Source organism: Salvia miltiorrhiza, chromosome 3 (genome assembly GCF_028751815.1).
Source record: "Salvia miltiorrhiza cultivar Shanhuang (shh) chromosome 3, IMPLAD_Smil_shh, whole genome shotgun sequence".
NCBI classification, from domain to species: domain Eukaryota; kingdom Viridiplantae; phylum Streptophyta; class Magnoliopsida; order Lamiales; family Lamiaceae; genus Salvia; species Salvia miltiorrhiza.
This window is the reverse complement of record NC_080389.1, coordinates 7,462,572-7,579,787: the sequence shown is the minus strand read 5'-3', so window position 1 is coordinate 7,579,787 and position 117,216 is coordinate 7,462,572. Positions and strand designations below refer to the sequence as shown.

At 37.5% G+C, this 117,216-nt stretch overlaps 10 protein-coding genes and 4 long non-coding RNA genes across 14 annotated transcripts in view; 6 read left to right on the top strand and 8 right to left on the bottom strand.

Annotated features, from left to right (window-relative positions):
- Window positions 1–11,513: 11,513 nt before the first annotated feature.
- Window positions 11,514–13,082, bottom strand: LOC131017286 (uncharacterized). Its single transcript, XM_057946012.1, has 2 exons — window positions 12,540–13,082; window positions 11,514–11,999 (listed from the first exon to the last, which is right to left on the bottom strand). The coding sequence occupies exons 1-2, from the start codon at window positions 12,976–12,978 to the stop codon at window positions 11,962–11,964; spliced, it is 477 nt and encodes a 158-aa protein (XP_057801995.1). The 5' UTR covers window positions 12,979–13,082; the 3' UTR covers window positions 11,514–11,961.
- Window positions 13,083–13,534: 452 nt separating this feature from the next.
- Window positions 13,535–17,386, bottom strand: LOC131017283 (uncharacterized). The gene is made up of 8 exons (XM_057946008.1): window positions 17,117–17,386; window positions 16,982–17,029; window positions 16,810–16,869; window positions 16,652–16,735; window positions 14,299–14,403; window positions 13,929–14,030; window positions 13,715–13,818; window positions 13,535–13,606 (listed from the first exon to the last, which is right to left on the bottom strand). The coding sequence occupies exons 1-7, from the start codon at window positions 17,378–17,380 to the stop codon at window positions 13,744–13,746; spliced, it is 738 nt and encodes a 245-aa protein (XP_057801991.1). The 5' UTR covers window positions 17,381–17,386; the 3' UTR covers window positions 13,535–13,606; window positions 13,715–13,743.
- Window positions 17,387–20,831: 3,445 nt separating this feature from the next.
- LOC131018242 (uncharacterized) lies at window positions 20,832–22,601 on the bottom strand. Its single transcript, XM_057946966.1, has 5 exons — window positions 22,359–22,601; window positions 22,071–22,282; window positions 21,716–21,983; window positions 21,232–21,527; window positions 20,832–20,979 (listed from the first exon to the last, which is right to left on the bottom strand). Exons 1-4 carry the CDS (start codon window positions 22,599–22,601, stop codon window positions 21,330–21,332), a joined length of 921 nt encoding a protein of 306 aa, XP_057802949.1. The 3' UTR covers window positions 20,832–20,979; window positions 21,232–21,329.
- A 5,166-nt stretch (window positions 22,602–27,767) lies between these two features.
- On the bottom strand, window positions 27,768–29,713 carry LOC131017282 (uncharacterized). Its single transcript, XM_057946007.1, has 5 exons — window positions 29,569–29,713; window positions 28,898–29,160; window positions 28,610–28,821; window positions 28,259–28,526; window positions 27,768–28,070 (listed from the first exon to the last, which is right to left on the bottom strand). The coding sequence occupies exons 1-5, from the start codon at window positions 29,588–29,590 to the stop codon at window positions 27,783–27,785; spliced, it is 1,053 nt and encodes a 350-aa protein (XP_057801990.1). The 5' UTR covers window positions 29,591–29,713; the 3' UTR covers window positions 27,768–27,782.
- Window positions 29,714–31,003: 1,290 nt separating this feature from the next.
- LOC131017277 (cysteine-rich receptor-like protein kinase 44) lies at window positions 31,004–33,565 on the top strand. The gene is made up of 7 exons (XM_057946004.1): window positions 31,004–31,774; window positions 31,848–31,979; window positions 32,048–32,169; window positions 32,256–32,466; window positions 32,550–32,787; window positions 32,863–33,013; window positions 33,088–33,565. Exons 1-7 carry the CDS (start codon window positions 31,015–31,017, stop codon window positions 33,409–33,411), a joined length of 1,938 nt encoding a protein of 645 aa, XP_057801987.1. The 5' UTR covers window positions 31,004–31,014; the 3' UTR covers window positions 33,412–33,565.
- Window positions 33,566–37,520: 3,955 nt separating this feature from the next.
- LOC131018241 (interactor of constitutive active ROPs 2, chloroplastic-like) lies at window positions 37,521–39,351 on the top strand. Its single transcript, XM_057946965.1, has 5 exons — window positions 37,521–37,538; window positions 37,642–37,653; window positions 38,204–38,282; window positions 38,517–38,563; window positions 38,742–39,351. Exons 1-5 carry the CDS (start codon window positions 37,521–37,523, stop codon window positions 39,342–39,344), a joined length of 759 nt encoding a protein of 252 aa, XP_057802948.1. The 3' UTR covers window positions 39,345–39,351.
- A 7,662-nt stretch (window positions 39,352–47,013) lies between these two features.
- On the top strand, window positions 47,014–49,987 carry LOC131017300 (uncharacterized). Its single transcript, XR_009099538.1, has 4 exons — window positions 47,014–47,156; window positions 47,234–47,300; window positions 49,091–49,166; window positions 49,765–49,987. It is a non-coding gene; the product is annotated as an uncharacterized LOC131017300 (long non-coding RNA).
- Window positions 49,988–55,954: 5,967 nt separating this feature from the next.
- Window positions 55,955–58,848, top strand: LOC131017302 (uncharacterized). The gene is made up of 4 exons (XR_009099540.1): window positions 55,955–56,082; window positions 56,160–56,226; window positions 57,952–58,027; window positions 58,626–58,848. It is a non-coding gene; the product is annotated as an uncharacterized LOC131017302 (long non-coding RNA).
- A 1,872-nt stretch (window positions 58,849–60,720) lies between these two features.
- On the top strand, window positions 60,721–62,124 carry LOC131018240 (uncharacterized). The gene is made up of 5 exons (XM_057946964.1): window positions 60,721–60,987; window positions 61,552–61,611; window positions 61,694–61,777; window positions 61,881–61,976; window positions 62,068–62,124. Exons 1-5 carry the CDS (start codon window positions 60,721–60,723, stop codon window positions 62,122–62,124), a joined length of 564 nt encoding a protein of 187 aa, XP_057802947.1.
- An 8,983-nt stretch (window positions 62,125–71,107) lies between these two features.
- Window positions 71,108–84,669, bottom strand: LOC131017280 (salviol synthase-like). Its single transcript, XM_057946006.1, has 2 exons — window positions 83,540–84,669; window positions 71,108–71,786 (listed from the first exon to the last, which is right to left on the bottom strand). The coding sequence occupies exons 1-2, from the start codon at window positions 84,452–84,454 to the stop codon at window positions 71,175–71,177; spliced, it is 1,527 nt and encodes a 508-aa protein (XP_057801989.1). The 5' UTR covers window positions 84,455–84,669; the 3' UTR covers window positions 71,108–71,174.
- Window positions 84,670–87,337: 2,668 nt separating this feature from the next.
- On the bottom strand, window positions 87,338–90,243 carry LOC131017299 (uncharacterized). The gene is made up of 3 exons (XR_009099537.1): window positions 89,925–90,243; window positions 88,132–88,207; window positions 87,338–87,532 (listed from the first exon to the last, which is right to left on the bottom strand). It is a non-coding gene; the product is annotated as an uncharacterized LOC131017299 (long non-coding RNA).
- A 7,334-nt stretch (window positions 90,244–97,577) lies between these two features.
- LOC131017301 (uncharacterized) lies at window positions 97,578–100,265 on the bottom strand. The gene is made up of 3 exons (XR_009099539.1): window positions 100,165–100,265; window positions 98,372–98,447; window positions 97,578–97,772 (listed from the first exon to the last, which is right to left on the bottom strand). It is a non-coding gene; the product is annotated as an uncharacterized LOC131017301 (long non-coding RNA).
- An 8,521-nt stretch (window positions 100,266–108,786) lies between these two features.
- LOC131017285 (uncharacterized) lies at window positions 108,787–109,644 on the top strand. The gene is made up of 2 exons (XM_057946011.1): window positions 108,787–109,032; window positions 109,111–109,644. The coding sequence occupies exons 1-2, from the start codon at window positions 108,913–108,915 to the stop codon at window positions 109,531–109,533; spliced, it is 543 nt and encodes a 180-aa protein (XP_057801994.1). The 5' UTR covers window positions 108,787–108,912; the 3' UTR covers window positions 109,534–109,644.
- A 7,500-nt stretch (window positions 109,645–117,144) lies between these two features.
- Window positions 117,145–117,216, bottom strand: part of LOC131017279 (salviol synthase-like) — a 2,793-nt gene continuing 2,721 nt past the window's right edge. Inside the window, exon 2 of the mRNA XM_057946005.1 lies at window positions 117,145–117,216. This exon is cut by the window's right edge and continues 663 nt beyond it. The gene's annotated coding sequence lies outside the window, so the exon portion shown is untranslated.

Here is a 117,216-nt window from a genome sequence, read left to right as displayed (position 1 = left end):
GACCGGCGCTCCGAATCAGAATCGCGGTAAAGCCGCTGACTCCCAGTACGCCAACGGCAATGGGTGCAAACCAGGCACGGGATTCCGCCGGGTTTCGAAAGCAGAAGCAACGCTCCGGAATCTCGCCCACCTTAGACGGTAACCGCTCGCCGGATTCTAGACGAGGACGTGACAGCAACGGCGACTTACCAGATGAGACTAGGGCTCGATTTATGATCTGCGAGTGAAATGAGGAGAGTGAGGACAACGCCGGGATTAAACGCATCAATAGCCGACGCCGGTGGTAGCAGGCGACGGCTGCATGGCCGGAGAAGGAGGAGCCGAGCGATTCTCGGTGGGAGAAGAAGAAGCCGAGCGGGCGGCTTTTGAGGAATGAGGAGAAGAGACCGAGAGTTTAGAGAGAGAGATTGGGCTGTGTTTTGTTTATTTAATTTGGGCTCCTCTTTTATTCAATTTGGGCCCTATTCTTTTTATTGTGTAATTGGGCTCACCCTTTTAATTAAGTTGTTTCGGGCCACTCTCATTATTCTGTTGGGCTTTAATTATTCAGAGAATTGGGCTAGTGTACAAATTTTGATGGGCGTTTATTCTAATCTCAATTATGCTTCGTTTGGCCTGTTTATTTCTTCCTTGGGCTGATTTAATTGACTATTGGATAAAGATTAATTCTCCCCAGCCCACATTAATTATTATATTATTTTGGACTCCTCTATTATTTTATTTAGACAGCTGCAGTGCTTTAATTCGAGCCATTCGTGATTAATTATCAGGCTGCTTCGTTGAGCCTCTTAATTATTGAGTTTATATTACTTATTCCATCAAAATCCACTTGTGTATTTAATTGATTGGCCACCCTATTTTTTGAGCCTATTAATTATTGGAACTTACGATAGTAAATATATTTCTATTATTGGTAAGCCCGATAAAGTCTTATGGGGTTACTTATGGGGCACGCCAAGACAGTTCTTTTACCGCATATACGAGCGAGATTGATTTATTTTACATTTAGAATATTTCGATGGGGAAAGGAGAGTTACAGCTTTATTCGACCGCGTTAGACGAGAGTCGACTGACTTTGTTGTTTAATCTATTAACGAGGATTAATAGTAGAAATTCCCGACTATCGCTCAGAAGATTAGTTTATGCATACCAGATTCATGCAAGGTTAATTATGCATTCTCATTCTGAGAATTTTTTCCGAGTAAGTATCTTATGTATTTTCTCGAAATCAAGGTCAAGGTCGGGAATAACAGTCAATCAAGGAACCACCGAATCACAGAGATTTCATATCAGGTGAGTTTACTTTCATATATATCAAATGAGTTTAATGTTGCATTTGATCAGTTATTTCGTTACAAATCTTTGAACTGTAAATTATTTCAATTATTGTCTTGCTATAAATGTTTAAATTTTAGTATGATATCTATCTGTTTTGGCTTTGCTAATGATGCAATCGAATTCGGGTCCTGAGCAGTTGATAGCTATCTTTCCAGGACTAGTGTACACCAGGGACCGTGAGTCATCTAGCGGGTTGGCCGGTCAAGTGTTCGTGAGAGGTGGCCACCTCTCCGGCACACAGTTCCAGATATGATAGATTACAAGAGAACTTAGACTGATCAGTCGAACTTTAAGAATTACAAAAGAATTCAGTGTGCTTGGGCCTATTTCACGAAAACTCCCTTGTTGTACTGTTAAGATGGCATGACAATTTGATTATTTCAATGCAAGTTTCTATAGGCATATGTACCCACTGAGTACTTTTGTACTCAGCCCTGCATGTATTTCTAAATGTGCAGGTTGAGCAGTAGCAGGTGGTGATGAAGTGATGAGCAGGAAATCCCGTTTTGTTTGAAGTTATATGTATTAATGAACTCTTGAGTACATGTCTTCATACATGTAATCAGAACCTTCTTCCGCTGCATACTCAAAAGAACTTCGTGTTATTTTGGTTAAGTCGGAACTATCCGAACTTATTAGATTAACTAAGTCATTATGACTCCAACTCTGTACATATAATTCCCTCGTTATTAATGATTATGTAAGTTCCTTCATTGTTTATTATTTATTCGTTCATCCCCTTCTTATCTCCAACCCTTGGTCATGGTTTCCCGGCTTAATTATCTTTAATTAAGTCCGGTTGTGACAAGAATGGAAATTATATTCCTCATAATTCCAAAAATAAAATAACAATATGATATGTCCACAAACCCAAAGATAGATCAAATCCATAAGACCTTTTGCATTTAGCAACTATTGCTCAAAACAAATGCGCAAGTCAGATTTCTTTGGTCTCACTCTCTTGTTTTTAGTTAGACAATACACATTTTAACAAATGTGTGAACTATAACTCATATCTAATACCCAGGAGTATGAGTTGTTGCATATTCACCTCAATGAAAAATATACCAAATTCTGCTATCAAAACATCCAATGTTTTGAACATCAAGCAGGATCCCTTCCAGTGTCCTTTTCTTGACAAAAGGTATTTCATCTTTGGGTAACTTCTGCTTCTTTTGGTTTCCACCTTAGGATGCAAAATTTAGTTCTTTGATCATTCTTCTACCTTTTCTTTCTTTTTGGATTAGAATTGGCAGAAGCGTTAATCATAAAAACTTATTTGTCCTTAGTGGAAGACGATTCAAAATCGTTCTTAACATGTCATGAAACTTATGGCAGTGTCACTGTCCTATTGTTCATTTTGAATTCACTATAAAGTTAAAAAATGAGACAGATCATTACTGCATGATTAAGTTGATTGAGACAAATATCGAATAGCTGAAAATAACAAAAAATTTAATATATTTTTTACAATAAAAATTATTATAAAATTTTATCTAAATAAAATTTAATACAATAATAAAAAGTTGACATATGACAAGAAGGGATTAAAAGTAGCTCCATGACCTGCGAGCTATAATGCACGGATTCTTCAAAAATTAGCATGTACGGCGAATCGGATTCTTTTAGGGTGCGATTCTCTCGGATTCTCGTCGGATTCGCACCCGATTCGCCACGTGGCGTATCTTTTAAAACAATTTATAAAAATAAATCGGATTCACAAATTCCATAGGCGAAATTCACGTATCTCGTGCACGAAAGGCCTACACAAGGTTATTTTGATAATTTTATTTTCAGTTATGACTTATAAATTGGACTAATAATATTTGAATCGTTATATTGTTGCTCAATTAACTTATATAATTGAAAATGCTTAATTATTGGGTAAAATAAAATGTAAATTACATATAATTAATGTAAGAAAATTTAAATTGTATATATTTTCTAAGCATTATATATCATAAAATTTTAATAATTAGATGTATCCTTGCCGAATCGCACCCTATAATTTTTAAAAATTCGTATCCCCGTACTCGTATCGTATCGCCCCCGTACCTATGCAACATAGCCTGCGAGTTGGCAGAGCTACCAGGTCACTCAATTACCATGACTTTCGAATTAAATTAATTTTGTTCACCATTTTGTCGTTTCTGGTGACCCCGCATCGGAGTCACCGTTGTGGGTGGTCTAATAGCCATAACTAGCATGACAATATGATTGATTGACATCTCTGGAATATTTGAACAAAAATATTTAATTTCTCAATAAAACCTTTCTCTATATATATCTTCAATTCCTTGATATTCTATTACATTATTAAAGAATATTTAATTACATGAAATATGAATATGTAAGCGTATACATGAAATAAATTTAGTTATGAACAATTTCTTTTCTTTTTTTAATACTCCCTCCATCCCAATAACAATGTCCTAAAAAAATGGGGCGCCACACAAATTAAAAAAGTATAGATAAAGTAAGAGAAAGATAAAGTAAATGAGAAAAGAGATAGAGAGAGTGAATAACGTAAAAAAATTTTTGGTTGTGACATTATAAATGGGACGCCTAAAAACGAAATTTGGGACATATTAATGGGACGAAGGGATGAACATTAATTAGAGTTCATAATATAATAATATTTTTAATTTTTAAAACAAACAATTATAAAATCGAGAAATTAAGGGTGGTACACAGTAGGACACACTAAATTGTGGGACAGAGTGGTTCATGATTTCTCTTGCAATAATTTTGAAGCTTGTGCGACTCACTTTCCTTTATAAAGAAGGAAAAAGAAATATTGTTAGAAAACACAATACAATCATCAGTTAATAGCCTCTGCATAATTGTTAAAGAGTAATTTGCAAAGTCTTTTCTCTAAGTCTGTTAGAGTTCTTAAGAGTAATTTGCAAAGTCTTTTCTCTAAGTCTGTTAGAGTTCTTCAAGAGTCAAGTCTTTATTTACATTAATAAGGCTCTTAAGTATCTATGCCTTTACGTATTGTATCCATCTACTATAAATATCCTCTATGCAGTTTGTATCATCAACTACTTCTATCAAAAAACCATAAAGCAGCTTTGCATTCTCTCATATAAATCTGTTTCATAAATATTCTCCAACAATAATATGCTTCCAAAGTTGTTCTTCGTCGTTTCTTCAAGACTAATATTGTACCTAAAAGCAAATGACAGCTAAAATGATTAAACATATAGAATACCACTCCATCTTCGTCTTTCCATGTGGCTGCATGTTTTCAAGTTTTGGTGAATCATCTCCACTATGATTACTGCAGCTTATGCTGAGAGGAACACCGCATAAGCATGTGTTTCCTATATATGAATCATTCTCAAATGTTGCAAACTGAATACTATACTTGGGATCCTTCCCACCAGCTTATTGTAGGATAGATTTAAGGCCGCAAGAAATGTGAGCCGTTCAAGCTCCACTGGGATCATCTCTGCTAGCTGGTTTACTGAGAGATCAAGCGATTCAAGCTCCGCAATGTTACCCAATGATTTTGGGATTCTGCCTGTGAGGGCGTTGTGGGATAAGTTGAGATACTTCAGTGAGCTCAGATCACCTATTGCTTCTGGTATTTCTCCATGGAAATTATTGCCAGAGAAATCAACAACTGTAAACTCTAACAACATCCTAACTAACTCTTGCAAGCCTTTGATCAGGATTAAACTCAACCAAGGCGAGTAATAGAAGTCGGAACGTACAACATTAATGTCAAAGCTTTTGAGTTTGATATTTGCATCACTGTGTAGCATCATTTTGCTCCAGGTTGAGAAGCTTATGTGATGCAGATCTCCACTGAAATTATTTGAAGATATGTCGATCATCTGAAGATTTGGCCAGCTTTCACCACATTGCACCTCTCCGTAGAAACTGTTGGAACGCAACATCAAATATTTCAATCTTGATGGCAACATGCACGGGAAACTATCTTGGATGTTGTTCTCTCCAACATGCACAGAAAATTCGCAGACATAAAAAAAGAATGCTAAAGTAGGGAGTCGGAGCCGATTAAGAGAAGATACCAATACATTTTGGGGCCACAAACGATACATACACGACGCGTTAGGGTTGATTCCCTTTTTTTTTTTTCTTCTTCTTCTTCTACATGTATCAATTTTCGACTATGAATAATTCCGACGAGAAACGGCTTATTGTGCAACGTTACAAAGGAAAAGGAAAATCCGGTATGTGTTATTTAACTCCTCTTTCTCCGCGAGATTTATCTGAAATCTCTGAAGAAAGTTTCGACCTCCCTTTTTTGAATCCAGCGGACATAACTAGTTCCAACAGTTGCCGTGGTTTTTTGTTTTTGGTCGATCATACTGGCTGTAGCTATCTTTGCAACCCTACAACCAAATATATTCATATCTTTCCTCCTAAGGAAGCCTCTGTAAAGCCAAAATATAAATATAAATTGGCTGGTGCTTGCGTCGGCTATGATTCTAAATCTGATGATTACAAAATACTAAGAATTTGGAATCGTAGATCGTTAGATTCTTGCTGCGCCTGAACTTTTGAGTTGTATTCGATAAGGAATAATTCCTGGAAGAAAATTCCGAGTCCTGCTTTTATGTGCACTTCTCCTATACATGTTAGAGATCTTATTGGTGATGTTATACATGCTAGAGGTAAGTGTTATTGGCTTTCTCTGGCTGCCTCCAGAGTTGTATCGTTCGACTTTAGTAAGGAAAGCTTCTCTTACTTGCCTTTACCAGGAAAGACTTTTAGGTCTGGTTTTTGTGGTCTTGTCAAGTTTAGTGATGAAGATTTGATAGGTATTGCTGACAGTGGGAGACGACCTTATAATGATGTCCCCCCATTTGTTTTCTGGTTCATTCCTTTTGGCTCCCACGCACCCCGTTGATGATAGACCGACTGTTTTATGTCAAGATCCTAGGAAATTTGGTTTAAAGGTATTTAAACTATGTGGTTCTTTTCTCACAGGTTGTGACAAATGGGAACATGCCATATGTGTATCAACATGCATCTAATAATGTTAAGCCCATCATGCTCAGTGAGAGTGCTCCTAATGATGAGAGAGTTGGTCCTGATATATTGTGCGACGATAATAGAGAGTCTAGGGCAAGAGAATCAATTAAGCAATTGGTTGGTCAAGCCTGTACAACACAAGGAAACTTGATTAATTATCTCTAGAGATGAGTATAACAGAGTTGATTTCAGTGTGTATTATCGAAATGCAAAGTATTTCGCAATCAAGTCAGATAGTGAGGACGATGTGCTTAAGAGTAATATAAGATGTGGTCATGCACTCCCTTTGGAAACAAGAAGCTTAATGATGCGTATGAAGATGCCCAGATAGTAGTCTTCCTCTTCTTTACTGTTAATGCGAGTGGGCACTACTGTGGTGTTGCAGAAATGACTGGCCCAGTGGATTTCCACAGAGATACGGATTTAGATAAAAGGAGTGGAGGCTTTCCTGTAAAGTGGCACATCATAAAGGATTTGTCAAACTCAATTTTTTTGGGGCGAATCATATTGGAGAACAAGGGGAACATGCCAGTGACTGACAGCAGAGACATACAAAGGATGAGCTTCAAGAAAGGTTGGACGATGCTTGACCATACGTCAAAGACATCCCTCCTCGATGTCTTTATGTCCTATGAACATAAACGGCAGCGGAATTTGCAGGAAGAGAGAGAATCCAGGCTTCACTCCGTTGACATCCCTGATCGCTATCAACATAAACGGCGGAATTCGCAGGAAGAGAGTGATGGAGCAGCCCAGCGACGCATTAAGAAGACAGCTGTTGGAGCTTTCCTTGCAATGGTAATTAAGGAAAATGGAATTAATTAATTAAATCTCAGATATCTAATCTGAAGAGGTGTGTGACTATTGGATGCAATGTGTCTCTATTGAGAAGTTACAACTGCTAATTTAATTCTCAAGAGACATCATTTGCACCTCTTCGTCATCTATAAATAGATGTTCTTTTTGTCAGAAGCAAGATCTAGAAAACAATTCTTTATATCATTCATATATTGCTATCTCAATACATTTATGAATCTAAAGTTGTATTAGTGCATACGACATTAGATTATCAACTTCTTAGTATCCCTGAGACGTTCGATCCACCCCGGCGCACTCGGTTTGGGCGAAATAGTCTTAAAGGGAAGCGTTCTTGGAACGTGCCTGCGAAGTTGGAATTACCAGTCCCTAATTACTATATCTAACAACAGCAGTGTGGTTCAGGGCGTGGACTCCCTATGATAGGGTCAATTTCAGTGTCTCTCGTTTATTGACAGTCGGAACAACTCTACTAGATCCAAGAACTCCCCCATGAGTAGGTAAAGGGCAACAATGCATGAGAGGAGGTTTATGACATGTGAAGGTGGATCTTTTTGTTTGAAATGGGCCGGGCATACTCGTGTATGTTATGCTTAAGATGAGTAACAAGTCGAAGAAGAAAACATAAGATTTGAAACTCCATGTAGTTTTATCTTTTAGTATTCATTTGAGAATGTCACGTGTTTTAATTAAATGGTTGCCTGTGTTTGTGAGTGGAATAAGGGTTCAATTTTATGAGAGTGCTAATGTGATTAAAGTGGAGTAAGAGTTTCACTTACTTTTCCTAAAAATAAAAATAAATATCAAAATATGGGACTGACTAAAATAGAAATATGGATACTAAAAGATATAAATGTGGGAGGGAGTATATTGTTTGACAATTTTGATATAAACTTTTTTTACAATTAACAGAAGATGTTCATTTCATTTTTTGTCAAAAATATTTGCACAAAAAGACCAAGTTTCCACAAGTAGGCCAATCCACGCAACGTTTTCTCGAGCTAGTAATCATAAATATAGAGAAAGACAAAAAGAAAAAGTGGGGAATTGAAAAAATTGCCATTGATGTCAATAGACCCACATCTCAAACTTATCAAGCACACATAATAAATGAACAAGAATAAACATTTGCAGAGAACTGACATTTAATTTTCGACAAGCTCAAATAGGCGAAATTCTAAGTGAGATTTACGACGGCAACAACGTCATTGTTGTAGCAGTTTTCATCCAAGCTAAGCTATGAGATCTCATGGAATGCAGAGTGCTAGTTCTTGATGGAGAGATAAATGCCATAAATTATGGCAACCCCCGTGATAGAACTAAGTATCTTGCCCGCTGATATTGTCTTTTTTTAATTTGGTATGGTAAGAAGTTGCTCCACCTGAGACATTCAACAACATAAAGTTCCATAAGATGGATATATTTGGAATCAATAACAACGTTAAACAATCAATCCTAACGAGTTAGAACAGTGGCATATATTAAAGTAAAGGAAGCATGATTAATTCTATGTGGAAAGTGAACATCCAGTAGAGAATTTTGAAGGGCAAAGTAGTCAATGAATGGCGTAGATTTTTTACGTCAACAGGTTGTTTCCAGTTCTTCTGGATTCCTGGTACATGGTGTTAAAACATGTTATTATCATAATGCAGAGAATAAAGAGAAGCAAGATAATTGTTGTTGTATTGCTTACCTGTTTCCTTGATTACAATGCATCCTTATATAGTATAAGGATGGATAAAAAGTCTTACAAAATCTTCTTAAAATCAAATATACACACTCTTATATTCAATTCAAAGATCTAATCTTTGAATTGATTTTAATACTTTTGACTATTGATTCTTATTTTCAACACTCCCCCTCAAGTTGAGTGACGGGATTTCCGATGCTCAACTTGTCGAGAACTTCTGTAAAACTCTTGGAATTGACGGCTTTGGTAAGAATGTCTGCAAGTTGGTCCTCGGATCGTACAAAGGGTAAAGACACAACACCACTTTCGATCTTCTCTTTGATGAAGTGTCTATCAACCTCTACATGCTTCGTCCTGTCATGTTGCACAGGATTTTCTGATATACTGATAGCAGCTTTATTGTCGCAGAACATCTGGCACGTCTTTGATGGTTGAAGACCTAATTCAGTTAAAAGTCTTCTTAGCCACAGGACTTCAGTCAGCCCACTCTTGATTCCTCTGAACTCGGCTTCTGCACTAGAGAGTGCTACCACTTTCTGTTTTTTACTCCTCCATGAGACAAGGTTGCCTCCAATAAAGGTGAAGTATCCTGCTGTTGACTTTCGATCGACAGGATTTCCAGCCCAGTCAGCATCAGTGTATGCCTGTATCTCAAGGTGTCCAGATTTCTTGAATAACACTCCATAATCAAAGGTTCCTTTCAGATATCTCACAATTCTAAGTGCGGCTTCCCAGTGATCAACTTGGGGTTGATGCATGAATTGGCTAACCGCTCCAACAGCGTAGGCAATATCCGGTCGAGTATGGGAGAGATAGATAAGCTTCCCTACCAGACGTTGATATTGTCCACGATCAGCTAACTCTGCTCCCTTCACAATCTGTAGCCCATGATTTGTCACAATAGGTGTTTCTGCTGGTTTGCAATCCAGCATTCCTGTCTCTGCAAGAAGATCTAGAGTGTATTTCTTCTGACTGATGAAGATTCCTCTCTTTGATCTGAGTACTTCAATGCCAAGAAAGTACTTCAGTCTTCCTAAGTCTTTCATCTCGAATTCTTTGAACAGGCTTTCTTTCAACTTCTGAATTTCTTCTAAGTCATCCCCTGTTATGATCATATCATCAACGTAAATGACTAAGCAAGAAATAAGATCACCTTGTTTCTTCAAGAATAAGGTGTGGTCTGCGTTGCTTTGTTGGTACCCAAACTTCTTCATAGCTTCTGTGAAACGTCCAAACCAAGCCCTGGGAGACTGTTTGAGGCCATATAGAGTCTTCTTCAGTCTGCACACCTCACCTTCTTCAAAGTCGTCTGAAAAACCTTGAGGAACATCCATGTAAACCTCCCTTTCCTCCTCGAGTTCTCCATGAAGGAAGGCATTTGTAACATCAAACTGGTGAAGATCCCAGTCTCTGTTGGCAGCTATAGATAGAAGAACTCTGACGGTGTTCATCTTTGCCACAGGTGAAAAAGTCTCCTCATAGTCAATCCCATACATCTGTGTATATCCTTTGGCAACCAGTCGAGCTTTGTATCGCTCAATCGATCCATCTGGTTTTCTTTTGATGGTGAAAACCCATTTACATCCAACTGTCTTCTTTCCCTTTGGTAATCTACACTTTTCCCAAGTATGATTACGATCCAGAGCACCGATTTCCTTTTTCATGGCAGCCCTCCAATGCTCAATTTTGAGTGCTTGTTCTGCTGATTGTGGGATCTCCTCATCATATAAGGCTGCTTCATAGGCAGTGGCAGTTTTGGACAAATTTCCCTTGGCGATATTTCCAATAGGATACCGAGTATTCTTTCCAAACTTTTCTGGAGAGTATCGTTTGGGAGGAATACCTCTAGTACTCCTAGGAGGTAAAACGTATCTCCCAGCATCACCATCTGTCGTATTCTCCTGTTCTTCTACACCAATCTGAGGAATATGATCAGTTGAATCGGAAAGAACAGTAGGTTCTGAATTTCTTACCGGAGATATCGGATGAGGAGATATGGGATGCTGAGGCTGAGAAGAGATTGATTCTGAAGTGGATGAGACCTGCTCGGTGGCAAGGTTAACCGTCTCTGGTGGTCCTGCTTCAGGACTTGGCATTGGTAACCAGCTTAACATGTCTATTTCACTCTTTTCCTCACTCTCTCCCTGACTGTTAAGGTGGGTATCATAAAAATATTCGGTTTCAAGGAAATCACAATTCATCGTGGTTAAGACTTGACGGGTCTTTGGATTGTAACACCTATAACCTTTTTGGTTAACCCCATATCCTACAAAAACACACTTAAGGGCACACGGAGAGAGTTTAGTTCTTTCATGCTTGGGGATATGAACAAAAACTGAACACCCAAATACCCGAGGTTGAAGAGTAAGTGTAGGCGGGACAGAGGCCAAATTGGATAGTTTTTGCAGAGGGGTTTGTAACTGGAGAGTTCTAGTAGGAAGACGATTTATGAGATAGACTGAAGTGGCAACAGCTTCAGGCCAGAAGTGAGTGGGCACTTTAGATTCAATCATCATAGCCCGGGTCATTTCAAGAAGGATTCTATTTTTTCGTTCAGCAACACCGTTTTGTTCGGGGGTATGAGGGCAAGTGGTTTGATGGATTATCCCTTTTTGTTGACAAAAATTCTGCATAGAATGATTAACAAATTCCCCCCATTATCGGTTCTAAGGGTCTGAATATGTTTTTGAAATTGAGTTTGAACCAGGGCAAAAAAATGGGTAAATTTTTCAAAAACTTCAGACTTATGTTTGAGAAAGTATACCCACGTCATCCTAGTACAGTCATCAATAAAAAGTAGGAAATACTTAAAACCTTGACCCCCCGAAACAGGAGACGGTCCCCAAACATCAGAATGTACTAAGGAAAAAATAGAGTCAACACAAGAATTATTGGGTTTAAAAGACTGTCTGTGGCTCTTAGCCAAAACACAAGTTTCACATGATAATGACTCATTTTTTACTAACTCGGGAAACAAAATTTTAAGATACCCCGTGGATGGATGCCCTAACCGACGATGCCAAAGCCAAGCTTCCCGGTTAGCAGTCCCGTGAGCCAGCATCGCCTTGCCTTGTTGAGCAATCTCATCCACATAATACAATCCATCACGCTCAGTGCCACGCCCAATAATCTCCCCCGTCCTGATATCCTGAAGAAGACAGAAGTGAGGATGCATGATCATGGTACAATTGAGTTCTTTAGTAACATGACTAATTGACAACAACTTATGAGATAGGGACGGAACATATAGACAATTGGATAATCGCAAGGTTGGGGAGATTTCTATAGTTCCGGCTCCGACTACTTGAGTTAAGTCACCATTAGCAGTTTGTACATGAGTTCTAAAGGATTTTGATGACTCAAGTATATCTGATTTGTCAAAAGTCATAGTGTCTGTAGCCCCACAATCAAAAATCCAATTTGTTTTTCTACTGACTTGTTTATTTGACACTTGACATGCAGTAGGGGTTTTTTTTCGAATTTTCAGATAGTTTAGGGTCAAAAATTGAGTTGGGCATAACTGTTGGGCTGTTTTTAATAACATGGGGTTCATTTTGGGATTTCCATAAACTTGAGGGACTAGACTCAAAAGAATGGGGTTTCTTTTGTAATTTACTGAAAATAGGGGACTTAAAATGAGATAAGGTAAAAATGGGAGGGTTTGATGAAAAATCATCAAACCCTATACCTAAATCATGCGCCTCTTGCCTCCCTTTGACCGATTCCCACTCCTTTTCCTCCCTTTGACCGATTCCCCACGCCACTTTCTGTCCCTTGGTTTCGCCTTCATGAAAATTCTCGGTTGTTCGGCCATTAACGCCGGCAAAGGCGCCGGTAACAGCCGAGTTGTTGTATCTTCGGCCATCTCGGCCATCTACGCTGACGGAGCCGCCGGCAGCCGCCGAGCTGCTGCTTCCTCGGCCATCTCGGCCGTCTACACCGACAGCCGCGCAAAGAGCCTCCACAAATCGGCCTCCTCCATTCTGCCCAAACTCCGGCGACCAGTCCAAGGCCACCGCCCCTGCTCTCGCGGCCAACGTCGCCGCGCCGATCTGCTCCTGTCTGTCTCCACTTCCGCTCGCTATTTTTCCTTTGGTGGGGATTTTTAGCGTGCCGTTGACTGACATGGCAATGGCGGGGACGGTTCCAGTGCCGGTGGCGGCGATGATTGCCGGCTCGGCCTTCTCGAGCAACCAACGGATGGTTTCGCCGCCGGACTTGTGGCCGAGCTCTCGCGTGAGCTGGAAGACTCTGGCGGTGCGATACTACCAGTGGCGGCGGAGCCGGCTTCTCGTCCGCCGTATGCGGCTGCTCTTCCTTCATGACCACGCGGAGTGGCTGCGCCTTTGAGACGGTTGTGAGGGAAATATTTAGCATTTTAAGTAGGAAAGTAATGGAACAATGAGGAATTTTTTTCTGAGTTCCAAGGATTAAACCTGCTCTGATACCATGTTAAAACATGTTATTATCATAATGCAGAGAATAAAGAGAAGCAAGATAATTGTTGTTGTATTGCTTACCTGTTTCCTTGATTACAATGCATCCTTATATAGTATAAGGATGGATAAAAAGTCTTACAAAATCTTCTTAAAATCAAATATACACACTCTTATATTCAATTCAAAGATCTAATCTTTGAATTGATTTTAATACTTTTGACTATTGATTCTTATTTTCAACACATGGCCCATTCCCACGACGGCTACCACTGATTTATGCTTACGGGCAACATCTAGTATCTTGGCCGACAGATATCTATACAACAAATATAGAATGAAAGCAATCAATCATGCAATTTTACAATGATACAAAGCCCAGTATTAAGAATTAGAATGAGATTTGGAGAAGGATCAGAACACGAACAGGTCACGCTCATGGATATATATTTCTGCCTAAGCAGGATCGCTCTTGGCCATCTCTTGATTATATCGATGGACCGCATGAGCATCATACTTTCCGTATATCACCTACATAAAGGAATTATATATCAACTTTTAATGCTCAAGTAACATCATTAAAACTGATCTCCCCACATATACTCTCTGTAAGTCTTATATTAAAGGTAAATATGTATCACCTTCTCCACAATATCATTTGGCAAATTCATGGGAATTCCTTCAATTTGAACGGTGAGAAATTGCCAAATAGACGTCTTGGCAATATACCTCCGATCTGTAATCTATCAAAAAAGAAAAAAGTAGGAACTTGAGAACACATGTAGAAGACTTTTAATAGATCCGACAAAAAGAGCTTCAAAAACAATAACAATGAAAACTTAAAATATTATTTGTGATTAATTGATATGGGAAGGGATTATAACTAAGTGGAAAATATTATTGAACGAAAAAATCAATTAGCTAGAGATAGAATATTAGCAATACTCAAAATGCAAAAGTAGTGTATGACTATGGGGAAGAAGGTAGCAAACAAGAAGAAAAGTAGCTCACATCTTGTGGTCGATCGCCCAATATAACCTTGGCACCATATTTCTTGGCTTCATCATATGCTGCCAGAAAATCTCCATCATCTGGAACTTCAAATCGACTCACACGCTAGAAAAAAAGAGATGAGTATCACTTTGCAAAGTTAATTTGGAATTTGTTGAAGAAACCAAAAAGAGGTTTCTCTAGTAAGTTTATGATACGATCCATATCAATGGTGGAACAATTCAAGTAGCTCAAACTCCAGAAATCAAGAGAGAAGAGAGAGATTTGATAAACATCAACCAAAATATTCATTCCTTAATTAGTAACTTAAAGATTACAACATTTATATCATTGATAATGATAACCTAATGGGCTATGGGCTAAGCATAATTGGGCTGGCGTATCATTCCCTACTCCTTCACAATCACCTTGTCCTCAAGGTGAAGCTGCGCAAAATGGTGATGGGAGTACATGATTCGGCCCACTAATTGCAAAAACGAAACTAAATAGTGCCAAAATAACAACTGCCCCACACCTGCTTGATAAACACTCCGGCTGAAATTCAGCTAGAAGCTTGATAAAGCTATGCCCACCATGTGCTCAACAAAAGTACCAACTGAAAACCTGCACAAAATTAACCCAAGCAAACTCAAGAACTGATACAAATGGTCTGGGCGTGCCCAAGAGATCCGGCGGCGGTTCGCCACATAGCTGGACTTCTTGACCGGCGAAAACAACCATGGAAGGGTAAAAGCTAGAAACGACGCCCACGATTACAACATCCGCAATAGCAACTGATATGGGTCCAAAAGCATCGGACACAATCCCATCCTCAAAACCAACAAGCAGCCAAAATCGACTGCATCCACTATCCTTCTCCTTGATTTTGACGGTGTGAAGTGGCGCGGTTAATAGTGCAGACACAGCTTGAGGCAGTTGAAATACCCCAATTTAATAAACTTGGAGAGAGTGACAGAGACGAGCCTGTGCACTTGGGCTGTGGGCAGCTACAATCAAAGCTTTTGGGCCACTCGTAATGAGCCCAAATATCACGATTGGGTTGGGCTCTTCATTTTTAGACCCAAGCCAAATGTGAATCTCAAACGGCTGATTAAACAAGTCAAGATAAACCCTAGCTTGTCGTAGAGAAATTGAGAATATCGGCGGGGGTTCACCCACAATAACCTCATTGCCGTGTGCCCGAATAGGACTGTCCGGTGACTCAAGGTCATGGTATCCATAATCCAGAAGGAGTAAATTTTTGTTGCGACAACGGAGGGTGGGTCGGAGATGGTGGTGACTGACTGAGTTGGGAGGGAATTGGCGGAAGACTCACCGAAGGGTTTATTGGTGGTGGTGGTGGTATTGCAGGTGAAGGCAATAAGTCCGGGGGTGGCTCGGTGGGTGGAGGTTGTATTGGCGGTGGAGGTGTTGGCGGCGGCGGCGGTTGGAGAACTATCGATGGTAGCGGAGTGGGCGAATGCGGAACAGAGTGAAGTGGGATAGCTTTGGCTCGGAGTGAGCATCAGTAAAGGGCATATCTGTTGGGCTAGGCGGTGCAGGAGTGGTCGGTGGTACAGGAGAAGATGGAAATGAGTCAGGTTGCGAAGTTGGAGTAACGGTGGTGGCGGAGGGTGCTGACGGCGAGAAAATCGGAGAGGGGCTGTGAGTGGTCGGGAATGGTGAAGGACTTGAGACATCCTCCACCGTAGCTTCAACTCCAGCCATGAGATCTGGAGATTTAGGATCGCCGAAGTCATCCTCTTCGTCGGTGCCGAACAGAATCAAGAATTTGTTGCGGCATCGATGGGTATCGGACCAGGTTTGGTCACAATTGTAACAAAGCCCGTGGTTGTTTTTCTCTTCGATTTTGGATGGGCTGAGACGGCGAATGGAAAGACGTGAAGTGGAGTGAGTTGTATGTAGGATTGGGGGAAACGATTGTGGTGGATAGGGAGCTGGAGTAATGGGCGTTGGGGAAGAAGGTGGAAACCAACAGAGATCTAGAACAATAGCTGGAGGGAACGTGTTGGTGGCCAGAAAATTTGCATCGATGGAGGATTGCAGGCTGTAGATGGAGGTATGGATCTCTTCAATGGCAGCTAGTATTTCAAATTTTGACATTTTTTTTTTAATAATCAAAGAGAGATGATCTCTCAATGAAAGCACCAATTGATACGATCCGTATCAATGGTGGAACAATTCGAGTAGCTCAAACTCCAAAAATCAAGAGAGAAGAGAGAGATTTGATAAACATCAACCAAAATATTCATTCCTTAACGAGCAACTTAGAGATTACAATATTTATAACCTAATGGGCTATGGGCTGAGCATAATTGGGCTGGCATATCAGTTTAGCATAATAGAATCATACCTTAGCAAAATACCACCTGTAAAGAATCCAAGAAAGTTTATTATTTTTTTTCCACATTTCCACCATTTCCATTATGGTCGGAACCTGCAAAATAAGGCCACCATTTCATGTTCAATGAATTCTACATAAACTGAAAACAAATACAAATACAAGCAAACCTTAATTTTTTCACGCCTAAGAATATGTTCGCGATTAGAGCAAAATTCGAGGAAAACAACCTGAAAGCATATAATTGCTATATTAATTAGAGAGATGATGATGATGATGATGATGATGATCACATAAAATTAATAGTAGCCAATGTGGCTTGTAATTTGAAAAGAAAAACACCTCTGGTTTCAAGAATCGCACCGTTGCCCTAACTTCTTCCCAAGATTTCTGCAAATGATAAACAATTAACTTAAGCTATTGTAATTCATTAAAAATTGACATAAAATATTAAACAAATAAACACCAGTAATTTACCGGAGAAGCGTGATTGGATCCGACCAAATAAACATTACAGACACCACCGTCTACATATGAATCGCAAGTGAGCATCACCACACTCCTCGAGAGCTCCTTCAGCTTTTTCCCCCTTTTTCTCACATAACTATTGCGGGTGTCACTAATTCCAGCTGTCGCTGCGGGAGAGGAGTGACCGATACTTGTTCTGAGCAACCGTTTCGGATATACGGCGGCAGCGGCGGAGATGTGATTGGCCGAATTGAGACGGTTTAATCCGTACATCTTTTGGCTACTTCCGATTTTGGGTGAAATTTTGGAGTGAGATGTTGGCGATATTTTATAACGAGAAGTGGGCAAAATTTCGGAGTGATGTTTAGACACGCGTCACTATTTATGTTGAATATATAAGGTTTGACTCATTCAATTCAATTTGTTTTGGGGACACGTGTTCCTATTCTTGCTTTGAATTTTTTTTTTTCTCTTGCTTTGATATGAGTAGATCTAAGTGTTCTACGTATATTTAAAGTTTTTTTATTGATAAATTACATACTCCCTCCGTCCCATTGGGCTTGTCCCATTTGGTTTCGGCACGATTATTAAGGAGAGTATTAATAGTGTTAAGTGTGTAGATAAAGTAGGAGAGAGAAGGAGAGATAATGTGATAAAGTAGGAGAGAGAAAGTGATAAAGTGATAAAGTATGAGGGTTATTTATAGAAATGGGACAAGATGGTGGGACAAACAAAAAAGGAATACGGGACAAGATCAATGGGACGAAGGGAGTAATTAAAAGCTTTATCGATTAATCGGAATCGGGTTAGGCCCATTTCCCTAATCGATAACCGGATCGGTTAATCGATCCGATTTCGTAATTAACCAATTAATTCACACTTTCTGAATTTAATTGAGGCAGTTTATGAAATTTTTAAAAACCGGTTCCGTAAATAACCGATTAATTCGCACTTTCTGAATTCGCATTTTTTATTTATCTTTTATAAAAAAAATATAATTTTTATTTGTGAACAGGATCTCATACATTATGTAAGACACGTTATCACTTTTAAAAAAAAATAGTTTCTTTTTTCACTCAATACATAATCATTAATTCATTATTATATATAGAATGAACTAGAATATTTCACGTTAATTAGTTTATTTATATCAACGTATGCATGATGACATCTAGCTACGAAAGAGATGCATATTGTTTCGTATACAAATGAGCTTTTCGCCCAAGAGGCAAACTGCCATGTTCACCCGTCTCTAACCAAATTATGGTTTGTAAATTTTTATATATATAAAAAGCAAAGTAAATGTAATTTAATTCAATTTGAAGGACATAACTGAAATTGGAGTGAAAAATTATAAACAATCATGTTTTTAGGAAATTATAAAGTGACCGTGACTTGATTCAAATGAGATTCTCTGTCCCAAAATATAGTGTGGACCACGCGTACAGTGTACCACTTTTTATTTTTTTAAATTATTTTTTATTTAATTTTAATTTATTATACTTTTATACTCCCTTCGTCCACGAAAAAACTTCCTATCTTTCTTTTTTGGAACGTTCACAAAAAAACTTTCTACCTATTTTTGGACTATACCCCACCACTTATAATTACTCTTACTTTTCACTTTTCACAATTCCAAATATTAATTATAGCACATTTTCACCACTCCCAATACACTCAACTACCTTTTATTCACTCTCAATACACTCAATGATATTTTTTTTCTTAAAACCCGTGTCACTCCCTCCTGGAAGTTCTTTCATGGACGGAGGGAGTATAATATAAAGATAATTAACAAGGGTTCACTCATCCATTTAGGGTTTGTAATTATTTTTTATATTTATTTGAATTAATAATAGATTACTTGGGTTCATTAATTCAAAGTTAGGGTATATAATTTTTTAAATTTTAATTTTTCAATGATAAATACTAGTGAGAGTTTATAATATAATAATAATTTTTATTTTTATAAAAAATAATTTATAAAACAAAAAAATAAAGAGGGGTACACATGATACACATAATATTATGGGACAGAGGATCTCATCTGGACTTGATTCCATTCTCCAAAACTTTCGCTGATTTCGTTTTCCAAAAATTTCGCATCACTATTTTATTTTTTCTTTCTTAATGGTATAACTTCTTTCTTATTGTTCTTAATGGTATAACTTATTGTTTTTCTTTCTTATTGTTCTTAATGATATATATAACTTAATTAAAATATATAAGTTTTTTAATTAAATTTTGTCTTCAAGGTCACCATTTTTTTTTATGTTTTAACTACAAAATTGATTTTTATATCTCTAAACATACTTCAAAAAAAAAAAAAAAAACAATACACTCTAAAGGATGATGATGTAGCTATCTTTTTGAATCCATTGATCATTTATTTTAGTTAAATAATATTAACATAATTATAAATTAAAATCTAGCTACAAATAAATTATGAGGAGTTAATTAACTAACTAAAATAGAGAAAAACAATGATTAGTTATTATGTCGTAAAATGTTCTAAATATGTTGAAGTTTAATGAAATTAATAGTCGAATAGAGAATATTAAGCATAAGTTACAATATAAAGTATAAAAATTTAAAATTAGAATCAATTTTTTTCTAAAAAGACATGGAGTGTGTAATTTTAAAATTTTATTTTTATTTTTATTTAGCGTGGTTTCATCTTGAATTACATATGCATCTTAAATGAAAAATTGTGGAAAATCATTTAATTTAATATGTACTGACTCTGGAATAAATAAATAAATAAATTATAATTATTAAAATTCAACAAAATAAATGTTTTTATTTTTTATTTTTATACTTGTGATATTTTGATTATTATATTATGCATTTAGATTTATTTAATGTATGAAATTTACTAATAGAACAAATTACAAAATATAGTTTAATTTTTTATAATTATGTATCTATGTATGGTTCTTATCCTATTTTTTATTATTATTTTAAATATATAATCTGCGTGCATCGCGCGAGTGATATACTAATATATATATATATATATATATATATATATATATATATATATGAAAGATTGTGTAAATAAATTCAATTAGAAGAATATAATTGAAAGTTTATAATTAAATTATTCAATTATAAATTATAAACGATTTTATATCATCAAACACGTAATATAAATACTCCAACTATCCAATGCTCAAACTAAATTCATGTTTATTTCAAAATTAAAAAAGAACAAATGAATTCACTTATTAAAATTCACTTTTTTGATATTAAAATTAATTTTTTTAAGTTATACTAATAATTACTCTCTATGCCCACAAAAACAGTCTATTTTTGCCATTTAAGGACATTCACAAATATTAGTCTTATTATAATTTTGGAAAGTTTGCATCACATGATGGATCTTTTTCTTCACTCATAATATAATTAATTATCATTATTACACTACTTTCTAAGTGTGGTACATTATTCATTCAAAACACACTAACTATTTTTATTAAAGATTTATATCATCTTATTTTAGGATCACAATCACCGCGCATAGCGTAGGAGATACACTAGTTCTTATTGATACCCTAATTAGAAATTATATTAAATCCAACTTTAAAATACTAAACTCTAACTCACCTATATTAATTAGTACTTGCAAATATTGCATCTCATGCACACACACACAACGCACACTGTGATGCCTCAATTTTTAATTTAATGTACTTTGAATAAAATATTAAGATTTAATTAAACGTTTAAAATAGCTCAAATCTATATTACAACGGAAGACATTAAATAAAACATAATAAATTTGAGTCTTTGTTTCAATTAAATGAAAACATCTTCTTCTTTATTCCTTGACCATCATCACTCGCCTTGCCTATCATCGCCCGAGATGTTTCCTGAAAAAGGATATTGTTTTGGGTACGTTGGCGAGTACAATAAACTCAGTGGGAGCGTATTTATCCAAATTATATGAAATACATCAATAAAATAAACAAATTAACACTAGAAATCATCATCCTTTCTTTAAACACAAATTATCGTCTTATCAAGACAGAATACACCATAGAATTCAAACAACACCAGAAGCTATAAACCCCAATATTAATAAACAAAGTTGAGATACATAAATCAAAAGTGGTATCACAAACCTTTGTTTTCAAGCTATAAGTGCTTGTATGATCGCTTCTGCCATTCCATCAGCGTATGGAAACATATGTCCAGTAGCTGATAACTCGTGGTATTGAATCTACGGCAGCCGACTAGCAATGTAACGCTGCAGTGTAACAGGAACGAGATTATCGTCATCCCCCTGCCATAAGTGAACCGAACCTCCACTTTCTGAGAATGGATTTTTCAGGTCCATTGGATCGAAGTCCCAGCTCCCGAAACCAATCATCAGATCACGATGAAGTGACTCAAACTCGCCTTGTTGCATTGCTGTGGCCTGGATCATGTCACGGAAGCATAAATATAAGAAAATGTAGGATGTTAAGAGAGTGCAACAAGTTTAATGATGAAAAACATTAATAACCAAGCATCTATCACGCTCTTATCATGCATAGCAAAAGAGCCCTTACTAACCTAACAATTCATAAGCAAGTTTTGCAATTAAAAGAAAGTAAAACTAGTTACCATATACTCCATGACCAAGGAGACAATCTTTGGAAATAGTTGTTTGTCTGGATTAGTGAAAATATCTGGGTGGGCAGCAATAACGCTTGAACTAGGGAATAATTTCTGAGTGTTCCACCAGTAGGTAAGCCATGGCATGTAGTGAGCAACACGAAGAGCCCACTGGTCTTGTATGAACTGCTTGTTATAGGCTTGTCGAGACAAGTGTGAAGGGAAACCAGGCCACCAATAATTGACAACTGGTGTTAGTAGAGCAGCTCCGGCTAATCTGTTGAGTTTAAAAACAAAATCAGAGAACGTAGCATAGACGACGTAACAGAAATGAAGGCCTTGATATCTACAAAGTAAGATGCACCTGTGAGGTATATATTTAAGGCAGCTCCAGACAACTTGTCCACCCATGGAATATCCAACGACATAGAATTTGGGTCCTAGTCCCAACTGATCAGCAAGCTCCTCAATGTCAAAAGCCAAGCTCTTAACAGTTCGGTTAGGGTGAGGACTACTATCTCCATAACCAGGTCTATCAAACGAAACGATGTATATGCCTCTACTTTCAACCATATCCTGTAAATATTCTATAAATTAAAAGCAGACCAACAGAAATTCATCAAGCAACATAAAAGGAATTAAGTGGCGTTACCGGTGAGAGGTTAGCATTCAATGCAGCAACATGAAGTCTGCAATTAGCAAATCCATGGACAAACACTATTTTGTGTTTTGCTACATCCTTTGGCACACCAGATTCTTTGTAAGCCAAGTACCTCCCATCCTTGAGCTGTATTCTTGGTGCTGTAACTGGAGGCCCGTCTTTCGACCCACTTGTCTTTGGTGGAGGAGGTCTTGTTGCTTCATAAGCCCAAGGTACAAGACCCACCAAATGCATCAATGTGGAGAAGTTACATGAACAATTGGAGATATGATAGAAGAAAATTGAGTAGAAACTGCTTCCGGGAATACAGAAGTTGACACTAGTTGGCAATAATTTATAAATCCAAGTAACTGAATAACCAAAATACTTAGTATGCTTAGGTGAATGTTAAACTCTTCCCAGCCACATAATAGCTATACACAGGTATAATAGTTATAAAGTGTTAATTTTCCCTATACTGGTTTAAGTTGCACAAGTGTAGCAGCCGAACCCTTGAAGTTTACTTAAAGTATCTCATCAAGCACGACAACTAAACTCTAAGTTTGATGAATGACATCTGTAGCATCTTCCAAATTAAAGGCAATGCATCTATCACCCCCTAATGGCCAAGATAACGCTAGGAAACTTAAAAAGCAAGAATCTACAAAAGCACAGAAGATGACAGTATTCTTCTCACCAGGAGAACCGGAGAGAAAGTTGAGATAATTTTCAGGCATCAACCTCCTTGGTAAGGGAATAAAGTAGCCAAGACGACTCGCAAATAACAAGACAGCAGTCACAAACAGCCATGTCCGTATTTCACTCTTGAAAAAGGATTCCAAAGCATTGTTGAATATTGTTCCAATCCGTACAAAATTCAAAAATCGATTCCTGAACGGCTCGGGCTTCAGCTCCAAAGATGCTGAATTTTGGAAACCATTCAGATTGAAAGCACTTTCGCCGCTCCATAAATCAATAAACTGTTCATAATTTATTGATTCGGTGGAAGCATCCCCAACAGCTGCAGATAACGAAAACTCTTTGTTTACTTTCAAGAATACATCTCTTGACGAACAAAACCGCTTTCTGCTTAATTGTAAAGATAGTGGTTTAGCACATATACGGTTTCTGAATAATCTTGTATTGTGAAATTGGGAATTGCACGAAGAATTCCCACCTGCAATAAGCATGAAAACAGCGAATTGAGTATAAAAATTAAAACAACGAATGCGCCTAGGAAAAGCATAACAACTCTCAGTAATAAAACATGTGAAAAAATATACATATTTAAGCAAAAGGACCAAATGAACAATGACTTAGATCAGCAAAAACACTAGAACTAGCAATAAAGCAAATTCTTCGTCCAATAGACAGCCAATTATTTGCAATATGAAGTTTTAAAATAATAACAATAATAAAACGCACACACACACACACAATCTTGATTGAAAAATAAAATTAACCTTGAAGGTAGAAATGAGGTTGAGGTCTGAGAAGTGTGGCTTCCATGGAGCCGGCAAACTTATCTGCTCGAGTAATCTGATTCTTTTGGAGTAGGTAGTCCCGAAAAATAACTTCTGCGTGAATGGTTGAAGAAATTGGGAGAATACAGTATTGGCACACCATTAGCAGTAAGCGACACGTTCTGTTTGGGGTTTATCGTTGCTCGCTAGGGTTTTCGTTTATCATTTTTCTCATCTTCGGTTTTCGTTACCACGGCTACAAAAATTAAAATTACGTACATTTATTTAGCTTTCCACGTCTTATCATAAGATTGAATGTTTACAATATAATCTATCAATCAATTAATTATATACTAGCAAAGAGCCCGTCAAAATTCGACCGAGATTCTTTATTATAATATAATGTAATTATTTAATGTAGTTTTTATTTATGAATTTTATTTCACCAGAATAGAATATTGAATAAAATAGTTTTAAAATAAAAAAACAATTTTTTTGAATTAGATGCATTAATATTCATTACGTTAGTTTATGTGTCTTTTACTACAGCTAAAATAGGATTTGGTGCATCTCGTATTAGAATATCTTCTGAAAATGTCACATTAAATTCTTCATCACTAAAACTTTCACTAACAGCACCGTCACCCTCTTTAAGTATTCATTTTGTAAATCGTTTTATGTTTTTGCATTCAAACCAGAAAGATTTGCGATATATTATGGAAAAAAAAATATGTATAATATGTCTATGTATACAATCACTAATATTTAAATATAATATTAGATACAATATTATTAATTCTATAAATATTTATTTTTTGTAGTTATCCAATTCATCTTGCTATTTTCTTGGATGTTGCACTTTATTAATTTCAAAATTCATAGGTAAAAAAATAACACTTGATCCCCACATAATACTAAAATAATATTCACGGTAATTGGACTAAAAATAATAAGAATAAATTATGTATGCTAATATAATTTTATTAAATTATATATTGAGATTTAAATTTTCAAGTATAATACTTCTAAGTAATCTCATGTTCTTAGTTAAACCTGAGAACTTGACACGTATTTCAAAGTTGAGATGAACTTATGGAGGCATGGACAATGTCATGCACCGAAGCAGGTTTCAATACGCAAATTGTAAAGTTATTGTTAGTGGCTCTTTATCTCTACTTGACATGTTTGCCATAAACATTTTGAGTTCATCGGGATATGATTCCCACAATAGCCAAAACACTCGTGTGCCACTGTTACATATATAATTAACAACATAATTAAATATAAAATAATAAAACCTAATTCATTATTCAATGAACTTAGCTTTGCCATGTTTTTTCTAAGTTAATATTTGGGTTAAAGTGCAGATAAGCCCCTTAATGTGAGCCCTTGTAACGTTTTACTCTCCTTACTTACTGTGTGTCCAACTTACCCCCTAAACTACCAAAAATTGATCACACATTTAGGCCCCTATGATCTGACGGCCGTCAGTCAACGTTTGTTTAATTTTTTTTATTCAAATGGCGGGGCCGTCAGTCAACCTCTTAGCTGCAGCCGGAAAAAGACTACATAAGGAGTATGTATGATGGGGCGAAGCCGCTGTCACGAGCGGAAAAGACTACAAAGGCAGCGACGAGAGCTTTTTATCACGCACAACCGTGAGAGAGATCGAGAACGAGAGGAAACGGTGTTGAGATTGTTAACTGATGTCACTTCGCTAGAGGGTATTGCGGCTGTTGATTCGAGAAATGTAGAGAGTTTTTTAGCTTTTCGATTCTTGTCGGTGGTAGATTGAAGATGGGTGAACAGCTATGCGTTGCCGGTTCGTGGCCTAGTGGCTGATCGATGATGAAATTAACCTGTGAAGAGAGCCCACTTGAGCTCTTATTCAAGTCTCAGGCGAGTGGGCAGGGGGCTTTTCTGGCGTCTCCCTTGCGATTCCACGGCCTCCTTGGCTGGTTTTGCGAGGGTGGCGGCGTAGGAGGGTCGTGGCGGCGACAGGGCGAGGCGGCGGCGCGAAGAGGGCGGTGCGGCCGAGTTCGCGCGCTGCTTCACTTTCTAAGATAATGAGATTGTTCAATTAAGATTGCTGATGTTTTGCATTTTCCGATGCACTAATTCCTCAATTTACTTTGCTAATTATATCCCAATTCTCTGAACTAACTAATCAATTACAAAATTCCTTTTAGGGCTTTTCTCAGTCCATGCGTTTCAGACATCTCCACACCACACTACCTGTTCGGTTGATGTTGCTGTTGCAGTTGCGTCGTGGAGGAGCGGCTGGTGATGATGGTGGTGGAAGGTGGCGGCGGCGGTGGAGTGGCCAAGAGAGAGAGCTGAGCGAGAGAGATGTCTGAAACGTTGAATAAAAATAAATAAATTAAACAAACGTTGACTGACGACCGTCAGGTCAGAGGGGCCTAAATGTGCAATTTTTGGTAGTTTAGGGGAGAAGTTGCACACACAGTGAGTAAGAGGAGTAAAACGCTATAAGGGCTTATCTGCACCTTAACCCTTTATTCTAATACTCCTTTTATTATCCCATAACTTCATTTATAATTATATATAATCATTTTCAATTTCTATGTTTTTTGAAGTTTACATTGAAAAAACATACCCTCTTTGTCCCATAAGAATAATCATTTTTTTATTCATCATCTAAAAAAATATAATTTTTATTTGTGAACAGGACCTCAAACATTATGTTAGACACGTTATCACTTTTTCTAAAGAAATAGTGAATTTCTTTTTTCACTCAATACATTATCTATCAAATATATCTTAAAATTTATGTTATTGGGGATTCCCCAAGTAATACAACTCTCTTACGGGATGAAAGAATTACATAATAATTATTATATTAGGAATGCACTAGAATATTTCACGTTAATTAGTTTATTTATATCAACGTATGCATGATGACATCTAGCTACGAAAGAGATGCATATTGTTTCGTATAGAAATGAGCTTTTCGCCCAAGGGGCAAACTGCCATGTTCATCCGTCTGTAAACAAATTATGGTTTGTAAATTCTTATTGATACCCTAATTAGAAATTATATTAAATTCAATTTTAAAATACTAAACTCTAACTCACCTATATTAGTAGTACTTGCAAGTTGCAAATATTGCATCTCATGCACACACACAACGCACACTGTGACGCCTCAAATTTTCTTTAAATAATAAAACGTACTTTGAATAAAATATTAAGATTTAAACGTTTAAAATAACTCAAATCTATATTGCGACATAAGACATTAAATAAAACATAATAAATTTGAGTCTTTGTTTCAATTAAAATGAAAACATCTTCTTCTTCTTCTTCTTTATTCCTTGACCATCACCACTTGCCCTGCCTATCATCGCTCGAGATGTTTCCTGAATAAAGAATATTGTTTTGGGGTGAGTACAATAAACACAGTGGAGGTGCATTTATCCAAATAATATGAAATACATCAATAAAATACATGATTATAACAATAATCACATAGCCCGTAGACCATTCCCTTACTCTCAAGATGGCCATAGGCTAAATCACATAACTCGTAGGTCATGAGCTTATTCTCATCTGCATCTCACATAAATAATTGAGCAAAACAAATAATAAGGATAAATGACTTAAATGCATAATTAACCCCACCTTAATCTTTGTTGAATAAAATTCGCAATTAAATTAGTAAGTCTCGCGCGCCGTTCCTAAAATGAAGTATAAAATCATAATTAAAAAATATATATAGGGAAGCGCTCCAATGAGACCCCCTATTTTTAGTGAGACCTTCGACACGATCTCGTGTGTTTATTTTATCAATCCTATGGCTGATATTGTATCTGGAGGGAGAATTTTTTTCTCAGGTTCGAATCCTCGAGAGAGCGAAATATTTTAAATTTTGTTATTCATCAGTACATAAACCCCAATATTAATAAACAAAGTTGAGATACATAAATTAAAAGTGGTATCACAAACCTTTGTTTTCAACCTATAAGTGCTTGTATGATCGTTTCTGCCATTCCATCAGTGTATGGAAACATATGTCCAGTAGCTGATAACTCGTGGTATTGAATCCACGGCAGCCGACTAGCAATGTAACGCTGCAGTGTAACAGGAACGAGATTATCGTCATCCCCCTGCCATAAGTGAACCGAACCTCCACTTTCTGAGAATGGATTTTTCAAGTCCATTGGATCGAAGTCCCAGCTCCCAAAACCAATCATCAGATCACGATGAAGTGACTCATACTCGCCTTGTTGCATTGCTGTTGCCTGGATCATGTCAGGGAAGCATAAATATAAGAAAATGTAGGATGTTAAGAGAGTGCAACAAGTTTAATGATGAAAAACATTAATAACCAAGCATCTATCACACTCTTATCATGCATAGCGAAAGAGCCCTTACTAACCTAACAATTCATAAGCAAGTTTTGCAATTAAAAGAAAGTAAAACTAGTTACCATATACTCCATGACCAAGGAGACAATCTTTGGAAATAGTTGTTTGTCTGGATTAGTGAAAATATCTGGGTGGGCAGCAATAACGCTTGAACTAGGGAATAATTTCTGAGTGTTCCACCAGTAGGTAAGCCATGGCATGTAGTGAGCAACACGAAGAGCCCACTGGTCTTGTATGAACTGCTTGTTATAGGCTTGTCGAGACAGGTGTGAAGGGAAACCAGGCCACCAATAATTGACAACTGGTGTTAGTAGAGCAGCTCCGGCTAATCTGTTGAGTTTAAAAACATTAAATCAGAGAACGAATAGACGTATCAGAAATGAAGGCCTTGATATCTACAAAGTATGATGCACCTGTGAGGTATATATTTAAGGCAGCTCCAGACAACCTGTCCACCCATGGAATATCCAACCACATAGAATTTGGGTCCTAGTCCCAACTGATCAGCAAGCTCCTCAATGTCAAAAGCCAAGCTCTTAACAGTCCGGTTAGGATGAGGACTACTCTCTCCATAACCAGGTCTATCAAACGAAACGATGTATATGCCTCTACTTTCAACCATATCCTGCAAATATTCTATAAATTAAAAGCAGACCAACAGAAATTCATCAAGCAACATAAAAGGAATTAAGTGGCGTTACCGGTGAGAGGTTAGCATTCAATGCAGCAACATGAAGCCTGCAATTAGCAAATCCATGGACAAACACTATTTTGTGTTTTGCTACATCCTTTGGCACACCAGATTCTTTGTAAGCCAAGTACCTCCCATCCTTGAGCTGTATTCTTGGTGCTGTAACTGGAGGCCCATCTTTCGAGCCACTTGTCTTTGGTGGAGGAGGTCTTGTTGCTTGATAAGCCCAAGCTACAAGACCCACCAACCCACATAACGGTACAACAAATATCCCTGATTACAAGATTAATTCATCAAACAAAACAATTAATTCTCAGAGTTTTTAATTAGACTATATATATTGGTGTTTCGTGCAACAAATATCCCTGTTAAGAAGATTAATTGATCAAACAAAACAATTAATTCTCAATCAGACTATATATATTGGTGTTTCGTTCAACATCAAACAACCAAAATGAAAGCTTTTCTAAGCACTCCCAACTCAACAGCCATCTACTACCAAACTAAGATTGACTAATGATTTCAACTTGAAGGATCTCAAATGCCACCTATTGCAATCAATTATCCCTATACATATGAATCACCAAATTTCAAAATCAAGTCCACACTAATTCATAAGTTAATTTTCACGTTGATTCAGAAACTCATTAAACCAAACGACAAGGGAATTAAGATTATTACCTGAAAGTTTAGAAGCCGCCATGATTTCCTTTGCCGGAGCTGGATTCTCAGATTTGAAGAGATGAAAGCTAAGTGTGTATGAGAATCGTGTTAAGCAGTGGAAGATTTAATTAGAGCTGGTTACGACTTGTTAACCAAGCAAACTTTGGCTACAAGTTTGCAACTGATCTCACGTCTTTTCAGCACGTTATGTAGCCTTCAATTCTTGTTCTACAGGAATATTATACGTTTATAAATACTAGTATTAAGTTTTATAAAATTTTAGAAGTTTATAAAATATAATTATAAATATAAAAAAAATATCATATTACAACAAAACAACAAAATATCTTATATATAAATTAATTGCATAAAGTTCCATTTACACAATATTATTGAGAATCATAAATTTTAAGTTTCAAATATGAATGATTAATTAGTAACCATTAATATATGAACATAAAATTAACCATAAAAAAACTTTGTAACACACAAATCGCAATAATATTGTGTAAATGGAAACAGATGCAATTAGTCTAATCTAGGGCTGACAATTTTCGACACGACACGAAAACACGACACGAAATCGTACGAAATTAATGGGTTAGTAACACGCACGATAAGGTTCGGGTCCTTATCGGGTCGACTTGATAAGGACCTGATAATTTTGTGTCGGGTTCGGATCGAGTCGGGTCGGGTTCAGGTAACCCGATAGTAATATTATTATTTTTATTAAATATTTATTTTAATTTTTAAATTTTTGATTTCTAATTTTTTATCTTCACTTTAGTTTAGGGTTTCAATATCTTCCATTCTTCCAACTTCCGCCGCACACCCCTTCAATTCGAAACTTAGTGAAGGAGGAAGGTTGCAACCATCCCTTGCGAGCGCATGGTTGGACGGGGCCTTGGAGGCAGACGGTCCGTAAAATGCAACAAATACTAACTCCTGAAGAAGATCATTCGACGAAAGGTATAATGTTGATTTATGTCAAGATTAATTTTGAAGTGTTTACGGAAGCATGCTGGGCCATTTAATATTTAATATAAATTTATGAATTTTGAGTTTATATGAGGTTTTTTCTGAATAAATAAAAGATTTGTTGGGGCTTGTTTTAATATGAAAATTGTTGAGGATTGAATTGAGATAAACTTTCCATATGTCATAATCAAACTTGCCAAGATCCTTGGAAAGAATGTCCTCATGGTATCATCCACCGACATTAGGACCTTAAGAAGCCGGTCAAAGTACGCCTTAGCTAGTGTACGTACCAAAACTTTCCACGACTTTATTTCTTTTCCCTTTGTAAATTTCCAAAGTAATTATCATCCAGTTGAAGCTTCTAGCTGAGGAGGTATATGAAAATTCCACAATAATTAACATATAAAGCGTTTCCACTTTGAAGTATCATCATCTGAAGCCAATTACATTGTTGCTCTCCAAGGCTAAATTCATATCCTCGGAAAAATGTGGGAGATTCGAAGAAACTGGATAATTGTCTCCCTCAGCATTCTGTTGCACGTTTCTCTAGTGACGTCCCAGCCAAATTGCACCGTGAGCGGTGACACATTCGCAAACGACAGCACTTACGAGACCAATCTCAACACCCTGGTGGCCTCTCTCTCCTCCACCATCGGCAACAGCGGATTCCTCAACGCCTCCGTCGGCCAGAGCCCCGACACCGTCAACGCCATCGTCCTCTGCAGAGGAGACATCTCGCTCCCAGCATGCCGTGAATGCGTTGCCGCCACAGCTCCAGCAACCGCGCAGCGATGCCCCAACAGAAAAGACGCCATCTTCTGGAACGAGACGTGCATGGTGAGATACTCGAGCAGGCCCATATTCGGAGTGCTACAAATCCAGCCCGTCTCGCAAGTTAAAAGCACAATCCGGGCGCCCAACCCGCAGCGTCACGACGAGGAGCTGAGAGCCTTGCTGGAGAGCCTCAGGGGATTTGCGGCCAACGGCGGACCGCTCAAGAAGGTGGCTGCCGGTAACACAACTGCGCCTGATGTGCAGCCAATTTATGCGCTGGAGCAGTGCACCCCGGATTTGTCTGTCCGGGATTGCACTGATTGTTTGACCAGGGCTATTGATGATATCCCCACGTGCTGTAGCGGAATCATTGGATCAGGGATTTTAAGGCCCAGCTGCACTCTCCGTTTTGAGGATTACCAGTTTTACAATGATTCTATGCTTCAACTGCCGCAACAACCAATCACAAGAGGTTCTTAATTTGTCCTCATTTCTGCTCTGCATTCACTGTTGAATAATTATCAACAATTGAATTAATTTTGCAGAAAAGCCCTCGAATAAGACGTCTATCATCGTTGCAGTTTCACTTTCAGTTTCTGCATTTGTGATACTAGTTTTCATTGCCGTCTTGTTAAGAAGGAGGAATGTGAAACAAAAACGGGAGGAAAATGTTGAGAGTATGCTTTCTCATATATATGCTTTCTCAGATATTTATATGAGATTAATTTTCCTGTATTTATTTTAGATTCGGATGAGGTTAGCACTGATGACTGCCATCAATATGATCTTGCGAAAATCAGAGCAGCAACCGATGATTTTTCTGCTGATAAGAAGCTCGGGGAAGGAGGATTTGGGGCTGTTTATAAGGTAATACTGTACATATAATATTAATTAATTAAAGTTGTGATATATTTAAGAATTGTTTAAACCATATATTTATTTTTTTATCTCAGGGGATATTTTCTAATGGTCAAGAAATAGCTGTGAAAAGGTTGTCCATGGGATCGGCGCAGGGCGATATGGAGTTCAAGAATGAAGTCTTGTTAATGGCTAGGCTTCAACACAGAAATTTTGTTAGACTATTAGGTTTCTGCCTCCAAGGGAAAGAGAGGCTTCTTGTGTATGAATTCCTTGAGAATTCAAGCCTAGACAAATTCTTATTTGGTATATCATTGCATCTTAATTAATTTTGGTTTGATTCTACAAGCACTAGTCTTAACAATGATTTATGTATATGTTTGATGTAGATCCTATAAAACGTTGGCAGTTGGATTGGGAGAGACGGTTGAAGATAATACGAGGTATAGCAAGGGGTATAGTGTACCTGCATGAAGATTCTCGATTCAAGATTATCCACCGTGATCTCAAAGCAAGTAATATACTCTTGGATAGAGATATGAATCCTAAAATTGCAGATTTCGGAATGGCAAGATTGTTCGGCCAAGAAGAAACTCAAGGAAACACCAGCAGAATCGTTGGAACTTTGTAAGCATTAATTTATGCATCTAGTCCACTGATTACTACATAGTTAAATTAATAATAATAACTTGCATGTGGCAGTGGATATATGTCACCTGAATACATGATGCACGGCGAAATCTCTGTCAAGACTGACATCTTCAGTTTTGGAGTGTTAGTCTTGGAAATCATGAGCGGCAGAAAACACAGTAGTACTACTCAAAATGGGGAAACTGTGGACCTCTTGACTTATGTAAGTATATGGATATGGAAAATTAATAAAATTTGTGGATGCACTAATTAAATGAAGATGGTGATTTGTGTTAGACATGGGAAAAGTGGCAGCAAGGGACACCTGCAGATAATATAGATCCTATAGTGAGGGATGGCTCGGTTTCATTAGAGGGCATGTTGAGATGCATTCGCATTGGTTTGTTGTGCGTTCAGGAAGATCCTGTCATGAGGCCAACCATGGCATCTGTGGTTTTAATGCTCAGTAGCTCCACGGTAGCATTGCCACTTCCTTCGAGGCCTGCATTTTTGGCCCCAAACCACCAAACTGATTCCGACTGGAGCATAGCAACATCACAAGATAGGCCCGACACATCATCACGAAATCATCTATCTCTCACCAACTTATGTCCGCGTTAGTTTGCCATCAATAACTGATTTGTGTTTCTTCGATTTGGGCTCTTTCAATTTCATCTATTATTATCCAAGCAGCAACCATTGAATGACTTGTAGTGTGCTGAGATGGAGTATATATGGATTTCCTCTAGTGATATAATATACTACTACTTCTAAATTCATGCTACTCAACAATGGCTTCAGATGAATTGTTGAATTGTAACAGATGCCGGCAGTGAAGGAAGAATTTGCACTGCGTTTGCTACTAATTCCGAAAACAAGTCTATGCTCATTTAAGCCTCAATGGTCAAGTCTATACCATTACCAGCACATGTATATGTCCACTGTTTGACAATAACTCGCACGTTTTTCGTCCGATTCATTCCAGCCCTACATCCAAGCGATTTTTCATATCTCTTTTGTTACAAGTCCAAACCTCAACTTGGAACGTCGTCTGGTTTTCTTTCAGAGAAAGATTGTTCATATGTACATATATATAGATATATATTCCCCACTCAAGTAAAGTTGTTACTTTCTTGTTACCATGCTACGATGATAACAACAAGAGAATAAGTTCTCTGAAATAACATTCATATGTAGCTAGCTATATATGCTTTTAACTCATTGTTGTTAATTAACAAATAAAAACCTACGTACAATAAGTAATCAGAAACTGTTCTGTTGTGATATAAAGCTTCTTGGAAATTACCTATCATCCACTGCTTTCAGTATTCCCCTTTTGTGGTTTGATGTTAAATGATTGAGATGGCATGCAATCTATCTATCTATACTATACTAATAGAAAAAGAGCCTAAGCATTACATGGGACAACTTGTGGATTGCCTATTTTACCCCTCTACATATTTTATATTATATATAGTTATAATCTATTTAATACTTATTTATTATAAACCAAATCTCCTCTACCCTGCTATAACCACGTTCCTTTTTAATGTTGTTCTTATCCATAATTATCCTGATTTCATCCGCATCATTCCATATTGCATTAGAATTCTATTCTTCTTCCAAGACTATGAAACCCCCTATTACTTATATTTTATATTATATATTTATAAAAAAATTATGAATCTACTTGAACATAAAAGATTCAGATATACTTGGAATCCTTTCCACCCAAATCACCGAATAAGTTGTATTTGAGTCAATGATGAATTGAATTGAATATAAAAGATTTGGATATATTTTGGATATATTTTCTTCAACATAAGCCAATTTATATTCAACTACTTCCTTATCACTTGTATGCACGCCAGTAGCTTCTTTTTTTTTTTTACTGGGTTTTCGGCTCTCCAAAACCCGGCCTAAACCGGCTAACGGATCTGAAAATCTACGGATTCTAAGGAAACCCCTTACCATAGCAGCCTCATACTCTGAAAATTTGACTTTCACTATTATCTTGTCAATTCCTCTACAATTTTTTTAATCTTGAAGCGCAACATCGTATTATAAGCTCCGACACTCCGTACTCCGCTCGCCAGCGATTCGCAAGCATCCATACCTGTGCCGTGTGTCACCTTCCTCACTGACCTCCCTCGCTGCGTTTTGAAGGCTGTCCGCAGTCGTTTGTCGCCGTGTTCTGGTTCGTGCTTCTCTTTTTTGCTTTTGTGTGCAACGTAAAGTCTTTATTATGTATACAAATACTCTAATTTGGCTGTGACGAGCCGTGACTTGCAGGAGGTATTCAGTGGCTTCTTCAAAATGAAGCAAAGATAACTTGACTTTTCTGATACAGAAGCATCGGTGTTAAGGTAAGTTTGTATTCGTCATGATTTAAAATCTTGGATTCTACTGTCTTGGTAGCAAGAAACCAATGCAATTCATATTCTTGAGCTGTGTTGAGAATTTAGCATATTTTGGGTTGTGTCAAATATTTGGACTAGAATACTATCAGGTGGCAAAGCTAAGACGTGGTGCAATGGGTGTGCATATGACTTGAAGAGCATTGCATATTGCTGCAGCAATAGAGATAAAAATCTCAGCTTTGGACATTCCGGGAAGTAAACTTGGGGCGATACACTTTGCTTGTATTGTATTTATGCAGATGATGGAGTCACCATATTTGACATTTGTACATACAATTGATGATCAATTGTGTATATAATCAATTAATCTGTAAATTAAACGTCCACGCACATATTATAGTTTTTCTAGACCGACACAGAAAAGACAACAAGAAAATATGATCCGGATATATTAGTCTATTTGTTTACCACATTTGCATAAGAATTGTGAATTTGAAAAAGAATTAATAAAAAATTATCTTCATATTGTTATTGAGTTTATCTACATAAGAGTTTTAAGATCAATATAAAGTATTTGTGCTGTGAATTGGTAGGAGTAGGAGTTTGAGTTTGGAATTGTTGTCTATTTTTCATTTGGATATTTGCTCTTTCCATATTTGGTTGCCTTTAGTGATTTAATGTGAATCATATTTGTTGTTGTAACTCCCTCCGTCCACGAAATAAGTACTCATTTGGGAGTGACACGAGTTTTAAGAAATTGATTAGGTGTGTGTGGGTGAAATAACACTACTACAAAAGTTTACATACATAACAGTGCATAGATAACGGTTTTTTTCAAAAACCGTTATGTATGAGCGCACTTTTAGGAATAGATAACGGTTTTGGAAAAATCTGTTATCTATGTAGTGTTGTCTATATGCATAGATAACGGTTTTTGAAAAACCGTTATATTTTTGCGTTATCTATTAGTTGCATACATAACGGTATTACAAAACCGTTAAGCCACCGTTATCTATGACCATCTTTTATAACGGTTTATTCATAACGTTAAAGAACCGTTATGTATAAGAGTCATTTACAACGGTTTTGGAACCGTTATGTTTGAGCGTATCTAAAAACTGTTATGTATAATTTTTTTTAATTTTTTTAATTATTTTTTTTTTAATTTTTTTAAAACTTATATTATATTATATCATTTGAAACTTTCTCTCAAATCCCTCCAAGATCGAGCTCCCCTAAAAATTTACACAAAGAACATTCTCTCCCCCTTATCTTTCAAGCTGAGCGGACCAGCTAGGGCTCCGCCGCCGCGGCCGCCGAAGGTCCGGCGAGGAGCGCCGGCCTCGCCCACCTTATCTCTCATTCTTTTGACTCAATTCGGGCATTCACAAACTCACACCACCGCCCAATTTCTCAATCTCCGGCGAACGACAGTGAGGCCGCCGCCACTCTCCCTCAAAATCTCACTTAACCACCGCCTCAATCTGAAAAGGTTCCAGCCGCCACCACCGCCTGTATCTCAAGAGGCGGCGCCGCTCTCTCCTCTAAACCCTAGATCCCCCAGATCTAGACTCCGGCCTCTGGCATCAATAGCAGCTTCTCGCCGCCGTGATGTCGGAGTTGGTTGATTTAGCCACATCAGCCTCCAGGTTAGTTGTACTTCACTTGTTTGTGTTGTGATTTGGTGTGATACTTGCTTTGTTTTTTGAATTTTTATACCAATATCCTTATCTTTTCCCTGATTGTAGCTAATCACACTTTATTCTTCTGTCCAGGAATACTTATTACTAAATTTCCTGGATGTGTTTCTGTATTATCTCTTTTATTATTTTGAGTTTAAGAATGGAGACATATGCATAGATAAACAGGGCTGCTAAGAATTTCTAGTTTTTTTAGTTTTAGCAGATGTTCCTGGCCTTTGGTTTCAAACATTCTGTATAAACATGCTTTCTCTAGTGCAAAGTTTTAAGTTGATCCCTTTTTTTTTACAATAATCTAATACTTACTCAAAGGGTAATACAACTAATAGACTAGGGTGTCAAAAACAAGGATGAACTGGATATGGAGAACATCATAAATCCATGATATAGTGGTAAAATAGAATTTGCCGAACACAAATGGGATAGCTTGGCTTGCATGTAGTATAAAGCTTTTCTGGCTTAAACCATGCATATAACAAAGTTGACTTAACGAGTTATTTTTCCTTTGGAAAAGGTAGACACTCACATTCAACAGCTTGATCAATATTTGAAGAAATTTGATGAGGATCTTCGGCGTGGTATTTATCTAGTTGCTCTAATATCACTCTTTATATGAATGTGGCTCAGTTGCAGAGTGCCCATCTGCCACTGTGTACAATGAATTTATATCATGTTTCTCACAGTTTCTGTATCTTTTGGTCTGAAATAGCTGAAAGGGAGGCCATGGCTGCAACTCCTCCAGCTCATGATAACACTGTCAAAGCTGGAAGGTCCGGTGAAACTAGCAATAGAGGGCGGAAGAAGTAAATCCTTACTCTGAACCCTTCTAGTTTCAAATATTTTCTTTGAAATAGAATTCTTGTGCAATTGTCTAGAACTTTGCATGATTGTTTATGTTTCAGATTAACAACCTGATTCATTGCCCTTGTAAATGGTACTTTTACCTGAAGAGCTGGGGTTGTGTTGAAAAATATATCTTGTGTGAGTTGTAAATTTAAAACCTAAATCATATCCAACTCCTGCCCAAAAGAACAAATGGAGAAACTGTGAGCTGGCAATGAGGCAGTATGTGATAGTCCTTACTGGCTTGTGTTTTTAGGTCCGTAGCTCAGGTTTCGAAAATATCTTAGATTCTCTTCACATGTCAGCTGCAGAAATGTATGAAATTGCACTAATCAGCAGGTATTGATTGTGAAGACAACAACATTATGTACCGGATATGGTTATTTCTCTTCCTTGAAGACCAGCCTATCTGTTGATTGAAAGAACTCTAGTTCTCTTATGGAAATATCTGAGCCTTATGAATGCAAGTAGATGAGCTTTGCATTGAGAAAATATAATCTTTCTGTGTAGGACGCGCCTTGCAACAGCAAATGCAGCTGCCTCCTAGACAAAGCAATCAAGGAAAAGGTGCAAAACAATCAAGGAAAAGGTTGGTGTAGCTTACTCCTAGACAGTTTTGTGGCTTTTGTAATGTTTGAGTTGATATTAATCTGAGCTTGGCTGTTAACCATTAATTTTCTTTTAGAGAGTCCAAACCATTGTACTGGCAATTTCAACTAAATCAAGATTTTGAAATAGTTATCTTTTATGTATTATAGTTACACATCACTATTCGTTTTGAATAATGACACATCAGGAAACTAATATCTACCTTACATTTTAGGTGAAGAAAACAGCGAACTGATATTGGAAGCTCTTTTTTCATATGATGTAAGTGTTAATCCTCGCAAGATAAAAGTGATAAACTACCATATTTTCATACTTCTGGATTTTGGGTTAACATGACACACAAGTTTGTCTTTCACCATGCCATATGTAATTTTCCTTTGAATTAGACTGTTGCCCATTTAAACTCAATCATTTGACTTTTTATCCTTACATCTATCAGCTAGAAAATGATCTGAAAAATGTGAAGGATCAGTTATGCTCATCAGAAAAATCTAAGAAGCAAGCCCAGAGAGATGCAGATGAATCCAACCAAGAGCTCTCAGTCCTCTCCTCAAAGCTTGAAGAGTCAGAGAAGAAACTTCTAGAGCTTTCAGCCTCTCGGAATGCTCTTACAGTAGAGCTCTCTGAGACAAGTGAGGAACGAGACAGGTCATTGCAAGCTGAGCTGGAGGCTCTGCATAAGCAGCAGTTGCAAGAATCAGCTGCTTTGGCCTCTGCATTAGATGAGATCGAAAGGCTCAAAGCTCAGCTTGCAATGGTAGCTGCGTCCGAAGCTAACAACTCAGAATCTGCACCAACCGAGCTCCATAACCTAAACGAGGCACTTGTGGTCGTGGAAGAAATGAAGAAGCAGCTAAGCGACTCCAAGAAATCAGAAGCTGAGGCGCAAGAACTCGTTGGTGAGACACTTATGCAGCTGGAAGCAGCGAAGAAGATGGTGGAGACGCTTAGGTGGGATGGATGTAAAGCTGCAGCTAGTGAGCTGGAACAGTCGAGGGCTCGTGTTGAGCTTCAGATAACTGTTCCACAGCAGTGCATCTAATTGTATTGCATATTTGCAGAATGACCTGGTTCATGGATGGGGTTTGGATTTTGCATTAAGAAGATGTGTGGATGTAAGTGACTTGCTTGTTTCTCCCTCCCCCTTCTCTTTGATACTGACAAACCACCTGATCTGCATCGTCATCGTCACTCTCCCCCCCCCCCCCCCACAAAAAAAAAACAGAAAAAAATACTTAATGGTAAGCAAAACGATAATACCCAAATTTAGGGGAGATTGTAAAGGAGATGTCATAGGAAAAGGAGGTGCCTCCTCCCAGCTTTTGGCATATGTTTCATTGGCTTCTTGGAGGACATGAGAGTTCTTTGTTAACATTAATAACTTCTCTTGCCCTTCTGCAGCCTGCGCATGAAAAGATTGGTGTTGTCGATTCCCAATGGATTGTGCATCAAGTGATTCCATCACTTGGAAGTCAGGTCAGACAGCAATAACTAGCTCACTTTTGGCATAATCTCTTTCTTATATTTTTGTTACATGCATTTAGCTGTACTGTCAAAACAGTTTCTTAGATATGATCTTTGTGCGTGTGGGTACGTGTACGAACCGGATTTGCTCTGTGTAGGTGACACACATGCTTTATTCCATATATAAGATAAAAAGTTTCCATGGTTGTCTTGCAGTTGTTTTATTTTGGATGAAGAAAATTTATTAAGGGCTTTGCCTTTAGTGTGAAAATTTATGGTTGTTTTATCATGCAAAATGATAACACAAATATATCTATTTGATGGTAACCAAGGCTGGTTGAGGATATGGTGAAGAACTCATCTTCTTAAATGTGGCTATTCTCTATGCTTTCACCTCTTGTTGAATAAGATGTAGCAAGCATTTTTGTTGATGATCTATTTACTTCCTCTTTGTCATTCACATTCCTTCTTGTTCTTATGGGGTGGGGTCAGATTTCTACTTGTTCTCTAAATTCAATCTTTAATGATGATTATGCAGGGCGAATCTGATAATGGAAAAGCTCCATGGCAGGGGGTATGTATATCCATAACCAACCTTGATATAGCCATATATATAGTTGTCAATCCTCTGTATTTTGAAATGACTGAAATACGTTAGCTGTCTGTTGCTAGCCCTTGTTCAGCAGACTCAAACCTGGGAAACTTTGTGGATTTCAGTTGCCATGGAGGATTTGTTTATGATCTACTCTTTCTGCTATGCATTAGTATCAAGCACTGATTTTAGATGTTTAAAAAGTATTGTTTCCTGATATGGCTTTGCTGATATTTTCTTTTACTCTAGGTACGAGATAGATGCAAAAGTGAGTGGGCGCTCTTTCAGGATCGCCTTGCAAATGCAGACAAGTCATATTTTTCACAAATCCAGCGCCCTTGACTAAGAGCAGATATCATGTAAATTGCTTTGTTTATTTCTTCGTTTGTCCTCACATTCCCTGGGAATGGTTTTGGTGGCCCGATTGTTTCATGCGAGTTACATCCTTCTATAGTGTAGGATATCCTGTATAATGATGATGTATACTTGATATTTGGTTCATTTGTATAATAATGTATGAATTTTTTGGATGATATATAATATTGTTATCGTTGATTTTATCATTTTGTCATTTTATAAAAATTGCAAAATTTAAAAATATACTACAATTATATAGTGCAAAAAATTGTTATAAAAGGTGCAAAAAATCGTTATGTATTCTAATTAAAGATAACGGTTAAAATCGTTATAAAAACTGCAAAAATCGTTATAAAAAGTGCAAAAAATCGTTATAAAAAGTGCAAAAAACCGTTATGTATTCTATCAAAGATAACGGTTAAAACCGTTATAAAAAGTGCAAAAAACTGTTAACTATGATAAAAAAAAAATTAATACATAACGGAAAAATCTTAATACATAACGGTGAAAAACCGTTATGTATTCTATCAAAGATAACGGTTAAAACCGTTATAAAAAGTGCAAAAAACTGTTAACTATGATAAAAAAAATAAAAAAAAATTAATACATAACGGAAAAATGTTAATACATAACGGTGAAAAACCGTTATGTATTCTATCAAAGATAACGGTTAAAACCGTTATAAAAAGTGCAAAAAACTGTTAACTATGATAAAAAAAATTAAAAAAAAAATAATACATAACGGAAAAATGTTAATACATAACGGTGAAAAACCGTTATGTATAACCTTTATAGATAACGGATGCGTACTGTTATGTATGACACATCGTACCGTTATCTATGCTACTATACATAACGGTTTTGAAACCGTTGTGTATGACGTATAGAATAGATAACACCACTATACACAACGGTTTTTTTGCTCATAGATAACGGATAAAATCCGTTATCTATGAGCGTTTTTCTAGTAGTGTAAGGGGCTCACTTTTATTGTGAGTGAGATGTGTGAGGTACACTTACCAAAAAAGGAAATGGGTACTCATTTGATGGACGAACCAAAAAGGAAATATGGGTACTCATTTCCTGGACGGAGGGAGTATTAATTATGAGCATGGATGTTACATTGCGCAAAACAAGCTCATCTCCATGTATTTTTTGTAGCATAAGCGCATAAGCTTCTAAGTATTTATATTAAGATAAAAAAAACATATATAAATTATCTATGTTATAATCACCACATATCACACAACATGAATACAAATCAAAATATTTTTTTAATTAATATATTTCTATTCATATATTGCAGCTAATGAGGTATATAGACAAATAAGAAATCTACAAAAGCAAAAGAAACATAAACGGAATTAAAGTGATTTGAATTGTAAGTATTACATTCTTTTAAGATAAAAATATGTTTAATACATTATGATAACCGATCAATATTTTTTTTAATTATATTGTTTATCTAATTAGGTTTATTGCTACATGTATGCGTGTGTTTTCTACTTGTATAGATGACTATGGGATCTTTATTTTTAGTTTTTTTGATTTCTCTGGTTACTACCCCTACTCAAATTCCATGCATGGAGACTTGAAAAGAGTTGGCTATAGAGAAGGTGGCTATAGAAAAGGTGGCTCATGTATTGAGTTTGAGGTTTTGTTCTAAAAAAGAACTGTTGGAAAATCGCATCACTATAACTATATAATTAATTCTTTCTAAGATTGAAATATTATCCTAAATAACCTTTTTTTCCAGTTCATGCACCAATATCCTTTTCAGTTTAGGTGAAAGCAATTTCCTATCTGACTTTGTTTTTCCAGTTCATATTGTAGAAATTCTTGTAAAGATATTGCCTTGCCTTTTCACAATTAAAGTTTTCCTAGATATTGGGATGCATGATAGGATAATTCCATACTTAATGCTCATGGAATTCCTCTTTCACACTAGCGGATCCAGCATAGAACTTGGGGCTGGGGCTGCAGCGGCATCCCCCAATTTTTTTTAGTAGTATTAAGATTAATATATAAATTATTTTAAATTTAGTTTTTGCACCCCCAATTAAAAATATAATCTTAAAGAAAAATATAAACCCAACCTAAAAACAAACCATAAACTTTAAAATTAGATAATATTTGGGTATGTTTATTTTTATCATTAAATATTTTTTATATTTATAATCATGTAATTATTCATCACATCCCCAATTTGAAAATCATATATCTGCCATTGCTCTTTAACTAGCTGAAAATGAAGCATATCCTTTTCAGTTTAGACGAAAGCAATTTCCTATCAGACTTCATTTTGCAATGACAATAAACAAAGCTCAAGGACAAACTATACCAAATATTGGTGCATATTTATCATCTCTAGTATTTTTTCCCATGGATAATTATATGTTGCTCTATTACGAGGAACTTCAATGTTTACTACTAAAGTGCTAATTAAGCCGAACACAACAGATACAATACAAAAAATGTTGACAAAAAATGTTGTCTACACTCAAGTTTTGATCGCAGGTAATTTTTTATTTGAAAAATTATTTTATATGCTGTTATTTATCATTGATAATAGTATATTTACATGTTTAATAGGACAACAAAATCATGAAGAATCAAAAGATGCAATTGATTCGCATTGTGTTGAAGACACTCGGCATGCAATTGGAATTTCATAATTTTAATTGTCTTTGTTGTTTTTTGAGATAGCAATATGATTTTGAAATTCATTTTTTTATTTTACAAATTCATAGATTTTAAAATACACTTTTTAATATGATTGTTTTTAAAAATTTGTCTATTTTAATATAAATTTGTTAATATGATTGTTGATTCGTTATTCCATATTTGACAAAAAGTATAAAATATTTCATTTACAAGTTATGTTTATATATCCTAATTAATTCGATCAACATGGAAATCTCAATATTGTAGCAAATGCAATCCAAAATACACAACCAATGAAAAATTGAAGAAGAGCCAACTCAAGAGGAAGAACAGAAACATTCACCCAAAAAAAAATAAAAAATAATAGCGTCTAGAGAGACAAAAATCTACGATGGAGTTGAAGTCTACAAAATCGCAAAAGAAAAAAGAATAGTAGCCAAGAAAAAGTTTGATGAATACATTGAAATTACAAGTGACGGTGATTTGCCGCTGAACAACATTCGGAGATCCTTAATCGTTAAAATCAAACAAGAAAAGATTTAAAATTCGTATTACTCCTTACTTAGATAATTTACGACATTTTTCATAGATCTGTTTGCATTTTTATTTAGATGTATATTATGAATATTACCTTTTGACATTTAAATTTATTCATTAGTTTTATTGATTACTTTTTAAAATTTTAATTATAGTCAAGTGAATAAAACAATATCATAAATACAATTAATTTATGTATTTATTTTCATAGTATAAAATCGTATGTGTTAAACGTGCATCGTGCGTTCTCACTGCTAGTATTATAAAATTTTACAAGTTTATAAAATATAAAAAGAAATTTCATATTATAACAAGACAACAAAATATCTTATATATAAATTAATTGCATAAAGTTCCATTTACACAGTATGATTGAGAATCGGAAATTTTAAGTTTCAAATATCAATAATTAGAAACCATTAATATATGAACATAAAATTAACCATAAAAAACTTTGTACCACACAAATCACAATAATATTGTGTAAATGGAACAGAGGATCATGTCCTCTGTTAGCTAATAGACGACAGACGCGTCTGTGTCGTCTATGCGCTAATAGACGACGGACACATGCATGTCTTCTATGTGCTAATAGATGACGCAGAATTAGCGCATAGACGATACACATGCGTCTGTCGTCTATTAGCGCAATTTTTCAATTTTTTATTTAAATTTTGCAATTATATTTAAATTTCCTAGTTTTTCAAATAAATATTTCATTAAATCTGAAATATTATAATAAAAAACTAAAAACATCATTCATTAATTTTAAACATTCTTTATTATTCTAAATTACATTCAAATATCGTTCATCCTACATTGCAAGAATGATTTTTCGGAGCACAAGGCAATTCTCTTAAATGCATTTCACTCATGTCTTTCAACCTCCTCCTGCAACACCTCTTTGTGTAAATCACTCATGTCCCACAAAATCAAACAGTGACGAAAAGTAGAAAGTGATGCACACCATTTGATTCATGTCTCTCATTTCAATTTTTGAATGCTCCAACGACATCGGCACAGGCTCATGATCATCAACATCTGTCAAAGCTATATCCTCAAATACCGCCAACTCATGAGGTGATGTCTTCAACTTTTTCGATTCCTAACACAAATGCGCCATAAACCAATTAATCCTTTGCTGAATCCAAGAAATCCCCAAATTAAAGAATCACTTACCTCCACAGTGGGATGCTGCTGCTGGACTGCCATTTCAGCAGTCGAGTTCCTTAACAAATCAAGCAATCAACATCAGCAAAAACTTCGTTCGCAGTTTTTAAGATCCACAAAATTAAAACTAAGAATTAGAGAAACAAAACTATTTTATGAGTTCTTATTATTTGATAATCCTGAATATAGCTATCAAAGGGTATCCTTATTTCTTCCCAGTTTAAGGAAGTATCTTTCTTACATATTGTTGTTAAGTATTAATAAAACTTAGATAAATAATAACAGGGGGAGGAGATATTAAATTTCCCAGTTGAACAGTGATATAAAAGCGGGCCTCTCGCTTAATGTGGGTCTTCTTGTTAATCAATATTGCTATCAAACGTTTAGATAACACATGATTATGTATCTATTTTTCTTTTTCTAGGGCTATCAAACATGCCATAATTAACTAATATTGCATATATATGTTATCTATAGTTAAAGTACTATATTCAATTTTAGAATTATCATTCTCAATTATATGGAATTTATGCTAGGTAATCTAGCATATATGTTTTATATATGCACGTGGATCATAGCCGATATCTAGCTTCTACAGAAGCTTCTCAACTTACATATAAATAAATATGCACTATTTATTAACACTAGCTACGAAATGGAGCTTTAAGTATTTCTCAATCAGGTTGAACAAATTTTGAGAAAGCTTTGAACCTTAAGCCCCACAGCAAAGTCAGTCTTATTATCACCAACTATAGATGTCATGAGAGAAAGGACTTGATCTAAGATTAAAGATCGATGTCACCCGGTATAGCATGGAACTTATAATTTTAGCCTTTTATGCACTACTACAAACAATAAAAAAGAAAGTGAAAATTGCAAAGTAACAAACATCCTTCCAATTAATCCACAAATGGAGGCAGAACCTTGCAAACAAGCATTTTAATAAAACTGAATGTACCTAATTAACTATGCGCTTGACCTCAGGAAGATGCTTGAACCGATTCTTAACAGCCTTCAGATATTCATGGTGTTTAGGCTCTCTCGGCAAAAGCTACAAGCCTACAAGTATGCAAATGATTCAGTTAGAAATGGCTAGTTTGCTTAGCTGTATGACAACTCAAATCCATAATCAGGATCTGTACCAACTTCAAGTGTGTCTTCTATCATACCTCATGATTCAAAGAAACGAGCGACACTACATGCAGTAAGAATTTTTATACTAATCAAATTTAATATATCGATGCAGGAACTTATCTAGACACAATATAGAACATGCATTGATATTTCACCCCTAGAGTTAAAAATGAGAAAAATGAACTCACCACTATTATCTAGAAGCTTTGATGGATTCAACCTGCGAGAAGGCATAGAACTCAAGAGACGCTAATAATCTTGAAGTAGGCCAGGGGCTGTCATAAAAGGAAAGAATCAACAATTTCTATATGAAAATGAAATTATAAAATCAAATGGATGCTCAAGCAACAATTAAATGAAAACAAATATGCCTTGCCTTATAATAAAGATATCCTATAGCTGAAATAAATTTCAAAATGGCACTGAAATTGGAAAAATCATATGTAATACCCCGTTTCTTTTTGCTAAGTTTAGAATAATTTTTGAACTTAGATATTAAGTTGATTCACGCCGGATATAAAGAAAAAGAATTTATTTTAATTCCAACAAAAATGATTTACAAAAACATTTGTAAATTTAGTTATTGAATTTATATGCATTGCATATTTATTTAATTTAGTATTCAAGTATTTTTCACGAGATATTTATTTAGCGAATACTGAGCGATTATTACAGTTTTCATAATACAATCCGGACGATTTTTTTTTTTATCTACACCTGCCCACCATTTACACCCACTCTCCCCACTCACACTCTTTCCACCTTCCCACTCACACTTTACACTAAAGTTGTCTTCCACAAACAACACTTTCCCTGCAACTTTCAATCTTCTTTCTTTAATGATTCAAGGCAGCAACTACTTCACCATTCTTCACTAATTCCACGAGAAGAGCAAGTAGGAGAACTCCATGCATTTTTTTTCTGCCATTATTCAAGGTAAATCTTAGCTTCAATTTTCCCCATCCTCTTCATGTTTCACCCTGCATTTGTTGAAGAATACAAATGTATTACAGAAAAATCATCATCATCCATCGTTCCCATCAAAAGCAAGCAAACAACTCAAGAGAAAATCCAGCAAGTGTGAGTCTTTCTAAAGGTTTAATCTTTGAATATCTATACCTGTACCATTTTACATATGATTTACACACCTTGGTCATCAAACCAATTTCAGTTACACCTAACATTTTTATACAGTATATTCATGGATTTGTTACATATATATGTATATAATTACCATCACCATTCTGCATATATGAGATATATATATATATATATGATTTGAAGAAGAATTATTGTTTTCGTTCTAAACAAGAGCTCGAGTTTTAAAGAAAGGATTTTTCTTGAGTTTGCCTCTCTTTTTAAGTCGTTGTACTGAGTTGGGTAAGAGAGAGATTTACCTTGCTGTGGTGTAGAGTCGAGAGGTAGAGGGAGGCTAGGGCTCGGCGGCGGCTTCGCCGTTGTTGTCCGGCCGAGGATGGAGCATGAGAGATGAGGGCGGTAGCTGGTCTGGGTAGAGGTTAGGGCTCCGGCGGGCGGCTCCGGCTGCTGCTCGTCGGCGGGAGTCACAGAGAGAGTTCCGAGGGTGATAAGAGGGCGGCGATGGTGGCGGCATGAAGCTGCTGCCGTCGGCCAAAGTTCAGCGGAGGGAGGTAGAGTCGGCGGACGGCGGCTGCGTGCTACCTCCGTCCATGTGCTTGGGCGTGTGTAGAAAGTCGAGGGTGGCGCGGCCTACTGCCGCTGCTCCTCCGGCAAGTTCAGTGGTGGCGGTTTTCGCCCAAGAAAGAAGAGTGGGGTGGGCGGATCTTTCAACCGAGATGTAGTGGTTACCGCCGCTTGCTCCGGCGAGCTCCAGCAACCGTGAGTTCAAGCAGTCGAGAGAGAGAAGCCGAGGGAGGTGGCGGCGTTGTCGTCGTCGCCCAGGAGAGAGAGAGAGGTCAGAGAGAAAGCTGGTGGCGGCAGCTCGTCGCTGCTGCATCTCCGGCGAGCGTCCGGCGCGAGGTGGCAGGGAGCCGAGAGAGGGAGAGGAGAGGTTGATGTTGTGTGTGTGAGTGTGTTTCTGTGTTATGTGTGTGTGTGTGCGGCTGATAAGGAAGAAAAGGGGTGGTGGGGGTCTTGGGCTTTAGGTTTGGGTTAGGGGTTAGGTTTTAAATTTGGGCCGGGTTTTTAATTAGTGTTGGGCTGAAAATTTTGTTAGAATTTGGGCCGAGTTGGGCCGTTTCTTTTTCATTTTATTTATTTATTTATTTATTTCAGTTGGGCTTGAGTCTTTAGGCCAAGTCAGTAATGGGCTCAATTTATTTAATTTAGTTATGGGACGATTTTATGAGTACTTGGGCCGAGATTTTTAATTAAATGGGCTGAGTTATTTCTTAATTTTGGGCCGAGTCAGTTGGGCCGATTTTCTTTAATTAAGCTGGGCCTTTGATTATTTTAAATCATGGGCTGCCCAAGTATTAATTTAATTGGATTTGTGCAGATTTTATTTAAAGGAGCTACACTATTATAATTAATTAGACTTATTAAGTTTAATTAATTATTTTCAAAGAGTAAATTTTTATAATAATATTAAATTATTATTATAAGCATATTTTAAGTAATTTCTTATTATATGCCAAGCATGACATGAATTTGCATTATATATATTTTTTTTGCAATAAAAGTATTTAAGATTTAATTGGTTTTATTATAATTCCAATTATTAAAAGATGAGTAAGAATATTGTTGGTGTTCTTAACTCAAGAGAAAATATTTTCAATTATTTATTCATTAAATTTTGAAAACCCGGCTAAGTGAATCATAGAATATTAAGCACTACACCTTGACTTAAGATTAGAATTCAAGGAGACCTATTGAGAATAGATTTCTTGTAGGCTTTGAGCATCAGGAGGATTAGCACTGCTATTCCGATTCAGAGATAAGGTTAAACGACAGGCTTTGCCTATACAGGTGGGCTTATTTTTCAAATGTATGATTTAGCTATTGAGCTTAAATATTCGTGTAATATAAACTGTTTATCCAATAAAATATTTTTGTGCACTCTACCATGTTTAAGGCTCGTACAGTTAATCAATTGAGGTTCTCTTATGACCTAACACGTTGTTTGAGAATTGTGTACACTTGTTAGCTGACTCGGTGGGTTGATCTCCATCGGGCACTAACCAGAGGCGTTATAAGGGTGCTCGACGGGATGTGTTCCGGAGCATAGAAATGATAAGCCTGTCTGGATTAATTTCCGAGGTTTATTATACTTGGCTGGGTTACGCCCTCAGTTCAAGTCAGCGGGAGACAGAGATCCGTCGGTGGCTAGAGGTCCGGGATCACAGCGAGTAACAGAATGGAGTGTGCAAACGCGCGCAAAATAATTAAGTATATATATATATATGAAAATGTTTTAACATGCATAGAAGTTATTTTCTCTTTAAAACCTTCTATGTCATGTCAGTAAGATTGGATAAACTGTTCTTCAGATTATGAAATGCTTTAAAAGTTGCAGCCCACTAAGTACATTAGTACTTAGCCCAAAATTACTTTCAAATGTTTTCAGGTTAATGGCTGGTGACGACGGGGCAGAGCTGAGGCTAGAGTTCAACTCCTTATTTTGATTTCCGCTGCAGAACTAGCCAGTATCTGTCTTTTGTTTCTTAACTTAAGACCTATCATGTTGTGATTCTAAACAATATCTTTTGTTGAGCCTAAACTATTGACTCTCAAAGTATTTCAATCAGTGAATGTTGGTTATCTGAAGCATGACACTAAACTTGTGATCCTGAAGTTGTTATGTTTGTTGATTGATTCGTATCACTTGAATACCTGTCTTTCTTCATCCAAAGGGGCTAAGCCCGATTGTTATCCCTTTTATTCAGATTTCACAAGGATTTTCCCTTGTTCATTTAGATGAATAGTCGTACCCCAGTTATAGTTATTGTTTCAAGAATTGGGGTGTGACAGAATGGTATCAGAGCATGAGTTTTCTTTCATGTTTCTGATAACCATAAGTTTTTAAATGTCGAGTCTAGAATAGTACCTCTAGACTTCTAAGAAAGTTGTTGAACCTCAGCTCGCCGTCACACTGCCGCAGGAAAAAGGTACGATTTAAAAGTTTCAAAGTTATTAAATGTTTTAGAGTTTTCAAGAAGTGCGCGCTTCAGTAAATGATGCTATGTGAATTGCTTAACAACGCTTTCCATATGCTATAAGTTATGAATTGCTAATTGCTTTCATATTGTTATTTTGAGTCTCCGACTCATATAACCAGCTAAGTATCGTGTTTGGGACAACCCGAGCCCTTAACGATAAGATAAGTAAGTATCGTGTTTGGGACAACCCGAGCCCTTAACGATAAGATGAGGTAAAGTCGTGTTTAGGACTATCGAGCCTTTCACGAATACCAGATGTATGGTCGAGTTAGATTCTTTGAATCTTTCCGGCAATAGAAAAGTTTCATGTGACATTAAATATCCACATGTTTCAGGTTTCAAAGAGAATGAACGAATAAGAAAGTTATGTTATTGTTTTAGGTTCACTGCCTATACGATCAGAATAATAAGAACTCTTACAACTGTTTGAGTACCACCCAAGAATGTCTTGGGAATGTTAGTCGTGATAGCCCCGCTTGATCGATTTAAGTAAGGACTGGTAAGATAGAAACGTTTAACATAGATATGTTATAACGTAGAAGCAATGAGATAAGATTAAGGATTCACTTGAGTATTCCACCCAGATAGATCAGTTTCCCCATAGAGTTAGCCTTTCATAGGGTTACACTATAGAAGTAATATACCTTAAGTATATCTATGTATGTATATATGTATGCATGCATGCAGAATAAGTCTCACTTTTGTGTTATTTTCGTTCGTAAATCAGAATGGAAGACGCACCAAGAAGACGCGGTAGGGGACGAGGACGTGGTCGTGGTCGTGGACGCGGCAGGGGATTCATCCCTGAAGAGCCAATCCAACAAGTAGCACCAAATCGTACTGCTGAAGAGAAGTTTCGCAAGGAAAAACCTCCAACATTTGACGGGCTGGGCGATCCAACAGACGCCGAAAAGTGGGTTAGGGCCATAGAGCGTATCTTTAACTACATCCGTTGCGATGACGAAGACAAAGTAACTTGTGCAACCTACCAACTGGTGGACGAAGCCGACTTCTGGTGGGAATCGGTGAGGCGCACAATGACTGAGGAACAGTGGGAAAATTTCACTTGGGAAGATTTCAAGACTGAATTATATGAGAAATACATACCGGGATGCTATAGACAGAAGAAGCAGAATGAGTTCTGGAATCTGAAGCAGAGGGCTGGGACAGTTACTGAGTACGATAGAGCCTTCAATCAGCTATCAAGATATGCTCCGACGCTGGTGGACACTGATGAGAAGCGTGCAGAAAAATTCAGGAATGGACTGCGCCACGAGATATCAATCTCCCTAGCAAGCCAGGGAGGTCTCACCTACGCACAAACTTTGAGCAGGGCTCTTACCATTGAGTCATTGCTACCAAAGGAAAAAGGGAAAGCTCCGGGACAGTCTGGATTTGTACCACCTCAAGATGGTGGTAAAGGAAAAAGAAAGTGGAACGAAGGAACTGGAGGAAACCCTGGAAATGGAAATGGGAAGAAACCATGGGTTGCTAACCAAAATCAGAATCAGCGTCAGAACCAACAGCCGCAAGCAATGGGACGACCACTCTGCCCAAAGTGTCAGCGACCTCATTCAGGGGAATGCCTGAAAGGAATGAATATATGCTATAGATGTGGGGAAACTGGGCACTATGCTTCAGTATGTCCGAAGAAGAACGGAGGAGCACCTCAACAGCAAAACCCCAGAAATCAACAGCGACAAAATCAGGGTCCTGGAGGACAACGGGGACAGCCACAGAATGCTAGGGCCTATGCCCTTAACCAAAAACAAGCAGCGGGAAACCAAGGAAACTTGGCAGGTATGATTAATGTTTTTGACGTGCCGATTATAGTTTTGTTTGATACTGGAGCGTCCCACTCTTTCATTTCACATGCTGCTTGTAAGAGATTAGAATTGACTCCACAATTGGCTGAGACAACTTTAGAAGTTAGCACCCCTGGTGGTGGAAGATTGGCTGCTAAGGACATTATCTCGAACTTAGAGCTGAACATAGGTGCTGAAACATTTAAGGCAAATTTGTATGTCATCACTATGATAGAGTTTGACATAATCCTAGGGATGAACTGGCTTACTCAAGTCGGTGCCACGATACTGTGTAGCGAGAGAAAGATCTCTTTCCAATCCGCTGGAAAGGAGAAGGCAAGTTTTCATGGCATAAGAATGGGAGGAAGAGTACCAGTGATTTCGGCGATGAAGGCCACAAAGATAATGAGAACGGGAGAATGTCAGGCTTTTCTGGTCAGTTTGACAGGAGAACATGAAGTAAAGAAAACGATCGAAGAAGTTCCAGTGGTGCGAGAATTCAAAGATGTTTTTCCCGAAGAATTGCCCGGTATGCCACCGAACAGACAACTAGAATTCACGATTGATCTAGAACCCGGGGCAGCACCAGTGTCAAAGGCACCATACAGAATGGCCCCGCCAGAGTTACAAGAATTGAAAGTGCAACTACAAGAACTGTTGGATCTAGGTTTCATACAGCCTAGCGTATCACCGTGGGGAGCACCAGTCTTATTCGTCAAGAAAAAAGATGGTTCACTAAGGATGTGTATCGATTATAGAGAATTAAACAAGCTTACGATAAAGAATAGATATCCTCTTCCAAGGATTGACGACTTGTTTGATCAGTTGAAAGGAGCCGGTGTGTTTTCCAAGATTGATCTAAGATCTGGTTACCATCAACTCAAGATGAAAAGAGAAGACATCCCAAAGACAGCGTTTCGAACACGTTACGGACATTACGAATTCACAGTGATGCCCTTTGGATTAACGAATGCCCCAGCAGTTTTCATGGATTTGATGAACCGAGTGTTCCATCAATACCTCGATAGTTTTGTCCTAGTGTTTATTGACGACATCCTCATATACTCTAAGACCGAAGAACAACACGAGGAACACTTGCGCATCGTACTCGAAACCCTGCGTAATGAGAGACTGTTTGCCAAATTCAGCAAGTGCGAGTTTTGGTTGAGAGAAGTGATGTTTCTCGGTCACATAGTGTCGACTGAAGGAATCAAAGTGGATCCCGCCAAGGTCGAAGCAGTCAAGGAGTGGAAGGCGCCATCAAATGTCAATGAGATCAGAAGTTTCCTCGGTTTAGCAGGATACTACAGAAGATTCATCGAAGGATTCTCAAAATTGGCTAGGCCAATGACTCAACTTTTGAAAAAGGGGACTAAATACGTTTGGTCTGAAGCGTGCGAACAAAGTTTTAAGGAGCTTAAGACTAGGCTGACTACTGCACCAGTGTTAGCAATACCAGAAGAGAATGAAGAATTCGTGGTGTATACTGATGCCTCGAAACTAGGATTGGGTTGTGTGTTGATGCAAAATCAGAAAGTGATAGCATACGCGTCTCGTCAATTGAAGCCCCATGAGCTGAAGTACCCGACTCATGATTTAGAACTAGCAGCCGTCGTGCACGCGCTGAAGATTTGGAGACACTACCTCTATGGAGTTAAGTGTGAGATCTTTACAGATCATAAGAGTTTGAAATACTTCTTCGAGCAAAAGGATTTGAACATGAGACAACGAAGATGGCTCGAATTAGTAAAGGATTATGATTGCACCATCAGTTATCATCCAGGAAAAGCGAATGCAGTAGCTGATGCCCTGAGTCGAAAGACAAAGGCTAAGCTAGGGTATTTCATCACCCAGCAGAAGGAACTGATCCGTGACTTCGCCTCACTCAGTTTGGAAATTGTTCATCCTCCAGACACAGTATCGGGTTGTGTTGCTGCATTGATAGCTAAACCTGATTTGAGGGAAAGAATTGTGCAAGCACAAAGAGAAGATTGGTTCTTGGAGAAGATGCGTCTAGCTGCAAGAACGAATGAAACGAAAGGATTCACTGAAGCAAAGGATAATGCACTTATGGTTGGTGAAAGATTGTGTGTGCCACACAAAGAAGAATTAAAGAATGAGATTATGAGCGAGGCTCATGATACTCCTTACACTGCACATCCAGGCAGCACAAAGATGTATCAGGATTTGAAGAAAATTTTCTGGTGGAAAGGAATGAAAAGAGATGTAGCGTTGTTTGTAGAGCGATGTCTCGCTTGTCAACAAGTGAAGGCCGTGCATCAGAGGCCGTATGGAATGCTGCAACCACTACCTATCCCTGAGTGGAAGTGGGAGCACATTAACATGGACTTCGTAGTGAGCCTACCGAGGTCGGCACGTGGAAACACTGCTATTTGGGTCATAGTGGACCGATTATCAAAGTCAGCGCACTTTCTGCCAATTCAAATGACTTTTGGATTGGAGAAACTTGCAAAGTTATATGTCAGAGAGATAGTACGCCTTCATGGTGTACCTGTATCTATCACATCAGATCGTGACACCAGATTCACATCGCGTTTCTGGAAAAGTTTACAAGAAGCAATGGGCACTCAGCTAAATTTCAGCACAGCGTACCACCCTCAGACTGACGGGCAGTCAGAAAGAACGATTCAGATCCTAGAAGATATGCTGCGAACGATTGTCACAGACAAAGGTGGAAGTTGGGAGGATTTGTTACCTCTTGTAGAATTTGCTTATAACAACAGTTATCAAGCAACAATTGGAATGGCTCCATATGAGGCTTTGTATGGCCGAAAATGTCGATCACCACTTTACTGGGATGAAGTGGGCGAGAGAAAGTTGTTAGGTCCTGAACTGGTCCAACAGATGGTTGAGAAGGTCGATCACATCAAGCAAAGAATTAAAGAAGCTCAAGATAGACAAAAGTCTTACGCCGATAAACGCCGATCGGAGTTAGAATTCAATGTTGGGGATCGAGTTTTCCTCAAAGTTTCTCCCTCAAAGGGAGTTATACGTTTCGGAAAGAGGGGCAAGTTACGACCCCGTTTTATAGGACCTTTTGAGATCCTAGATAAGATAGGCCCTGTAGCCTATAGGTTGGCATTGCCACCCAGTATTGGAGACGTACACAATGTGTTTCATGTCTCTCAGTTAAGAAAGTATATGTTTGATCCAAAACATGTGATTAAGCATGATGAAGTGGTCCTAGCCCAGGACTTAAGTTATGAAAAGAAACCAGTCCAGATACTTGATCGCAAGGTTCAAGTTTTACGTAACAAGAACATCGTTCTCGTTAAAGTGAAGTGGAACCATCACGGGATGGAAGAGGCCACATGGGAACTTGAAGATTCAATGAAAGTCAAGTATCCCCAGCTAGATTATCAAGGTATGTAATTTCGGGGACGAAATTTTTTTTTTAGGAGGGAGGGATGTAATACCCCGTTTCTTTTTGCTAAGTTTAGAATAATTTTTGAACTTAGATATTAAGTTGATTCACGCCGGATATAAAGAAAAAGAATTTATTTTAATTCCAACAAAAATGATTTACAAAAACATTTGTAAATTTAGTTATTGAATTTATATGCATTGCATATTTATTTAATTTAGTATTCAAGTATTTTTCACGAGATATTTATTTAGCGAATACTGAGCGATTATTACAGTTTTCATAATACAATCCGGACGATTTTTTTTTATCTACACCTGCCCACCATTTACACCCACTCTCCCCACTCACACTCTTTCCACCTTCCCACTCACACTTTACACTAAAGTTGTCTTCCACAAACAACACTTTCCCTGCAACTTTCAATCTTCTTTCTTTAATGATTCAAGGCAGCAACTACTTCACCATTCTTCACTAATTCCACGAGAAGAGCAAGTAGGAGAACTCCATGCATTTTTTTTCTGCCATTATTCAAGGTAAATCTTAGCTTCAATTTTCCCCATCCTCTTCATGTTTCACCCTGCATTTGTTGAAGAATACAAATGTATTACAGAAAAATCATCATCATCCATCGTTCCCATCAAAAGCAAGCAAACAACTCAAGAGAAAATCCAGCAAGTGTGAGTCTTTCTAAAGGTTTAATCTTTGAATATCTATACCTGTACCATTTTACATATGATTTACACACCTTGGTCATCAAACCAATTTCAGTTACACCTAACATTTTTATACAGTATATTCATGGATTTGTTACATATATATGTATATAATTACCATCACCATTCTGCATATATGAGATATATATATATATATATATATATGATTTGAAGAAGAATTATTGTTTTCGTTCTAAACAAGAGCTCGAGTTTTAAAGAAAGGATTTTTCTTGAGTTTGCCTCTCTTTTTAAGTCGTTGTACTGAGTTGGGTAAGAGAGAGATTTACCTTGCTGTGGTGTAGAGTCGAGAGGTAGAGGGAGGCTAGGGCTCGGCGGCGGCTTCGCCGTTGTTGTCCGGCCGAGGATGGAGCATGAGAGATGAGGGCGGTAGCTGGTCTGGGTAGAGGTTAGGGCTCCGGCGGGCGGCTCCGGCTGCTGCTGCCGTCGGCCAAAGTTCAGCGGAGGGAGGTAGAGTCGGCGGACGGCGGCTGCGTGCTACCTCCGTCCATGTGCTTGGGCGTGTGTAGAAAGTCGAGGGTGGCGCGGCCTACTGCCGCTGCTCCTCCGGCGAGTTCAGTGGTGGCGGTTTTCGCCCAAGAAAGAAGAGTGGGGTGGGCGGATCTTTCAACCGAGATGTAGTGGTTACCGCCGCTTGCTCCGGCGAGCTCCAGCAACCGTGAGTTCAAGCAGTCGAGAGAGAGAAGCCGAGGGAGGTGGCGGCGTTGTCGTCGTCGCCCAGGAGAGAGAGAGAGGTCAGAGAGAAAGCTGGTGGCGGCAGCTCGTCGCTGCTGCGTCTCCGGCGAGCGTCCGGCGCGAGGTGGCAGGGAGCCGAGAGAGGGAGAGGAGAGGTTGATGTTGTGTGTGTGAGTGTGTTTCTGTGTTATGCGTGTGTGTGTGCGGCTGATAAGGAAGAAAAGGGGTGGTGGGGGTGTTGGGCTTTAGGTTTGGGTTAGGGGTTGGGTTTTAAATTTGGGCCGGGTTTTTAATTAGTGTTGGGCTGAAAATTTTGTTAGAATTTGGGCCGAGTTGGGCCGTTTCTTTTTCATTTTATTTATTTATTTATTTATTTCAGTTGGGCTTGAGTCTTTGGGCCAAGTCAGTAATGGGCTCAATTTATTTAATTTAGTTATGGGACGATTTTATGAGTACTTGGGCCGAGATTTTTAATTAAATGGGCTGAGTTATTTCTTAATTTTGGGCCGAGTCAGTTGGGCCGATTTTCTTTAATTAAGCTGGGCCTTTGATTATTTTAAATCATGGGCTGCCCAAGTATTAATTTAATTGGATTTGTGCAGATTTTATTTAAAGGAGCTACACTATTATAATTAATTAGACTTATTAAGTTTAATTAATTATTTTCAAAGAGTAAATTTTTATAATAATATTAAATTATTATTATAAGCATATTTTAAGTAATTTCTTATTATATGCCAAGCATGACATGAATTTGCATTATATATATTTTTTTTGCAATAAAAGTATTTAAGATTTAATTGGTTTTATTATAATTCCAATTATTAAAAGATGAGTAAGAATATTGTTGGTGTTCTTAACTCAAGAGAAAATATTTTCAATTATTTATTCATTAAATTTTGAAAACCCGGCTAAGTGAATCATAGAATATTAAGCACTACACCTTGACTTAAGATTAGAATTCAAGGAGACCTATTGAGAATAGATTTCTTGTAGGCTTTGAGCATCAGGAGGATTAGCACTGCTATTCCGATTCAGAGATAAGGTTAAACGACAGGCTTTGCCTATACAGGTGGGCTTATTTTTCAAATGTATGATTTAGCTATTGAGCTTAAATATTCGTGTAATATAAACTGTTTATCCAATAAAATATTTTTGTGCACTCTACCATGTTTAAGGCTCGTACAGTTAATCAATTGAGGTTCTCTTATGACCTAACACGTTGTTTGAGAATTGTGTACACTTGTTAGCTGACTCGGTGGGTTGATCTCCATCGGGCACTAACCAGAGGCGTTATAAGGGTGCTCGACGGGATGTGTTCCGGAGCATAGAAATGATAAGCCTGTCTGGATTAATTTCCGAGGTTTATTATACTTGGCTGGGTTACGCCCTCAGTTCAAGTCAGCGGGAGACAGAGATCCGTCGGTGGCTAGAGGTCCGGGATCACAGCGAGTAACAGAATGGAGTGTGCAAACGCGCGCAAAATAATTAAGTATATATATATATATGAAAATGTTTTAACATGCATAGAAGTTATTTTCTCTTTAAAACCTTCTATGTCATGTCAGTAAGATTGGATAAACTGTTCTTCAGATTATGAAATGCTTTAAAAGTTGCAGCCCACTAAGTACATTAGTACTTAGCCCAAAATTACTTTCAAATGTTTTCAGGTTAATGGCTGGTGACGACGGGGCAGAGCTGAGGCTAGAGTTCAACTCCTTATTTTGATTTCCGCTGCAGAACTAGCCAGTATCTGTCTTTTGTTTCTTAACTTAAGACCTATCATGTTGTGATTCTAAACAATATCTTTTGTTGAGCCTAAACTATTGACTCTCAAAGTATTTCAATCAGTGAATGTTGGTTATCTGAAGCATGACACTAAACTTGTGATCCTGAAGTTGTTATGTTTGTTGATTGATTCGTATCACTTGAATACCTGTCTTTCTTCATCCAAAGGGGCTAAGCCCGATTGTTATCCCTTTTATTCAGATTTCACAAGGATTTTCCCTTGTTCATTTAGATGAATAGTCGTACCCCAGTTATAGTTATTGTTTCAAGAATTGGGGTGTGACATCATATAGTAAAACAAAGTTAATAAACAATGCATACAACTCTCATTGCAGAGCCCCAACTTCATAGAGCCCCTTCTACTTCCAAACAGGAGCTATAGCTTCAAGCTGTTCTTTTATTGTTCTCGATGCCTTCTCAGGCTGCAGAAGAACAAATCAGCACAACCTACAGTAAAACTGAGCTCCAAATAACCAGGGGGCTTAGCCCACTGGCCACCGGGTCCTCACTTAAGTAAAGTGACCCGGGTTCGATCCCTCTTGGGAGCGAATTGGAGATTGGGGAGATATAAGGTGGATTTTGGTGAATGGAGAGATAAGGTGGTTCTTGGAGTGGATGGGGAACTAACTACTAACATCTAACATGACTTTGCCCGATCAAAAAAAAAAAAACTGAGCTCCAAATAATTCGCGAACGGGTTGGTTTGTTTACAATCCAAATTATAATAAAAAAAACTACATAAAATGAACAATATTATTAAAATTAAAATAAAAAGATTTCTTAAAAAGGACTTTCGTCCACCTTTTTTATTCCACTTATTTTACATGCAAAAAATTCATAAAATGAACAATATTATTAAAATTTAATAATAAAGTAATTTGAATAATAATCATAGAATGTTTATTAAATTTCTATAGCATGAAATAAAAAAATAAAATTAAAAATAATATTCAAAGTTACCTCACAATTTATCGAAAATTTCATTATACACCACATCAGGAATCCCAAAAACTTTCTAATTTTAGGAATCTAAGAAAATTTCTAGTGTGTAACCCGTCGAAAGCCGGAGCCGTCCGCCACGACAGCGGCGGAGGGGGCTGTGGAGCGGCAGGAGGAGGATGAGAATGACGTTTTGATGGCCAAGGCACAATCGTTGATAGATAAGATCACTACGAGCCCTGAGAAAAGAGGGAGGCCAGGCATAGCGGTGGCTCTATCCCTATTGGTCGATCGAGAACGGAGGAGAATAGAGGGTAGCGACAGTGAAAATTGTAAGAGTAATAGTGAGTGTATTTATTTCTAAAAATATAAGTTAGGAAAATATTTTGGAATGGACCAAAATAGAAAGAGAGGAAGATGCTTGAGGGACGGGGGAGTACTGTTTATATATTTATCACATAAATTATACATTTTATATTATGTTGCGAGATAAAGAAGAACAATGAATTTTTTTTAAAAGTAAATTTGTATATTAGTACTCCCTCCGTCCGCCAAGATTATGGTAATTTGCTTGAGTACGGGATTTAATAAAATTGGTGATGATTTTGATGTAGTGGAGAAAGGATCCCACCACTTTATGAGATGAGTGGTTGAGATTGAACTTGGAGTGGTTTTTTTGTAAATAAAGAGTGTTAGTAAGGATAAAATATTAAAGAGGATGGTGGGACCATTGCCATAAAAGGAAAGTGACATAAACTTGGCGGACGCCCAATATAGTAATTGTGACATAATCTTGGCGGACGGAGGGAGTATTAAATTAAGTTAATAATATAAAGTGTTTTGTATTAGATCTAATCAAAGCAAGAATACGAACACGTGTCTACACAACAAATTGAATTGAATGAGTCAAAGCTTATATATTCAGTATAAATAGCGACACGTGTTTAACTTCACTCCAAAATTTCGCCCACTTCTCGTTCTAAAATATCGCCAACATCTCACTCCAAAATTTCGCCCAAAATCGGAAGTACCCAAAAGATGTACGCATTAAACCGTCTCAATTCGGCCAATCACATCTCCTCCGCCGCCGCCGCCGTATATCCGAAACGGTTGCTCGGAACAAGTATCGGTCACTCCTCTCCCGCAGCGACAGCTGGAATTAGTGATACCCGCAATACTTATGCGAGGAATAGGGGAAAAAAGCTGAGGGAGCTCTCGAGGATTGTGGTGATGCTTAGTTGCGATTCATCTGCAGATGGCGGCATCTGCAATGTTTATCTGGTCGGAGCCGATCACGGTTGTCCGGTAATATTTACTGTTGATTTTTTAATATTTATGTCAATTTTTCTGAATCACAATGCTAAGGTAATTAATTGTTCTTCATTTTCAGAAATCTTGGGAAGAAGTTAGGGGTGCGGTGCAATTCTTGAAACCGGAGGTGTTTTGCTTTCCAAATTAGCCCAAGTTTGGTTGAGTGTTTTTAGAGGTTGGAAAGGGAATCAAGTAATTGAATCCATTACTTGTTATTTGGTTTGAGTAATGAGATAATCATTACCCTTACTTGACTTGAGGTAACTCAATCACCCAATTTGTTACCCCTCAAAATAGAGTGAAACAAAAGAAAGGAAATCATTTATCAATGATTCTTTTTCATTGTTAAACCAAACACTCAATAAAAGTAATGATTATTGTTACCATTTCACTCCTTTATTTGATTCCATTCCCTTTCCATTCCTCTACTTGAACCAAACGAGCACTTAGAAGCCACATTGGCCGCTGCTCTTATTTTTATGAGATCTTTAATGCTATAATTATTATTATTATCGTTTTTTTCATTCTCTAATTAATACAGCAATTATATGCTTTCAGGTGGTTTTTCTAGAATTGTGCTCTAATCGCCTTCCTATTCTTACGCTTGAAAAATTAAAGGTTGGCTTGTATTTGTTTTCAGTTTATGTAGAATTGATTAAGTGCTAGTCATTAAACATGAAATGGTGGCCTTATTTTGCAGGTTCCGACGATGAGAGAAATGGTGGAAATGTGGAAGAAAAATGAAAAACCTTCTTGGATTCTTTACAAGTGGTGTATTGGTAAGGTATGATTATGTTTATGCTGACTTACTAGAGAAACATCTTTTTGGCTTCTTGAACAAATTCCAAATTAACTTTACAAAATGATACTCATCTGTTTTTTTCTAGTTTGGAGGTGTAGTTGGTGGTGGAGATGTTCGTGCGGTAAATGAGGAAGCCAAGAAATATGGTGCCAAGGTTATACTTGGTGATAGACCACAAGATGTATGCTACTTTCTTCTTGCATTTTACTATTATAAAGTAACATGAGACCAAATGTGGATAAAGCACATACTTCCCATTCTATTCTATGTAGGAATCCATGCGTTTCTTTGTCGATGCACCTTTAGAGCTTGACCATGATCGTCCCTGACATTGATGCAAGATAGGTGGGGGAATTGCTCTGTTTCGTGTTGTCTTGTGATGTAATCTTTTCATCTTCGCCTCTGCTCTATATAGTGCAAATCACATGGTCAAGATTGTAACCTTAAGAGTTGCTAGTTAACAATCAACGGTGCATGATGTTAAATTGGGTTTGAGAGAAGAGAAAAAATATCCCCATGCTGAAGTTTACAATAAATTTCTATAAAGTAATTTTTTTAATTACTATTTGATAAGAACCTAATAAGCTTTAATACATCCGTTATATGAAGGTTGATGGATCTACTCATAGAGAGGACCTCTCATCAATTCATCGAATAGTAATGCGGATTTATAATATCAAATTAAGAGATTCAACAACTTACAAAGAAAGGGGTTTGTTCCAAAAATAGGAAATCTAGCTATATGATTAAAGGCTGCATTTTATTAACAGAAACAGTTGTCATTCGTTTTTAATAATTCATCAATAGTGCTCACATGCATATAAAATAACGAGGGTTTGACAACATTAAGTGAATTATCCAACGAAACATGCAGGTGAGTTAAGTTTCAAGTTTCTTTGAGAAGTGAATTTTGGTTTTGAGGAGTGGTTGAAGTTGGCTTTCAGGTTCATGATTAGTGCTAATATTCTCTCGAGTTATTGAGTTTTTCGTTCAATGATATTTTTTACTTTAATTAATCCCTCTTCATTAATTGTTCACTATATAATATTTTAAGTTTTGAATGTTATTGGTTTTTAAACTCTTTTTGTCGGATCTATCTGATGTCTTCTACATGTATTCGCAAGTTCCTTTTTTTTTTTTAACCTTTTTGGTAGATTACAGACCAGAGATATATTGCCAAGACGTCTATTTGGACATTTCTCAATGTTCAATATTTCAATAACACCATTACATTACCAAAAGATATTGTGGAGAAGGTAATACTTATTTACCTTATACAAGACTTACAGATAATATATATAGGGAGGTCGGTTTTAATGATGTTACTTGAGCGTTAAAAGTTGATATTTCCTTTATGTAGCTGGACGGAAAGTATGATGCTCATGCGTGGGATCGAAAAAATCAAGAGTTATCCAAGAGCCATCTTAATTGGGCGGAAATATATACCCATGAGCGCGACTTGTTTGTGTTTTGATCTGTCTCTGAATTTCATTCTAATTCTTCATATTGGGCTTTATATCATTGTAAAATTGCATGTTTGATTGTTCTCATTCTATATTTGTTGTATAGATATATGTCGTCGAAGATACTAGATATTGCCCGCAAGCATAAATCAGTGGTAGCTGTGGTGGGAAAGGCCCATGTACAAGGAATCAAGAAGAACTGGAAACAACCTGTTGACGTAAAGATTTTATGCCATTCATTGACTACTTTGCCCTTCAAAATTCTCTACTCGATGTTCACTTTCTACATATATAGAGTAATATATGCCACTGTTCTAACTCGGTGTGATTGATGGTTTAACGTCGTGATTGCAGATATATCCATCTGATGGAAGCTTATGTTGTTGAATGTTGCAGGTGGAGCAACTTCTTACCATACCAATTGATAAAAAGACATTATCAGTGGGTAAGATAATTAGTTCTGTCGCAGGGGTTGCCATAGTTTATGGCATTTATCTCTCCATCAAGCGTTAGCACTCCGCATTCCCTGAGATCACCTACCCAAGCCCAGAAGAGAGCTGCTGCAACAAAGATGTCTCCATGCCTAAATCAGTCTCCGAGTACTTGAGTGTTCACACATTCTATATTAAGGTTTTGTGTTAAGAGTAATGTTGAGGAATGGATTCACGGCTGAGTACACACAAAGAAACATCCATACATTTATGCTTTCGACTTGGAGAGGGAGGTGTTCGGGGTGATGGAGCAGCCCGAGTATTTGGAGGGCTGCAGGCAGCCGAGTATCGGGGTGATCAGAGAATGCCTTGCGGTACGTAGTGTAGGAGTCTTGAGAAAAAGTGATTGTATGGATGATCATACATTTCCATCATATATAGCAATAAAATGTAAATGAGGAATAAGTTCTTTCAACCAAAAATGGTATATCGTGCGTGTAAGATCAAGTTTTAATGGTATTGTATCAACACAAAATATATCTTGTCATGCTCGTTGGAGATGTGATCGGCGACGGCAAAATGAAGCCGCTGGTAAACATTGTCGGCCCAAGTCGGGGCGGGGCTAGCTAAACGTGGGCCCTGTGCGAATTGTTAAATTTGGGCCCTTTATTTATAGTTGAGAAAAAAATATATTATATAAATATTTGATTAAATAAAACATTTTTTTGTCAAATTATTTAATAAATATATAAAAAAATATGTCATTCACTTAAAAAGTGTTGCCCTACTTGCAAGTTTTCATATCCAGATTGATATTTTCTAATCATATTAAGCTCAAGATTTTAAGCACCGGTGTCAAATACACAACTAAACAAAGTAAAGATTAGAATAATAACCAAACAATATAACTATATAAGAATTTAGAGATGAAAGATCGCACCAGTAATCTTTATATGAATACGATAAACGTAGTATGTCCACGATTAACACACAAACCTAAATACAAAATTATAATTCCATCAGTTAAAATTAATAATAACAATTATTAAAAATAAAAAACTGAAATAAAAAATAAAAACTGAAATGTATAAAATATAATTGAAAGTTTCAACGAAATTACCTTTAATCTCAAGACTTGAAAAATCACTGAAAATAAAAAAGAAGATGCAAGAATTTTTTTGGAAAAGAAGAGTGAATATCGTCTGCTACTGCTTGAACTGAAGAGAGTTTGTATTGTTAATTTGTTATAATCTCTATTTATCTAGCTTATATATATGGTAGTATAGTATATTAATGTTAATAATTTTGAAAGAACTAGTTGGGCCTTCAAAGCATACCCTAAGCCCATATGAGGGGCATGTTGCTCGCCACATTTGCCTACAAATTAGGTGAATCTGTTCTACCTTAAAAAAAAAAAAAAAAACGCCACTTTGCTTCTAGGGAGAATCGAACCCGGGTGGACAACCACTGCGCTGCATTAAGGAATTCAATAATATATCAGGCTTTATTTATTATATATATAATATATATGGATCTATATATTTTTGGGGCCCCTATTTTTTCGGGGCCCTGTGCGGTCGACCACCCCGCGCACCCTCCAGAACGGCCCCTGCCGTTTGATTTATTGCAAACTCAAGGAAACTCTCAAGTCTCATTTCAAATGCAGCACGATCATTGTATCTCGCGTACATCCACATACGATTATCACTCATTCTTGCAAATTCTAATTGAAAAAAAAACAAATAAAATATAAAAAATTAATTTGAATCTAACTATCCTAACTACCAAGTACTCGACTCTACCAGCAACTATATTGACCATAGTAGTCCTAATTTACTAAGCCTGTACTAGGTCTATCCGGCCCCCCAATGTCGAAGCAATAATACAATACATGTAAAACAATAAATAAAAAAATAGGGTAATTAAATTAAACACAATCATTTGATGGGAGAAGATCCTTATAATCAATTTCTATCACAAATGGAGAAGATCCTTACGAAATTGATTAAATCTATCCCACAATATATAATAACATATAATTTCATCCGAAATTTATACTAGCATACTTAATTTAACAAATTCATACTTAATCATACTTTAAAAACTAACAAAATTAATCAAACTAATTAAAATTAATTTTACTTAATTCATAATTCACCATACTATAAATTAATTTAAATATATCTAATTAACATTAATTTTAATCTAACAAAATAATAGCAAATCAATTTAAAAATAATTTAACAAATTACAATTAATCATACTTCATAAACATCCTATAAATTAATTAAAGTTAATTTTAATCTAACAAATAATAAATAAACAAATAAATAAAAGTCTATTAAGAACGAGAGCGTACGGTGGTAATCGACGGCAGAGCGGTGGCGGTGGGGCGGCGGGGACGGCCTGAAATTATGGGGAGAGAGAGAGGAAGAGAGAGAGAGAGACAAAAGGAAGGAAGGTGTGGGCTTACCTTGACGGAGGCAGACAGCGGGGGAGACGGCAGCGACTGGCGACGGCAGCGGCAGGGTGGGCGGGTGTAATACCCCGTTTCCTCGAGCTAAGTTTAGAATAATTTTGAACTTAGATTTAAGATGATTCACGCCGGATTGAGAAAAAGAATTTATTTTTAATTCCAACAAAAATGATTTACAAAAGCTTTTGTAAATTTTAGTTATTTGAATTTATATGCATTGCATATTTATTTAATTTAGCATTCAGGCATTTTTCACAAGCTTTTAATTAGCAAATCCTGAAGAATTTCTACAGTTTCGACAATTTTATCCTGAGGGATTTTATTTATCAAATCCTCACTCAACTCACTTACACTCATCTCTCCCATCAGCCACCCTACACCTATTCAAGCAGCCCAAAATTCAGGCTTTATGCCATGCTTGGCAGAGGCAATCAAATGCCCCAAACTTCTCTGCCAATTCAACTACTCCTTCACCACTCCACACAACTCATTTCGTGAAGGGAAACTGAAACAGAGAGCAACCATTCCCCTCATTAATCCAGCAGCAACACACCTCAAGTTTCATCAAACTCAAATCAAAAACTCTTGAAGATCACACGAGGCTTTCAGCTTGAGGGCTTTCCCCACTAAACATTCAAAGGTTTCATCTTTTGAACTCTGCTTTTTCCATTTCACAAACATGAACAATACATGAAATCTTACAGCTACCCAACAGATATTCACAAGCATACATACATTCACAAACAAACTTTTATACAAATGTAAATATGTATAAATGATCTGTATATATATATATATATATATATATATATATATATATATATATATATAGGGTTATGTTCAATGAAAAAGGCCTAAATGTAAGAAAGAAGAGAGAAGTAATCTCATCCGTTGATCTTATCTAATCTAACGGACATGATTTGTTCACGCCATGTTCAACGGATTTTTTTGTTGAACATTCGTGAACATATACAATATTTTTGGGGGTTATGGGTTTCGACCCCCCATATGTTCAACGAAAAAATCCGTTGAACATGGCGTGAACAAATCATGTCCGTTAGATTAGATAAGATCAACGGATGAGATTACTTCTTTCTTCTTTCTTACATTTAGGCCTTCTTCATTGAACCTTGGCCTATATATATATATATATATATATATATAGGGAGAAGATCCATGAAGTATACTAAATAATTTGAGAATGAAGAATTAATCATAGCCCTTAGATTAATAGAATCTAACGGTCCATATCAATCATTTTAAGTATCATCCGATTTATAAGCTAAGGTTACTAAAGTAATTTTGTTTTTATATGTAACCGTCCAATACATTATATGCATTGACCATATCTCATTATTTTAGGAAGTTAGATTCCATATTTTTTTATTGCGTTGATTTTTTTAATATTTTAATTGCTTTCCATGTGTTCTGAACATAATCATGATAATGAAAATTGATTTATTGTGAGATTATTTAATGTCTCTCTTTTAAATGCAGCCAATATAGTAGTGATATTCGATTAAAAAAAATGTATTTTAAAATTATTATTTGTTAAATGCAGCGAAAATATCTTTCAAATGTAGACGTATGTCACCGTGAACAAAAAAAATTGAATATTTTATTTACATATTCGCTATTTTTTTACGTTTATTTGTATTGTTTTATGCTAAATATTTTATGTTATCAAGAAAATTTTAAATATTTTATTTAGATGTTCGTAATTTTATTTCGATTGTTCGAAAAATTCTATATTAAATATTTGATGTTATCAAGAAAAATTTAAATATTTTATTCAAATGTTCGTAATTTTTTTACATTCGTTCGACATATTTTATGTGGAATATTTTTTGTCCAACAAGAAAAATTCAAATATTTTTTTTAGATGTTCGTACTTTTTTTAAGCTTATTCGAAAAAAATTATGTGAAATATTTATACATGCAAGAAAATATTCAAATATTTTATTTAGATGTTCGTAATTTTATTACGATTGTTCGAAAAATTCTATATTAAATATTTTTTGTCCAACAAGAAAAATTCAAATATTTTTTTTAGATGTTCGTACTTTTTTTAAGCTTATTCAAATATATATATATATATATATGCATACATCATAGCATGATTTATAAAAGAAAGAAAAAGTCTTGAGCTTGTTTTTGGTTGCCGAGTCCAAATGTTGGAGTGTCTGGTGAGTCGAGGAGGATGAGTGTTGTGTTTGTGTGAACTGAGTTGAGAGGTGGAGGGAGGCAGGGCACGGCGGCGGTGCCGCTGCTGTCCGGCCAAGGGCGAAAGATTGGGGGGGGGGAGGGAGTCATGGTCTGTGTATGTGAGCGTCTGTGAATCGGGGGAGAAATAGGGAGACAGGCGAAGGAGAGAGTCGACGGCGGCAGCCATGGCTGCTGTCGCCGGATGTTTCACAGAGGGAGGCCAGGGCGCGGCGGCCCTGCCGCTGTCGTCCGGCCACGGACGGAGGGAGAGCAGAGTAGAGAGGGAGGGAGCGGCGATCTCGCTGTTTCCAATGAGGAAGACGACTCGGACAGAGTGAGGTGTGGGTTTCGTTCTGAGAGGAGAGTCGAGAGAGAGAGTTTCGAGGGAGATGGGAGGGGGGGCGCAGCGGCAGTCCACTTCTTCTGCTGTCATCGGCCATTTTGAGTGGAGAGGAGAGGGGTGTACTGTGAGGGTCTGAGCGGAGAACGGTGGAGCGGCAGCTTATTGCTGCTACTCGCCGGAGTCGGGGGAGAGAACGGCTTCCGCTGCTGCTCGTTGGCGGACGATCAGTCGAGAGAGAGAGACTGATGTGCGTGCGTGACTGATAGGGAAGGAAAGGGGAGAAAAGTGGGGGTGTTGGGCTAGGGCTGCGGTTGGGCTTTTGTGTTGGGCCGTTTTTCTTTTAATTTTTCAGTTGGGCCGATTTTTCTTTTATTTTATCAGTTGAGCCGAGGTTTGGGCTGTGCAGCTTCTTCATTTAAATGGACTGCACTATTTTAATTAATTAGACTTATTAATTTTAATTAATTATTTTAATTTGCACAATAATATCATATTATTATTATGTGCATATTTTAAGTAATTACTTATTATATGCTAAGCATGACATGAAATTGCATTATATTTTGCAATAAAAGTATTTATGATTTAATTGGTTTTATTTATAATTTCAATTACAAAAGAAAGATGAGTAAGAATATTGTTGGTGTTCTTAACTCAAGAGAAATGTTTTCAATTATTTATTCATTAAATTTTGAAAACCTGGCTAAGTGAATAATAGAATATTAAGCACTTCACCATGACTTAAGTTTAGATTCAAGGAGACCTATTGAGAATAGATTTCTTGTAGGCTTTGAGCACCAGAAGGATTAGCACTGCTATTCCGATTCAGAGATAACGTTAAACGACAGGCATTGCCTATACAGGTGGGCTTATTTTCCAAATGTATGATTGAGCTAATGAGCTTAAATGTTTCATGAAATACAAATTGTTTATCCAATAAATATTTTTGTGCACTCTACCATGTTTAAGGCTCGTACAGTTAATCAATTGAGGTTCTCTTATGACCTAATACGTTGTTTGAGAATTGTGTACACTTGTTAGTTGACTCGGTGGGTTGATCTCCATCGGGCTCTAACCAGAGGCGTTATAAGGGTGCTCGGCTGGATGTGTTCCGGAGCATGAGAAATATGAGGCCTGCTTGGGTAGCATCCCGAGGTCAAAGTAAACTTGTCTGGGTTACGCTCTCAGTTCAAGTCAGCGGGAGACAGAGATCCGTCGGTGGCTAAAACGTCCTGGATCACAGCGAGTAACAGAATAGAGTGTGACAACTGCGCGCAAATGTTTTAACATGCAATGTTTTAACATGCATAGAAGTTATTTCTCTTTAAAACCTTCTATGTCATGTCAGTAAGATTGGATAAACTGCTCTTATAGATTGTGAAATGTTTTAGAGTTGCAGCCCACTAAGTACATTAGTACTTAGCCCAAAAATACTTTCAAATGTTTTCAGGTTAATGGCTGGTGATGACGGGGCAGAGCTGAGGCTAGAGTTCAACTCCTTATTTTGATTTCCGCTGCAGAACTAGCCAGTATCTGTCTTTTGTTCCTTAACTTAAGACCTATTATGTTGTGATTCTAAACAATATCTTTTGTTGAGCCTAGACTATTGACTCTCAAGTATTTCGATCAGTGAATGTTGGTTATCTGAAGCATGACACTAAACTTGTGATCCTGAAGTTATTATATTTGTTGATTGATTCGTATCACTTGAATACCTGTCTTTCTTCATCCAAAGGGGCTAAGCCCGATTGTTATCCCTTTTATTCGGATTTCACAAGGATTCTCCCTTGTTCATTCAGATGATGAGTCGTACCCCAGTTATAATTATTGTTTCAAGAATTGGGGTGTGATGGGGGGGGGCGGGGGAAAGAGAGGGGTGTTGCTGTTAATCTGCTGCTGCTGCTAGGGCTTCAAGCCCGATTTGGGCTTTTAAATTAGCGGCGGCCCATTACCGCCGCAAATGCCCGACCAACTAATCATTTACCGATGGCTTCACGACCGTCGGTGATCACCGACGGCTAAAAGTCGTCGATATTGTTAAATTTTTTTTAAAAAAGTTAAATATATATTTGCGGCAGCCGAAATCTTTACCGCCAGTATTTACGTCACATATTTAAAAAGAACGGGTCGGCTACTCCGCCGTCGGAGAGCCGCCGGGAATCGTCGGCGGCAGCGTGGCCACCGGTGATTTTCGCTGGTAATCCTGCATTTTTTTGTAGTGGGACCCAAATTCCTCTCACAATAATATTCATTAATATCAACTACTATCCACCATTTTTTTAAAATCCGTGCCGTCCACAAAGTGAAAATAATATCGTGGACGGAGGAAGTATAAGATAAAATACTTAATCATATATCTTACCAATCATTAAAAGTAAATATTACTCCGTAATAATGGGACATGGATGACAGAACATAGAGTTGGGACAGAGGATCTCATCTGAATTAATTTATTCTATTTTTACAACAAAGGTCTCCTAATAATAGGAATTACATTGAAACTGCATTTCCTTCGTCCTGACATTGCTGATAACTCCGTCATATCCAGTTCTTGAGGTTCCATTCCATGAGGCAGAATCCAATCAAAATGGTAGAGAAGCATTGCTAGTTCGATTTCTATATTTGCAATCCCAAACCCAATTCCTGGGCAAATCCTCCTACCTGCGCCAAAAGGGATGTAGTCGAATGTATTCGCCTTGAAATCAACTAGTTTTTCAAGAAACCTTTCTGGTTTAAAGCATTCTGCATCCTCCCAATGTTTGGGGTCTCTTCCGATTGCCCAAGCATTCACCAACACCCATGTTTTGGCCGGAATTTGGTATCCATTAATCTCGCAAGGCTCTCTGCTTTGCCTCGGAAGCAAGAGAGGCCCCGGTGGGTGCAACCGGAGAGTTTCTTTGATAACTAACTTGAGGTAGTTTAGCTCATGAAAGCAGCTTTCGTTTACATAATTTTTGGCATCGAAGACGCCTCTTACCTCATCTTGTGCCTTTTGCAGAATCGTAGGGTTCTTCAGCATTTCTGCCATTGCCCAATCGACAGTTGTGGTTGATGACTCAACACCAGCACCATTCTATTTTTTGTCATTAGAAATTAATAAAAAAATATAAAATGTTAGTGTAGTATTTGTATTAGATGAGTTAAGATTTTCATAATCATTAGAACATGCGGATTTAAGTGTAGTATGTCATGAATTTTAATAAAATGTGAATAAAGTTGTTAATGGAGTAAGCATCACACTTTAAATGTGAATAGAGTTGTTAGTGAAGTTGTGTGGACCTTAGAGCATCTCCAGTCGGGGTCTATCGCGCGGCTCGAGCCTCACTGGTAGAGCCGGCCGCGCGCAGGCGCACCACAGGTGTTTGAGGTAGGCTCCAAAATTAGAGCCCGGTGTGAAGGTATTTATGTCTTACCCCATTAATTTTTTTTTTTTGTGTTTTTTTATCTTAGTTTTAATTTTTACTAAATGTAGTTTCATTTTTTATAGTGTATTATATTATAGATAAAGATTGCACTCTTCAATGTGAGATTTAATACAAAATCAACTTAATGTAGCTTCTCTGCACATTGTAGAGAAGCATACACTTTTCGATGTGAGATACAATACAAAATTAACTCAATCTAGCTTATCTTTTTATAATGCACTAGACATTGTAAAAAGATACATTTTTAGATGTTTAAATTTTTTACCTACTTTTTTATTTTTAATATAATTTTTTATTTTACAATACAATATCAATTTTTGTACCTAAACCTTTTCAATTCTTATAATTTTGATTTTGAAATGCATTTAATTAGTGTGATGCGACAATTTAATTTTAATAAAATGTTGATAAAATAAAATAGAAATGAAAAAATTAGAGAACCTCTACTGTGGAATGAAGGCTCTAAGGTGGGGACCATCCCCTTAGAGCCCTTTGGGGGCTATAGGACTGGAGATGCTCTTACTACTACAATTTTTGTGGCAAACTTTTCATGGTCGGGAGGATTATATTTCTATAATAGCTATAACATTATACGTCTAATGCGCGTAAAACTAATAAATTTAAAAAAAAAAAATTAATATGTACGCATATATTAAATTATAAATGTCAATAAACAAAAAATAAATCTAATTCTCCATAAACAATTGTACCCTAACCGACCATTCTGAACCCATGGACACTAGTTAAGCGCAGTTAATTTAAAGCTTCAGCGCAATTATAGGTTAAGTACAACCCTTATGTTAAGGGACGAATGAAGTATCTATCTATATTATATATATATAAAAGTAAAATAAGCTCTATCCTACGTGGCGTAATAGAATCACTCTATTCCAATTTTCCTCAATTCTCATTCATTCTTATTTTTTTTCTAGATTTTAATCAATTTCTATATCTAAAACCCATTAAAAATCTAAAAGTCATGATATATTTAAAAACTAAATATCTAAAAAATCATTATATAAATATTTGAACAAAATAAATTCTATCCTACGTGGCGTCATATAATCACTTCATTCTAATTTTCCTCAATTCTCATTCATTCTTATTTTTTTAATTTTTAATCAATTTTCATATCCAAAAACTATTAAATATCTAAAAATCATTATATATCTAAAAACTATTGAATATCAAAAAAACATTATACTAATATTCAACTGATCAATAAAATTTTATTTATATTCTTACACGAAAAATAGAAAATACGTAAGTATTTGTAATTTTGAGGTTGTAATGATTATTGTAATATTATACTTTATGATATATACCCCAGAAAATTATTATTATAAAATAGCACAATAAATCATATCATACGTGACGTCGTATAATCACTCCATTCTAATTTTCCTCAATTCTCATTCATTCTTATATTTTTCTAAATTTTTAATTAATTTTCATATCTAAAAATCATTATATCAATATTTCATAAATCTTGCATGAGTAAGTATCGGGAACCGAAGATAAGGTACGAAGAAACAAGTGATTTCTCTCTCTCCACTTTGAGAGAGTGCACGCCGAAAGCAGCCCACGGGCTTGACTTTAACGTCCTCCCTCACCCATTTTCCGGCGACCGGGACGTCCCCACTGCTCCGGCTTTCGGCCCCTCCGCTGCAGTCGCCATTGGCTCCGTTTGAGAGCTGAGCGCCCTCCGCTCCCCTCTCACGGCTGGTCTGCCCCGGCTTCGATGGACAAGGGACCGCAGCGGCGGATCCAGGAGATGTCGTGCTGAGCGCTGCCGCTCCTCGACTCAGCTGCTCCTCCAGCCGTCCGATCGAACCTCCGAGCGCCGCTGCACCTCGACCCCACGCCGGATAAGGGACCTCAGCGGCGGAAATCAGTCGACGAGAGCTGAGCGCCGTCTGGAAGTCCACAGCAGCCTCTGGACGTCCACCGCAGCCTCCGTCTATCCTCCGGAACGGATGATGCGGTTCTCGTCCTCTCTCTCCGATCGAAAACTCTTGTAAGCTTGATTTTCAGCTCTTTGTCTTCATTTTCTAGTAGAGAGGTGCTCGAATTTCTCCTACTTTTTTGGTGGTTGTTTTGCTCGTTTCGGCTTGATCTTGTTCTCGTATTGGTTTTTTCGAATTTTTGCTGTTTTAATTTTTAGTGTATGAATTATACTGTGGTCCAAGAAGGAATTTCTTTGGATGACATGAGCAACCCGCCTGCTTTCATGACTTCCGATCTCCAACAACTTTGTAAGGCCTTTGCCTGCTTCTTCCGGTAAGAACCAAACTCGGCCCTCGGATGTTCCCTCGAGTTCCAATCTCAAACCCGATTCTGAGAACAGCAAGAGTCATTCCGAGACTCTTGTCAAATCGACGCTGAATGGAATATCTAACCCTAGCACTGAAACGAAAAGGAACAAACTCTCTTTTGCGCGAACGGTCCAGCGATCAGTTCCCAAACCAGCAGATGTTTTCGCCCAGGACTACAACGCTCTTCACCCGGTAAACATTGGCAACAAATCTATTCTTCGGATTCCTGAATCCCTGTATCAAAGTAAACTCAAGGAGTTTGAGTTCGCTGTTCACGCCAGGCTTTTGCTGAATAAGGGAGACGCCCCCAGATTTGCTTCTGACATTAAACAAGAACTCATGTCTTTATGGAAAACCTCGGATGCGATCCGTGTGGTGCCACTTGGAAAAGGTTTCTTCTCGATAATTTTCGCGAATGAATATGAGCTTGCTACGGCAAAATCTAGAGCTACTTGGAAATTGAGCAAAGGTATTATTCGAATCAGGGAATGGGTTCCGGATTTTGACCCATACAAAGAATCTTCTGCTCTCTCCCAAGTCTGGCTGAGAATCTATTATCTTCCTCACGAATACTGGCATCCGGAAGTGATAATCGGCATTGCCAGATATGTCGGTCTTCCTATTAAACTTGATGGTTTTGCGTTTTCTGGGCAAGTGGGTCACTTTGCTCGTGTTCTTGTCGACATGGATGTCTCTAAGCCTATCCCCGAAACTCTCACGGTGGATAAGGGGACGCGCTCGTTCGAGGTTGAATTCGTATATGAAAATTTGCCACATTTTTGTGGCTTTTGCAATCTTGCAGGTCATAACATTGCTCAATGCCGCCGCAAGAAACAGCAGGACAACAACACTGACATCACGAATCCTACAAGCTCGGCTCAACCTTCTCTCAAAACCATTCACAACAAAACTATGGGGAAAGAATGGCAGAAAAATAAAGAGATTCCTATCGGTAATTCTTTCGATGGCTTACCTCAAGAGCCTTCCGGAGATGATAACGTCAACCAGGAGCCTCTTATTGAGAAGGAGAGGACTTCCATTATCAGCGCTTCGGAACTTTTTAACCACACTCCCGCCGAGGAGTTTCGTCAGACAGATGGGGCACAGAATTTGCCCCAGCGTAAAGAAGGTTTGTCAGGACCTGATTTGCTTGCAGCTGCGTGCAGACCCGCTCCTGATTCGAACACCGTTCCACTGATTATACCCGAAGATGAAAGTAATAACAAGAGCACTGAGACGGGTACTTTTGCTGATAAGGAGGTGGCCTTGGGAAACATGATGAAAGTGCAGATTTTAGAAACAACACTAACTCAAAATCAAAAGGCTGATAGTGCTAGTGAAAGGCAAGAACAAGAGACAAACTGTCGAACAGTTGGTGCCATTAGTCGTACTACCAATGAGATAATTGAAGCCGTACCAATCAAACGGGGGCGGGGTAGGCCGCCTAAGCAAACTGTCGAACAGTTGGTGCGCACGGCTTCTCCGACTATAAAAGATCATCTACGACACAATCAGGCCGCTACTATTGGGGATCAGGCTGGACAACTTCAGGGGACCACGACGGAGTTCAACTCTTTGGTTAAGGAAGCGGTGGATAAAGGTGTGCAAATTTCAGAGTTCCTTATCTCTCAAACTTCTTCTGCTGCTGGTAAAAGTATGGACACCGCTTCTTCACGAAAATGGGGTGATATGGTGGATGATGATTATGATCCTCAGGAGGAGGACGATAATATCTACCTTTCTCAATGAATATTCTCTCTTGGAACATTCGTGGTATGACGGACACGACACGTAATTCGCTTCACAATTACTGTCATGTTCATCATCCTATTATTCTAGGCATTATTGAGCCTAAGACTAACTTTCTTCATATTCCGACCTCCTTCTGGAACTCTATCAATTTGACTCCTTTCCATCAAAATGATCGCGCCCCTCATGCTTCCAACATCTGGATTCTCATCGCCAAAGGGGTTACCTGCTCGTTGATTATGTCCACGGAGCAGATGGTTATTTTTGACATCGTGTTTTCTAGCTATTCTTTCAGAGTGGCTATTGTTCACGGAAGTTGTAATTATATCACTCGCAGGATTCTTTGGGATGATATCTCTTCTTGTATGGTCCCTCAAATGGTGATTCTTGGGGACTTTAATGCTGTGCTTGGAGCTCATGAGCGGCGTGGACGCAGGTTTCCCAGCCGTGTTTCCTGTAGAGATTTTCAGGCTTTCATTGATCGTCATACTCTCATTCAAGCTCCCACCTCTGGGCCTTGTTTTACTTGGACGGACAGGCGTAAATTTCCTATGACTACTGAGTCTGTCCTGGACCGCACTCTTTTCTCTGAGGATTTTGCTGAGCAATGGCATTCTACTGAGAGCCGGGTTTTGCCTCGTCTTGGCTCTGACCATGCTCCTATTTTGTTTAAATGTTCCACTCCTCCTAATACCTCTGGCGCCCGTCCTTTTCGTTTCCTGAACATGTGGAGTTCTCACTCTGATTTTATTCCAATGGTTCAGCGTTCTTGGGCTCCTATTGTTGATTCGAACTGCCCTATGGTGCGTATGATGCACAAGTTGAAACGTTTGAGGAAAGAGCTCAAATTTTGGAATAAATCCACTTTTGGGAACTTCAACACTTCGCTTGAGGAGCTCTATAATAAGCTCTCTTCTCTTCAGGCACATATCGATAATGTTGGCTATTCTGAGGCGCTGTTTGATCAAGAAGTTGAGCTTGAAGCCTCTATCTCGGTCATGCTCTCTAGGCAAGAGGACCTACTTCGTCAGAAAAGTAGAATTTGATGGCTCCAGGATGGAGATCGAAATACTAAGTTTTATCATAACATGGTGAGAATGAAGCGCGCTAGCCATACTATCAAGCATCTTGAGATTAACGACGTCCTGGTTGAAGATCATAACACTTTGGCGTCTCATGTGGAAAACTTTTATAAATCTCTTTTTGCGGCGGATATCAATCCTGGGGGCGATCTTTCGTGGATTTCTAATTATATCACCTGTAGCCTCACTTCGGATCAGAAGCCGGCTTTGGTTATTTGTCCGACTGCGACGGAGATCAAAGCGGTGGTCTTTGCTATGGACAAAGATAGCGCTCCTGGCCCGGATGGCTTTGGAGGTTCTTTCTATCGTTCCGCTTGGGAAATTATTGAGCATGATTTCACTTCCGCCATCAGAAGATTCTTCACTCATCATTACCTCCCTTCGGGTCTCAATTCCAATACTCTGAGCCTTCTTCCCAAGAAAGTTAATGCCAAGGTTATCTCTGATTATCGGCCCATCGTTCTTGGTAATTTCTTTTTCAAAGTTATTGCCAAGATTCTGGCGATCCGACTGAATGCTGCTGCTGCCACCATCGTCTCCTACAATCAATTTGGCTTCATTTTGGGACGTTCTATTCATGAGTGTATCACTCTTGCCTCAGAAGGGGCGAACTGCATGGAGAGGTCTTTACACGGCAAAAACATGGCTCTTAAAGTCGACATTCATAAGGCCTTTGATACGCTTAGATGGGATTTTCTTCTGTTCGTGCTTCAACAGTTTGGCTTCCCCAATATTTTCTGCTCTTGGATCAAAACTATTCTCAGCTCGGCTCGCATCTCTATTCGGTTCAATGGTGCTCTCTTTGGCTATTTCGAATGCGGTCGGGGAGTAAGACAAGGAGATCCTTTGTCTCCTATTCTTTTTGCCTTGGCGGAAGATGTTCTTAGCCGTATTTTTCTGGATGCTGGTAAACGGGGTTTAATCGCCGGCATGCGTTTCTCGAGATTTTTGAGTTTCCCTTCTCATCTGCTTTACGCTGACGATGTGCTCCTGTTCTGCCAGGCCTCCAAGCGTAATTGCATTATGATAGACTCGATTATTCAGCTCTATGCCACGGTCTCTGGTCAATATTGCAACAAGCATAAGTCTACTCTTTACTTCGGGAAAGGGGTGTCGCCTGGGCGACGTTCTCGGCTTCAACGGATTTTGGACTTCAACATTGGCTCCATCCCTTTCACATACTTGGGTGTGCCTATTTTCTCCGGGCGAGCTTCTTCTGCTAAACTTCGACCTATCTATGATCGGATTCTTGCACATTTCCCTAGGTGGCAAGGTAGTCAACTCTCTATGGCGGGCAGGCTCTGCTTAGTTTCTTCTGTTATCAACAGTGCTGCGGTACATAGCATGCTTGTTTATAAATGGCCGGTGAAACTTCTGCATGCTCTTGACAGAGCTTGTAGATCGTTCATCTGGACTGGGAGTACTATGAAGAAACCCTCCTTTTCCGTGAGTTGGATCAGAGCTCGTGCTCTGAAGGAACATGGCGGCATTGGAGTCAAATCTTTCTCTGACATCAATAATAGTTTCATGTTTCGGCTGGGCTGGTATATTCTGAACATGAACAGCTTCGGCTATCGGCTGCTTCGTCAGAAATATCTCACTCAGACCATGGATTGGGCTTCCCAATGGGCGAGTTCGTCGATTTGGACTGGTGTTAGAAGGACGATTCGGGAGATTGTTTCGGATACCTTCTGCACGATTGGCAATGGAGATACAATTTATTTTTGGAGAGATAATTGGCTCGGGTATCGGCTGATCGACAAACTTCATATTCCGGAGTTCATGACTCCCTATTTCTCTCAGAAGATTTCTGACTTCTACTTTAATAATAAGTGGCACCTCACTTATAGTTTTATACAGTCTTTCCCGCGCATTGCTCTCGACATCATATCTACCCCCATTCCTGGATTGGCGGACGACAGATCCTGGATTCACTCGGGTTTCGGGAACATTACTGCTGCTTCGGCCTTTGCTCACATACGACCTCAGTTCACTAAGGTCGACTGGGGCTCCTGGATTTGGGCCCCTTTTATCCCCGCTCGGCGATCTCTCTTTGTCTGGCGCACTATTGTTGGCAAACTCCCTACCTTTGATATGAATCGCCTCCTTGGTTTTCAGGGGCCTAACCGGTGCCCTTTATGCTCGGCAGCAGAAGAGACGATGGATCACGTTCTGTTGAACTGCTCCTTCTCGGCTTCTATTTGGGCGGATGTCTTTCGTTGGTTTTTGATTGAGCAAACTTTGCCGTTGGACGTGGGCAGCATGATTCGATTCTCTATCCTCCAGAATAACAGCAAACAAATTGGCAATTTGTGGAAAGTTGGGGTGATCTCTCTCCTCTGGAGTCTCTGGTCTCACCGCAACAACGTCATACACAAAAATTTAGCACCTTCGCGCCACTTGATTCTCAAGCAGGTCCGAGTTTTTCTTTGTGAAGCTGCCAACAATTTCGTCCTTGGCACTATGGCCAACTCGGTTTCTGATCTTCTCATTCTTAAGAATCTTTCCATCGCTGGACAACCCAGGAAGCCTTTCTCCTTTATTTACGTTTCTTGGCACCTTCCCCCGCCGTATTGGATTAAAGTTAATACTGATGGCTCGGTCCGTGAAGGGAGGATTCATGCGGGGGGCGTCTTTAGGAATGCCTTCAATGACGTTCTTGGTTGTTATCATTTTTCAGGCGGCCACGGGGTTGCGTTCGAAGCAGAGCTTTTAGCTATTATTATTGCTATTGAATCTGCGCATCGCGCTAAATGGGAGAGAGTTTGGTTTGAGTCGGATTCTTCTTACGTGGTTCAGCTTCTTCAGTCGCTCTCTGAGACGGTTCCTTGGAGATTCAAGCCTCGGTGGCAGCTTGCTCTCTCCAAACTCCATACTTTCACGTGGCGCATTTCTCACATTTTTCGTGAGGGAAACAGATCGGCGGATTTTTTGGCTTCTCAAGCTTCGGAGGAGGGTTTTTGGCCTCATGCCATTGCTGGTTTAAATGATTTTGTCAAGGATGATGTTTCTTTTCCCTATTTTACTCGTTTCGCTTGATTTTTTGGTTTTGTTCTCTCGGTCCTGGATTGGTTGTGAGCCGGGAGGCCTAAGGGTAATGGTTCGGCCGGAATCCTTGAGACCTCCTAACTCAGCTCTGTCAACCTTGATCCTTGACGAGTACTCTTTTTCCTCAGCTGTTATGAGGTTTTAACGAGGCTCGGCCCTTAGTCTGCAGCTTTGTGCTTTCAAGGGTTTTTGGTTCTCCGTTGTTGTTTCTTTTCTTTTTAATAAAATCTTATTTCAGCTAAGTATCGGGAACCGAACTCCTCTTAGTTTTGAACTTTAAACGCCATTAAATATAAATAAATTTTATCTTATATGGCGTTGTATTGCCTTTGTACATGGGGGACTTTTTATTACAAATTTAATTTGGCTAATATTTATTTGGCCAACAATTAAGTTCGCTAAATAAATAAAAATGTAATTAATTTTTTTTAAAAGTTAGTATAAATAGATCAAATCTAAATTAGCATAGTTAAATGAATAAAGCGAAATTTCTTTCCTTTCAATCATTTAAATTAAAATTTTGTATACCATAGTTTTATTTTCAATTTTTTAAACACTAAATTACATTATTTTATCAATTGTCCACGCAATTGAGTATTTATAAGTAATGGAAGTATTTGATAACATGATTTTATATACTTTTTGTTTGTTATATGACTTTAAATCGTTGTATTAGCTTTTAAATTTTGCAATTGTAATTACAATAGCATTTCAAAAATAGATCAAATTTAAATTAGAGTACTTAAATGGACAAAGAGAGAAAAAGATTTTGCCACAAAAAGCATATTTTATGTTCCTTCGTCAATAAGAAAATATATTAACTTAAGATGATAATGTGTTACAATGATTTTAAAAATGTACCTGAAAGACAATTATAAGGAAGCATGCTACACAATGGGTTTCCTAGAAGATGACAAAAAGCGTATTTTATCCATTTTAATTTTTGTGTTATTTAAACAATTTATTAATTTTACTTTGTAATGTCAATTTTTTTAGATGAGTATATAATCAATTATTGTAATAATTTATATTTTATTATTTAAATATTTATAAATAAACGACATTAGGTAGTAAGCGGGTATCACTATATGAGTTTGGGAATAGGACAAGCAATAAAATTATTGTTTAATCGAATATGAGATGAATATGTGTACATAGATTCAAAACATGCTTCGTAAATTGTATAATTTCCTAATTTATGAAATTGGATGCCATGAGTTTTAAGAAATATTTAGTTGATAGTGTGTTGAGTAGAGAAAGGTACCCACCACTTTTGAATATTGTGGGGTTATTAATTGTAGTTATTAATTATAGAGAAAGGTACCAACCACTTTTGTTATTTATACTAGGTATAATTAATACTTTGTAATGTTTGATTTTCAATAAGACAAATAATCAATTATTGTAACAATTTATATCTGGCTTTTTAGATATTTACAGACTTAAACGAGTTTGAGAAAAAATAGCGATATTACAATACGTGTTTTGACGAGAACTGGTAGTAAAAACACTTTTGAGTTGGGTTTGCAACATGACTGGTATATACATTCTAATAAGATATTCTAAAAATATTTAAAGTAAACTCATTTCAGGATAAAATGAGCGCAATAAGTTTTCTATAGCTAGAATGATTACGATTTCATCGTATTTCACTAAATTTTTAATTCGGTTACAGTAAAGGCAATTCCCTATGAGTATTTGTTTTGCTATGTCGACAATAAATAAAAGTCATGGACAATCTCTTTCAAATGTAGGATTATACATGCCAAAACCTATTCTTAGTTATGAACAACTTTACGTGGCAATCTCAAAAGTCACTAAAAAAAAGAGGTCATATGCAAGACGCAATAACTAACGTGTTGTATGATGAAATTTTTGATAGATTATGAGTTAATTGCAAATTTAATAATTTATTCAAACTTTTAAAGTTTAAGTCATTAATGATACTCCATCCGTCCCAGCCAAGATGATACATTTCTTATCGATAAGGGATTTAAGAAGTTATAGATTAGTGTTATAAGTGTATAGTAATAAAGTGATAAAGTAGGAGAGAGTAGTAATAAAGTAATAAAGTATGAGAGATAATGTAATAAAGTGATAAAGTAAGAGAGAGAAGGTAATAAGGGAGCGATTAATTAGTTATAATTATGCAATTAAAATCCCATATTTTTTTCTATATTTAGAAATGTAGCATCTTCGTTGGGACGGCCCAAAAAGGAATATGTAACATCTTCGTTGGGACAGAGGGAGTATTATTTAATTTATTTTTTTCTTATTTTTTAATTATTGGTTCCAACTACAGACATCTAATATAGATATGTTTCAAATAAATGTTTCAATTTCTCATTTAATATTTTTTGGATCGAAACTCTGATTACATACAAATTTTATAAGACATTTAAATTAGGTCAATTTTAAATAAATATTATAATTTTTTTACTTTAAAATAATTTTATTAAATTCTCTATTTTGTGAAAAATAATTCATGAAACAAAAAATGTATTAATAATTTCATAATGATATATTTTAATAGATCCCGTCGAAATTCGACGGGTCACTTACTAGTTTTATATTAAATGGGATCCTCTGTCCCAAATATAGTGTGTACCACTTTTAATTTTTTTTATAATTTTTAGTTACTTGTTATTTAATTTAAATTTATTGTGTTTTAATATAATATAAAAATAATTAACAAGGGTTCACTCATTCAATTATGATTTATAACTATTTTTTTTATAATTATTTGAATTAATAATAGATTATATATGTTCATTAATTCAAAGTTAGGATATAAGTATAATTTTTTTATTACCAATTTTTAGTGATAAATACTATTAATTAGACTTTATAATATAAAAATAATTATTATTATTATAAAAAATAATTATAAAATAAAGAAATTAAGAGTGGTACACGCTACATTCTGGGATAGAGGATTCTAACTGATTTTATACTCCATCGATTCACGAAATGAGTATCTCTTTGGGGATTGCATGGGTTTTAAGAAATTGATTAAGTGTGTATGTAGAATAAGTGACCCACTTTTATTGTGGGTGAGTTTATATAGCGTGTACTTACCAAAAAAAGAAAATGAATACTCATTCGGTGGACGGACAAAAAAAAATATGCATACTCATTTCGTAGATGGAGGAGGGAATAATAAAAACATGTAATTTTGACAATTCTAGTGATATAAGGAGTACTAACCAACAAAACAGCTTTGATGTTGTCAGTTGTCAATGGAATCTCGAGCGATCCATCACCTTGTAATTTTAGCATAACACCGAGAAAGTCTCCTTCATCTTCTCCTCCACCGCCACCCTCCGACGCATCCCCTCGCCGCCGCCGCCGCTCCTCGATGACGCTCTCCGTTATCCTGTTCAAATGGCGATGATGTTCCTCTATCTTCTTCCTCATCCTGCTAAACAGCCTGAGGAATTTGAATGAAGGATACACATCAACAATATTAAAGACATTGAGGAATTCTTGAGCTTCTTTGATTATATCCTTCAGCTTAGCTGCTTCACCACTCTTTTTCCCAAAGGCAGCCATGATCATAATATTAAGATTCGTGGTGGTAAGTTTTTCTGTCAGATTGATCGTTGAACCTTCGCGCAGAGCTATCCATTTGCAAAGCTCCGAAACTTCTCCCTCTCTTATAGGCCGGAATGATTGCACGCGCCTCGCCGTGAGAAGCTGAAGCGTGCAGATCTTGCGCAGCTGTCGCCAGTAATCGCCGTAGGGGGAGAAAGCTATGTCTGTATTTCCGTAGCAGTTGATCTCCGTCGCCAGGAGAGACGGCCTGGAGGCGAAGACTACGTCGTTTGTTCTCAAGAATTCTTTTGCTGTTTCCGGCGAGGAGACGACTACGGCGCCGATTTCGCCTAGTTTTAGGTGCATCAAGGGTCCGTATTTACTGGCCAAGTTTGCAAAAATATGATGGGGTGGAGCAGAGCCGGCGAGGAGATGCAAGTTGCCTATAAAAGGCAACTTCCGCGGCCCCGGAGGGAGATCTGTGCTCCGCTTGCCGGTTTTGGAAAGCACGGACACGAACACGAACACGAATACTACGAACATAAAGATGGAAATGAGAAAGGGGATAGAGGGAGTGTCGAAGTCCATGAGGGCTGGCTATAAATTGAAGAATTTGGGATTTAGATGTTTAGACTTTGGATCTAGTTAATTGGGTTTTTATAGACACTTGAGATTCTCCATCGTATCGAATTTCGTATTTCAATTCATTATTTTTATATTATTTTTTACTATTGCTATATATCTAGAGTTGTGATAATTCAACTAGCTAGACAATCTAACTAACAATAGCCAATAGCTTTATATATATATATGGTTAGATTACTATTCTCGTTTTTAGTATTGCTATATATCTACAGTTGTGATAATTCAACTAGCTAGATAATCTAACCAACAATAGCCAATAGCTTTATATATATATATGGTTAGATTACTATTCTCGTTTTTAGTATTGCTATATATCTAGAGTTGTGATAATACAACTTGCTAGATAATCTAACCAATGACAACGATAGCCAATAGATATATTTATGGTTAGATTACTGTGAGAACGATTATTTTCGTAAAGAATAATAGTAATAAAAAATAATATAATATAAATCTACAAATATGTTACTCCCTCCGTCCACCAATCAACTTTCCATTTGGTGGTCGGCACGGAAACTAAAAAAGCTGAAAAAGGTAGTGTAAAAGTGGTGTAAAAGACTAAAAGGGTAGTGTTAATATATTGTGATTACTTTTACTAATCTTACACTAGCTATTTGACATTATTTTCATGGCTTGACTTAAAGTTTTTTTTTATATATACGCTATTTCTTTCTTCTTCTTTTTTACTCTTTAATTAAATAAACTAAAAACTTAAACATAATTAAAATGAAAACTGGAAAATTCGAAAATAAATAAATAAACTGACAATTCAAAAAATAAACAAATAAATAAACTGAAAATTCGAAAATAAATAAATAAATAAACTAAAAATTCGAAAATAAATAAATAAATAAACTGGAAATTCGAAAATAAATAAACTAAAAATTCAGAAAATAAATAAATAAATAAACTGGAAATTCAAAAATAAATAAATAAACTGAAAATTCAAAATAAATAAATAAATAAATAAATAAACTGAAAATTCGAAAATAAATAAATAAATAAACTAAAAATTCAGAAAATGATCTGGAAATAAACAAACTATAAAATAAATAAACTGAAAATTCGAAAATAAATAAATAAATAAACTAAAAATTCAAAAATAAATAAACTAAAAATTCGAAAATAAATAAATAAATAAACTGAAAATTCAGAAAATAAATAAATAAATAAACTGGAAATTCGAAAATAAATAAACTGAAAATTTAGAAAATAAATAAATAAATAAACTGAAAATTCAATTCAAAAATAAATAAATAAATAAACTGAAAATTTAGAAAATAAATAAATATATAAACTGAAAATTCAATTAAAAAAATAAATAAATAAACTGAAAATTCAGAAAATGATCTGGAAATAAATAAACTAGAAAATAAATAAACTGAAAATTCAAAAATAAATAAATAAATAAACTGAGAATTCGAAAATAAATAAATAAACTAGAAATAAATAAATTGGAAATTCGAAAATAAATAAATAAATATACTGAAAATTCAGAAAATAAATAAATGAATAAACTGGAAAATAAATAAACTGAAAATAAATTTTCAGAAAATAAATAAACTGAAAATTCAAAAATAAATAAATAAATAAACTAAAAATTCAGAAAATAAATAAATAAGCTGGAAAATTCGAAATATCCCACTTCATTTAATTAACATCAAAATTGGATTAATTAGACAAGTAATGGTAGAGTGTACTGGGTCAAATTGGTAAAGTGTAGTAATTTAAAAAGTAAGGGAGGGTATATATGTCCAAAAAGCAGAATGGGAAGTTAATTGGTGGACAAAATTTTAAAGGCAAATGGGAAGTTGATTGGTGGACGGAGGGAGTATTTGTCTACTACTTAATAGGTTGTCTGTAATGCACAAATAGTGTATTCAGTTAATATCGTGAAATTTTCGTCAACTATAAACTTCAAACCCAAGTTTAAATGACTATTTGTGCATTACAAGCGCCTTATTCACATATTTATATTATCTTATTTATAGATTTATATTATCTTATTCATTAATTTTATTTTACACGATGAATTTTAATAAATTAATATCAGTCATATGATTTGAACAACGGATTGAGTCTGATTCGGCTTATATTGTTCGTCTCTTGAATTCGCGCTCCGTGGAGGTTCCGTGGAGGTTTTTGGCGGCTTGGAAGAGAACTTTGTTTCTTCTTTCGGATTTCCGTCTTCAAGTTTCGCACATCTTTCGCGAAGGTAATTGTGTCGCCGACTTAATGGCGAATCCGGACCGCGTGGAGGGGTGGTGGCCTTTTGCGTTGAACGAAATTAAACAAGCGGCCATCTTGGACATGGCCACTCATAGTCATGTTCGAATTAAAAGGTGATTGTTTGTTCGGCAAGGGGGTGGAGTTGAGCTGCTGCTCGACTCGTGCTTTTGGTCGAACAGTTGGTGCTATGATTTTGGTTGTGGTCTCTGGCTTTCCGTCGAGCAGTTGGTGCTCTGCGTCGGGATGCTTTTTCGTCGAACAGTTAGTGTTCTGATTTGGATGCTTTTTCGTTGGTGCTCTGCTTTTCTTCGTGCAGTTGGTGTTCGGCGATGGTGGGGGGGGGGGCCTTTCGTCGAGCACTTGGCGTCTGCTCTGGGAGATTGGGGGCCGTTGCTTTTGCGGCGTTTGGTGGTGGTGAGCCTACGTTCGATTGTGTTGCTGCTGCCTTGTCACGACCGGCCCTAATTAAGGATAATTAAGCCGGGGAAACCGTGACTAATGGAGGGAGATTAGAAGCGGGGTAGAAAGGGTATAATCAAACAAGGAAGGATCACATTTCAACATTTAACAAAAGAAATATTTATAATATAACAGAGGTTTAATCGTATAAACTCAAATAACTAGTAAGTTCAGATATCTCTGACTCAGCCAAAATAACATAAAACTTCTGAGTACGCAGCGGAATAAGGTTCTGATTACATGTATGAAGACATGTAACCCTAGAGTTCATTAATACATAATAAGGTAGAAGAATCTCGCTCGTCACTTCATCACCATCGGTAGCTGCTCAACCTGCACATTTAGAAATATATGCAGGGCTTGAGTACAAAAGTACTCAGTGGGCACGTATGCCTAAGTATAAAAATACATGCTTCAAAACTGTAAATTGTCATGCCATAATAAACAGTACAGCAAGGGAGTTTTTCGCTAAAAGGCCCAAGCTTACTAAATTCATTTGTGATTCTTAAAGTTCGACTGCAGTCTAAGTTCTCTTGTAATCTATCATATCTGGAACTTTGTGCCGGAGAGGTGGCCACCTCTCACGGTCACTTGACCGGCCAACCCGCTAGATGACTCACGGTCACTGGTGTACACTAGCCCTGGCAGGATAGCTATCAACTGCTCAGGACCCGAATTCGATTACATAACTGGCAAAGCCACATCAGATAGATATCATACTAAAATTTAAACATTTATGGCAAGACAACAATTGAAATAATTTTCAGTTCAATGATTTGTAACGAAATAACTTGTTCAAAGGTAGCATTAAACTCGTTTGATAGATATATAAAACTGAAATTAACAGTTAAATCATCTCATGCATTCATTCGTATAAGAGGCCTACGACACGCAGGGGATCTCTATATACGTATAGTAAAAGTAATGCCCACCTGAATAGGCAAAGCCTGTCGTTTAACCTTATCTCTGAATCGGAATAGCAGTGCTAATCCTTCTGATGCTCAAAGCCTACAAGAAATCTATTCTCAATAGGTCTCCTTGAATCTAATCTTAAGTCACGGTGAGTTGCTTAATATTCTATGATTCACTTAGCCGGGTTTTCAAAATTTAATGAATAAATAATTGAAAACATTTCTCTTGAGTTAAGAACACCAACAATATTCTTACTCATATTTCTTTAATAATTGGAATTATAATTAAAACCAATTAAATACTTTTATTGCAAGTAAAAATGCAATTTCATGTCATGCTTAACATATAATAAGTAATTTACTTAAAATATGCACATAATAATAATTTAATATTATTATGAAAACTAGTCTTTGAAATAAATTAATTAAACTAATTAATAGTTCAATTAATTAAAATAGGAAACCATTTAAATAGATGAAATAGGGCCCATGCTTAAATAAATAATAGCCCATATAAATTTAAAAGATGAGGCCCAACTCAATAAAATAGGAATGGCCCAAACTGAATAAAATAAATCGAGCCCAGCTAAATAAAATTAAAATCGGCCCAGGCTTTTAAAAATCGCAGCCCAAATCTATTTAAAAATCGGCCCAAATACTCGGCCCAAATCATTGAAATAAATCGGCCCAAATGAGAGCCCATCACCCAAACCCAACTTTCAAGCCCAACAACCAAAACCTACATCTATTCTTCCTCAAACTCACGCCGCTCCATCACTCTTCTTCACGAAAAACACACGCACACACTCACACAAAAGCTGAATCTCTCTCTCTCTCTCTCTCTCACGGTTCACGCCAACCCGCCGCCGCAGCCTTCCTCCGGCGAAGAGCCGGCGACTGGACCTCTCCCTCTCCCTCGTTTTCCCTCTACCTGCACAACCCGACAGCCGCAGCATCTGGAACCAACCACCGTCTCTGTCTCCCTCTCGGATTCAGGCTCGCCGAGCCCTTGCTCAACTCTGGCCGACGGCAGCAGCTTCATGCCGCCACCATCGCCGCCGAAGCTTGCCGTAGCAACAGCGGCAGCCGCTGACGACGCTCGGCTCTCCCCTCTCTCATCTCCCTCATCGCACCAACACCCACAGACGCCATCCCTCATACTCTCTCTATTCTCCGGCGACGCAACAACAAAAGCTGCCGCCGACCGGTGACTCCGACTCTCTCTGAATCGACGAGAAACAGGAGCATCAAGCCACCGCCGCCGTCGCCAATCCTCCCTCTTCCGTCCTCCCTCGATTCTCAACCCCAGCTCTCTCAACTCCCCCTGTTCTAGGTTCGGCAGCCGCGGTCAGTGGCTCCACGCCACCACCGTCAGCACACCTCTCTTCCATCGCCCTCTCTGCCTTTCTCTCTTCGGCTGGTAACAGCCGCCCTCCGTGGTGCTCGCCGGAGGAGCAGCAGCGACAAGCCGCGCCACCCTCGGCGTCGCAGCCACCACGCCACCGTCGACAGCAGCAGCAGATGAGGCGGGCTGCCACCGGCGCCCTTCCCTTTCGCTCAAGACCGAAGATTTAAAACAGGGCTTCAAGACTAAATCCTTTCTTTTCATTTTATTAAAGAAAAACATGTTTCATATGTAGTATATAAACACAGATGGTATGCACATGTATATGAATGCTTTGTTCAAAAGTCTTCATTCAATTTATAAGTGAGAGTAAGTGACGTGCATACACAAAAACATGAATTGTTGTCTGCTGTACATTAGAGGTTTGAGTACTGGAGGAAATCACTGAAACTGAATTTGGGGTGCTAACCGTGCATGGAGGTAAAATGGGCAGAGTGATTTGTAGATGAAGTCTTTAGAGCTTTCAGCTGAGTTTGTGAAGTCCGTGTGGTATAGCTGAACTTCTGTGGGTGTAGCTCCGCACTTAGTTCCTTGGTATGTAGGAGAAATGGTGAGTGGAAGGGAAAGGGGGCAAGGTATCGTGTGAGTGGGGAGAGTGGAAAGGGTGAGTGGAAGTGAAAAGTGTGAGTGGGTGGGAGTGAAAAGTGTGAGTGGGGAGAGTGGAAAGTGTGAGTGAAAGTGAAATAAAAATATAATAAAAAGTCTTCCGGTTTGTACTATGAAAACTGTAATAATCGTTCAGTGTTCGTTTAAACAAATAGCTCGTGTAGATGCTAAATGTTAAATTAAATAAATATGCAATGCATATTAATTCAATAACTAAATTTACAAATGTTTTTGTACATTATTTTTGTTGGAATTAAAAAATAAATTCATTTTCTTTATATCCGGCGTGAATCATCTTACTTCTAAGTTCGAAAATAAATTCTAAATTTAGCTCGAGGAAACGGGGTATTACATTCCTCCCTCCTTAAAAAAAATTCCGTCCTCGGAATTGCATATCTGGTATTCTAGCTTGTGATACTAGTCATTCGTTTCATTCATCTCTTTTGTGGCCTTTTCCATCCTGTGATGGTTCCACTACATGACGAGAACAATATTATTGCCTCGTAAAACTTGAACCTTGCGATCAAGTATCTGGACTGATTTGTCTTCATAACTTAGGTCCTGGCTAGGACTCCTTTATCGTGCTTAATCACATGCTTTGGATTAAACACATACTTTCTTAACTGAGAGACATGAAACACATTGTGCACGTCTCCAATACTGGGTGGCAATGCCAACCTTTAGGCTACAGGGCCTATCTTATCTAGGATCTCAAAAAGTCCTATATAACGGGGTTGTAACTTGCCCCTCTGTCTGAAACGTATAACTCCCTTTGAGGGAGGAACTTTGAGGAAAAATCGATCCCCAACATTGAATTCTAACTCCGATCGGCGTTTATCGGCGTAAGACTTTTGTCTATCTCGAGCTTCTTTGATTCTTTGCTTGATGTGGTCGACTTTCTCAACCATCTGTTGGACCAGTTCAGGACCTAACAGTTTTCTTTCACACACTTCATCTTAGTAAAGTGGTAAACTACATTTTCGGCCATACAAGACCTCATCTAGATTATTCCAAATGTTGCTTGATAACTGTTGTTATAAGCAAATTCTTCGAGAGGTAACAAATTCTCCTAACTTCTACCTTTGTCTGCGATAATTGCGATCTGACGTGATAGATACAGGTACACCGTGAAGGCGTACTATCTCCTTGACATATAACTTTGCAAGTTTCTCCAATCCAAATGTCATTTGAATTGGTAGAAAGTGCGCTGACTTTGATAATCGGTCTACTATGACGCTATATCTCTTTTCATTCTTGTTCACCAGAAAATTTTCTTTAAATTCTGGTGCATCTTTCTACTGTCTGGATGTGCAGTGTATGGAGTATCATGAGCCTTGCTCATAATCTCGTTCTTTAATTCTTCTTTGTGTGGCACACACAATCTTTCACCAACCATAAGTGAGTTATCATTTGCTTCAGTGAATCCTTTTGTTTCATTCGTTCTTGCCGCGAGACGCATCTTCTCCAAGAACCAATCTTCTCTTTGTGCTTTGCACAATTCTTTCTCTCAAATCAGGTTTAGTTGTCAGCGCAACTATTTAACCCGATATTGAATCTGGGGAATAAACAATCTCTAAACTGAGTGAGGCGAACTCACGAATCAGCTCCTTCTGTTGGGTAATGAAATACCCTAGCTTAGCCTTCGTCTTTCGACTCAGGGCGTCAGCTACTACATTTGCTTTTCCTGGATGGTAACTGATGGTGCAATCGTAATCCTTTACTAATTCGAGCCATCTTCGTTGTCTCATGTTTAAATCATTTTTGCTCGAAAAAGTACTTTAAACTCTTATGATCTGTAAAGATCTTACACTTAACTCCATAGAGGTAGTGTCTCCAAATCTTCAGCGCGTGCACAACGGCTGCTAGTTCTAAATCATGAATCGGGTAGTTCAGCTCATGGGCTTCAATTGACGAGACGTATATGCTATCACTTTCTGATTTTGCATCAACACGCAACCCATTCCTAGTTTCGAGGCATCAGTGTACACCTCAAATTCTTCATTCTCTCCTGGTATTGCTAACACTGGTGCAGTAGTCAGCCTAGTCTTGAGTTACTTAAAACTTTGTTCGCACGCTTCAGACCAAACGTATTTAGTCCCTTTTCTCAAAAGTTGAGTCATTGGCCTAGCCAATTTCGAGAATCCTTCGATAAATCTTCTGTAGTAACCTGCTACACCGATAAAACTTCTAATCTCATTGACATTTGATGGTGCCTTCTATTCCTTGACTGTTTCGACCTTGGCGGGGTCTACTTTGATTCCTTCAGTCGACACTATGTGACCGAGAAACATAACTTCCTTTAACCAAAATTCACACTTGTTGAATTTGGTAAACCATTTCTCATTGCGCAGGGTTTTGAGTACGATGCGTAAGTGCTCTTCATGTTGTTCTTCGGTCTTAGAGTATACGAGGATGTCGTCATTAAACACTAAGACAAAACTATCGAGATACTGATGGAAAACTCTGTTCATTAGGTCCATGAAAACTGCTGGGGCATTCGTTAAATCTAAGGGCAACACTGTGAACTCGTAAAGTCTATAACGCGTTCGAAACGCTGTCTTTGGAATGTCTTCTCTTTTCATCCTGAGTTGGTGGTAATCAGATCTTAGGTCAATCTTAGAAAACACACCGGCTCTTCTCAACTGATTTAACAGGTCGTCTATCCTCGGAAGAGGATATCTATTCTTATGAGCTTGCTTCAACTTCTTATAATCAATACACATCCTTAGTGTATCATCTTTTCTTTGACATCTTTAATTAGTGCTCCCCATAGTGACATACTATGTTGCATGAAACTAGGTCTGGTGAAAATTTGGTAATTCATTGGGAAAAATATCTTTGTACTCTCAAATCTGTTGAACTTCCTTAATTGTTTCCTTCGTCCTAAGTCACCTTCTCAGATTGACTAGGGAATTCTAACATCAAACTTTTCTCATCGTCTTCGTAACTTTCACTTCGAGGATTAATGGCACTCCTTCTGCCATGTAAACTCATTTTCCCATTTCCAAATGGTTATTTAATGGGGGTTTCTAAGTTTCCATTGTGGTGGCGTTCCAACTTTATTCTTGTTGTAGCTTCCGGCACTTTAGCCAAAGCATTCACTCTCTTAGCTTGAGCCTACTAGCCTTGGGGTTGGTTATATCTTAAGTTTAGTTCCAGTGTTTTCCTTCTATTTCAGGGTTTCCTCTATTTCTTTCATTCCATTTCATTTTCTTTACCTCCCTCTTGAGGTGGTGTACATATCTTGTTTGTGCGTGAACTTTCTCCTTCTCCAATTGTTGTGGTGACTCGGTGGTGAGAGTCTCGTTAATTGCTTGTTCCTTCGTAATGTCTCCCTGGTTCACTAAGAAAATTAAATATCTCATGCCGCGATTCATTTACGAACTCCTTTACGCATTTTTCATTATTGTCCACCATGTGGACCACATATTGACAGCTGGTTGAAAACTAATGACAAACTGAGTAATTCTAATCGCTACTATACTTATCGTGATAAAAATATTCTATTGTGACAACTATATAGTGCGAGTCTATATATATTGTAGTGATGCTCTACCTCGAGATCAAAAATCTTAATTGACAATCACCGAGATCTTAGTCATGTGGCCAGACCCAACAAAACGAATCACTCAGTCAAATGGGAGCTTCGACCCCAATCATGTCAACTTCTTATTCATGTAAGTCTCTGATCAAACTTCTAACTTAAAACTTACTAGTAAGTACTTCATCATAAGTCACTGATACCATGAAAGTCCATTCTATGCCGTTCTAGCAAAGCTATCACGACTGACATCATAATCATAAGCAACATAAGTTCTTATGTGAAAAACTTAATCTCACCGCTATTGAAATAGCTCAAATGAATCCTTAGTCTTAAGACAGTGCCTCTATGTTGTAACATCTCTATGTTAAACATTTTTATCTTACCAGTCTTTACTCAAACGGTTAAATCGATCAAACGGTGCTATCACGATTAACATTCTCAAAGCATTATTGGATGGTACTCAAACGGTTTGTAAGAGGACCCATCATTCTAATCGTATAGGCAGCTAGCCTAAAACGACAGCATAAAGCTTTCTCTTTCATTCATACATACATACATACTTCTGTTTCTTTTGAAACCTTAACATATATGGACATTTAAAGTCCCTTTCATGAAACTTTGCTTGTGCCGAAAAGATTCAAAGAATCTAACTCGACCATACATCTGGTATTCGTGAAAGGCTCGATAGTCCTAAACACGACTTTAACTCATCTTATCGTTAAGGGCTCAGATTACTGTTGTCCCATCTCCTCTTTCCTTTGAAATTCTGATTATGATTTTGATCATGTGGAGGTGCGGGCGCAGGTACAGTTGCAGGTCTTTCTCCTGGCATGGCTGCCTCAATGTCTAACGCTCGGCTGAGCGACTCAGTGTAGGACAATCCTCCGTGGCCTGCCAAAGCCATCCTAATCTCGTGCCTCAGACCGGCACAAAACTTTTTAGCCATCTTCTCATCTGTGTCAACTTGTTCCGGCGCATATCTAGACATATCGCAGAACATTCTGTCGTATTAAATTACCGACATCTTTCCTTGTTTCAGAATTATAAAATTCAGCCTCCTTTTTCTTGCGGTAGCTCTTGGGTATATACTTGTCATATATACCGGCTTTGAATTGTTCCCAAGTCAGGTTTCCTATCTGCTCTGCTGTCATCGTTTTCATCCTTGCTTCCCACCAGAAATCAGCTGACCCAGTCAACTGAAAAGAACACACAAGTTAGGCGCTCTTGGTCAGTGCAGCGAAAAAGCTGAAAATGCACTAAATCTTTCGCACACATGTCTCAGCTTGGCTGGATCTCTTGTCCCACTGAAGACAAGTGGACTTTGTTATAGGAATAGTTCATCTATTCTATGTTCTGGTTGTATGGGTGGTGAGGCCATGTTTTGTTCTAGCCCTGGTACTGGCCTCTTCCATCATCTCAAAGAATTCTTTCCCCTTCTCTTGGACGCCTTTGCTTTGTTGGCATTTCGATGAGTCGACATATAGTCAACAATGTAATACACATATGCGTATCATCGATTCTGTAAATTGTTTTCTTGATTCTCAAATCTCGCTCATACTCTTCCTCATGAAAGTATAAAAATAACATAGTGGAAGTGACTTGCCGCAAAAGACTGATAGGGTTGCTACATAGACATGGGAAATTAGTATCAATGAAGACTATTTTATCAACAATTGAATATAGATCTGATGATCAATCCAAGCATTATATATGATGAACTGGCTATCTAGCAAGGTTATCATGAACGAGCTCAGTCCGAAATGCCCTATGAACCAACGTTTCCCTACTAATACTAGTCAAAGTAACTAAGCCAACATTGAGGCATACAAAAGCATCGAAATGATCATCATTTTCGAAATACACAACTAACGTCCTACTAAATGCATAAGAGATTGTCTGCATGCATTACGTGCTTGACCCTTGAGTTGAAGCATATGTGTTTGACTGATTAATCTGATGAGTACCTGTTTGTCCTCGGTTTACAGAAAATCTACCAACAGCTAGTAGATCGCAATGATTCAAATCACAAATGACAATTAGGCAAAGTGTTCCAATAATTTGCCAAACAATTGAAAATGAATAACCATAGGGTAGAAATGAATTGACTGAAAGGTCGAAGCGAAATGACCTAATAGTCTGAACCCGTTTGGCTTTTCATATGAAGGTTTAAAATATATAGGTTTAAAGACCCATATGTGACGACTACTGAGATTTTGGCCATGTGGACTGGCCAGGTCCGACACAACTACTTCTCAGTCACTCGGAAATACTTTTCCGAACTTGGCAACTCTTGTTCCTTGGCTGCAAAAGGTATATTTGGTCTAAAATCACCACTTTCTTCTTAATATCTTGAACATGTCCTTGAAAATATTCTAGAGCTTCTCAAACTTGGAGTCTGCCTCCTAGTTTAGTGCAATCCTTAAACATCTTCTATAGGCGAAATAAGGTAGGCTCGACCTTACTCAACAATGTTCCTCTATATGATCTTAATGTAGTACTTCTAGTACTTAGTGTTCCTTTACATAGCGCTTGAAATGCAACCATATAATTTGAAGCACTCTTCCGTGTTATTGCAAAAGACCTTCTGAATCATCACGCGTTCAATAAGGAAATAGCTTTTGCTCATCTGAGCACCTTTATAGGATATGTGTCTCCATGTGTAATGCTAAGTCATGGAATGACCTTAGTCAATGCTCTCATTGCGGCTACCAGACTAAATGCATAATCCAAGACGTTCTAACTGAGGCGATGTCCTCGATAGGTTAAGGTATATATACTTATCTTGAGTATATCCTTAGGGTCTCATTAGAATCTTAATTCATTTGTTTCAGCATTGATCTACTGTCGGCGTTTCTAGCTATTATTAAACTCTAAACCATCTTCGAGAACTTCTCTCGTCTTACACACTTGCGTAAACTTTTATGATCAATCATAATGGTTGGTAACTGTTAGTACCCATATCACATCTCGTCTTTCCAATTCGTAGTAGGTGATCGTAATCAATAGGGATTCTCAGTCATGTCCTTATCTATTGCGATAGGTACTGTAAGTAGAATGGTTCCGAATATCTGAAATTATAAGCTGATAGCTTTAATCGTAATATTATAACATCATATACAAAGCATTTTGACCCCTCGTAAGTCTAACTCTGAAGTTCATACATGAATCATGAAGGTTATCCTCAAGCCATAGCTAGTGATAATCGAGGCTAGAAGTGAGTCTCAACTTGTTAGGGATTAGCTAACTGATTACATAAGTCACACTCATCGCTATAAGCAATATCATACTTAAACTATCATTGAATAAGGCAATAGTCGATTAGGTGTTCCGTCTCGCGTGAACAACCTGAATGAAGAACAATGCCTGCGTCAGTGATTCGTGCGTGGCACTCCGCTTGCACTACTTTCATTGGATTCTCTTCCTCTTTCTTAGCTCTTCACCATGGCTATAGTGAAATATAACTGAGTTTCTAGCTTCTATTGTTCTTCTCGTAACAGTGATCATGCATTCTTAACGCATCTAAGTTCATTGAGATATCTAATCAATCAATAAAGCATAAAACTTGAATGTAAGCATCAGTACATTCTTATAAAACGTGAACTTCTCAATGGTTTAAAATCATTACCACCTTCTTTCTTGCTGAGCATGATGATGTGATGAAGTGATGAGCTTTGGTTGACTGACTCGTATATACTAGTGATCATACTAGAAAAATGGGCTAACTCTAGGGTTCAGAGCAAATGATTTGCTCTGATACCACTCTGTCACGACCGGCCCTAATTAAGGATAATTAAGCCGGGGAAACCGTGACTAATGGAGGGAGATTAGAAGCGGGGTAGAAAGGGTATAATCAAACAAGGAAGGATCACATTTCAACATTTAACAAAAGAAATATTTATAATATAACAGAGGTTTAATCGTATAAACTCAAATAACTAGTAAGTTCAGATATCTCTGACTCAGCCAAAATAACATAAAACTTCTGAGTACGCAGCGGAATAAGGTTCTGATTACATGTATGAAGACATGTAACCCTAGAGTTCATTAATACATAATAAGGTAGAAGAATCTCGCTCGTCACTTCATCACCATCGGTAGCTGCTCAACCTGCACATTTAGAAATATATGCAGGGCTTGAGTACAAAAGTACTCAGTGGGCACGTATGCCTAAGTATAAAAATACATGCTTCAAAACTGTAAATTGTCATGCCATAATAAACAGTACAGCAAGGGAGTTTTTCGCTAAAAGGCCCAAGCTTACTAAATTCATTTGTGATTCTTAAAGTTCGACTGCAGTCTAAGTTCTCTTGTAATCTATCATATCTGGAACTTTGTGCCGGAGAGGTGGCCACCTCTCACGGTCACTTGACCGGCCAACCCGCTAGATGACTCACGGTCACTGGTGTACACTAGCCCTGGCAGGATAGCTATCAACTGCTCAGGACCCGAATTCGATTACATAACTGGCAAAGCCACATCAGATAGATATCATACTAAAATTTAAACATTTATGGCAAGACAACAATTGAAATAATTTTCAGTTCAATGATTTGTAACGAAATAACTTGTTCAAAGGTAGCATTAAACTCGTTTGATAGATATATAAAACTGAAATTAACAGTTAAATCATCTCATGCATTCATTCGTATAAGAGGCCTACGACACGCAGGGGATCTCTATATACGTATAGTAAAAGTAATGCCCACCTGAATAGGCAAAGCCTGTCGTTTAACCTTATCTCTGAATCGGAATAGCAGTGCTAATCCTTCTGATGCTCAAAGCCTACAAGAAATCTATTCTCAATAGGTCTCCTTGAATCTAATCTTAAGTCACGGTGAGTTGCTTAATATTCTATGATTCACTTAGCCGGGTTTTCAAAATTTAATGAATAAATAATTGAAAACATTTCTCTTGAGTTAAGAACACCAACAATATTCTTACTCATATTTCTTTAATAATTGGAATTATAATTAAAACCAATTAAATACTTTTATTGCAAGTAAAAATGCAATTTCATGTCATGCTTAACATATAATAAGTAATTTACTTAAAATATGCACATAATAATAATTTAATATTATTATGAAAACTAGTCTTTGAAATAAATTAATTAAACTAATTAATAGTTCAATTAATTAAAATAGGAAACCATTTAAATAGATGAAATAGGGCCCATGCTTAAATAAATAATAGCCCATATAAATTTAAAAGATGAGGCCCAACTCAATAAAATAGGAATGGCCCAAACTGAATAAAATAAATCGAGCCCAGCTAAATAAAATTAAAATCGGCCCAGGCTTTTAAAAATCGCAGCCCAAATCTATTTAAAAATCGGCCCAAATACTCGGCCCAAATCATTGAAATAAATCGGCCCAAATGAGAGCCCATCACCCAAACCCAACTTTCAAGCCCAACAACCAAAACCTACATCTATTCTTCCTCAAACTCACGCCGCTCCATCACTCTTCTTCACGAAAAACACACGCACACACTCACACAAAAGCTGAATCTCTCTCTCTCTCTCTCTCTCACGGTTCACGCCAACCCGCCGCCGCAGCCTTCCTCCGGCGAAGAGCCGGCGACTGGACCTCTCCCTCTCCCTCGTTTTCCCTCTACCTGCACAACCCGACAGCCGCAGCATCTGGAACCAACCACCGTCTCTGTCTCCCTCTCGGATTCAGGCTCGCCGAGCCCTTGCTCAACTCTGGCCGACGGCAGCAGCTTCATGCCGCCACCATCGCCGCCGAAGCTTGCCGTAGCAACAGCGGCAGCCGCTGACGACGCTCGGCTCTCCCCTCTCTCATCTCCCTCATCGCACCAACACCCACAGACGCCATCCCTCATACTCTCTCTATTCTCCGGCGACGCAACAACAAAAGCTGCCGCCGACCGGTGACTCCGACTCTCTCTGAATCGACGAGAAACAGGAGCATCAAGCCACCGCCGCCGTCGCCAATCCTCCCTCTTCCGTCCTCCCTCGATTCTCAACCCCAGCTCTCTCAACTCCCCCTGTTCTAGGTTCGGCAGCCGCGGTCAGTGGCTCCACGCCACCACCGTCAGCACACCTCTCTTCCATCGCCCTCTCTGCCTTTCTCTCTTCGGCTGGTAACAGCCGCCCTCCGTGGTGCTCGCCGGAGGAGCAGCAGCGACAAGCCGCGCCACCCTCGGCGTCGCAGCCACCACGCCACCGTCGACAGCAGCAGCAGATGAGGCGGGCTGCCACCGGCGCCCTTCCCTTTCGCTCAAGACCGAAGATTTAAAACAGGGCTTCAAGACTAAATCCTTTCTTTTCATTTTATTAAAGAAAAACATGTTTCATATGTAGTATATAAACACAGATGGTATGCACATGTATATGAATGCTTTGTTCAAAAGTCTTCATTCAATTTATAAGTGAGAGTAAGTGACGTGCATACACAAAAACATGAATTGTTGTCTGCTGTACATTAGAGGTTTGAGTACTGGAGGAAATCACTGAAACTGAATTTGGGGTGCTAACCGTGCATGGAGGTAAAATGGGCAGAGTGATTTGTAGATGAAGTCTTTAGAGCTTTCAGCTGAGTTTGTGAAGTCCGTGTGGTATAGCTGAACTTCTGTGGGTATAGCTCCGCACTTAGTTCCTTGGTATGTAGGAGAAATGGTGAGTGGAAGGGAAAGGGGGCAAGGTATCGTGTGAGTGGGGAGAGTGGAAAGGGTGAGTGGAAGTGAAAAGTGTGAGTGGGTGGGAGTGAAAAGTGTGAGTGGGGAGAGTGGAAAGTGTGAGTGAAAGTGAAATAAAAATATAATAAAAAGTCTTCCGGTTTGTACTATGAAAACTGTAATAATCGTTCAGTGTTCGTTTAAACAAATAGCTCGTGTAGATGCTAAATGTTAAATTAAATAAATATGCAATGCATATTAATTCAATAACTAAATTTACAAATGTTTTTGTACATTATTTTTGTTGGAATTAAAAAATAAATTCATTTTCTTTATATCCGGCGTGAATCATCTTACTTCTAAGTTCGAAAATAAATTCTAAATTTAGCTCGAGGAAACGGGGTATTACATGCCTATCTTTTGAGCTCTGTTTCGGCGAGCTCAGTTCCTTGCTCTGGTTTGGTTTTTCTTAGTTTGTTAGTTCTTGGCGACGGCGTTTCTCCGACTGAAACTTTTGAACTTTTGGGTCCGCTCGATGGGGTCTATCAGCGACGGCGTATTACCGGCCGTGTGACCCCTGTTGGTGGACTTTTTCTTTCTTGTTGGGAGCTATCGGCGACGGCGTCTCACCGACGCGTAGCTCTCTTTTTTTCGGCTTGTGTTTGTGACTACGGCGACGGCGTCTCACCGGCCTTTTGCCCTTGTTTCTGTCTTTGTTGAGGGGAGAGCCGGGATTGTTTGGGGACGATGGTTAGGCCGTAGTTCCGGAAACTTTCCTTTCCGCTCTCTTCATTTTTTTTCCGTTTTTCTGTAGACGGGTACTCTTTCTCCTTTTCACGGTTTTTCCCCTTGGGTTTTCCGTGGAAAGGTTTTAATGAGGCTCGGCCCTTAGTCTGCTTTTCCTGTGCTTTCAAGGGTTTTTTAGGTTTTTTCTTTTTCTTTTTCTTAATAAAATCGCAGTTAATACATATGATTTGAACAACTATTGGTGCATTACAAGCGGCTTATTTGTTTATTTATATCGATAAATTCGTAGATTTATATTAGTTTATTCGTTAATTATTTCATTTTACACGATAAATTTGACTAAATTAACAGCCACAAAATTTGAATATCTCATGCTCAAGATTGATTATGTTTCTTACAACATTTAGCCATTCTCACTAAATGTCCTCTCTCTCTCTCTCTCTCTCTCTCTATATATATATATATATATATATATATAGAAGGTCTACCGTGAGAATACCTCTTAAAATAAGAAATAAGAATAATTTTCATCAATATATGAATTTTATGTAGAACACATAAAAATTCGCTATATAACGGTATGCATTGTGAAAAATAAATTTTGCTACCTTTGGGATTCAAACTCATAATCATGAATTCATCCAACAAGGTTACAAATCAACCTTAAATCTTGATGATCTAAGGGCTAGAAATTGTTCTTAGGTCCATATTTTAAGAAGTGTTCTTATGTTAGCCTCCCCTTATATATATATATATATATATATATATATATATATAGGGGCGCGCTCCAGTGAGACCCCATAATTTTCGTGAAACACTAGGACAATGAATAAGACATATAATACTAATGAACAAAACGTATATCTAATGAACAAGATGTATATACTGATGAAAAATAAAATGTAAAAAATTCGTAATGAATAAGACATATATACTGATGAACAGGGCCGTATATACTGATGAACAATGCAGTATATGCTGATGAATAACAAAATTTAAAATATTCTGCTCCCTCCAGGATTCGAACCCTGTGAAAAAAATCACCCTCCAGATACAATATCAGCCATAGGATTGATAAAATAAACGCACCAGATCATGTCCTAGATCTCACTAAAATTAGGGGGTCTCATTAGAGCGGCCCCCTATATATATATATATATATATATATATATATATATATATATATATATATATATATATAGGAATGGGATCATGTAGTATCCAATGCTTATAATAGATCCGTAGATCCAAATCTAGACCACACATTTATGACATGTGGCGCATCAAGATGCATAAAGGCATTTCAAGACAAAATATGGAGAGGGGTAAAATTGAAATGTAATTTTCGGATTTAATAATTAAAAAAAACTATATATATTTTTTTAGATTTTCTCAAAATAGATATATTTTAGATGCATATAGTTTCACACAAAGATGCATAAAGTTTTCACATGAAATGCATAACTTTGAACAGAAAAATGCATTTGATTTTTACAGTTTTGGTATTTTCACCACCCCACCCCGCACCACCCCCAACCCACCCCACACCACCCCCCAACCCTCCCCATTACCACCCCCCAAAATAGTCATGTTTCACATGCATATAAAATCAAATAAAAGTGCATAAAGATTTTACATAAAAATGTATTAAATTATACAAAAAATTCATTTTATTTTAATAAATCTGGTATTTTCGCCACCCCACCCCTGCCCCACCCCCCACCCATTTTTTTTTAAACTGATTTTCTGACCACTGACCCGCCACCCACCACCCACCCCCCACCCCCCCCCCCCAATTTTTTTTTTCAAAACTGATTTTCTGATTGTCGAGTCGCTGACCCACCCACCCCCCCGCACCCCCACCCACCCACCCCCCAAATTTTTTATTTTTCTTTATTTTTTCAAAAACTGATTTTCTGACCGCTAACCCCCCCTCCAGCCCAAAAAAATTTATATTTTTTCAAAAAATGTAATACATTTTTGTGTGAAAGTATATGCATTTTTGTGTGAAAGTATATGCATTTCTGTGCGAAAGTATATGCATGTAAAACATGTAATTTTTTTATGCATGTAAAAATCAGTTTTTCAAAAAAAAAAATTTTGAGGGGTGGGGTGGGGGGGTCAGTGGTCAGAAAATCAATTTTTGAGAAAAAAAAATTGGTGGGGGTGGGTGGGTGGGAGGGTAGGGGTGGATCAGTGGTTAGAAAATCAGTTTTTAAAAAAATATAAAAAAAAATTTGGGGAGGGGGGGGTGGGGGGTGGGTGGGGGTGGTGTTCAGGGGTGGGGTGGGGTTCAGGGGTGTGGGGGGTGGGTTTGGGGTGGGGTGAAATCTTATGCATTTTTATATGAAATTTTATGCATTTTTATATGAAAGTTCATGCATTCTCGTATGAAACTTTATGCATCTAAAATATACCTATATTGAGAAAATCTATTTTTTTTTAATTTCAAAAATTACATTCCAATTTTGCCCTTCTCCCGATTTTGCCTTGAAATGCCTTGCCACGTGTCACCATCTTGATGCGCCACATGTCATAAATGTGTGGTCTAGATTTGGATCTACGGATCTATTATAAGCTTGGATACTACCGGTGTAGTGACCCGCTCTTTTTATGTTATTTAATTATGGTATCGCGATAATTAATATCGCATCTCTCAGTAAATGAAACCCAGTTACCAGTTATATATGAATCCAGTTCATGATCCTGATTTTTTTTATCAGAGATGGAGTATTATTTTTAGCCGTATGCTTTTGTATGCATGAGAAAAACGTGACGAGGATTATTGAGCTATTCAATAATTAGTATTTCCAAGTTATAACTGACTTAGCGAAGTCATGTTATTTATTAATCGAGAAACAGAAGCGGTTATATTTTATTAAGTGCTACTAGAAGTCGTGGAATTATTGCGACTGCAAAGCAAATTAAATCTACGGATTTAATTTAAGTTATATTACAGTTTATCAAGTTAGCAGGCAAGGAAAAAGATATCAAACAGATACAGAAACGCGATGATTGAAAATCGAAGCCAGTATTTTATTTACAGTTCACGGATTACAGTTTAGTTCCCAGCTTGGAAAAAATTCGACTAGAATATCACAAAGGCTGGAATTACATGGCCCACTTATTGCCACTAGCTCAAGTTGAGCACACAAGTTAATAAAGTTAGTAAAAAGAAAAGAGAAAGAAAAGTCAAAAAGGGGAGGGAAATGTGTGTTGCAGTGAGAAAAAACTCTGCACTCCCTCTTCCCCTGCAGAAGAAGCCGCCCACCAACTCTGCACCCCATCTTTTAGCCGCCTTCCATGGCTGCAATGTTCCCTCAAACCTCAACTTCCAGCCACCCTATCTCTGCTCATTTCACTAGCATACTCAAGTATGCGACGCCAATCCTCTATTTATGCCAATCAGCCAACATATGCATGTTTTATTCTTTATTTTGGCTACTTCAAAATTTTACTCTATTATTTATGCGTTCCTTATATTTTATTGTGTTTAGTTTTATTAGTATGAGTAGCTAATTTCTTTAATTCGGCGAGAATAATGAAACACTAATTTATTAATATGTGAGACCTAATTGGTTTTAAAATCGATTCCTATTGATTCCGATTTATTCCTTGTGTTTAAAGATAATTCCGATTTTATTTAAGCCTGATCAACTTAGATTAAATTGGATTACAGTCAATTAGCACCTCCAATTCGTAATTGTTGGAATATGGCTGATTAGTGATAAAACTACCGTGTTCGTAGTAGGAATAAATTGGTAGATTAATTATTACTAGCGTATCTAGGATAATTGGTCTAAACTGGGTTCCTTCGTCTTAATTCTATTAGAATATTAAATCTAGGTCTGGCGTCTCCAGCTAGATTATATTTTAATAAGGGAAATAAGCAGGTCTGGCGTCTCCAGCTGTTTATCGATACAGTAAGTAGGAATTGAGGTACGTCCGTTGTATTTCACGGTATCCTATAACTGGTTGGTTGATAGGGATTAATTAATCTTTGCGTCGATGATCAGAGCTTTCAATTAGTGTGGATTTATTCGAGCCGAGTTACCTTTTATTGATTAATTTCTAGATTGTTATTTGAGTTATTTGATTTCTTAGTTATAATTAAGTTTCTCAAAATTAAGGCGTGGTGGCATCACAAAAAATATAGATTTTAGGAAATTGAATGATTTTACCTGCTCTCTGTCGGATCGACCCTGCTTGTCATTATACTAATTAGTTCTTGATAATTATGCAGGAATTATTTGGTGGAAAACGACGTTCACCAGTCAAAGACGTGGGAAATAAGGAAATGGACATCACAATAAAGGACGTGGAAAATAATAGTCATAGATTCATAGTATAAACTTTTTCGTAGTGTGTATACTATTACACACTTTTTTGCGATTATAAACTTTTACATTGTACAAGTGTAATAATAATTTGGAGGCGGCAGCGGCGAGGCACTGAAGGAGAGTAAGTACCATTAGGGAGAGAAAAAAGGGTGACAGAGGCAGTGCTCCCGACGATGATTAGTAGGCATCGCGCTCTGCGGTAGGTGTCCCTCAACGGACATAGTGGTCGGTCGGCCCTCTAGATGACACACGACCACATGGTGTACACTAATTTCGGCGGGATTTCTTGCCCGCTCAAATTATTCGAATTTGATTAACATCAAATAGGCATTAATAACAAAACGCAAAATATTTAGACATTTAAAATCATTTAAAATATTCTACAATAACATTTTATTTTATACGCAGAAAGCCAAACTCCATAGGACAAAGCCTGAAGAATCAAACGTGATGCTCGTCTTGAAATAGAGTGTTAATCCCCTCGTTCAATAAGAGCATCCGCATTGGGGTTACATGATAGCCTACATGATAGCTTACTTGATGAGGGGGGACCACATTGAGTAAGGAGGCCGCATTGGGATTACACGCACTACAAAAAAACGCGTTTTTACCGGCGAAAACTACCGACGGCAAAATTGCCGTCGGTAGCTAACGGCGGCACGGCGTCGGCAGTCCAGGCGACCCGAACTTTCGAATTTACCGGCCATCTACCGACGGCAAATTCCCCGCCGTTAGATAGCGGCGGCGACGCCGCCGTTAATATTAAAATACGCATTAAATAATTTATTTTATAGAATTAACGGCGGCAAAGTTGCCGCCGCTAGCTAGCGGCGGCATTTGCCGTCGGTAACCGTTTAAATATAGGGCAGCGGGTTCCTTCTTTTTTCAGTTTCTGCGCCGCACACACACACGAAAATCCACCCCCCCTCCCCTGCCTGCTGCTGCTTCGCCGCCGCCGCCGACCGCCGCCGCCCTAGCAGGTATCTCTCTCTCTCTCTCTCTCTCTCTAGATCTATATATATATATATATATATATATATATATATATATATCTCATTAATTTTAATTATATATATATAATTATATAATTTTCACTTATATTATTTATTGTAGTTCGACGACCTCGTTTCACCGCCTTCTTCACGACACCCACCGGAAACCACCACCGTACGCTCTCTTATTTATTTATTTATTTAATTATGAATTTATTTATGTATTTAATTATATATTAATTAAATAGATTTATTTGTTATATATAGTTAATTAATTTATAATTGATTTTGTTTATAACTAAATTATATGAAGCATGATTAATTTTAAATTATATTAATCTATTTAATATATGTTGTTAGTTTAATTTTAAATTATGAAGCATGATTAATTTTAAATTATATTAATTTTAATCAATTAGTTTAAGAATTGTTTGTTAGAATAATTTATATATGTTGGATAATTTTGTTAAATTAAATGTTATGTGCTATGTGTTTATGAAATGTTATATTATTATATATATATATATATATATATATATATATATATATATATATTGTGGGATAGATTTAATCAATTTCTTAAGGATCTTCTCCCTTTGGGATAGAAATTGATTATTTCTTAAGGATCTTCTCCCTACAAATGATTGTTTTTAATTTAATTACCATGATTTTTATTGCTTTTATTTGTATATATTGTATTATTGCTTCGACATTGGGGGGCCGGGTAGACCTAGTATAGGCTTAGTAAATTAGGACCACTATGGTCACTATAGTTGCTGGTAGAGTCGAGCACTTGGTAGTAAGGATAGTGGGGTTATGCTGTCGAAATTTTGTTAGATTTCAAGTAATTTATTATATTTTATTTGTTTTTTTCAATTAGAATTTGCAAGAATGAGTAATAATCGTACGTGGATGTACGCGAGATACAATGATCGTACCGCATTTTCCTTGAGTGGGCGTTCAATCAAACGGCGTACACAGATGGACAAGGTAACATTAGGTGCCCGTGTAAGAAGTGCAAGAATCAAGCGTATTTAGATGTACCTACGGTCAGAAAACATGTTAGTAGGCGTGGATTTGCCCTGAATTACAAAGTTTGGGTTTGTCACGGGGAAGCACCGCTGTCTATGCCGAGAGAACATGCTATAATGAATGAGGATGATGGATTATACAATAACTACGAAAGGATGGTGCATGACCATGTTGGACCTAGTAATTATCAAGATCCTCCAAATCTGGAGCAGCCGCCCAATAATGACGCTCAACAGATTTATAACATGTTGGATGCAGCGGATACTCCATTGTACGCAGGATGTGACACGTACACACAATTAAGTTGGATGACTCAATTCATGAGCATAAAGACTGAAAGCCACATGTCAGAGAGGACTTACAATCAGATGTCTTCGATGATGAAAGCTGCTTTACCAGAGGGTAACAACTGTCCAGAAGACTCGGTCTATGGTAGTGATAGAGATGTGCTAGACTTTTATGGGCGTCTGCAAGAGGTTTGCGTGCTGGAGTATCCGGGGTATCCAATTAAGCAGACAGTCTTGTTCAACTGTGAATGGTTTGACTTGTCGGCTCAGGGAACTTCTATTGATACAGACTTCAAGTTAGTTTCACTGAACCACACACGAAGATATAAGAAGTATGATCCCTTTGTTTTGGCGAGTCAAGTAGTTCAAGTGTTTTACTGTCCCTATCCCAGTACGAACCAATCAAAGAAAAATTGGTGGTCAGCATGCAAAGTCAACGCAAGATCAAAGGTTGAAGTGTCTACTGCAGCATCTACATCAACATTAGATGGGAGGACGCAATTTCAGAGGCATCCTACGACTGGGTAAGTATTTTAGTTAAAATTACTGTTTCTCGTACACCATGATTAAGTGACAAAATTACTTGTACACAGTGTTTTGTTGGAGCCCACTGGCCTGTCCAAAGCTTGCACGAGCACATTTAAGATGTTTGAAAACCCAGGCGGGTACACATGGAAGTTGACCCCCCCGGCGATGAAGGATAAATTTTTTGATGAATTACAGGTACAATTAAATTTATAATACATATAAATATATCATATTAAATTGTTAAAATGTTTGATATTAAATTAATTCTCTTTCTTTCAACAGAAAGAGTTTATGTGGCAGCCCGATGATGAGCGTGACGTGAGGAAAATGTGGGAGACAAAAGCCCGCAAAAGGTACTCCGACATGATGAGCGACTACAAGACAGATCTCAAGCAGTGTATCCGCCAAGGGAGAGAGATGTCTAGGCCCGTCTAGATGACTCCCGATTTTTGGACTGGACTCCGGGATTACTGGCATCAGCCCGAGGTTGAGGCTGTTTCAAATCGAGCACGTGCCAACCGGATGTCCGAGCCCGATGGAGAGGGTACAGGGATCAGTAGGCACGTGGGCGGGTCCCAGTCGACTCGTATCCTGCAGCAGTATATGGTATGTAATTAACAAATAATTAAGTATATAAATTAAATTAATATATTGACTAATATAACTTATTTATCTTATATAAATGCATCTACAGAGCTTGGATCCTGGTACTCCCCAGGATGCACCGAACTATGTCACCTCCCTCCGCCTCCACACGTACGCCGACGGAAGTTATACGTCGGAGAGAGATGCTAGAATTGACGTAAGTGTTTAAGTTTATTCAAATATTTAGTGAATGTATTTATTTTCTAACAATTATGCATTGTTATGTATGTATTAGGCCGAGGTTCATCGACTGGCCGCTGCCACAGGACGACAGGAGCGGCTAGACGAGGTGTATTTGGAGGTGGTGCAAATTGATAGGTCACGGATCTACGGCGTCGGGAGTGCCGGGCAGAGTCAGGCTAGTAGGGGGTCTATCCGCAGCACGGGCAGTTCTGCGGTGTCTCAGCAGCTTTATGAGACACGGATCTCCACGCTGGAGGAGCGATTGGCGGCAGAGCAAGCACAACGCCAACAGATGGAGGACCGCATGGCGGCAGAGCAAGCACAACGCCAACAGATGGAGGAGCGCATGGCGGCAGAGCAAGCAGCACGCCAACAGATGCAGGACCGCATGGCTCAATTGGAGGCGTTTATGAGGATGTATAATGCTCAGCCACCTCCAGGGCCTGATGCCGATGATGATGATGATGATGCTTAGAATTATTAAAACTATATATTTATGTTTTCAAACAAAATTACATTTGCACTTTCTTTTCAAATTTATGTTTTATTGAACTATATATTTCAAGTGCTTTAATTATTAAAACTATATATGTTTTATATATTTATGGCAATGATGATGATGATTGCATTTAACATAAACAAATAAATTCAAATCACATTATAATAACCAAATTAAAACACTTTTGGTGTATTAATGTTAAAAAAAAAATTAATTAATTAATTATTAAATATTAATTAAATATTTTACCGACGATAAAAATAAGGACCGAAACGAACTCGCTCACTAATTAACAACATATTTCAGGTATTATCTCCACATATTCAAAGATTATAATTATATGAGTGAGTATATAGCATTTAAATGAATTAATAGATGTAGATATATCAATAATACGAGTGTTCTGTACTGGTGATCACTCGAAAAGAATTTCAAAGTTAAGCGTGCTTGACACAGAGCACAAGCAAGATGGGTGACCCACTGGGAAGTCGGGTCGCCGACTGGGAAGTTCGTCTAAAGTATGCAATACCGTATAAATACGGAAATAAATTGTGGATATACAATATACAATAAAATAAATAAATAAATAAATAAATAAAATAAAATAAAATAAAAAAATAAAATAAAAAACATTACCGTGGGCAAAACGCCGTCGGTAGTTACCGACAGCAATTTGCCCTCGGTAAATACACGGCCATCCTCCGGCATGACCCACCGGCCGGCGGTAGCTTGTTACCGACGGCGTTTCGCCGCCGCTATTTAGCGGCGGTAATCGCCGTCGCTAGTTTTCCGGCAAGGTCAGCCGGACTCCGGTGGCTCTCTACCGACGGCAAAATAGCCCTCGGTAACTAGCGGCGGTGTATGCCGCCGCTAATTCTCCGGCTAGGCTCCGCCGTTTAACGGCGACAATTCCGGCGGCATCGCCGCCGTTAACTGCCGACGGCGGATGTTCGCCGCCGTTATTGTCGTTGCCGACGAACCTTTTAGCGGCGGGAGCTTGCCGCCGTTATCGCCGCCGGTAACACTATTTACCGGCGGCCGTCTTTTGTTACCGACGGCATTTAGCCGTCGGTAATCAACGCTTTTTTTGTAGTGATGATAGCCTACTTGATTTTTTTAGTTTTGATTTTTTCCATTTTTCATTTAAGTTTAATTGCATAAATTTAAATCACACAATTTACTTCAAATTTAAATTGCATTAATTTTGAAATCCTAAAAATTGAATAAAAGTTAATAAAATAAAAATAAATCCTAAAAATAACTATTTCTGGTCTAGAGGTCCAAACGTGCCCAAACATGCTCCATCAAATCACGTTGGAGCGCGGCGTGCAACTGCCTATCTCAAGAAATAGTATCTCTTTGCACATATTCCTCGAAGAAAACCGGGGTTGCTATGCTCGACCACTCTCCGTCTGGTCACTGCTAGACGCCCCGTGTCATGCGTCGTCATCTCTCCAATTGGTTGCTCCTTCACCTTCGTGCTCCACAATCATGTTGTGGAGAATGATGCAACACAACATGATGTCCCTGAGGTGCTCCACATACCAATTACACGCCGGACTTCGAATGATTCCCCACCGAGCTTGAAGGACTCCAAAGGCACGTTCGACATCCTTCCGTGCCGATTCTTGCATCTTCTTGAATCTTGCCTCCTTCGGATTGGACGCCATTGGTGGTCTCTTGACGAAGCAACGCCACTCCGGATATATGCCGTCGCACAAGTAGTACCTTATCTGGTAGTAGCGATGGTTCGCCTGAAAGAGAGGCGACTGGTTGAGAATATTGATATCGTTGTTCGAACCAGCAAAACAGAAGAAGGCGTGCCAAATTCACAGATCGTGGGATGCAACGGCCTCCAAGATGAAGGTTCGCTCCCCTTGATCATCGCTTGTATATGCGCCGTGCCACGCCTTTGGGCAATTCTTCCACCCCCAATACATACAATCAAGACTCCCGAGCATCCCGAAAAATTCGTGTCGCGTCTCGTGCATCTGAGTAAGGCATGGGATGTCCTCCTGCATTGGACGGCGCAGATAATGGCCTCTGAAAGCCCGGATGACAGCCTTGCAAAACTTCTTGAGGTATACACGCCCGGTCGAGTCGGCAACTTTGAGATACTCGTCGAAAATATTTGCACTGACGCCGGTGACTAATTGGCGGATAGCCGCCGTGCATTTTTGCAAAGGGGAGAGAGAGTCCCGACCTATTGCATCAGTGATCATCTGAAAGTAAGTATCTTTACCTTGAACAACCTCGACGATGCGCAAGAACAGCTCATTCTGCATTCGAAAATGACGTCGAAAAAATGTAGGTCAGTACGTCGAATTATCGTTGAAGTAGTCTTGCATCAGACGTAGATGGGCATCCTCACGATCACGATGGACGTAAGACCGGAGATGTTTAACACGTCTCGGCTCCGGTGCTGGTTGGGTGTAGATTTGAGCAAGCAATTATTTCTGCAACTCTATCTCCTCCATGATCGCGTGAGCTACACCGTCGAATGCTTTGAAGAAAAAAGAAGGAAATATTGAAAGAGAAATATTGGAAGAGTGAAAGAGAAGAATTGTTGTTGTGTGAAGGAAGAAAGTGAAGTAGAAGAAGAAGAAGAAGAGGAAGAAGGAAAAGAATAGATAAAGAGGAGAAAAAAGAAAAAAAAATAAAAAAAAATTCAAACTGTCAAAAAGGACCGCAAATCGAGGCAGTCAAAGCTGCCAAAAATTTTCAAATTTTCAAATTTCAATTTTTGTTTTAAATATGGCGCGTGTAGAACACGCGCCAAATTTTGAAGGTTATCGGGCATACACGATAGAACGTGTAGCCCTCGTGTAAGGCGACACTGCAACGCATTACACGATCTCACTAGGGTGAGATCGTGTAATGCGTTGCGGATGCTCTAAAACACACAAGATAATCTAATCTCAATAGGTCTCGTAAGACTAACTTTAATTCCAATCAAAGTAAGGCTACTAATATCTGATTTACTATGCTCATGTTTTCAAAACTTAGTTTATTAACACTACAAAAAAATCACAATTAACGATGGAAATTTTCGTTGTTAAATATAGTGAACGACAGATCCGTTCCATTGTTATTTCTAGAGTATATGCATTGCGCACGATTTATAAACTTCACATTAATAAATTGTTAGGGCTTGTTTGGTAGCCTAGTTGGGATAAGATAGATAAAACGCAAGATATGTATTATAGATAAACTGAGATTGATATGATATTATAGTGTTTGGTAGATAAGATAAAACTATAAACAGCGTATTAGATGTCTTTCGTAGCCAAGTTTAAAAATTAGATTAAGAGTGAGATTTACAAATATAATTAACCTTAAAAAAAAATTAAAAGACAAATATATCCCTACAAAATATAACCATTCTTGAGATAAATAAAATATGGATTTCATTTATTTGTTGTTTATTGGGGCATTCGAAACAATAAATCTATTTGCAATTCTAATCTATCTATTATACTAAAGGAAAGTAGTATGTCAAAATTTTCCGGCCTAAAATCAATTGGATAAAATTGTCTTTTCATATTTCTCTCTAAAATTGATGGCCAAGAGGGTGTTTGGCTAAGCTTATTTTAAAGAGCTTATAAGCTTATAAGATGTTTTAAGAGCTTATAAGATATAGTTTTTTAAGAGCTTATAAGTTGTTAAAGTGTTTGAATAATTGAGCTTATACGTTAGAGAGATAATTTTTTTGCTAGAGAGAGAAATCGAAAAGAAATGAACTTTAATGATATATGATGAAAATAATAAATAATCGTTGAAAAATATTTGTAAAAATTGATTGTTGTATATAAGATTATAAAAAATAAGTTAGGGTAGATGAACATATTTTTTTGAGAGCTTATAAGTTGTTTTGCAGCTCATTTTGTCAAACACTTTGAATGAGCTTATAAGCTCTAAAATAACTTATAAGTTGTTTTGAAGAGCTTATAAGCTCAGCCAAACACCCTCCAAGTCTTTTCATTTGTCCAACTTTTTTCAATTTTTAAGCAAGAATTTATTTTCTCCACTCTTCTCCATCTTCTCCACCGCCTCCTATCTCCTTCCGACTCAGTTTGCGGCTACTCGATTTTACGGTTTACCTTCGTCGCCTCCCCTCTTTCTCTTCTTCCGATTCAGTCTGCATTGCCATCATCGCCGCATACGGAAATAGCTGCATAGGTGATACATATTTCTCCTTCTCCGATGAAAAACAGAAAAATTGTGATAGCTACTCCTCCTTTTACAGTGAATATCAAAACTCAGAAAAATCACTTCGGTGAACTTACTAAATTCGACGTCTTCACCACCGACCTGATGGATGAGAGGAGATAACTCACTACGAAAAACTCGCAAAATACCGAGGAAAGTTATAGAGGGCAAGCTTGCCCTCGGTAACCACCGACTACATACCGACGGCACGAAGGGCGGGTCGGATATAGCACATTTACCGACGGCGAGGGCCACCGGTAAAGTTACCGAGGGCAGTCATCGTCGGCGATTTCCGATGCCGCCGGTGAATATAAATTTATTATAAATTATTATTTTAATAATACTACCGACGGCGCGGGCCGCCGGTGATTACCAACAACACCGCGCCGCCGGTATACTTGGGACGGGTCGAATATTACCGACAACTTCTGCCGTCGGTAATTTTGGTAAAAATCGGGCAGACCCAGCAGTTAGGGCACATTTCCACCGCCTGCCTCCATCCGCCGATTGCCGTTGCTCGCCGCTCGCCGATCACCGCCGCCGTCCAAAGGTAAGTCTCCCTCCCTCCCTTTCTTCTCTCTCTCTCTGACCCTGTATGACCCGCCACCCTTTCTTTCCAGCCACCGCGCCATCACCGCTGCGCCACCGCCGCCGCGCCACTCTCGACCAACAGGTCAGTCTCTCTCTCTCTCTCTCTCTTAGTCTCTCATCTCAGTCTCTCTCTCATCTAAGTGAACCCTAAGTCCCTAATACTGTAAATGGAAGTGATAAATTTTTGGTGGCCAAACCACAAAAATAGTTGTGGGTCAAAAGATCCTATTCGTATTATTTGATTTTTTTTGTTTCTTTTTTTGGTTTTACCAGATCAGATTGGAAGCTCCTAGTTTGCTTTCCATCTCCATAAACAGGCAAAGACTCCTTCTTTAAAGCCTGAAAAAAAAAATGCATCAGAATGTAACAAAGAGTAATAATCTCTCTGATGCTAGAAAATGAGTATTTGGTCGATCTTTTTATGCTTTTTCGTGCAAACAACAGCAACAAACGAGCTTGTTTTATGCCACATTCATTTTTAGTCTGCCTATACTTCAAAATTATGTCAATGCTAGAACATTTTGTCATAATAAATACACGATGTCTTATTTACCTGCGCACCAAGTTTCTTCTTCCTTTCCTTCTAACTCAACTAAATTCGCATCGCTAAACATATATATAGTTTGGTCCAAACATTTGATGATAAGTATTTATGGTGTACCCATAAATACTGCTGCTGCTGCATATTTTCACACGAAATTAAGGAATTATATTTTATTAGAGTAGAACAGATGATAGTTTATCAAACTAGGGAGTGTTTACTTTGAATGATTAACATTGATAGATAAAAATAGTAAGATTATTCCTATATATATTTACTTTAATAAATTGAAACTTTGGGATATCTCAATGCCCTTCATCATTTCAATAATTTGGCTAGTTTTACTTAATTTTTATTCTATTGAAAGGGTGAGATTGGAGAAATCCTAATTTTAAAGATATACATACTCAATCATGCAAAGTAACGCCCTCCAAAGCGTTTACTTTGCATGATTGAGTATTTTTATCCTTGAGAGTGAGATATCTTCAGTCCCACTTTTTTCATGGGATAAGAATCAAACAAAACTAACTTGCATTATAGAAATAATCAACGGTCTTGTGATATTCCAAAGTTTCAATCCATCAAAGTGATTACTCTTACTATTTTTATCTATCAAGACTAGTATCACTTGTATAGTTATATTCAAGACCAATTGATAGACCATCTCTGACTTTTTAAAATTATTTGGTTCGGAGTTTAAAAGACCAGTTGTGAATTTTGGGAATCATCTCTTCTAAAACTATAAAGAAGCATAAACCTAGTAGAAATTCTTATCAATTAATTGATCAATTTATATTGTCATTAATTTAATACAAAAATAATTCTGCCACGTTGAACAAATAAAAATCTTATGCAGACATGTCAATATAAATTAGTTTTAAATATATTAAGCCAAATTTTATTATATTTTAATTTATTTTATAAATAAATATTATATTTAGAAAATTATCATACGCTTACAAGATATCAGATTTTCAACTTTGTCAATATTAGAACCCTGGTGAATACATCATTTAAAAAAAAAATCAAATTAGATAACTTAAATTTAGAATTATCACATCTACGAAAAACTAAATTTCCCTCGAGCCCAAAATAACTGAATTTTTCAATTCAATTATTGGTTAATCCAGTTAAGTCAAGTAATAAATATTTTAGTTCTGAAAAAATTAGTAATAATTTGTACTGAAGTTGGTTGATTTGATTTTATAAGAAGTAACAAAACTAAATTATTTGATCTTTTTTATATTTTATACAATAAAGCATAACATAGAAATAATTAATTAACTACTTGAAATAAATTAACAACGTGCTATCCAATTAATCTAATAAAATGTTATATTGTTATACGTTCTTTTGATCATAAATTTAGTTTATCATTTAATATGAAGTTATGTAAATAAATCAAGATTCAAATTGATGAGGTCTCAAAAAGAAATTATTGTGGGATTCAAATTTTATTTTAAAAAAATTGAAGCCAATATATTACTATCAACAAATATATATGGATATAAAGAGCTAATATATGAATTTAAAGAAGCTAGCTAATGAAATATGAGTCTTACACAGGTTAATAGTTATCAATTCATAAAATTCATAATATCAAATATATGGATTTATATTATTTTTCACAAACTTAATTATTTCATATTTAATTAAAATTTTAGTAAACTAAAAAAATAAAATAAGAAAAATTAAATTTATTAATTCATTGTTCTAATATATGGATTTCTATTACTTGAGAAACTTATTGATTGAATTATTATTAGTCAAATTAACTATTTATTTGGCCAATTAATGAATTAATTAGCCAAATTAAATTTAATTCAAGGTGCAAAACATATGTAGGATGAGATACAATACATAACTATTTATATAGACTTTATTCAACGTGAAGTATAATTAAAAAGAAATGTGGGATAGGAGTTGTGAAGAAAATAAGAATGAAGAAGAATTGAGAGATTTTGAAATGGTGGAATTTTGTGGTGCCCGTGGAATAAATCTATAATCCTATTATATATTTCATTCGTCCATAATATCGTTTCCACTTTTGTCATTTTGGTCTATCCACAATATCATTTCCACTTCCATTTAGCAATAGAGTCCACAGACTCTACTCATAAAAATAGTGGAACTCAAACTCCACTCACAATAATATTCATTACTATCAACTACTATCCACCATTTTTCTAAAACCCGTGCCGTCCACAAAGTGAAAATAATATCGTAGATAGAAGAAGTATAAGATAAATTAAAATACGTAATCATATATCTTACCAATCATTAAAAGTAAATATTACTCCATAATAGCGGGACATGGA

Excerpts from the sequence above, each read along its gene's own strand:
- LOC131017286 (XM_057946012.1), bottom strand. The coding sequence starts at position 12,978 with ATGTCAGTCAACGGCACGCTAAAAATCCCCACCAAAGGAAAAATAGCG. Across the intron at positions 12,000-12,539 it reads GCAAGAGGCGCATGATTTAG|GATATCAGGACGGGGGAGAT; the intron begins GTATAGGGTTTG and ends TGTCTTCTTCAG.
- LOC131017283 (XM_057946008.1), bottom strand. The coding sequence starts at position 17,380 with ATGTACGGATTAAACCGTCTCAATTCGGCCAATCACATCTCCGCCGCT. Across the intron at positions 17,030-17,116 it reads GATCCAATCACGCTTCTCCG|AAATCTTGGGAAGAAGTTAG; the intron begins GTAAATTACTGG and ends TATCATTTGCAG. Across the intron at positions 14,031-14,298 it reads TGGGCGATCGACCACAAGAT|ATTACAGATCGGAGGTATAT; the intron begins GTGAGCTACTTT and ends CTTTTTTGATAG.
- LOC131018242 (XM_057946966.1), bottom strand. The coding sequence starts at position 22,601 with ATGCATTTGGTGGGTCTTGTACCTTGGGCTTATGAAGCAACAAGACCT. Across the intron at positions 22,283-22,358 it reads TGAATGCTAACCTCTCACCG|GATATGGTTGAAAGTAGAGG; the intron begins GTAACGCCACTT and ends GAATATTTACAG. Across the intron at positions 21,528-21,715 it reads CCTTGGTCATGGAGTATATG|GCCACAGCAATGCAACAAGG; the intron begins GTAACTAGTTTT and ends GACATGATCCAG.
- LOC131017282 (XM_057946007.1), bottom strand. The coding sequence starts at position 29,590 with ATGGCGGCTTCTAAACTTTCAG. Across the intron at positions 28,822-28,897 it reads TGAATGCTAACCTCTCACCG|GATATGGTTGAAAGTAGAGG; the intron begins GTAACGCCACTT and ends GAATATTTGCAG. Across the intron at positions 28,071-28,258 it reads CCTTGGTCATGGAGTATATG|GCAACAGCAATGCAACAAGG; the intron begins GTAACTAGTTTT and ends GACATGATCCAG.
- LOC131017277 (XM_057946004.1), top strand. The coding sequence starts at position 31,015 with ATGTGGGAGATTCGAAGAAACTGGATAATTGTCTCCCTCAGCATTCTG. Across the intron at positions 31,775-31,847 it reads GCAACAACCAATCACAAGAG|AAAAGCCCTCGAATAAGACG; the intron begins GTTCTTAATTTG and ends TTAATTTTGCAG. Across the intron at positions 32,788-32,862 it reads AGCAGAATCGTTGGAACTTT|TGGATATATGTCACCTGAAT; the intron begins GTAAGCATTAAT and ends TGCATGTGGCAG.
- LOC131018241 (XM_057946965.1), top strand. Across the intron at positions 38,283-38,516 it reads GCAAAACAATCAAGGAAAAG|GTGAAGAAAACAGCGAACTG; the intron begins GTTGGTGTAGCT and ends CTTACATTTTAG. Across the intron at positions 38,564-38,741 it reads AAGCTCTTTTTTCATATGAT|CTAGAAAATGATCTGAAAAA; the intron begins GTAAGTGTTAAT and ends TACATCTATCAG.
- LOC131018240 (XM_057946964.1), top strand. The coding sequence starts at position 60,721 with ATGTACGCATTAAACCGTCTCAATTCGGCCAATCACATCTCCTCCGCC. Across the intron at positions 61,612-61,693 it reads TTACGCTTGAAAAATTAAAG|GTTCCGACGATGAGAGAAAT; the intron begins GTTGGCTTGTAT and ends CTTATTTTGCAG. Across the intron at positions 61,977-62,067 it reads TTGGTGATAGACCACAAGAT|GAATCCATGCGTTTCTTTGT; the intron begins GTATGCTACTTT and ends TATTCTATGTAG.
- LOC131017280 (XM_057946006.1), bottom strand. The coding sequence starts at position 84,454 with ATGGACTTCGACACTCCCTCTATCCCCTTTCTCATTTCCATCTTTATG. Across the intron at positions 71,787-83,539 it reads ACATCAAAGCTGTTTTGTTG|AATGGTGCTGGTGTTGAGTC; the intron begins GTTAGTACTCCT and ends GACAAAAAATAG.
- LOC131017285 (XM_057946011.1), top strand. The coding sequence starts at position 108,913 with ATGCATCTACAGAGCTTGGATCCTGGTACTCCCCAGGATGCACCGAAC. Across the intron at positions 109,033-109,110 it reads AGAGAGATGCTAGAATTGAC|GCCGAGGTTCATCGACTGGC; the intron begins GTAAGTGTTTAA and ends TGTATGTATTAG.